Consider the following 120,162-nt stretch of genomic DNA (forward strand, 5'->3'; position numbering starts at 1 on the left):
TCCGCAAAGAAACGTGCTTGTGCAAGTGAAATGCTATCCAACAACACTCAAGGTGTTTTAACAAAGTGATTTATTGCTCCACCACCTTTTGCAAGCTGGAAAACTCACCAAATTTGTAAGGGGTTTCCTTTATCCTTTCCTTTCCTTTTTCAATCTCCATCAAAAAATCTCTTTCCTCTATATTAAATAGCCAGTATCATTTTCACATGGGGTTATCCGATGTTACATAAAAAACAAGGGGGATTGATATAGTGTAAAACCTTTTAAAACATTTTATTGAATCACAAACACTTTCCATGGACAAACGTCTATGTGACAAAATACGTAAGGGCAGGACTGGAGATGACGCTATCACGCAACATACACCGGGAAGTAGGCCTTGGTACACTGGGGAGAACGGTGAGAGGAGATACTGGAAGTGGTATGCACACTATACACTCGGTATTTAGAGGACAGCATGAATGCTGTAGTTGTTTTCTGTACTAATGGTGAATACCCCTCCTCAGGAAACTCACTCTCTCCCAACACATCATCTATTGCTGCTTAACTGCTATATTTACATTGGTGCTGAATGAGCACACCATTAAGGCTGACTTATGATCTTCTTTTGGCTGAAGCCACTCTCTTGCATCACTGCTTATCCTGTCCTCTATGCAATCCACTGTTCATCATTAATGTGATTGACAGCGCAGTACTTTTTCATCTCTTGAGTCTCTGGAAAGTAGCAGGAATATTCTCCTATTTAAGCAATTGCTTTAAACATGTGATGATCAATGTATGCAACGGTCAATATGGATATTTTATGTAATTGTACCAAGGACACTTAGAAAGCCTGGGGCAAAAGACTAAGTACCAGTGCGTGCCACCGAGGTTTCCCAGGACTCTCTTTAGTTCTATTCCTATACCTAACTGTGAACCCTCACACTACTGGTTGACTTGATCTGATTGACACGTGCGGCTGATATTGGCATGGCTGAGCTCATGGGCGTGCATTTTTAATTAGAAACGTAATTTTTATTTCACTGTGTGCAATTACCTATTGTTTATGCCTTTTTGTTGAATCTATTTCTACTAACATACCTTTTTGAATAAAGATTTTTATCAGGTTAAACAGCTGTCAGTTCCTTCTCCTTTTCTGGAGGTAAGGATATCTGTTGGTTCCTCCCTCCTCCCACCTTTCCCTAAGTTTGACTGCCTATCCTGTCCTTATAAGGAGCTCCACCCTGGACTGGGTGAGTCGGTACACCTGTAACCTGAGTTGACCAGTGAGACTTTTGGTCATCAGGATCCTGACTGTTCTTTTGTGACCCTATACATTTGGCGTTTAGAGGACAGTATTATTGCTGCAGTTATTTTATGTACTAATAGCGAATACCCCATGGTGCCAGGTGAAGCACCACACAATGTGAGTGGAAGGAGGGAAGGTGTTTGTGATTAAATAAAATGATTTAAAAGCTTTTATACTATATCGATTCCCCTTGTCATTTACTGTATGTAAGATTGGATAAACCCATGTGACAATGATACTGACTTTTTAACATAGAGGAGTGAGATCCTTTGGTGGAGATTAAAAAAGGAAAGGATAAGGCTGGGTTCCCTGCATCCAATTCACATGACAGGAGAGTATGCCCAGGACTGTGGGCCGCGGCCGCAGCATGAGTGAACCCAAACTCCTTACAAATATGCCTTCCATGACTCATCTGTAATGGGTGGTCATGGTGATCTGGTGAGTTTTCCAGCTTGCAAAAGGTGGTGGAGTACTGAAGCACTTTGTTAAAACAACTTTAGGCCTGATTCACACCTATGCAGGTTGCAGTTTGCATATTCCAGGTGCATTTTTCGTTTTTCAATACACATTTTTGATCCATTGAAGTCTATGGAACCAAAAACTGTGAAAAAATCCCTGTCCCTTTCCATAAAATGCACAGATGTGAACTACATCCATAGGAAACCATGTTAAATAGAATGCAGTGTGTTTCTGCAAAACTGAAAATGCACTAAAAAAATGCATATGTGTGAACCAGGCCTTAGTGTTGTTGGATAGCACTTCACTTTCACAAGCATGTTTCTTTGAGGATTGAGTATTTGAATTTTGCACTTATCATGGAAAATTTTAGGCACTAAGGCCTGGTTCACACCATTTTTTAGTGCGTTTTCACTTTTTCAGAAACACGCTACACTCCATTTAACATGGTTTCCTATGGGTCATGTTCACATCTGTGCATTTTATGGAAAGGGCCAGGGACTTTTTTTTGGTTTTTGGTTCCATAGACTTCAATGGATCAAAAAACGTGTATTGAAAAACACAAAATGCACCTGGAGTATGCAAACTGCAACCTGCATAGGTGTAAATCAGGCCCAAAACTGAAACAGCTGTGGAACATTTTGTCCACTAAATTCAGTTGTACAGCATGCTGGCATTTTTCTTCTGATGACTGTGGAATTTATAGTCTAATTTTGCACTTTATTGTGGAATATTTTAACACCAAAACCTATTGCACGGCATGCTGGCACTTTGTTTTGGAAAAATTTAATTTTGTATTCACAGTGGATAATTTTTCAGTACGTTTTGTTTGTATTTATTAGTAATATTTGCACATAGATGTAATGTAGTATACAGGTTGGCGCTGTTCATAGAGTAAAAATAGACTGGGAAAAAGACCTCAACATTTCTTGGGAACTCCCAGAATGGCATGATACAATCAGTAATCTTTCAATCAACACAGCCTTGATGGAATCTAACTATAAGACGCCATTGTGATGGTATACGGTTCCATGAAGGATTTCTAAAATGAATTCACAAGCTTCCTCCTGGTATTTTAGACTGTGGTCAGGAAGGCACCATGGCACATGTTTGGTGGCAGTGACCAGGTTTTGGATTAAAGTGTTTAATTTTATCCATTCAGTTACAGACATGAATCTTGTTTGTTGGAACCAGTCAGTAGTAGTAACATTTGACTGTGTCAAACAAAAATTAAAGTGGATCATGATTAACTATAAGATAACCTGCACCCTCCATAACAATCAAGCTAAATTTGATAAAACACGGCAATCCTGGATACAATATTTGTGTATGGATGCATGAGGTCTGGGATGGCACGGCCCTGACTGCCCTCAACTTTCCCTCCCCCTCTCTGTTTTTTCTCTTTTCTTCTCTCTTATCTTTCTGGTGTACCTTCTGTATTGACCAGAATTTAAGTACCCTAGTGATATGGTTTGTGACCTATTGAAGAGTCCTACATACTGTATATTGCACAGTGCCTGTCTTTTATGGTGGTTCACTTACAGTCTCACCTGGACAAGAAACCTGGCCTGTTTGTGAATTCTCTATCATTTGTATGTATACATACTGTCCCTTTGATACTACTAATGTTCCTGCATCATGTAGGGAGATCCCTCATCATAGGTCAATGTGTAATATGACTATGTTTGTTTCATATCTTTGATATGTTTTCTCTCTTTATGTGCCTTATTAACAGTGTTATATGTTTACATACCTGTTATGGTTTTGTACTTTTTGTGTACTATGACAAGAAAACCGGTAAACTGATTGGAATGAAATATACCCTCACAATTTAGTGGACCCAGCTGACAAAATATATAAATGCTAGGATAATTATAAAGAGTGAATAAAGCCCAACATTTCTGCGCAAAGGTTATAGGCTATCTACACAAAATCCACTAGTTTCCAAAGAGAATACAGGCACAAAAACTAGAGATGAGATAGTCCACCCCAAGCCAATGACACCTAGAGATCCTCCTGCCAGCCATTGTAGTGAAATTGAGAACATCTGTAGCAAGTCAGGACCTGCAGGACAAAACACACCAACAACTGTCCTTGTTATTCTATCCCCTCCTCCATCTATTTCCTAATATTTGAACAATGGACTTTGTACTTGCAATGTTCTACTGAAAACAGAGCGTTCCAGGAGAGGAAAACCTTCCCCAACATGGGGCTAGGGCAGAGAGAGACCCTGTTCTGCTTTATTTTCATCTTAACACCTCTCCTAACATTTGCAGGTAAGCAATAAAATGTGGTAAATCTTATTTAATCAATTAAATACAAGGATTGTGATATGGCATTTGATTAAAAAAATGGTACTACATTTAACACTTTGTTTTTACATAGTGGTATGTGGTAGCATATGTAGCTGGGGAAAAAAAACTTGTTTATTATCATACAAATAATTTCACATAAATAAAACCGGCTGAGAAAAGTCAAACTTGACATCCAGCATCAAAACATTTCTATATACCTAAAGTATATGTGCAGTTTAAATGTAGAAATGCTTGTAATATCTCATCTTGTAGTCAACAGTCATTCAGTTCCAACTATTGTCCCTGACAGAGGACCTTTAAAGATGGCATGAGACAGTGTAGAGAGTCACAGATCACAGAATGTAAAATTCATGGTGTTGTTTTCATCGGAAACACAATTTGTGAGAAATGTAGATTTCTCTATGCAATATATGTGTACTACAGAACATATTTTGAGTTACTATCGCATAGTTTGGAAAACTACCGGTATATTTTCATGATAGTACTTAATACATAGCTATGCAGTTTCCCGCTTCCTTGGATATCTTTATGTTAGACTGTGCAAACTACCTTGCTGATAGAATCATTTACATGATAAATTGAGTACGTTTTTTGGGCACAATCATTGTGCAGCACTACAAAGCTGAAAGCAAAGAATGTATATGTGATAAGCTTCCCCATAAACATATATAAGGTCAAACTAGCATAGGAACAAAGCTTTTAAAGCATTAACACTTGTTTTTAAGCTGTGTACTCTGTCCCACTTTGTGAAATGTAATATATTTGTTCACGCAACTTGCAGCCTCGAAAGATGTTGGTAAAGGTCTGTGCAGTTCTTTTTTCAAACCATATGTCCTCTGCCTATACCGCTGTGTTTCAGTAGCTAGTTTTCTGAAATTCATTGAGACAAAACAATGAGTAATGAATCTAACATGATGCAAATCTTCCATTGCCCACCATTGTCTCCCTATGTGATCAGTAGCTCAATGAAGGAAAACTATGAAGTTCTGTGATATTCACTGGGAAGCTTCATGAACCACTACAGCTTTCCTGTATGTAGAAGAACTGCTGACAATAGATACAGTGCATCCGGAAAGCGATCACAACGCTTCACTTTTTCCATATTTTGTTATGTTACAGCTTTATTCCAAAATGGATTAAATTCATTATTTTCCTAAAATTTCTACAAACAATATCCCATGATGACAATGTGAAAGAAGTTTGAAATCTTTGCAAATTTATTAAAAATAAAAACAAAAAAATCCAATATATTGTACATAAATATTCACAGCCTTTGCCATGACACTCAAAATTGAGCCCAGGTGCATCCTGTTTCCACTGATCATCCTTGAGATGTTTCTACAACTTGATTGGAGTCCACATGTGGTAAATTCAGTTGATTGGACATGATTTGGAAAGGCAAACACCTGTCTATATAAGGTCCCACAGTTAACAGTGCATGTCAGACCACAAACCAAGCCGTGAAGTCCAAGGAGTTATCTGTAGACCTCCGAGGTAAGATTGTATGAAGGCACAGATCTGAGGAAAGGTACAGAAAAATGTCTGTAGCATTGAAGGTCCTAAATGAGCACAGTGACCTTCATCATCCGTAAATGAAAGAAGTTTAGAACCACCAGAACTCTTCCTAGAGTGGGCCACTTGGCCAAACTGAACTATCAGGGGAGAAGGGCCTTAGTCAGGGAGGTGACAAAGAACCGGATAATCACTCTGACAGATCTCCGGTGTTTCTCTGTGGAGAGAGGAGAACCTTCCAGAAGAACAACCATCTCTGCAGCACTCCACCAATCAGGCCTGTATGGTAGAGTGGCCAGACGGAAGCCACTCCTCCGTAAAAGGCACATGACAGCCCACCTGGAGTTTGCCAAAAGACACCTCTGAAGGACTCAGACCATGGGAAATAAAATTCTCTGGTTTGATGAAACAAATATTAAACTCTTTGGCTTGAATGGCAAGCCTGAAGGAAACCAGGCACCGCTCATCACCTGGCCAATACCATCCCTACAGTGAAGCATGGTGGTGGCAGCATCATGCTATGGGGATGTTTTTCAGTGGCAGGAACTGGGAGACTAGTCAGGATCGAGGAAAAGATAAGTACAGCAATGTACAGAGAAATTCTTAATGAAAACCTGGTCCAGAGCGCTCTGAACCTCAGACTGGGGTGAAGGACAATGACCCTAAGCACACAGCCAAGATAACAAAGGAGTGGCTGCAGGACAACTCTGTGAATGTCCTTGAGTGGCCCAGCCAGAGCCTGCACTTAAACCCTATTAAACATTTCTGGAGAGATCTGAAAATGGCTGTGCACTGACGCTCCCCATCCAACCTGGTGGAGCTTGAGAAGTTCTGCACAGAAGAATGGGAGAAACTGGCCAAAAATAGGTGTGCCAAGTTTGTAGAATCATATTTAAAAAGACTTGAGGCTCTAATTGGTGCCAAAGGTGCTTCAACAAAGTATTGAGCAAAGGCTTTGAATACTTATGTACATGGGATTTTTTCCTTTTTTATTTTTAATACATTTGCAAAGATTTCAAACCAACTTTTTTTCATATTGTCATTATGGGGTATTGTTTGTAGATTTTTGAGGAAAATAATTAATTTAATCAGTTTTGGAATAAGGCTTTAACATAACAAAATGTGGAAGCAGTGAAGCGCTGTGAATACTTTCGAGATGAGATGCACTGTACATAGGGTTGGCCATGTGACTTAGGTCTTGGAATAGGTCACATCAGTGCCAAAGCAGACCAATAAAGTTACCTTTTCTATACTGAGCTCATACACCTGGGTGGCTAGGGTTGATTGTATCACCTACAGTGCCTAATCTTAGTTATGAATTCATCAATGTCTGTCCATCATCAAAGTCTTTTGTGACAATCCACCAAGATTGGTCCTGCACCTCCTGCTTACCAATTTTTCTGTTAGTCAAAGAAGCTATCCATCGCATCAAAGGACCAATAGGAAGGTTCAGGTGGTGGCTGCGGATGTGACTAAGATCACATTTTAACCACTTCAGCTCTGGAAGGTTTTACCCCCTTCATGACCAGGCCATTTTTAGTGATACCGTACTGCATTACTTTAATTGCGACACGGTACCCAAAAAAAATGTATGTCCTTTTTTTCCCACAAATATAGCTTCCTTTTGGTAGTATTTGATCACCTTTGTTTTATTTTTTGCACTATATACAAAAAAAGGCCGACAATTTTGAAAAAAAAAAATATTTTTTTTTACTTTCTGCTATAAAATATTCTCAATAAAAAAATGTAAAAAATCTAATTTCTTCATCGATTTAGGCCAATATGTATTTTACTACATGTTTTTGGTTAAAAAATCCCAATACATGTATATTGATTGGTTTGCGCAAAAGTTACAGCATTTACAAACTTAGGGATATTTTAATTTATGATTATTTTTTACTAGTAATGGCGGCGATCAGCGACTTATTGCGGGACTGCGATATTGTGGTGGACAAATCTGACACCGAATTGACACTTTTTGGGGACCAGTGATCAGTGCTAAAAATATGCACTGTTACTGTACTAATGACACTGGCAGGGAAGGGGTTAATATCAGGGGTGATCAAAGGGTTAAATGTGTTCCCTAGGAGTGATTGCTAACTGGGGGGGGGTGCTGTTACTGGGAGAATGTAAAGACCCTGTGATCAGCACATTCCTGTCTCAAAGAACAGCGGTCTGTCTTATTTACATAGGCAGAGCGCGGTTCTGCCTTTCTTGAGATCGATTGGTGGGTCCCAGCGGACATCGCTGATTGGCTCCCGCTGCTGTGTCCAATCACAGCAGGAGTGGGTCACTGGTGGCGTGTGTGCGCCCCAGACCTGGAACTGTCAGATCACGTACCAGGTACATAATCTGGCACAGAGCGGCCGTCTTGCCACAGTTAATCTATGGTGGGCGGTCGCTAATCGGTTAAAGTAAATTTAAAGGCAAGACTTTTTTTAATTAGTTTTGGATAGAGTAGAGAGGGTTTAGAACAATCTATTTGTCCTGTTCAGGGTTATCACATTCACTGAGAGTGAAATTTAAAACAAAATTCCAAATTTTGGGTTGTCACCAGAACAGGAATGGAGCGGAAATTTTTCAATTGGGACACTAGTTCTGGTGACAACCATGGATTCCCTCACTTTTAGGGATTTTTTTCACACTTCCTGTTTTTCCTTTGGGATAGGAAGTGAAGGGAAATCTCCCCATTGGAACACAGGCAGATGTTAAAAACCTCCCTCACATTACTTTACTTTAATTATTCATGTAATATTTATTATTATACAGGATTTCTATAGCGCCAACAGTTTACGCAGCGCTTTACAATATAAAAGGGAGACAATACAGTTATAATACAGTAAAATACAAGAGGACTAAGAGGGCCCTTCTCAGAAGAGCTTACAATCTGAAGCCTTGTACACACAATGTGAAATTCAGAAGAGGATTGTCGTTTGACAGGCTGCTGTTCGAAATTCTTACCATTAGTACGCTCCTTTTGACAATTGTTTTCCAATTTTTGAACATCAAATGTTGGATGGCAGACTAGTAAATTTTTGGCAAACGACGGCTCCGCGTCTGATTTTCGGAAGGTCAGTTCACAAATCCGTCACACAAAAGTCGAAAGTACAAACACACATGATCGTAATCAAGGAATGACTGGGAAGAGCTTGTAAACTACTGTTTGTAATCTAGAATTAACATTCGTGATGCGGCAATTGATGAAATGTCAAAATTCTCTTTAATTCTTCTTTAATGGGGTAATAATGAAGCTGCTTTGCTGATGATACTGATGTAGGTATGCAAAACGTATTTTAAAAGGCATTTGTTTTGTATGATCTGAAAATCGTGAATCAACGCTCACCAAACTTCTACTATCATGAAATTAGCAAAAGGGGCCCAAAGGGTGGGGCTTGAGAAATTAACTTCCTCTTTATACTCTCATAGTATGTCACTACGTTCGTGTTTATCAAATGACAATTTGCGGATAGTTAGTATGCTAGACAAAATCCTTCACACGCCCTTTTGACGAAAGTCAGACGCTCGGTCGTCCAACAATCAGACCGTGTGTACGAGGCTTTATAGGGTGAATGAATAATTACTGATTGCATAACTTGATACATTTTGCAAATACTTGTTTTTGCTACGCTTACAGTGTATTAAAACCAATATATATTTACCTATCTCTCTGTTTGTTTTGTGTGATTTGCTTTGCAGTTTTCCTAAACAATAAAGAGGCAGCCAGTGTGTTGAAGGGTAGGGTGAGGAGAGCCAACTCCTTTTTTGAGGAGTTCAGGGCACCCTCTTTGGAGCGGGAATGCATTGAAGAAACCTGCTCATATGAAGAGGCCAGGGAAATATTCAAGGATGAGCGACGTTTGGTAATCACACACATTTCTCTAATAAGATTACACCATAATGTTAAGTCATAGATTTATGGCATAATACAAGTACCATTAAGAAAAAATTGGTAGGCTATAAGAATCAGTGGTTGTGACCTGCCCACTGAGCAGAAATGTTTTACTTATTCCTATACATCGATATATATGTTTAAAGCACTTTCAGTTTAAACCTGCATAATACATTCCAGGTGTATCAGAATAAAAGGTGTGCAAAGCCTTACAGTTTGATTTCTATAAAAATCAGCTACAGGAAAAGCCTGTTGCCTGCCAGCAGCTGCAGAGTTGGTACCCTTTTGTGGGTAATCAGCGATCTCTTTGCAGAGGTCCAACACACTCCCTACTAAGGCAGAGCCAGAGCTCTCCAATCATCAGGGAGCATGAACTCTGCTGATTACAGGGCTATAGGTCTGGGTTAGTAGGGGGTCTTAAAACTTTAGAAACAAAGTTACCGTCCTTTAAATATTAGGGGGCTCACACTGTGGCCAGTGGGAGTAGAAAATGCCCTGGCTTCAGTGGGAGTAAACATTGCAGTGGGAGTAAACATCATTACAGTTCACTGATTGGTTGCTAGAGATTACAGCACATCATTACGGCTCACTGATTGGTTGCTGAAGGTTACAGCACATCATCTCCTTACTGCCTGCACACTATGGACTGGGGAGGTGAGGGGACCAACCAATACACAGAAAACTCCTAGAACTTGTTACTAGCAATGAGCAGAGCACACACAGCTATGAAGGTTAACTGAGAGCAGGTAGAAACAGAGCCTAATGTAAGCAGCATCCCCGAGAATGGACTGCCAGGAATAATAACTAGTCATGCCACCTGCAGTAGAAGGTCCAGCTGGAAATACAGAAGTCATACAGGACAAGTGAGACTTAAACAAAGTTTGTCCTCCTGGTGCAGCTCCTTGTCGGGTGTCCGCTAGCTCAACCCACTCAAGTCAGCACAGCTCTGGTCAAGCATACTTTAATTAACCTCTTCACGCCAAACGCTCACAAATATGTGGCCTCTCGGTGGCTGGGCCTTGGCCTCGAGCAGCCGCATATTTGCGTGCAATATCGCCGAGAGTGCACGCCTTGCACTCTCCCGGCACAGTGACTGGTGGCTCAGGGAAAGTTTCTGATCTCCTTTTTCCAATCATGTGACCTCCGTGACAGCCAATCACTGTGATCACGCAAGCCCCTGTCCCACCTGTCGGCATAGTAAAGCCCTTAAAGGGCTGGTGGCAGCCGGCACCAAAGGGTTAGACATATATAAGTGAGCTGTAGTGCATCACCTCTGCTCGAGAAGGTTTTACCCCCCTCATGACCTTTTGCTATTTAGCACTGCGCTACTTTAACTGGCAATTAATGCAACACTGTACCCAAACTAAATATCTATCCTTTTTTTCACACAATTAGAACTTTCTTTTGGTGGTATTTTATCAACACTGAGTTTTTATTTTTTATTATATAAACGAAAAAAAGATCAAAAAATTTAAAACTGGAAAAAAAACTATATTTTTTACTTTCTGCTATATAACATAGCCAATTTTTTTTTTTTAATCAAATTTCTTCAAAAATTTAGGCCAAAATGTAGTCTGTTACATGTCTTTGGTAAAAGAAAATCCCAAGAAGTGTATATTGATTGGTTTGCAAGAAAGTTATAGCCTCTACAAACTATGGTATATATACTGGATTTTTAATGTATTTATTTTTATACTACTAATGGCAGTGACAGCGATAGTGCGGCGGAAAATCTGATGGGAACTGACTAACTACCACTGATATCACCAGTGACACTAATACAGTGATCAGTGATAATACTGTACACTGCCACTGTACTAATTACGCTGGTGGGAAGGGGTTAAGATCTCAGGTAATCAAGAAGTTAAATGTGTACCTAACAATGTGTAATGTGTGTTGATTTTTACTAAAGATCTCTTTGCAGGGAGAAGAAATAGAGAGATTGTTCCCTCTGTACAGAGCCCTGTGTCAACACAGTGCTCTGGGCTGTAATTGGACATAGCCGATCAGCAGGTCCTGGCCATGAATTATTGGCTGGGACCTGCTGACAAACTCCCGCTGTGTGCAATCACAGCGGATGTTGGCGCCATAAAACCTGGAAACAGCCAGTGACATACCAGTACATCGCTTAGCCTGTACAGGCCGGCCGTCGGCAGTACATTGTGGGCGGGTGGTCCACAAGTGGTTAAAGAGTTAAATAAATACAAAAGTAAACAAAAACATTTAAAAACTGGTAGTAACGGTAAGCATGTAAACACTGAAGATTGGAGGACTGCAGACAATAATTACATAAACAATTATTCTTCATGGTAAAGAAAATCAGGTGAAAAATCACTACATGCCTAAAAATTAAGTAATGAAGTTGCCCTGTGCAACATAATATGCCAACAAATATACGGTGGTAGTGGAGTACCTAACATAGTTGACACCTGGGTGGATTATATTGCTTGGGCAGTATAATGGCAGGCTAAGGCTAAACCTGCCTCCATACTGCACCGACCTTCATAATGTACCTAGTACTTCCATACTGCGCTCACCTCCATAATGCACCCAGTGCCTCCATACTGCACCCACCACCATACTGCAGCAACTTCCATACTGCACCTAGTACCTCCATACTGCACCTACCTAGTATTGCACCTAGTACTGCCATACTGCACCCACCTGCATACCACACCTAGTACCTCCTATACTGCACCCACCTCCTCCATACTGGACTCACCTCCTCCACACTGCACCCAGCTCCATACTGCACATAGTACCTCTATACTGCACCTAGTACCTCCATACTGCACCTACCTAGTATTGCACCTAGTACTGCCATACTGCACACACCTGCATACCACACCTAGTACCTCCTATACTGCACCCACCTCCTCCATACTGCACTCACCTCCTCCACACTGCACCCAGCTCCATACTGCACATAGTACCTCTATACTGTAACCGCCTTCTCTGTACTGTACCCACCTCCATACTGCACCTAGTACCTCTATACTGCATCTACCTCTTCCATACTACACCTAGTACCTTCATCCTGCACCTAGTACCTCTATACTGCACATTGGTACCTCCATACTACACCTACCTCCTCTGTACTGCATCCACCTCCATACTGCACCTAATACCTCCATACTGAACCTAGTACCTCTATACTGCACCGACCACATCCATACTGCACTCACAGTCTCCATACTGCACCCACCTCCTCCATACTGCACCTACATCTTCTGTACTGCACCCACTTCCTCCATACTGCACCTACATCCTCTATACTGCACCAGGGAGGGATAGTGCCCCACCATTGGTATTGATGGGAGGAATAGTGTCTCATCATTGGTGTCAATGGGAGGAATAGTGCTCCGTTGTTGGTATTGGTGGAAGAAATGATGCCTCATCGTTGGTGTCAGTGGGAGGAATAGCGCCTCGTATTAATGGGAGGAACAGAGACCAGTGCCACATAAAGGCAAGCAAAGGGCTGCATTTGGCCTGTGGGCCTCCATTTTTTAAATCACTGACCTAAGCAAGGATCCCAATCTGCAACTGCTAACAGAAGAGCAGCAGGCTTTTCTACTCAGGCTTTGGCTGCTTCAGAATCAATGGACCTGTAAGACCCCGAAGATCTTTTAGTACCACTGGAATATAATTAGCTGATTTAAATTTGGGGTTCAATTGGACTATAATGGACTATAATGATTCTTCATATGTTTAGACCAGTACATAATGGTTACATTTGTTAACCTTTTTTTCTTCTACCAGAAAGAATTTTGGAGGACATACGCAGGTATGCTACAACAATGCATTCTAATAGGAAGGTGGGGGAGGGGGGTGATAATAGAAATATATTACATATTGTTTGTTTACAGATGCCGATGACTGCCTCTCCAACCCCTGCTTGAATGGAGGTACCTGCAGTGACCAGTTTCAGTCATATGTCTGCACCTGTCCGGAAAGTTATGAGGGTAGAAACTGTGAAACAAGTAAGCTTCTCTCTATATGTGCTGGGTATAACTAATGCTGAATGCTTAAAGAGTATTTCCACTTTTTCAGCCATATTGGGAAAACATAACAGTTATGTTATGGCATGTTAAGGAGAGGCAGGGGAGTTAATATTTACCATAACTAACCCTGTCTGTACTGTGCTGGCCAATATCATTATTAATTGTAAACTAGATTGGAACATGGTCTGTCCTAACAAAAGGTCTCAGGGCTTGGGTTCTGCATTAACATGTATAGTATGTTAAAGCAGTTCTTCAGTCAGCTTTTAAAAAATTAAAAGTCAGCAGCTACAAAAACTGTAGATGCTAACTTTCAATAAACAGACACTCACCTGTCCCAGGATCCAGTGATGTCCTCACCTGGCAGGTTTCTTCACCGGTCTTTGGTCCTTGGCATGGGCATACTAACTGTGGGCAGCTGGCTGTGACTGCTTGTGTCTGAATGGTCCCACAGCTTTCTAGGATCAGAAGGTTTCAGAATAGAAATACATACATAGCAAAATGGCTTCTCTGTCCTTCGCAAAGACATATAGAAATAACCTTCAAATCTAATATCATTACATTATGACATTTATATATATTTTTTCAGAGACTTTTATCATTTAAAATAATATTAAACTCTAAAACTCCAACAATGACATATCCCAGAAGGCTGTGGGGGAAGGAGGGGGGCGGCTGAACCTCTGCATGGATCGCCGTGGCAATCTGACTGTAAGTGGGGTAGCAGTTACCCCCACACACACACACACACAAAAAATTAAGGGCCAAATAGGGATGGTCCAGATGTTCGAGTCGAACGTAAGTTCTTTTAGGGGTCGCAACATATTTTGTAGCAAAGTGAAAATTGATGCAAAAGTATTAGCCAAGTAAGGTTCAGTTTTCAATGTCTGAATTAGTATCATTTGCTAGCAGTCCTTGGCTTATGCCCCGTACACACGATGAGATTATTGGACAAATAAACGTCCGTTTTTTGGGGGTTTTTTTGCATGCCAATCTCAGATCGAATCTGCGTTTACTAAAGTCACGAAAATTCCCGTACAACAGAGAAAAAATTCAGAAGTGATGTCATGTGTTGTAATGCATTTGTATTGCATTTTCGAACGATAGCTGTACTGATTAAATGAAAATCGTACGATCTGGCATTGTACGAAAAAAATAATATCGGATGAACTGTCATGATCGGCTCTCGAAAGCTCTGTACTAACGATCCGATTATTGCACGATCGATTCAAAAGCGCTATTTTTCGTACGATTTTCTGATTGTGTGTACGGGGCATTAGGATATTTGAGTCACTGAAACTTTAAAGCATTCTATGCATGAAGGTGAAAAACCTTTTGTGTGCAGCAGTCTCCCCCCCCCAATACTCGAGCCCCATCTCAATCCAGCGATGTGCACAAGAGCCTCGGCACTGGGCCTGGGGACACTCACTACTCATTGGCTGAGGCAGCGGCGGGAGCCATTCGCCTGTGAGCCAATGAGGAGAGAAAGGGCGCAGGGCCAAGCCGCGGCTCTGTGTGTAAATTGGCACACAGAGCCACAGCTCAGGAGCGAGGCTGCTTGGGTGCCCCCAGAGCAAGCTGCTTGCAGCTGAGATTAATAATGAGGTCTGATGTCCAAGTAAGATGTGGACATAGGAATGCTGGCTTTATTTTATTCCAACCAATGCCTCCAGGCTCTAGTACCCATCATACAATTTAGAATTTTAATTTTAAAAAAATGGTTTTTACCACATCAGCCACTAACCCTTGAACCCCACAGCTTTTATGTGTAAGAAACGTAGGCAACACATATACACCGTCCACAATTCAGCTAACCAGTGCCTCACAATACATACCCTAGTCCCACTGATAGCATAATTACCATTAACGGCAAGAATATTCTATAGATTAAATATTTCCGAATCTTCTTTTATGGAACTATTGTTCTTCTTTACAGCAGCTCTGCCTGCCCATTAAACCTGCTATGTTCAGCCATTCACTATACTATGGAGGGAGATAATACTGGTGTAGCGCACTACCCCCGTATGAGCTATTAGTTCATTACAGTACATGCTGGTTTAACTCCCGCTTCTTCCACCCCGCTGTAGTAATCACAGACACCGTTGAACAGTTCAAACAATAACTTTTATTCCTGATTCGGCAGTTGTGTTACTTGAATGATGCAAACAGATATAAGTTGCCTGTTGTCTAAGCTGCACGAGTAGCTAGAATCTTCCATTAACGAACCGGCTCATGCCCCTCTGAAAAGCATGTGGTACTACTGAAATGCTGGGTGTCTCAGGCCTCACCTGCCTTCTCACTTCCGATCACTTCTTCCCTCGCCAGCTCAAGGAAGTCCAGGAACCCCCGGTCTACTCAGGTCGGTCTGCAGCCACTTCTTGATTCTTGGTTGATGAAACCTTCCAGCTATGGAGTCTCTGAACCTCCATGCCTTCCGGCAAAGCTCTGTGGCTTTCCAGCTCTGGGTCTCTGAACCCCAGGCCTTCCAGCCCTGATCCTTAACGTCACATCTTGCTGCCTTTCCACCCCTACCACACCAACTCCACCTCTGGGAACATGTGACCCCCACTGTATATATATGAACCCGCCCCTGCCCAAACAAATTAACCAATGGACCAGGACCATACACACTGCCTGTCTTTCAAGCCCTGACCCGCCTCCTTTCCAGAACATTACTCTGGAGAAGCAAGGGAGGGTTTTCCAGGGTGAAGATGAACAGGTGGTCACACCCCCCTCTAACCTTCAACTCCACCCTAACCCAAATCAAACCTCCTGACCTGTACAAACAGTAAGGCACTGGTAATTTAACCTGTCTTTTAACCTTATAGCACTCACCTAACGGTGGTGGGCGCTACACTGGCTATTTAACAATATACTTATGTCTTATTTAATGACTGTATTTTTATAAGCTGTACCTGAAGTTGGCTGTACATGTAGAAGCACATTTTTGTCTGATCATTGGGAGATCCCAAGTCGTTTATACACACTATGCAGTGTATGTTGGGCAGTGTCCCTGTTCTGCTCAATAGGATGCGCAGTGTGCTGCTGACTTGTCTTTGCTGAATCAGCAAACGGCAATACACAAGCAACAACATTTCCCAATGCACCAGGTTATCTCTTGTAATGAGACTGTTCACATTTCATACACTATTAGATTACCCTGTAACCCCCCCCCAATTTTTTGTAACGCTAGGCCAAACACAAAAATTAATAAATGCAAAAAAAAAAAAAACTTTAAAGCAATAAACAAAGTATGATAAATATGTATATTCCCTCAGCTGTGGAAGAGTCAATAACATGTGAAAATGATAATGGACAATGTGATCAGTTCTGCCATAGCTCTGTGGAAGAGCATCGGCAGTGTGTGTGTATGGAAGGCTACGCTCTGGACGAAGATGGATTATCATGCATTCCAACAGGTGGGTGGTATAACACTGACGTTTTTAAAGAATCTCTTGGGAACATTTCCAAAGTAAAAATATGCTAGGTAGATCCTGACATGCTCCAGACAAAAAAAAAAAAAAAAGAAAGAAAAAAAAAAAAAAAAAAAAAAAAATATATATATATATATATATATATATATATATATATATATATATAAATAGTTTTTTTGTTTTTTTTCTGTAAACCACTAATCTTCCCGCTGTTGTTGGCAAAACATGTTGAGGAAAACAACAGTGTAGTGTATATGAAGGAAAGAGACATTAGAATTCCTGCTGTATCTGTAATGTAAAATTTTACTTTTTAATGTGATATTACATGAATACTTAACAAAATTGTAGAAAAACTTTTTTGATTTGTATTAGCACAATAAAAGTCCCATATATCTGGAAAATGTTCTATATATTATTACCGGGATGTTGGTGGCATTTTTTTGTGAATTATCTCCTGATCCAGTAACAATTCATGTGAAAAAATTAGTAAACTCCCCACCCCTTATGTACTGGTGATAAACAAACATTTTTTGTATTCCAGCCTGGGTGACAACCATAGCTGCCTCCATAGATACAGTTGAGGAGAGAGCGTAGATACTCAGGGACAGAAAGTGTGTTATTTGATGAGAACCCTAAAAAATATGTTTTTGGGTTTAGATACACTTTAATGAGGATCATTCTTCTCAGTTTCATGTCAGTTGTGAAGGAATGTGCAGTAATCAGACACAGCTACTGTTTTAAGAAGGTTTCCAGTAGAGCTTTGATGTGTCTTTCTGCAATGTGCTCCTCTGCGTATGTCAGTAAGGGCTCATTCACACATGTGACTAACATAGCTGACCCTCTGAAAAGCTATCTGTTGTACATTGCTTTTCAGAGGACATTTGCTAGGTGGTGAGGAAGCAATATATTGCCTTATCACCATTTGTTTTAAAGGGGTTGTAAACCCTTGTGTTTTTTCACCTTAATGCATCCTATGCATTAAGGTAAAATAACAATTGGCAGTGACCGGCCCCGCAGCCTCCCCCCCCCCCCGTTTTACTTACCTGAGCTCTGTATTTCTGTCGGCGGAGATGCGCTCTCCCTCTCTCCACGGGGTCCCAGCTCTTGATTGGATAGATTGATAGCAGCGCAGCCATTGGCTTCCGCTGCTGTCAATCAAATTCAATGCTGCAAGCGCCGGGGGGGCGAGGCTGAGTCCGGCATTCGTGTCTATGGACGCAAATGCTGGACTCCGGAGCACGCCCACAAGGTAACCCCCCCCTCGGGAGAGCACTTCTCCTAGGGGGTTATCTGATGCGGGGAGGAGCCACGAGAGCCGCCGGGGGACTCCAGAAGAGGATGTTCGGGACCACTCTGTGCAAAACGAGATGCACAGTGGAGGTAAGTATGATATGTTTATTATTTAAGAAAAAAAAACGAGCCTTTACAATCACTTTAACCCTGAAAATCCACTGACTTCCCGTTCCTAGGAAAATTATTTATGCTGCTTTATGGGACAAGAACAAAATAGTAGTTAACTTTTTCTGTTTTAGCACCACCCACTGTGTTATCAGCAAAGCCTAAGCTTTCATTATCAAGAAGGTCCCATATGTGGAAAACCATTTTATTATACAAAGATATATGATTATTATTTTTTATTAATGTCTGATTCTGATTATTACAGAGAATAACTAGACCAATGTGTCAAGGCCATCAAAAATGAAAGACCTTAAAATATTTTTTTAAACAACCTTTGACCACATCAGACCACACCTCACCAAGAGTTAAAAATTGTGTCACACGTCATACTTCAAGAATATGAATTATGCATATACAGTAGCATGTGTTAAAGTCTAATGAAATAAATAGTTTGTTCCAGAAAGGCATTCAGAAATGAGGCAGGATAAAGTCTATCTGCACAGAAAACATCAATTGATTGATTCCACTCACTCAGAAGTTAGTTACTGGTCTTTCAACAGTATAACATATATAGTAGATAGTATTAGTGCAGCAGAGCAGACATACAGTACATGGAGCATAAGCAAAGCAGAGCAAGATATCAAAGAATCTCCGAAAGTCAGAATGCAGAAAGATCCTGTTGAACCAAGCTCAGCATTCCTTATGGCAAAGCTTTATCTGAAAATCAATAATGGATATATTTAACATATAAAACACATTTGTTCAGTATAACGGACTTTTCTTTTTAAAATGAAAATTATTTATTAAGAAAATATTTCCAGAGAAAAAAACTCCAACTTCCAAAGCAACCATGACATATCACAATACTCATAGCCATTACTGATAATATGTCAACAAATTGTTAAGCAACTGGATAGTTACAGCAAGTAACCTGGGATAAAAAACATATCAAGAAAGAAATCCCACTGCAGGTTTACAAAAGAAATGGAATGAGTATTAGAAGGTGCATCTTTCAAGTTATATCGGTAATCTGTCCACCACTAAACCGAGAGGACTAATGCCCTGTACACCCGACCGGTTTTGCCGTTGTAATAAACTTTGAAGGTTTTTACAACAAAGTTCCGACGGAATTCCGCTCAAGCTGTCTTGCATACATACGGTCACACCAAATTCCGACCGCCCAGAACGCAGTGACGTACAAAACGTACGACGGGACTAGAAAACGGAAGTTTAATAACCAGTAGTCAATAGCTCCTTTTTGGTGCGTCGGAACAGCATACAGACGAACGTTTTTTCCGATAGTAATTTGTTCCGTCTGAAAAATATAGAACATGTTCTCTATCTAAGTCCGTCTGAATTTTCGACAGAAAAAGTCAGATGGTCGGAATATACAATGAAAAGCTCCCATCGGACTCTTTCTGTCAGAAATTCTGCTCATGTGTACACGGCATTAGTCCCAGAGTATCCAACCACAGGGACCAGACCCTCTAGAATTTTCCCGCACATCGCCTATGTTGGTGTATATATCTTTCCAGCCTGAGCCTTTTCGCCCATTTATTTTATCCAGTCAGCATGAGTGGGAGGTTCTGCATACTTCCAATGCAAAAGAATTCATCTACGGGCCTGGAACAAAGCTCTGGCTACAGCTTTGTATAACGGAGTTTAAAGAAATGTTCCAGGTACGGATAGCAGCTGCCCTGCTGCATTATGAACACAGGAAGTCACCCAATCGGCACAGGCGCCATTCAGAGAATGCATTGCATTTTCTAAATAAATGCAACACAATCTTTGACTGGATGAGGTGGTGAGTGTGATGTCATATCCCTGCCTCGCCACCTCTTCCAATCAGTGAATGCTTTGCATTCATAAAGAAAATGCAGATCTCTGAATGAATGGTGTCTATGCTGAGCAGGTATCTTCCTGTGTTCATAATGCTGCAGGGCAACTGCTTGAAATGGATCTGGAAACTAGTAGAAATCAATGGAGTAGCAGGGCCTAGTACAGTGATTTTCAGCTTCTAGAGGGAACCCACAGATATGTTATCTACATAGTTATATTGGACCAAGCATGGAACAATGTAACTATGTAAAAATACACATAACTGGAATTCTTCTTTAACCCCCCTGGCGGTATTCACAAGTGTGGCTTGGGGTTAAATTTCAGTACCATTAGCAGTAACCCCGAGCCACACTCAGGATTGCATTGCAGAATCCTGGTCCAGGTAACTTACCTTGTCCCCAGGATCCTGCGATGTCCCCCCGCTGTGTCCTCTGTCCGATGCTTCTGTGTTGCGGGCTCCATTCCCTGCGAGCATCGCGACGCATGGGGGCGGAGCCTGGTAGCAAATTTAAAAAGTACAAAAATCATAACACATACAGTACACTGTAATATTACAGATTACATTAGTGTATCAAATCATTTCACATCCCTTTTGTCCCCAGTGCTTTTTCCAGTGCCCTGCATGCAGTTTTATATGATATATACTGTTCTTTCTGCCTGGAAACTTGAGAATGTCCATGGCAACCAAAAAGTGTCCCTTTACGTCAAAAGTGGTTTTAGACCAGCTAGAAAACAGCGATAGTAAATTAGAACATTGCTGAATTAAGCAATAATGATTCGCGGGGAAATTCATTTTATTATTAATATATTATTATTTTTAAAAATTATTTATAGCTATTTATTATATTATAATTTATGATTTCGTGTCTCAAACTTTATCATAACCAGGATGTCTACTAGACTCTTGTTTGGACAGATTTAAGTGTGTAGTTCCTAAGAATCACAGGCGTACAATATAAAACGCCAAATTTCTATGCAAAACATTGTACCGCTTTGAGATTAAAAAATCTGACATAATAATACCGCCAGGGAGCGCTACGGCAAGATCTTACATAGACCCCATATTAATCATATATGTCCCTCTAGGCTTTTGAGATAACTTACCTAATGTGCATTATTTATTGAAATTCCACTGCTGCTGGACAGAGTAAAGAGGAATTAGAACCGCTATCAGTTTTTTTTTTAGTGCTGTGTGTGCCCCCGTTAGGGAGATTCACCCTTTCTGTTTGTCCTGTTTTGACTATGGGACAGAAAATTAAGAGAATTTTCTGCAATGGGACACAGATGTATCCAAGGGGTATCCAAGATGAAAAAAACATATTTTGCCTCTAGTTCTATTGCAAATGCAGGGACCAGAATCCTAGTATCAATTCTAACTGATCAGTATCCCATAGTCCAGCAGCCAAGCATGCACTAATTTGATTGTTGATAATCATATTTCACCCAGTTGAGAAGGTAAGATAGCAAGGAAGCTTCATATAAACATTCATGCTAAAGGTAGCCCACTCTGCTGTATTATGGATCCATATCTGCAGATATTCTAGTCAATCAGGGAGGAGGGAGATCTGGCTGGAGGAACCCCACCCTGGCCATAATGCTTTCTTCACAGAATGTGGTTACTTTGTCAAATGTAGTGTTTGATAATGACTGTCATTGACCATGCATTACAACTTAGTGATGTAGATCTCCTACTTTCACTTTAAACGACTTCTACATGCGCCCACCCCAGTGTCAGCTGCACATCATTGCACATCTTTGCTCTGGGCTGGCTATCTGAGATTGACAATGATGGGCCATGCTTGTACATTGTGTTGGCACAACCGCTGTCGTTTTTACCAGGGGTGTATATTACACAGTGACAACAATCTTGGGCTGTCCTACACTTTATTTCTTGTTTCCCATTTAGGCTGGGTTCACACTCAGGGCCGGATTAACATAGGGGCTGGTGGAGCTGCAGCTCCAGGCCCCTCCCTCAATATAGGCCCATGCCAGTGGCTTATCGATATCTGTGTGCCTGAAGGAAGAGGAGCCCTCCATGGAGGAGACAAGTGTCAGTGCAGCCGAGTCTTGTCTCTGTGGATGCCTCCTGACTCCTATCACAGGATCTGTTACACTAACACAGATCCTCCTCAGTGTCTGGGAGCTGTCTGGGGGAGGGGCGCTGATGTTCTCCTAACCAGCAGAAGCCCGGGAGGAAGGACATCTTACATGCTGTTATGATAAGGTCAGTACATTTGTTAGGGGGATGTTGTGTAATTATTGTGCTAGGGGACAGACTGCCAGCTTCCCCCCATGTAATGTGCTCTCTTGTGCCCACCATGTAATGTGCTGTCCCATGCAGTGCTCACTATGTAATGTGCAGTGCCCACCATGTGCATTGCATTGCCCTTCATGTGATGTGCAGTGCCCCCTATGTCGTACTGTGCCTTGCAGTGTCCACCATGTAATGTGCGGTGCCCACCATGTCATGTGATGTGCCATCCAGTGCCCACCATGTAATGTACGGTGCCCACCATGTCATGTGATGTGCCATTCAGTGCCCCCCATGTAATGTGCAGTGCCCACCATGTCATGTGATGTGCTATTCAGTGCCCCCCCATGTAATGTGCAGTGCCCACCATGTCATGTGCTGTGCCTTGCAATGCCCGCTATGTAATTTGCAGTGTCCACAATGTCATGTGCTGTGCCATGCAGTGATCCCACCATGTAATGTGCAGTGCCCACCATGTAATGCGCTGTGCCATGCAGTGCCCACCATGTCATGTGCAGTTCCCACCATGCCATGTGCTGTGCCCACCCTGCCATGTGTTGTGCCCAGCATGCAGTGTGTTGTGCCCACTGTGTAATGTACTGTGCTGTTCAGCAGTGCCCACCATGTCATGTGCAGTTCCTAACATGTAATGTGCAGTTGCATTGCCCACCATGAAATCTGCTATGCCATGCAGTGCCCACCATGTAATGTGTTGTGCCCACCATGTAATGTGCTGTCCCATGCAGTGCCCCCCATGTAATGTGCTGTGTCCAGTATGTCATATGCTGTACATTGCAGTGCCCTCCATGTAATGTGCAGTGCCCACCATGTCATGTGCTGTACATTGCAGTGCTCACTATGTAATGTGCAGTGCCCACCATGTCATGTGCTGTGCATTGCATTGCCCTTCATGTGATGTGCAGTGCCCCCTATGTCGTGCTGTGCCTTGCAGTGCCCACCATGTAATTTGAAGTGCCCACCATGTCATGTGATGTGCCATGCAGTGCCCACCATGTCATGCACTGTGCCCGCCATGTAATGTGCAGTGCCCACCATGTCATGTGATGTGCCATCCAGTGCCCACCATGTCATGTGCAATGCCCACCATGTCATGGGCTGTGCCATTCAGTGCCCCCCATGTAATGTGCAGTGCCCACCATGTCATGTGCTGTGCCTTGCAATGCCCGCTATGTAATTTGCAGTGTCCACCATTCCATGTGCTGTGCCATGCAGTGATCCCACCATGTAATGTGCAGTGCCCACCATGTCATGTGCTGTGCCTTGCAATGCCCGCTATGTAATTTGCAGTGTCCACCATGTCATGTGCTGTGCCATGCAGTGATCCCACCATGTAATGTGCAGTGCCCACCATGTAATGCGCTGTGCCATGCAGTGCCCACCATGTCATGTGCAGTTCCCACCATGTCATGTGCTGTGCCCACCCTGCCATGTGTTGTGCCCAGCATGTAGTGTGTTGTGTCCACTGTGTAATGTACTGTGCTGTTCAGCAGTGCCCACTATGTCATGTGCAGTTCCTAACATGTAATGTGCAGTTGCATTGCCCACCATGAAATCTGCTATGCCATGCAGTGCCCACCATGTAATGTGCTGTGCCCACCATGTAATGCGCTGTGCCCACCACGTCATGTGCTGTGCCATGCAGTGCCCACCATGTAATGCGCTGTACCCACCATGTAATGTACTGTGCCATGCAGTGCCCACCATGTAATGCGCTGTACCCACCATGTAATGTGCTGTGCCATGCAGTGCCCACCATGTGATGTGCAGTGCCCACCATGTAAATTGCTGTGCAGTGTCCACCATGTCATGTGCTGTGTTGTGCCCACTATGTCATGTGCTGTGTTATGCCCACCATGTCATGTGCTGCACCATGCAGTGCCTACCATCTAATGTGCTGTACTCACCATGTAATGTGCTGTACATTGTCCACCATGGCATGTGCCGTGCAGTACCCACAATGGAATGGGTTGTGTGGGGCTCACCATGTCATGTGCTGTGTCCACCATTTAATGGGCTGTGCTCACAATGTAATGTGCTGTGTCGTGCAGTGCCCAATGGAATGTGGTGTGCAGGGCTCACCATGTCATGTGTGGTGTCCACCATTTAATGTGCTGTGCTCCCAATGTAATGTGCTGTGCTGTGTCATGCAGTGCCCACCATGTCATGTGGTGTCATGCAGTACCCACCTTGTCATGTGCTGTGCAGTGCCCACCATGCCATGTGCAGTGCCCACCATATAATATGCTGTGTGCCCACCATATAATGTGCTGTTCAGTGCCCACTTGTAATGTGCAGTGCCCACCATGTAATGTGCTCAGCTGTGCCCGCGATGTCATGTGCTGTGTCCATCATATAAGGTCCTGTACCCACCGTGTGCATGTGCTGTGTTGTGCCCACCATGCAATGTTCTGTGTTGTGCAGTACCAACCATGTCATGTGCTGTGCCCACCATATAATGAACTGTGCCTACCTTGTAATGTGCTGTATTAGGCAGTGCCAACTGTGTAATGTGCTGTGCCCACCATGTAATGTACTGTGCTTTGCTTACCATTAAATGTGCTGTATCCATGTATCCACCATGTAATGTGTTGTGCCAACCATGTAATGTACTGTGCTATCCCCCCCGCCCCCCCGTGTTATGTACTATGCTGTGCCTTCCACAGACTCACCCCCTCACTCTCACCCCCCCTCTCTCTCATCCCCTCTCTTTCACCCTGTTCTCTCTCTCTCACCCCCTTCACCCCTTACCACCCTCTCTCTCTTTCACCCTCTCTCTATTCCCCTTTTTCTCACCCCCTCTCTCGTCCCCTCTCTCTCTCACCCCCTCTCTCGTCCCCTCTCTCTCTCACCCCCTCTCTCTTGTCCCCTCTCTCTCTCACCCCCTCTCTCTTGTCCCCTCTCTCTCTCACCCCCTCTCTCTTGTCCCCTCTCTCTCTCACCCCCTCTCTCTTGTCCCCTCTCTCTCTCACCCCCTCTCTCTTGTCCCCTCTCTCTCATTCACCCCCTTTCTCTCTCTTTCCCCCTCCCTCTCATCCCCTCTCTTTCAACCCCCCATCTCGCTATCACCCCCCCCCCCTCTCTCTCTCTCTCTCTTAACCACTCTCTCACACCCCAATCTCTCTTTTTAATTTAAATTTAACAAAAATTGTTTGCGTTTTCATTTTATTTATTTCCATAAAAAGGCCCACCAAAATCCTTAGCACCAGGCCCATGTTGCTCTTAATCTGGCCCTGTTCACACTATAGCAATGTTAGACATTGCATGTGACTTGCACCGCATTGCTGTGCAGATAACATGCGATGTCTGTGCGATGCGAATTCAGCCATACAGTTTGAATGGCTAAACTCGCATGGCATTTGGACCAAAATGGTGCAGGACCTTTTTTTTAGTCCGCACTGGAATCGGATCACATGGGTATGCACACCCATGCAATCGGATTCCTGTCCGAATTAACAGTTCGCACTGTGATCTGCAAACCGATCTGGGGATGTCATTAACTTTGTATTGACACCCGCAGCGGTTCGCAGGGGGCAGTGTGTACTGGCAGCGATTCAGGTGCGATGCGGGAACCAACACTGGATTTGCAGGGTTTCCCGCATCACACAAGTGTGAACCGAGCCTTAATGTAGCCAGTCTTCCACTTTGAATCACAGCCACTATTAGGCCACATGCACACTGGACATTTTTTTTTTTTTTTTTGCCATCTCTTCTAGATGCCTTTCCTCCTGACAGCAGCTTGTTGCCAGAAAAAATACTTGATGCTTGTAAACACATGCAACGCATTTAGGCTCATCAAGTGTTTGAACGTTAATTAATTTCATTGGCCAGGATAATAATTTATTCTGGCCATTGAACTAAATTAACACTCGAGCACTAAATGCGCTAGCGTGTGTTTTCTGCCAAAACATTGCTGCCCCTGGATGCGCTGGCAGTTGGGTATTTTCCTGCCTTTAAATGCCTCTTAACTCCTCTTACTCTGGGTTCAGACCTATGTGTTTTTTAGTGCGTAATAGACTTTCAAAGGAATCACACTAAAAACGCAAGTGTTGTGTTTGTGATGCGATTTTTGATGTGTTTTGCATTTTGCGGTTTTTATTTTTCTGTTTAAATACTGTATAAAGCTGGTTGCTAAGGAGGGAGCTGGGAAGCCGGTCGCCGTGTCCTTAACAACTGATGAGTCATCAGTTGTCAGTGGGGTTCCCCGCTGACAGCTGAATGTAAAAATTCAGGCCCATACCAAGCCCTTCGGGTCTAGAGTAGATTCGGAGAGGACCCCTCACACCAACATTGTTTTTAAAAATGGTATGGGGTCCCCCCAAAGCCCATACCAAACCCTTATCCGAGCATGCAGCCCAACAGGTCAAGAAAAGGAAGGGGACGAGTGAGCACCTCCCTCTTCCTGAACCATACCAGGCTGCATGCCTTCAACATGGGGGGATGGGTGCTTTGAGGGAGGACCTCTTCCTGACAACCGTGGGCTGTGGTTGTCAGGGTTTCGGGCATGGGGCTTATCAGAATCTGGAAGCCCCCTTTAAAAAGGGGGCCCCCAGATCCCGGCCCCCAACATGTGAATGGGTATCGGGTACATTGTACCCCTACCCATTCACCCCAAAAAGGTGAAATGTAAAAAAAAACAAGAGCCGGTTTTTGCAAGAATACCCAAGCTGTCTTCTCCCCAGGCTGTCTTCTCCTTGTGCCAAAAAAGAGAGAGACGAATTCCCCAATTGGGGTTTTTAGGCAGCAAAAAAAGGAAGGGTAGAGAGGCCAATACGTAAAAATGTATCTTTATTGTACAAAAAACTTCAACACACTGGTTAAAAAGAATGAGCTCCCATAGGGTGTTTACCAATACATGACACTCAACACATACACTGTATATATATGTTCATGACAACTTGGCATGTGCGTTTAACTTGTGGCAAAATTATGGAACTGACGCGTTTCGACCTATATATTCCAGGTCTTCTTCAAAGGTCAATTTGCTAAAATTATATCAAGAAATGCATGTGTCAAAAAAATTAGTGTATATTGGAAACAAGTACATAGCATATCAATACAGCATATTTACCCAATAATGAGTGTCCTAAGCCCAGGAGCTTCTTGTTGGGTAGATCCCTTTAAAATCAAAAGATTGCCCGTTCGCCTTCCCCCGGAGGTCTCATGGCATCACCGCCGCAGCCCACATTCCCAGGGGAGGATCCCAAAAGGATGTGGCTTACAAGAGGTCACATTATAAGGCACCCCCTAGGCGCAGACCACCCAGCCGGTTAAATAGGGAAGACACCTGCAGCAACAACCCAGGGAGAGAAGAATAACAAAGATAGAGACAATGTATATTATGTATTGGTGTGCACTCCAACATAAGGTCTAAGAAGTGCAAGAAGTGTATATATGTTTGTATCTGCTTGGTTATAAAAACCATAGCTACCTATATCCACCCATTACATTGGCCGTGGCCTGTGCATACTGGGTGTATGTGTCTGTGCGTAAAAAAAAAAAAAAAAAAAAAAAAATCCGCACAGACATGTACATATGTGTGTGCACACACACATATGTATACCATACTTATGGTTTTAAGGTACCTATTTTAGTATGAGAGATATGGCGGAGTGCACACTATGGTAGGAGAAATAACAGAAGGGAGTAATAGATTACAAATTAGTACCTCAACCCTGTAGAAAAGTGTAAATGGAATAGGGAGTGTGATTAATGAAAAATAACACTGGAAAGTGAAAAAAGTTGTAGGAACCAAGGACGTGAATCCCTGATGTGGACAACAAGTATGTGTGAAAAGTGAACACGCAAAAGAGTGAGAAACAAAGACCATTTAAAAATAATGAATGTGAAAACCGGGTGAACAAGTGCCCACAGGTGGGGAAAGAAAATATATAAGGTGTGCCAAGTATGTTACCTAATAAACAAGGTAAAAGCAGTGCAGAAACCACACTATGTTGCCCGGTATGCTTGCACTTAGGTATGACCTGACCCGGGATTGGTCACTGCCTAGAACTGGCTGAATAAACGCCTGTCCAGGTTACCATTTGGCAAGTCTGAAAGTATAAAGTAAATAAAAAATATTGTATACATTTGAGTATTTAATGGTCATTGTAATAAACCAAATGTTATGTTATGGGGCAACAAAAGTGCAATGACGTAAAACAAAATAGTGTACTTACAATGTGAAGCCGCAGGAGAGACCGTCAGCTGGACAGAAAGTGTTCAGAGTGATAAAAGAAGGATGAGGAAGTGTATATAAGCCCCTAATATTAGGGCGGGACTCCACATGGGTTGATTGGTAGCAGGTGCCAGTATTCCACTGATGAGACCGCTCCGGGGGGACCGAGCCCGGGGGCATGGCGGCCGCAGGGCGGCCTCGTGTGATCTCCTCGGCGTTCAGGGCGAGCGAACGCCCCGTCCACTGACGTCATCACCGTCGCAAATGCGTGACGCACCCGCATCACGTGGTACGCGCGGGGCCCCGCGCATGCGCAGTGAGCGGAAACGTCCGGGGATGTCCCTGAACGCCGCCGGCAAGGGGGAATCCCCAATCTGGCAACCAGGTCCACCCTGGGTATCCAATGGGGAACGGCGGGAGGGGGAGCCATCCATAGAGGAGTCCCACCTCCCCGCCTTACCTTGCCGGGAAGACACATCCAGGGGAACCAACCCCGGTACTGGGGCGGCGCCAGCAGCCATGATGACTACTCATGGGGGGAAGGGGAGCAAGCTATAAAGGGGACAACATTTCAATGATTGTACAAGATCAAGAACATACAAGAATGGTATAAGATATAAATGTAAGCGTATCATCCTATATTGATACATACAATTTTTGGCGGAAAGGATTTTCACATGAGACATCCATATATGCAGGGTAAATTCACATGTCTAGGTATATGGAGGTAACATGAAATAAAAAACACATTCTAGAGCAAAAAAGAGACAACACAAGGTGAAGCCAAAATCACATATACACTGCACATCAAAGAATGTATGCAGAATAAATACATAAGTGGTCATAAATGTCCCTAAACTATCAGAAAGGGAATGGGAAAAAGGGAGGAGGAGGAGGGGGGGGGGAAAAAAAAAAAAAGGAAGGAAGGGGAGGGAACAGGGAAGGCAAGGGAAAGACGTAGAAACTAGTAAGAAGGGGGAGCAGGGGAAAAGAGCCCTAAGGGGCACAGTTGCTTTCTAATTTTGTGGGGATATTTTGAGGTAAAGGATCTATTTCACTCGTTCCAATTATTGGACCATTCGGTCCAAGATTGGAAAATGTGGGTTGTTCACTTATGGGAGAATCATGTACACTTTCCCCATTGTTCTCCACAATACGTTTTTTCCTTTCCTGCTCAGGTGAACCCCTGTTATTGCGATTTCTTTTGAATTTCCCAGATCCCTTAGGAAGTCCCTTTTTGTTCTGGTTGGAATCAGATTTATCATGGGGTTTGAGTACATTGTTTGTATTCTTTTTGTTATTAATATTCTTGAGTTGTTGTTGTACTGTATATTGTTTGTTCCTTAGATTGCGCGAGATCTGGGTATTCCATTTATATGCCCGCCCATCTGTAAATGCCGATTTGTCCCTCCAGAATTTTGACTCTTTTTTCTGTAGGATGCCTCTATTATGGGCCGACAGGCTATCCCGAAGGTTCCCCTGTAGTTCCAAAAAGAGGGCATGCTGTGTAAAGGGTTTTAATGCTTCTTCTATATGGTTGATTTCTTCATCTAATGATGCTATTTGTTTATTGTACTCTCGGGTGAGGATAACCATCATCTGCCGAGAGCATGCATCAAGATTGGCCTCCCATTCATTTTTAAGGTCGACACTAATTTGATCCAGGTTGGGGAAAACCTGGATCCGTAGTCCCAGAGGGTTAAATTTTTTCTTCAATATACCTTTTTAAGGATTTAACGTGCCAGAAAAGTGCTGATTTTTTCTCCAAGATTTTATTTAACTTTTGGACTAAGGATGAGATCAGGGTTTTCATGCGATCACCCTGTTCAAAATCCGTCTCGTATCCCAACATTAGATTGGCCCATTCCTCTCCCTGATAGTTGCTCATTTTGAAAAAAGTACAAAAACCTCTAAAATATCATAAATACCAAAAAAGGAAAACATATGAATAACCCTACACCCTGGAGCTCATATTTTTCTTCCCGTGTGTCAACGGGGAAAGGGGTGTTTAACCACCCAAATTTGACAAATGAAGGAGAGGGGACACAGGGAAGAAAGAAGAGTGCTGCTCACCCCTGATGATTGAAACAAAAAAGAGAGAGACGAATTCCCCAATTGGGGTTTTTAGGCAGCAAAAAAAGGAAGGGTAGAGAGGCCAATACGTAAAAATGTATCTTTATTGTACAAAAAACTTCAACACACTGGTTAAAAAGAATGAGCTCCCATAGGGTGTTTACCAATACATGACACTCAACACATACACTGTATATATATGTTCATGACAACTTGGCATGTGCGTTTAACTTGTGGCAAAATTATGGACCTGACGCGTTTCGACCTATATATTCCAGGTCTTCTTCAAAGGTCAATTTGCTAAAATTATATCAAGAAATGCATGTGTCAAAAAAATTAGTGTATATTGGAAACAAGTACATAGCATATCAATACAGCATATTTACCCAATAATGAGTGTCCTAAGCCCAGGAGCTTCTTGTTGGGTAGATCCCTTTAAAATCAAAAGATTGCCCGTTCGCCTTCCCCCGGAGGTCTCATGGCATCACCGCCGCAGCCCACATTCCCAGGGGAGGATCCCAAAAGGATGTGGCTTACAAGAGGTCACATTATAAGGCACCCCCTAGGCGCAGACCACCCAGCCGGTCAAATAGGGAAGACACCTGCAGCAACAACCCAGGGAGAGAAGAATAACAAAGATAGAGACAATGTATATTATGTATTGGTGTGCACTCCAACATAAGGTCTAAGAAGTGCAAGAAGTGTATATATGTTTGTATCTGCTTGGTTATAAAAACCATAGCTACCTATATCCACCCATTACATTGGCCGTGGCCTGTGCGTACTGGGTGTATGTGTCTGTGCGTAAAAAAAAAAAAAAATCCGCACAGACATGTACATATGTGTGTGCACACACACATATGTATACCATACTTATGGTTTTAAGGTACCTATTTTAGTATGAGAGATATGGCGGAGTGCACACTATGGTAGGAGAAATAACAGAAGGGAGTAATAGATTACAAATTAGTACCTCAACCCTGTAGAAAAGTGTAAATGGAATAGGGAGTGTGATTAATGAAAAATAACACTGGAAAGTGAAAAAAGTTGTAGGAACCAAGGACGTGAATCCCTGATGTGGACAACAAGTATGTGTGAAAAGTGAACACGCAAAAGAGTGAGAAACAAAGACCATTTAAAAATAATGAATGTGAAAACCGGGTGAACAAGTGCCCACAGGTGGGGAAAGAAAATATATAAGGTGTGCCAAGTATGTTACCTAATAAACAAGGTAAAAGCAGTGCAGAAACCACACTATGTTGCCCGGTATGCTTGCACTTAGGTATGACCTGACCCGGGATTGGTCACTGCCTAGAACTGGCTGAATAAACGCCTGTCCAGGTTACCATTTGGCAAGTCTGAAAGTATAAAGTAAATAAAAAATATTGTATACATTTGAGTATTTAATGGTCATTGTAATAAACCAAATGTTATGTTATGGGGCAACAAAAGTGCAATGACGTAAAACAAAATAGTGTACTTACAATGTGAAGCCGCAGGAGAGACCGTCAGCTGGACAGAAAGTGTTCAGAGTGATAAAAGAAGGATGAGGAAGTGTATATAAGCCCCTAATATTAGGGCGGGACTCCACATGGGTTGATTGGTAGCAGGTGCCAGTATTCCACTGATGAGACCGCTCCGGGGGGACCGAGCCCGGGGGCATGGCGGCCGCAGGGCGGCCTCGTGTGATCTCCTCGGCGTTCAGGGCGAGCGAACGCCCCGTCCACTGACGTCATCACCGTCGCAAATGCGTGACGCACCCGCATCACGCGGTCTCATCAGTGGAATACTGGCACCTGCTACCAATCAACCCATGTGGAGTCCCGCCCTAATATTAGGGGCTTATATACACTTCCTCATCCTTCTTTTATCACTCTGAACACTTTCTGTCCAGCTGACGGTCTCTCCTGCGGCTTCACATTGTAAGTACACTATTTTGTTTTACGTCATTGCACTTTTGTTGCCCCATAACATAACATTTGGTTTATTACAATGACCATTAAATACTCAAATGTATACAATATTTTTTATTTACTTTATACTTTCAGACTTGCCAAATGGTAACCTGGACAGGCGTTTATTCAGCCAGTTCTAGGCAGTGACCAATCCCGGGTCAGGTCATACCTAAGTGCAAGCATACCGGGCAACATAGTGTGGTTTCTGCACTGCTTTTACCTTGTTTATTAGGTAACATACTTGGCACACCTTATATATTTTCTTTCCCCACCTGTGGGCACTTGTTCACCCGGTTTTCACATTCATTATTTTTAAATGGTCTTTGTTTCTCACTCTTTTGCGTGTTCACTTTTCACACATACTTGTTGTCCACATCAGGGATTCACGTCCTTGGTTCCTACAACTTTTTTCACTTTCCAGTGTTATTTTTCATTAATCACACTCCCTATTCCATTTACACTTTTCTACAGGGTTGAGGTACTAATTTGTAATCTATTACTCCCTTCTGTTATTTCTCCTACCATAGTGTGCACTCCGCCATATCTCTCATACTAAAATAGGTACCTTAAAACCATAAGTATGGTATACATATGTGTGTGTGCACACACATATGTACATGTCTGTGCGGATTTTTTTTTTTTTTTTTTTTTTTTTTTTTTTTTTACGCACAGACACATACACCCAGTACGCACAGGCCACGGCCAATGTAATGGGTGGATATAGGTAGCTATGGTTTTTATAACCAAGCAGATACAAACATATATACACTTCTTGCACTTCTTAGACCTTATGTTGGAGTGCACACCAATACATAATATACATTGTCTCTATCTTTGTTATTCTTCTCTCCCTGGGTTGTTGCTGCAGGTGTCTTCCCTATTTGACCGGCTGGGTGGTCTGCGCCTAGGGGGTGCCTTATAATGTGACCTCTTGTAAGCCACATCCTTTTGGGATCCTCCCCTGGGAATGTGGGCTGCGGCGGTGATGCCATGAGACCTCCGGGGGAAGGCGAACGGGCAATCTTTTGATTTTAAAGGGATCTACCCAACAAGAAGCTCCTGGGCTTAGGACACTCATTATTGGGTAAATATGCTGTATTGATATGCTATGTACTTGTTTCCAATATACACTAATTTTTTTGACACATGCATTTCTTGATATAATTTTAGCAAATTGACCTTTGAAGAAGACCTGGAATATATAGGTCGAAACGCGTCAGGTCCATAATTTTGCCACAAGTTAAACGCACATGCCAAGTTGTCATGAACATATATATACAGTGTATGTGTTGAGTGTCATGTATTGGTAAACACCCTATGGAAGCTCATTCTTTTTAACCAGCGTGTTGAAGTTTTTTGTACAATAAAGATACATTTTTACGTATTGGCCTCTCTACCCTTCCTTTTTTTGCTGCCTAATAACCCCAATTGGGGAATTCGTCTCTCTCTTTTTTGTTTCAATCATCAGGGGTGAGCAGCACTCTTCTTTCTTCCCTGTGTCCCCTCTCCTTCATTTGTCTTCTCCTTGTGCTGCCTTCTTCTGCCGGTTACCCACTAGAAACAAAAAAGGGCAGATCTTCTTCTCAGGCTGTCTTCCTCTGTTGTGATGTCGCCTGCTGTCTGGCCACTCTTATATAGCCATGGGGCGTGGCCATCCGATGATATCACCCAGAGAACCCGCCCCTTGTGACGACACGTGACATGCGAAGACAGCTCAGGGCTTCTTTTTCAATAAAGTATTTGTGAAAAACCGGCTCTTGTTTTTTTAACATTTCACTGCTTTTTGGGGTGAATGGATAGGGGTACGACGTACATGATACCCATTCAGATAACGGGAGGGCCCCCAGATCCTGGCTCCCCAGCTTGTTAAAGGGGGCTTCCAGATTCTGATAAGTCCCCTGCTGGCAGACCCCAACAACCACAGCCCAGGGTTGTCGGGTAGAGGCCCTTGTCGCCATCAACATGGGGGCAAGGTGCTTTGGGGGGCAGAGCCATGTTGAGGGCATGCGACCTGGTATGGTTCGGGGGGTGCACTCACTCCTATCCTCCCTTTCCTGACCTGCCGGGCTGCATGCTTGGATAAGGGTCTGGTATGGATTTTAGGGGGGACCCCACGCCATTTAAAAAAAAAAAAATTGGCGTGGGGTGTTTCTCCCAGAAGCAGGTGAGTGAAATCAATCCCCCAGCTTCGGAAACACAGTAAAAAAAAAGGGGGAGGTTTGGGACTTTGAGTGAGGCAGAGACCTAGGTATGGTCTCATGCCTTCATCCCTATATGTATAAACAAAAAAAGGGGGGGGGGCAAGGCGGGACTTTGAGTGAAGCACGTAGTCATCAGTGAGGGGTCAAGACAAGCTACTTTATTTACATATCATAAAAATACATACAAATAAATAAGTAATGTCACAATATAATTCATCTATATATAAAAAGGAACATGATAATACATGACAGTGGAAAGGGCTTGAGCCTACACAACCTGAGAACTTCCTAATATATCAGAATTATTTAAAACTCATGAACATATACAATAGTACATATGAATAATATAGATAACGTGGTCGGTTTGAACATTGCATATACAAAGGCTCCACACCTTCTTGAAGTATTTATATCCACTCTTCAGGAGCAGCAATGTAAATATCTGAAACGAAACATATAGGTTTCTGGGTCACTGCCTTAGAAAAAAGAAAAAAGCAAACACAAAAAGAGTGTAAATCGAGAATGCACCCTTATCAAAGGAATACTCACAACCGCCATGTGACAGTGCAACATTGAGAGCTGGAAACTCCCCTTAGAGCATCTTTTCCGGGAGCTGTGGCAGCATAAGGCGCAAACAGGGCCCCCACATGGCCACACCAGGGGAGGACAAAACAGTTGTAGACAGACTAGAAATGTCTTGAATGACTTATATAGGGAATGTGAATATATATAACATTAGCATTTGTGCCAAATACTCTGTGCTTAAAAGATAACAAAAACATGGAATAGTGCAGCTTCGGAAACACTGACCAGACAAAAACAATATATTACTGCTCCACTGACTGAAGTGATGGCAAAAACTAAATTTAGCCTAGTAGCCCAATTAGAAGAGGATGCTACACTATAACTATTCTTGATATTTTACAGTAAACTATCCATGTGGACAAATACCTGTGCTGAAGAAAAAGAAAAAACTTTTACGGATTGTTGGCGGTGAAGAGTGTCCTAAGGGAGAGTGTCCCTGGCAGGTGAGTCTACATATCCTAATAAGAATGTCAGATTGATCCACCACCTTTATGGTTCCTGCTTTATTCCAGCATCAATGTCACTTCCCAGAGCCAGCAGCATGAGTCCAGTGCAGACTATCCTCTCATGTCTCAAATGCGAGGGGGCGGGGCCATTCTTTCCTCTGGTGACCAATATATACTGAATATTCCAATGTAAAGAGCCATCCCTCTTGTGACCATCATTGTAAAGAGCACTGTCCTTACTGATCCTCACTGTAAAGGGTATTCCTTCTGCTGACCATCAGTGTAAGTCACTAGACTAACTATTGACACAAACAAAATTCTTCACACTGACAGCAGTGTAAAGGGCATTCTCCTAACTGACCATCAATGAAAGTGAGAATTCTTCCCACTGGCCATTAATGTAAAGGGTCACTATGCTGACCATTAATGTAAGGAGGCACTTCTCCCACGGACTAAGAATTGTAAGAAGCTGTGCTCCCACTGACTACCAATATTAAGGGGGTCCTCTCCATTTATGCTGAACACCCATGTAACTGGGGCATTTATGCTACTCATCATTGTAATGGGGCATTTACTGACCACCTATGTAACAGGGGTATTCACACTGACCAAAGTAACTCAGTCATTTAAATTAAGCACTGATGTAAGGGGAGTGTTTACAGCGATCACCAATGTAATGCTGGCATTAACACTGAGCACCGATCTAACAGGGACATTTACCCTAAGCATCAGTGTAATGGAAGTGGTTACACTGAACACTAATGTAACAAAGCGTTTATACTGATCACCAGTATAGAGGGGGCATTTACATTTACCACCAATGACCCTGACAAAATGGAGCAAATACTCCTGCTATACTGTTGGTCAGTTTAAATGCCTCCATTACGATTGTGTTCATAGGAGGAGGGTCATAGTACACTGATCACTGTAATGCCCCTCATCAATGGTGTTGGTGTCAGTGGGAAAAGGACCCTATTTTTGTGCACATTGGTTACTTACCTGAGGTGCCTGGATCTACACTGCTGGCTCTTCTTACTGATGTTGGCATGGAAAATATCAGGTAAAAATCAATCCATGCATTCGATCAGTTGGGGTACGTTCACTCTTGTATCTTGGCTGTTATCTAGCCTCTAAGGTCCTAATGCCTATTAAAAATAAGAACACCCTGCCTATAATGAGCCACAGGATCTCATAATCCACTGTGGTCCTGCAATGGCCGCACAGGTCAAAATCTATGTCTGTCTATGATCAGCACATGAAAAAAAATTCTCTGTCTAGTTTTATTAATTGGATTGTTTATACACACACAGATAAATTGATTTACTTGCCTTATTAATATAGCTCTATCCTATTGTATTACATCTTACAGAGAGCATACATACATAATTGTCTAAGGCCAGTATAAAAAACAGAGCACCTAGAGTAAACCTACAAATGCACAGGAAGGACGTACAAACTTATTTCACATAGTGCTCTAGACCAGCCTGAGGTGCCTTCAGGTTTCTTCAGGTGTGCCTTGGCAAAATGCCTAAATATTCACCAAAAGTTGTATAAACGCCAGCGGGTTTTTCCAACCTGCCTTTTGGTTACACAAAGCCACAGGTTTTCATTGTAGCCTTTAACCTTATAACCGCTGGTGTCCTAACATCCAATGATGTAATCGGTTTATAAGGAGGGTCTCGGGTGCCTCTACACTACAGTATCCTTATTTGGCCCTTCCTTGCCCCTCTCCATCAGCACTGGGGTCACATTAGCTGAGTGAGGAACAGACATTTCCTTTGAAAGGATAAATCACCGTTAACAGTTGTCCTACATGTGGATGTTGCTGCATTTTGTAAAACTGTTAGTTTAGTTATTATTTTTAATTTTAGAATGGGGTGCCTCGAGATTGCAGAATTTTAAAGGGTACTTTGACTGAAAAAAGATTAAAAAACACTGCTCTAGACTAGTATGAAATGGACCCAAAATGGTGCTGCAAACACATCCTCCACACTGCTCATCAACTGTGTTAATGGGATTTTTCGAAGTAGTTGCTTTTATTGTGCTTTTTGCTTTTTGTGAAATGTATATCAAGCATTATTACAAAGCAGAGTATAACCATTTTATATGTTTGCAGGCTAGACTGGTCTTAGACAAAAGATCCGATTCTCTTTGTGGAGGGACTTTAATTGCACCAAACTGGGTTATCACTGCTGCACACTGTGTAAAGCCTAATTTTGTAAATAAACTGTGTGCTATACTTGGTAAGTATCAATGAGACAATGAAAAATGAGACAAATTTGTCAATCCTCAATCACTGTTGAAGTTTCAGGGCTTTTGTTCTTATATTTCTGAGTTATAAAAGCCAAAACACATATGTACATATCAGGTATTCTGACACTTGATATGCGCTGCTTGTTTCAGGACGTGGAGAAGGAACTCCCCCTTATGGGACTTTAATGGCCCAAATAGCAGTACACAAAGAGTATGTAAAAGGAGTATACACAATTTATTGAAATATAAACAATTAAAATTTGAATCAATTGGTGGCTATAGACATCTGAATTACATAGATATGGCAAAAAAAAGAAGAACAAATCTGTAGAGAGGTCCAGGACCCCATCCGACGCGTTTCAGGAAACTCCTCCTTCAGGGTTGTGTTTAGTAATTTTGTTTATATCTTTAAAAACAGACAAAAACAATGTTAATAAATAACATGTACAGAAAGACAGGTCTATATACATCTATGCAGAATATACAGCCATTAGTTATTCAAAAACATATCTGAGTACAGGTATATGAAGAAAATAGAGAGGAACAATTACATGTCGGGTGCTATCGCCGCCATTGCGGGTAAGGGAACCCGGCAGTGTAACCTTACGGCTTCACGCCGGGAACCCTACTGTCCAATCTGTACTCAGAAATGTCCTTGGAAAAATTGGTTGCTTCCTTCCAATAACCCTGCAACACGCTCTCTCTCTGTGATACCAGGCTAGATCCTCAGATGACAGTCCCTCAATCAGCTTTCTGCAGCTTCCAGCAACGCAGGCCTTCAGGTCGCCTACCTGAAGTTTTTACACCCTGCAGACACATGGCAGGATGGCCTTAGGGGCGCAAGAAGCCCCCCTTAGGCTGTGATCCCCTAAGGAAAAAGATCTGAATGCTCTGTGTCTCCGAGTATTTATACAGGCTCCCAGCTACCATCTGGGCGACCCCCCTCAGGGATTGCATAGGGTTGTATGATTTTTTTGTTGCTGATTAGACTCTCCCTGCCCACTAATTTCCAAAGCCTTCAGGAGGAAGCAGTTAATCCTTCAACTACTGAAACATGGAACAGACCAAAACAATCAACACAGCCACACTGGTTACAGTGAGGCAAACTAAATTTGCCTAACAATGAACAGCAGATCTTCTGGATTCAGTGAGCCATGACTAAGTTTACCCAAACCTAGCACCTATTCTAGGAGGTTGCTAGACTGGGAGAAAAAAATCAAACAGCAGCAGGAGAAATGTAGATAGCACAGATGAATAAATGAAGCAGAAGCCAGGGAGATGCAATGAAGGTCCTCAGGTACAGTTTCCCTTCTATCAAGGAGAACCCTGAGCAGTGCAGGGGATCTGAGAAAAAGAGAAAATTGACAGCTCTATACAATCCTTTTGCACAGAGCAGGTAAGTATTACATGATCATTATTTTAGGAACAGAAAAAAAACAAGCCTTTACAATCATTTTAAAGTGGATCTACATGTTTTAGTGCAACTTAAATAGCTCTGATTGGCTGAATCGGAGACTGTGACATAATCTGCCTGCCTCTCCGCATCAGCCTATCAGAGGAAGCTTTGTATCTATTCATAGAATACAAAGCTCCCTGTGAATGGCTGGGCAGCACCCTGCCCAGCTTTATTTTCTGGAGTATCCGTCCCACTGCTGGAACAAGCCATTGCATGTGTTAGTGAAGTAAAGTAAAGCAAAGTAAAGAGTTAGACCAGCTTGAGCCAAAGGAACTATTTAACCCTTTTGCTGCCAGAGCTGTTTTTACATTTTATGCTCACGTTTAAAAAAATAATTTTAGGCCTGAAGATTACATAAAACCCCCAAACATTAAATATTTTCTGAAAGCATACAGCCTAGAAAATAAAATGTTGGTTGTTTTATGTCATACAATATTAATGCAACAGTTTAGGAAGCACAGGATTTTAGTAAAAAAAAATACACTAAAGTTAACTTTAGGGCAAAAAAAATGCAACAACATAACCAATTTGTGGTAAAATATAAAACATGAAGTTGCGCCGAGTAAATAGATGCCCAACATGTCAAACCTTAAAATTGCATGTGCCAGTGAAATGGTGACAAACTTCAGTACCCTATAATTTCCATAGGTGATGCTTTAAAAGCCCCCTATAGGTCATCAGTTTGGAGTGCACTGTGAATAATGAGCCTATAATTACTGCTCTCACGCCACTGTGAGCAGCGATATGTAAACTGGATAGCGCACTCAACTTTTTAGTATGTAGGTGGCCCCTAATGCCTGATTTTATGTTCGTGTGGGGGTGGGGGTGGGGGGGCTGAACATTTTTTTGGAGGGGGATTTTAAGTGCTTGGGTAGAACTTTAATATTTTACGATTTTTTAAGTGTTCTCACCTGTCCTCCAATGAAACGAATGCATTGCAGATCACACAATGGATTAGTTTCTTCCCCAGCAAATACTGGAGGAGGAAAATTAAATGAGTTAAATGGGAAGTGACCTTTTACATGTCACTTCAGGGTCAGTAAAACCCCTTTCACACTGAGGCAGTTTTCAGGCGTTTTAGCAATAAAAATAGTGCATGAAAAGCGCCTGAAAACTGCCTCTCATTCATTTGAATGGGTGCTTTCACACTGGGGCGGTGCGCTTGCGGGGCGGTAGAAAAAGTCCTGCAAGCAGCATCTTTGGGGGTTTTTTTTGAGCACTGTAAAAAGTGCTCCAAAAACACCCCTGCCTATTAAAATTAATGAATGAGCAGCTCTTCCAAAGCGCCTTAAAGCGGTTTGAAAGCGCCGCAAAATGGGTATTTTTTAGGTCATGTGACCTTAAAAAAGCGACCCGCTAGCTCCCGAAAAGCGCCGGTAAAGCACAGCAGAAACGTCCGGCGCTTTAGCAGCTGTTTTAGCAGCGCTTCAGTGTGAAGGGCAGGACAGTGAACAGATGTTCGCTGGGTTGCCTCCCTTATACCCGGAAGCACCTTCTATGGTGGTCCTGGGAACACCATTAGGCGCACAAAGCCCAAAATACATGACAGGGGCTTGTAGAACTAATCAGCAGTGACTATGAAGAATCAGCCATAACAATGCTAGCCACAGCCCCTGCAATATGTAGGCACAGCCTACATGAGAGTAGCAACTCTGCTCAAAATTCAGGAGCAGTGCTGCATTGTTGCTATGCAGGATGCTGGTGGAATTCACTGGTAGGTTCAACAGGTATTCTCAGGACTTTGCATGGGGACAAAGAAAACACTGTAAGTTAAAACATTGCAGCACATACAGTTGTGCTCAAAAGTTTACATACCCTGACAGAATTTATAATTTCTTGGCTATTTTTCAGAGAATATGAATGAAAACACAAAAACTTTTCTTTCACTTATGGTTAGTGTTTGGCTGAAGCCATTTATTATCAATCAACTGTGTTTACTCTTTTTAAATCATAATGACAACAGAAACTACCCAAATGACTCTGATCAAAAGTTTACATACCCTGGTGATTTTGGCTTGATAACATGCACACAAGTTGACACACAGGGGTTTGAATGGCTATTAAAAGGTAACCACCCTCACCTGTCATCTGTTTGCTTGTATTTAGTGTGTGTGTGTGTGTGTGTATAAAAGGTCAATGAGTTTCTGGACTCCTGACAGACCCTTGCATCTTTCATCCAGAGCTGCACTGACGTTTCTGGATTCTGAGTCATGGGGAAAACAAAAGGTATGTCAAAGAATCTGCGGGAAAAGGTAGTTGAACTGTATAAAACAGGAAAGTGATATAAAAAGATATCCAAGGAATTGAGAATACCAATCAGCAGTGTTCAAACTCTAATCAAGAAGTGCAAAATGAGGGGTTCTGTTGAAACCAAACCATGGTCAGGTAGACCAACTAAAATTTCAGCCACAACTGCTAGGAAAATTGTTTGGGATGCAAAGAAAAACCCACAAATAACTTCAGGTGAAATACAGGACTCTCTAAAAACATGTGGAGTGGCTGTTTTAAGATGCACAATAAGGAGGCACTTGAAAGATGGGCTGCATGGTCGAGTTGTCAGAAGAAAGCCACTACTACCCAAATGCCACAAAGTATCCTGCTCACAATACACCAAATAACACAGAGACAAGCCTCAAACCTTCTGGCACAAAGTCATTTGGAGTGATGAGACCAAAATTGAGCTTTTTGGCCACAATCATAAACGCTTCATTTGGAGAAGAGTCAACAAGGTCTATGATGATAGGTACACCATTCCTACTGTGAAACACGGAGGTGGATCACTGATGTTTTGGGGATGTGTGAGCTACAAAGGGGCAGTATGTTATCAAAAAATACTGGCGGGACATTTGCATTAATCAGCCAGAAAGCTGCGCATGGGACGTACTTGGACATTCCAACATGACAATGATCCAAAACACAAGGCCAATTCGACCTGTCATTGGATACAGCAGAATAAAGTGAAGGTTCTGGAGTGGCCATCTCAGTCTCCTGACCTCAATATCATTGAGCCACTCTGGGGAGATCTCAAACGTGCAGTTCATGCAAGACAGCCCAAGAATTTACAGGAACTGGAGGCTTTTTGCCAAGAGAAATGGGCAGCTTTACCATCTGAGAAGATAAAAAGCCTCATCCACAAATACCACAAAAGACTTCAAGCTGTCATTGATGTTAAAGGGGGCAATACCCGGTATTAAGAACTGGAGTATGTAAACTTTTGATCAGGGTCATTTGGGTAGTTTCTGTTGTGATTATAATTTAAAAAGAGTAAACACAGTTGATTGATAATAAATGGCTTCAACCAAACACTAACCATAAGTGAAAGAAAAGTGTTTGTGTTATCAGTCATATTCTCTGAAAAATGGCCAAGAAATCATAAATTCTGCCAGGGTATGTAAACTTATGAGCACAACTGTATAGGGGGGCATAGTTCTACCCTAATGTCATTATTTATAATCACTACTGGAGATTATTATTGTTGTTACTGCTGTTATTAGTTAAAATATATTTTTCCTTTGCAGGTGACCATAAAATAAGTGCCTATGAAGGAACAGAACAAGAGCGCAAAGTGGTTGAAATAATTATTCATGAAAATTATCGTAAGGTTACAGCAAACTATGACCACGACATTGCACTTCTCAGGTTGAATGCTTCTGTCAATTACACTGACTATGTGGTTCCCATGTGCCTGCCGGAGACACAGTTTGCCGTAAAAGTTCTCTTGCACCTCAGCAGCTCTTCCACAGTCAGCGGGTGGGGTCGCCTGTTGGACGGCGGGGCAACTCCTGACATCCTGAGGAGGGTGAAGCTGCCTCGAATTATGAGCCAGCAGTGTAGGGAACAGACAGGGTTGAACATTACAGAAAATATGTTTTGTGCTGGCTATACCGATGGCTCCAAAGATGCTTGCAAAGGTGACAGCGGTGGCCCATATATCACAAAGTATAAAGGGACATATTACCTCACTGGTATTGTCAGCTGGGGCTTGGGGTGTGCTAAAGTAGATAAGTATGGTGTTTATACAAGAGTGTCCCGATATACAACGTGGATAAATAAGCACATGAATCAAACTACTACTTGAAGGTGTTTAATACCTAGCATAATCTACATCTATTTAAATATTCTAATAAAAGTGTCTGTTGATCTTTGTTACATAAAAAGAATATGTTGTCATCCTGTCATTTAAAGCTAACCTGGGACCTACACAAAGCAGAACAATAAATGAATGTTTTAATTAACACAGTATACAGCTAAATGTGATTTATTGTATACTCCCTTTTTCATGCGTGCATGAATTCGCTATCCTCATATTAATGCATATAGAATAACAGAGTCTGCAATGTCAAATCATGATGATCGTGCTTTAGTGACCCTTGCTCAGGTACCAAAAGTCACAGTGACTAACTCTAAATAGATGCAATAAATTAGTGCAAAGCTTTTAACATGCTATTCCATACAAAAAAAGGATTTTTTTAGGCAGTCATACATGACTGTAAATATACGTTACAATTCAGATTTTATTCACACCACTTCACACACAGAAGCCTTTCCTATGAAACCAACAAAAAGATTTTCTGTGTTTTCCAATGCAATCCATTTATCAGGCATGGGAAAATGCAATATATATATATATAAGATAAACTGGAATACATACATGTGTATTTTTGTATAATATAATTTTGTTTATTTTATTTTACACGGCACTTTACATATTGTACATCAGAATATGCAAGCTCCATGTAGTTAGTGTCCTGATCGGAACACATCTGAATGTAGAATTTATTTAGTCACATTTATATGTTACATGTACTAAAAGACTTCATTATGACTTAAAGAGGAACTTTGCCCTCTCCCATTAATTTTATTCTCTGCTTACAAGATGCTGTGTTTTGCACAGGTCAGATACTCATCCACCCAGCAGATCAAGCATTACCCTACGAAGATCCTCTTCTCTGCAGCCACCACCCGGGTCCCATGCCGCCATGTTCCCCTGTGACGTGATCGGGAACCTGCTGGCTCTTCCATGTTCAGGCACAACCTCCCAACCACATGCTGCTAGGCCTGTCCTTATCCTGCTTTAATGAATGTATTGACTAATGCTCCATTCACTGGGGGACTGCACATCATTTACCTAGGCAATTTGGGAGGACAGGAGGTGAGACTGAAACCACTAAATAAGTATGTAAACATACATACTTATTTTCTTCTTCCGTACGTTCCACCCCCCCCGGGGGAGGGGGGGTGGAACGTAGAGAGGAGGAAAGTTCCTTTTAAGAGTAAAGATCCACTTTAAAGAGCAAGCCTACCTAAAAACAATAAGTCCCTCTTTGGTGGAGTGAGACTCCTGGGTTGTCATTGCTAACACCATTTAACCGGGGAGTCCTACTTTGACTTGTAACTTCGGGATGCCAAGAAATAGCCCAAGCTGCAAGAAGAAATCCTAGCCAGGTTTGGAGTTACCATAGCTGTCTGTAGGCAGCATGTGTTCACATGGAAATATGACCCTGGGGAGCCTATGAAGTCTTAAAAGTATGATTTTTTTCACCTTACAAACAAGCGATTGCAACAGGTACTTAATCCTACTCAGATTGTAAAGCAAGTGGTCGGTGACTATTACATCTAAAAATGAAGAAAGAGCTGCGCTAAACCAAATAAAATAATAAATGCAATGAAGTGACCAAAGCAGTTGACACACAAACAAACCAAGTCCACTAAGTATACAAAAAAACAAAGTGCAGCGCTAGGAGTATCCAGTTTATACTAGACACATATGTGAAAAACAAATAAAATAATTATTGAACATATACATATAACACCATCAAATGTGAAAAGCCAGGCAAAAGCCCTGCTTTAATTGGAGTGTCCAAATAAAAAAATCAGGACAGCAAATGGTGAAAGTCCATAACATGTGAGGTAAAGAAAGGTGTCTTCTCCAAACGGAGCGTTTCGACTAAATAGTCTTCAACAGACTATGCCCCTGTTGAAGACTATTTAGTCGAAACACATAGGGCTAGCATTTTCAGCTTCCCGCATTGCCATTTTTTCCTTGTCAAAAGAAGTTTATTGAGTATACAATGTTATAAAGATACATAAAGTAAGTTTACAAGGATCTATAAAGTAAGCTCATTGTTTTACAGTAGGGTTTATATAGGTAAATATCATGAAATTTCAAATATTAAACATTGGGTTCACGTAAACCTAAATTAAAGATATATATCATTTCCTTAGTTACTTTTATAGGTATTTAAATGATTTATACCTACTATACATATTGTTTACAAGTAGAGTGTATATAGCTCAAATAAATTCTGATAATGAGCTTTAATCGTAAGGTGGAGAAAAGGAAAGAGAAAGAAGAAAAAGGGTTGAAAGGTAGAGGTATGGTCCACAAGGTTGTCCCGCTCGTCAGTTTATTATTCTTTTTAGTTCTCTTTGAAGCCTTAGAATGGGTGTCTCTGTAAGTCATTTAATCTGTTACCATGGCAACAGGACAGAGTCATTGAAGTTTGACAGGAACTGTTGTTTTATCCAAGGATGCCAAAGTTTTTCAAACTTTGGAATTTGATTTTGATCGATGGCTACCATCTTAGCATGGGACATTGTATTATTCATTCTGTGAATTGTTTCTGCTAGTACCAATGTAGGAGATTTCCATGCCTTGGCCACTGTTTGTTTTGCAGCCGTTATTAGTTGGATCATAAGTTTGAATTGAGAGAGTGTTAACCATTCCGGTTTTAGATTAAGTAAAGTTAAATATGGATCTGGCTGTATTATTTTTTTAAATATTTTAGATGCAATCACGAAGACTTCCTTCCAGAAGGTTTGGATTACTGGGCAAGTCCACCATATGTGTAAATATGTGCCTATTTCTGGGCATCCTCGAAAACAAAGAGCTGAGGTATTAGGTGAATATTTTGCCACTCTAGCGGGTACAAGGTACCAGCGAGTTAGGACTTTATAATTTGTCTCCAGTGCTAAGATGTTGGGTGAAGATGACTTAGATGTGAGCCATATGTTAGACCAGTCCGTGTCTTCTAAAGTTCGTCCCAGGTCCTCCTCCCACCTCTGAACGTAAGAGGGTCTATTAAGATTTGCTACTCCATATAATTGATTATAAAGTGATGAAATTGTACCTTTAGCAAATGGATCTTTTGTACAGATTGATTCAAAAATGGATAATTGGGATAATGGTGTATCCCCCTTTAGGAATGGTGTATAGAAATTTTTGATTTGGAGATATCTAAATATCTCAGAGTTTGGTAAATCATATTTTTCTCTAAGCGATGGGAAAGAAAGGAATGATTTAGATGCTATGAAGTCATTTAGTGTCTGAATGCCTGATGTTGTCCAAGCTTTAAAAGAATTTGGGTAGATCCATGCCGGATAAAAGGCCGGATTTCTGATAAAAGAAAGGAGAGGATTGTGTGGAGATTGTAACTGATATTTGGTTTTTAGTTTATCCCAGAGAGATAAGAAGTGTTTAGTTATGGGATTATGAATTTTAAAGCGGTCTTTAGGATCAAGCCATAATAAATTTGATATTAATAGAGGGTCATTTTCTGAAGCCTCTATAAATACCCATAATGGGATTTCCTGTTTTGCATGATATTTGGACAGACTGGCCAAATGTGCTGCTCTGTATTAGTTAGTAAAATTAGGGTATCCCAGGCCTCCTTTATTTTTGGGAAGATGTAGTGTGTGTATAGGTATACGTGGTTTAGAAGAGCCCCATATAAACGAAGTTGCTCTTTTTTGTACTATTCTCAAAAAATAGGAAGGAATTGGAATAGGGAGGACTCTGAATAGATAAAGCAATTTGGGTAGAATAGTCATTTTGATTGCATTAATCTTCCCTATCCAGGATAAAGGAAGTTGCGACCATTGTTTTATTAGATTTGTGATCTGTCTTAATACAGGAGGATAATTGGTTGAGAATAAGTCAGAATGAGATGCTGTTAAATGAATTCCAAGATATGGGATTGATTTTTCTGCCCATGTGAATGGGAGCGCAGCCCTAGCCGGGATCAATTCCATGTTTGTGAGTGAAATATTAAGCACTAGGCATTTCTTAGGATTAATCATAAGGCCGGATAGGGCTGCAAATCCATCAAGAGCTGGTATTAAGTTAGGACCAGAGACCTGTGGTGATGATAGAAAAAGTAATATATCGTCTGCAAATATACATAATTTGTGTGTAATACCTCCTACTTCAATGCCAGTTATAGTTTGGTTTGTTCTGATGTATTGGGCCATGGGTTCGAGTATAAGGGGAAATAATAAGGGAGATAATGGGCAACCCTGTCGGGTACCTCTTTCGATATTAAAGGCTTCAGATTTGTATCCAGCATATTTTATATAGGCTTTGGGTTTATTATATAATGCTTTGATCCATGTTAAAAAGTGGGGTCCAAAACCCCATTTTTGTAATGAATATTGCATATATTGCCAGGATACTGTGTCAAATGCCCTCTTAATATCGAGAGATAGAAAACATAAAGGGATTTTCCGTTTTTTAGCAATATGTGCCAATAACACTGCCCTGCGTATATTATCGCCTGCCTGTCTATTTGGCATGAAGCCTACTTGATCTCTATGTATTAATTTTCCTATAATGCTATTGAGGCGTTTTGCTATTATTTTTGCTAATAATTTAATATCGAGGTTTAACAAAGAGATAGGCCGATAATTCACACAGGAAGTATCATCAGAAAGGGGTTTTGGGATCATACAAACAATTGCCATTAGTGTTTCTTGCCGAAAAGAATGTCCATCTAGAAGTTTGTTAAAAGTTTCAGTGAGAATGGGAGAGAGTATTTCTGAGAATGTTTTATAGTATAAAGCCGAGTAGCCGTCTGGGCCTGGTCTTTTGTTAAGTTTTAGGTCTTTTATGGCGTTAGCAACTTCATCTATAGTTATAGGCTCATCCAAACTGCTTTTTTGATTCTGGCATAACTCAGGTAAGGTTATTTTTGAGAAGAAGGATTCAGCCTCTGTAGGATTAAATTCATTGTTTGTCTTGTATAAAGTTGCGAGATGTGAGTGAAATTTATGGACTATTTTAACTGGATTACAAGTGTAAACATTTTTTGATAATTTCAAACGTATTGGTTTGAAAGATTTGTTAGTTGAATTTAATGCCCGAGCCAAATATGTACCTGGTTTGTTTGTATTCATGTAGAAATTGTGTTTGGAGCGTTTGAGGGATTTATCAACTGACTCAGTGAGAAATAGATCGTATTCCAATCTAGATTTTTCCAGATGAGATTTTGTAATCTGAGATGGATTATCTTGAAATAATATGTAGGCTGCATTAAAATTGAGTTCTAGTTTTTTTGCTAGATTTTTGCGTTCCCGTTTAAATAGTGCCATTTGTCTTTGTATTGTACCACGCAAGACAGGCGTATGAGCTTCCCACAGTGTTATTGGGGAGATGTCTGTTGTATTATTAATTGATATGTATTCCTTTAAAGCTTGTTCAATGGCCATCTGATGTAGTGGGTGTTTGAGCATTATGTCCTGTAAGTACCACGTTGGGTCATGCGCTTTTGGTATGGCTGAGGCTATAGTAGTGTATACTGCATTATGGTCAGACCACGGAATCGGAATTATATCTGATGCAATAATTTCTGGTATCATTCCTATTGTTAGAAAAATATGATCTATTCTGGTGAAGGTTTGATGAGGGTGCGAGAAATAAGTGAATTTCTTTTTCATTGGGTTACTTTCTCTCCATGAATCTACCAGATTGTATTTGGAAAGAAGTTGAGAAAAAGGTAATCTAGAGGTTATTTTGGATGGTGTAAAAGGTGATTTATCTAGAAATGGGAGGAGGACCTGGTTTGAATCCCCACACATTATCACTGTTCCTATTTTGTGTGTATTAATCACTTGTAATATATGTGAGAGGAATGGTGTAGGTTGTTTGTTAGGAGCGTAGTAGGAAATCACCGTGATTGCTGTATCCATTATATAACCCATGAGTATCAGGTATCTACCTTCTGGGTCTTTAATTTCTGATGATAAGGTGAATGGTGTGGATCGGTGAAATGCAATTCGAGTTCCCCTTTGCTTGGTACAGGCAGAAGCCGTGTAAATTTGTTGATAAAAAGGAGAAATATATTTTGGAGTAGAATCTTTGGTGAAGTGTGTTTCTTGGAGGCATACTATGTGAGCCTTCTTGGTATGGAAAGTACGGAAGGCTTTGGTCCTTTTTTGAGGGACATATATTCCCTGAACATTCAGGGAAAGTATATTCAGTGGTGCCATGGCAATAGATCAAATAGTTTTGACTTACTTTTTGTTATGCAGAGCTGACTGCGCAGATCAACCTGTGTGGACTGAAGAGATGAATAGATAGAAAAGAAACCAGTGAATTCTGGAGTAAAGAGTAAACAAAAAACATATGAGATTAGATGATACATTGTATAAATTATTTTTTGCAAGTAATCACAATTTACCCGTGAAAGAGAATAAATATCTCTCTCAGGGGAATAAGTGCCTTCGTCACACTCCCACATAATATGGTTGGGAGAATGAGGAGGGCTAATGGGGGTACACGGATCTTCCGCTTACAGGAGAGAAGTGCTATGTCAAAAGACATCAAAATGATGTTTCATTAATTGGAGTGCAGAATATAGTTTTTGTTGAAATTATTTATTCCAGGGTGGTTGTATATGGTTAGTCTTGCCCTAGGCTAAATAATTCAGTTAAAAAGGTACTGTTAATAACTTTGGTATTGATGAAGATAGTTTGAATTATTTTGGGATTTTAACCTTTTAGAGTAAACAATTACATATTTTATTCATATGTAACTGTTTAGATATGTTAACTCATAAAATTGAGGTTGTATTGCTTCAGATTAGAATAAACAAAAACATAATTCTAGGAACTAGTTAGGTAATAATATATTTGTTTTAAGAAAAGAAAGAAAAAGCTTCCATTACTTCTGGATTATTGAACATATTTGTCCTAAAAAGTAATAAATCTATTGTTATTACCTGATAATATATAACTGAACAAGAATTTCCTTATTTCACTTATATATTCTAAGGCTATAGAAGTAATAAGAAATATAACTGGAATGTAACATGATCCCACACAGTGTGTGACTATCAGAATGCAGTTACATTCAGTTATAAATATAGTTTTTTTATAGAGAACCATCTCTTAGTATAATAAATGAAGAGATATCAGGAATTAGGATGTCAGTCCATTGAATCTTCTTGGTCCATGGATGATGTGGCATAACGGCCTCTTTTGTGAGAATGATGATTCCCATTTTGTTCTGGAATTTTCTGGGTGCTGCCTGAAGGTGAAGATGATGCCATTCTTCTGCGTGTGGGAGTGTTGCTGCTTGTGGGTTCTGTCAGATTTAATTTTAAAAGGGTTTGCTGTAGTTCATCTGCTGATCTGCTTCTGTAAATTGTACCTTGGTAGTTAAATCTGACTGAAAAGGGGAAGCCCCATTGATACATAATGTTGTGGCGTTGCAGTTCCATTAGTTGGGGTTTCATGGATCGTCTTTTAGTAATAGTAAGTTGGGATAGGTCAGCAAAAATTTGATAATTGTGTCCTTGAAAATTAAGTTCCTTTTTTTCTCTTGCAGCAATTAGTATTTGTTCTTTCGTTCTGTAATAATGAAATTTTGTGATTATATCACGTGGGGGTCCATCTTTCTTTTTGGCTGTGAGGGCTCTGTGTACTCTGTCCAGTTCTAAACGTTCAATAGGGATATCTGACTTTAGTTCTTGTAATAGAGCAGTAATAGTAGATTGCAGGTCTGTCACAGTTTCAGGTATTCCCCTTATGCGCAAGTTTGAACGTCTGACTCTATTTTCGTAATCTTCGAGCTTAGTTTGAAGTATTAAATTCTCTTTTTTTAATTGTTCCAATTCTGTTATATTTTCTTGGGTTGTAATTTCAATTTCATCCATTTTTATTTCTAAGGCTGCGGTGCGGTTTCCCAGCTCTCTTATTTCTTTGGTTAGGCTTTTTGTTATTTGGTCTGAGGTTTGAGGTTTGTTTTAAAGCCTTATGAAGCATCTTTTCAAATTGTAATAATATTACTGGGGATACTGAGGAGGCTTGTGGAGAAGTTTGTGAGAGGATTTGTTCTGTATCTGACTCAAATGGAGAGTCTTGCTGTGACATTTTCTGTCTGTGAGAGCGCCCTGATGCTGTATCTTGTGAGGTGACTGGAGATGCTTCAGCTGCAGTGAGTGCCTGTGAACTCTTTGTGAGATGATTTTTATTTCTGCCACGGTTTCCTCCCAGTACCATATTTCCTGCCCAAACTTTCACAGTTTGTTCCCTGGGGCAAAAAGGTTCAAATGGATACCTTTTGAGCCTGCAGGCTCCGCTTTGTCCTTCTCTTCTCTCCTCAGCGGTGTGGAGCTCTAACAATGCATGTCTGCTCCGCTAGGCTCCGCCTCCTGCCCCCGACCCGCATTGCCATTTTTAATCTTTTTTTGATCACTTTTATTCATATGGTTTTTATCCAATAAATCCCATTTTTTTTTACCTACACTATGTGGAGCTTCCTTTTTTCTTTTTCCATGGCCTTATTTTGAACTGCTGTCTTTGGATTTTCCCGGTCCGGAATTGGAGGACGTATGCAGGAGCTGTTTGACTTCCACCTGTGATCATCGCTACCTTTCGGTGACCGTGGCCTGTGGGATACCATCCCGCTGGATATCACGGGAGATCATCCCCTTATGCCTATTTGATGCACTGCTATACAGTATGTGCGTTGTACGGATCCGGTAAGGGTATCCATTTATACTCATTGGAGATCTATGTGCTGTGGTATCTGCTGTCGCCTTCCCATTTGAGTGCACACACGCCTCCCAGCGTTTACTGTTACCCTCTGTTTGGAGAAGACACCTTTCTTTACCTCACATGTTATGGACTTTCACCATTTGCTGTCCTGGTTTTTTATTTGGACACTCCAATTAAAGCAGGGCTTTTGCCTGGCCTTTCACATTTGATGGTGTTATATGTATATGTTCAATAATTATTTTATTTGTTTTTCACATATATGTCTAGTATATACTGGATACTCCTAGCACTGCACTTTGGTTGGTGACTATTACATCACAGCCTTGCCTATTAAGATACAGTGGCAAATTAGGTATACAGACCCAACAACGCTGTATCCTGGCCTAGGCCGGCAAGGCCCAGGCCTAGGGCAGCACTTTGCAGGGGGGCAGCACGGAAAGAGTCCCCGCCAGTCTTATGGGGCGGACTGGGCTGAGAGGCAAATTAGTCTAGCCCCATAAAGCGCCTGTACTGCTTCGGGTATGCGGGCGGCTAGCATTCCGTAACTCGAGGGGGGTGTCGCTTCTAATTTTGACTGTCCTATCATCCTGGACCACAAACCTTTCTTACTGTGCTATATGTTTTCTGCTGCACCATTGGCATGGTTATATCTTCTTAGTCCTCTCTATAAAATGATCAGAAATTTGTGCTTAAATTAGAACTATAGGCAACACTTTTATTTTTTCATTTTGGATAGAATAAGGGAGGGTTATAGCCCCTGTCAGTTTATTTTTTACCATCCCTGTCCCATTGCAGAGATTTCCCTTCACTTCCTGCCCCAAAGCCAAACAGGAAGTGAGAGGAAATCTATGCAAATTAAGGGAATCCATTACTCCCGAACTAGTGTCCCCACGCAAAAATTTCAGGGCGGGTCTTAAACAGCAAGGGGTGTGGCCTTGACAGGAAGGGGTGGGTCATATTTAAATTGAGGGGTGCACGAATTTAGTCAGGTCTAGGGCAGCACAAAACCTAAATACACTACTGTACAGACCCCAAGACTGTTGATGAACTGGTGTCTCTTTTGGAGTGACATATGGCTTCAAAGGACTATCTGCAGGATCTGCCTACTAAGGCAAATGGAAACAGGAAAAAATCAAGCAAAACTGTCCCCTTTTGTCCGAGGGGTAAACTATTTCCCAGGGCTGCACACCTGTACATCAATATTAGGGCAGACACAGGGGTTTATTTACGAAAGGCAAATCCACTTTGCACTACAAGTGCAAAGTGCACTTGAAATTGCACTGAAAGTGCACTTGGAAGTGCAATCGCTGTAAATCTGAGGGGTAGATCTGAAATGAGGGGAAGTTCTGCTGATTTTATCATCCAATCATGTGCAAGCTAAAATGCTGTTTTTTATTTTCCATGCATGTCCCCCTTGGATCTACGGTCACTGCACTTTCAGTGCAATTTCAAGTGCACTTTGCAATTGTAGTTTGCACTTGTAGTGCAAAGTAGATTTGCCTTTCATAAATAACCCCCACAATCTCCCCGTTGGATTTGTAAGATAGTATAAAACAGTAGAACTGTAAAATAGTCTTGGAATTATGACAAGAAGATTTTGCTTTTGTGTCCCCAAGAACTACCATTGCCAGTAGATTACTCAGTCCACCAGATTATATAGAAAAATTGAAAATCTTTGAGGAATATGGATTTTCTTGGTACCACCATAGACATCACACACACAATTTCTGTTAAAAATATTAAAAGTAATTACAAAATTACAAAAATTACTTTAAAATAAATCCAATGATCAAGACATTACAAATTTAAATACTAATCCAAGATCCTACCTCCCTAATAGCTGAAATGCAGTTCCTATGTTCTGTCAGATAAACATAATTGATATATCTCAATAATTATTCATGATCAACAACGCAGGGGAACATGCATTCAGCCAATGTTTCTCAACATGTTTCACAGTAATATGCCGCTTCCTCATGAGGTTAGGGAGCATAAGGTGCCCAGGGGCGCAGGACAGACTGGCCAGCGCAGAAACGAGGGATCAGAGGGACACATCCCTCCCTAGGTGGACATGGGAGCAGTATTGACAAAGTAAGAATAAAAGCACAGTTCAGCTATACTGAAGAGTAAATAAATGGAGGGACAATGCATCAGGGACTTTGAAAAGATGAGGCTGAAATCCACTTTAGTCAAAAGCATCCTAAGTATACAGTATACAGGCATGACAGATTATAATACATCAGATCCAAAGAGGTCTCCAATTACAAATGCAAATGTCAAAATAGGGTGTCCCGCCAGACATGTATATACCATCTTGCCATACAATGATTCTATAGGAAAATTAAATATCACTTATGGGTGGTACCAGCAAGACCAACAGTGGAAAGTCTTTATAAAAATGAATAGAGATTCTTCTGTACAACCGTAAAAGAAGCAGTACCCTTCAGGGAAATTTCCCATAGAGAGGCTGTGTGGCTCCCAAAGGCTGCACAGTAAAGAATTCCACTGAACATGGACCGTTAAGTACAAGGCCAATGTCATATTGGTGATTTTTAGCAGCTACCAAAATGCTCTTCTTCGAGTTTTTATGGTAGGAAAAAAATTCATGGAACTCAGTGAAAAGTCTGTGGGGGTTATTTACTAAAGGCAAATCCACTTTGCACTACAAGTGCAAACTACAAGTGTAAAGTGCTCTTGAAATTGCACTGAAAGTGCAATTGAAAGTCCAGTCGCTGTAGATCTGAGGGGGACATGCAAGGAAAATAAAAAACAGCATTTTAGCTTGCACATGATTAGATAATAAAATCAACAGAGCTTCTCCTCATTTCAGATCTACCCCTCAGATTTACAGCGACTGCACTTCCAAGTGCACTTTCAGTTCAATTTCAAGGGCACTTTGCACTTGTAGTGCAAAGGGGATTTGCCTTTCGCAAATAACCCCCTATGTCACTAAAGTGATTTGTAGCCCAGCAATTGACTTTGTGCAGTGTTAAAGCTATTATCAGAACTGTCATCTCCAGTAGTTATTCATGTATATTAAATTCAGCTGCTAATGACCAGTGATTCGTAGCTACATAAATAAGTATTATAGTAATTTGCGGTAGCAACTAACAACAACAAAGTTGCTAATGTGACATGGCCCGCATGAGAAAAGACTGTATTTGAAGTGCAAGTATCATTTATGCTGAGACTGTGTATAAAGCTTCATACACAAGTGGTGATAGCTAAAGGTAGCTACATAGAAATTACCGTATTTATCGGCGTATAACACGCACCGGCGTATAACACGCACCCCAATTTAGGAGGGAATTTTAAGGGAAAAAAAACTTTTAGGAGGGAAGTTGAAGGGAAAAAAAACTTACATTTAAATGCCCATAATTGCAGCCTTCTCAGTGCAGCCTTCCCCAGTGCAGCCTTGTCAGTGCAGCCTTGTCAGTGCAGCCTTCCCCAGTGTCCATTGCAGCCTTATCCCAGTGCAGCCTTGCCCCAGTGCAGCCTTCCCCAGTGCAGACTTGTCAGTGCAGCCATGTCAGTGCAGCCATGTCAGTGCAGCCATGTCAGTGCAGCCTTGTCAGTGCAGCCTTGTCAGTGCAGCCTTCCCCAGTGCAGCCTTCTCAGTGCAGCCTTCCCCAGTGCAGCCATGTCAGTGCAGCCATGTCAGTGCAGCCTTCCCCAGTGCAGCCTTGTCAGTGCAGCCTTCCCCAGTGCAGCCTTGTCAGTGCAGCCTTCCCCAGTGCAGCCTTCCCCAGTGCAGCCTTCCCCAGTGCAGCCTTTCCCAGTGCAGCCTTTCCCAGTGCAGCCTTCCCCAGTGCAGCCTGTCCCTGCTTCAAAATCGCCGACCGCGATTTGAAAATGGCACCGAGTATTTTCGGATAGCTCCGCTCGGGACTACGAGTGGAGCCGAAAGTAAACGAGAGCCGCCGGAAAGAGCCGAGGACCGGCTCTGTGTATTTCGGCGCCAGCGGCGCCATTTTCAAATCGCGGTCGGCGATTTTAACGTTTTGACAGCTCCAGATCGCAGGGCATCGGCGTATAACACGCACCTGCGACTTTCCCCTGATTTTAAGGGGAAAAAAGTGCGTGTTATATGCCGATAAATACGGTAAATATTTCAGGGATTTCAAAAGTGCTCACGTTAGTATCATACCAGTAAAATAGCAGTGGGAACTTATGTGCAGCACCCTCTTAGGTTGCTAGGTATATTTAGTTATAAGGTATAAGGTATATTTAGTTTTTGGCTCATTTTGTAATCAAGGGAGCAATAATTGTTTGGTATGGTCTGCTAAGGGTTTCACTGCTTCCCCTTGCCTCGAGAAGAAGTTTATGGAGGTTAGCGAGGTAGAATTCAAATAGCCTGAATATTGATCAAGGTCTAGCCAATTCCTGGGGAGGTGTAACCAGATGATGACTGTGAAGCTGATAATTATTCTGAAACTCTACAAAAACTGTCTTTCCCCAGGAAGGAGAGTTCCCAGCGTCAGGGGGTGTTGATGCTCATGAGGCAGCCTAATGCCGCGTACACATGAGCGGACTTTCCGGCAGACTTGGTCCAGGGGACCGGACTCCGTCGGACAATTCGATTGTGTGTGGGCTCCAGCGGACTTTTTTTTCCAAAAGTCCGACGGACCTAGAAATAAAACATTTTTCAAATCTTTCCGACAGACTCGAGTCCGGTTGAAAAATCCGCTCGTCTATATGCTAGTCCAACAGACAAAAAACTACGCTAGGGCAGCTATTGGCTACTGGCAATCAATTTCCTTATTTTAGTCAGGTCGTACGTCATCACGTACAAATCCGTCGGACTTTTGTGTGATCATGTGTAGGCAAGTCCGTTTGTTCGAAAATCTGTCGGAAGTCCATCAAAAGTCCGTCGGAAAGACCGTCAGACCAGTCTGGTCGAAAAGTCTGCCCGTGTGTACGCAGCATTAGGATTAGGTAGCTTTTCTGTAAGGTTCTGGGAGCTGCAGTGCTGGGGCCCAGAAGCAGCTTGGATCTGAGATTTCTTTATGGGATCTGGTCTAGAGAAGGAAGGAATGAGTGGGGTCCGGAGGAAGCTGGAATGAGGCAATGGTCCAGGGAACTTGTAAGACCTGTGACTGTTTAGTGTTCTGAAGTTGCACTGGGTACCAGCAGTTATACATTGGAACAAGGTAACCAGATACCAGAGTGATTTTGCCATGATTTGTTCACAGTTGCTTAACAAGAAGACTGTTCTCTAATTGCTAAGTACTAAATGTTTTGGAGTAGCCCATGGGTAGCACTACATAAGTTTAGTAGGTCCACGGATGAAACAGAAACTGTGTTTTATACTGCCTGGCTGTAGCCTTGCTGTTCTGTAACAGTACATGGAATAACATAGGTTCTCAGGAAATGTCAGTTCAGGCTTATCTCATTTCCCTGCACAAACCACTTCTTCCTGGAGGTTATGGCCATGCACTTCTGAGAACAGTGGACAGAAACATATGTTCCCATCATAAAAATAATAATGGCATAGTATATAAAAACAATGCATTATCATTCCCTGTTTTAGAGAACGGAACAAGATCATTTAACAGCAAGTCATCATTGTGACTTAAAATCGGATACATTTCAAGCTGTTCACTAGCCTAACAAATGCCCATAAAGCTATTGTACTAAAACAATGAAACATAATAAAATGCATTCACTTTAAGCCTCATGCACACAGGATGTCAAAATCACTGCTTTTACAGGGGTTTTATTTATTTTATTTTTTTTGCCTCTAAACGCTTCTCTATGTTAGCTTATGTGTCCATGCACACATAAGCGTTTAGAGGCAGAAAAAAAACCCATGTACGCTTTCAGAAAGGGAGCATTTGGACGAAAAGTATGCTACATGTTTGCGAGTTAATCCATTCTGTTGGCCAAAATACATTAATATTTCGGCTAATAGAATGCATTAACATGTCAAAAGTGCAAACACGCATAAACATGCATGAATGCATATGCAAAATGTGGCTTTTTTTAAAGCTTCATTTTCCTCCCCTGAAGCAAAGGCAAAAGCATCCAGGGAAGGAGAAAAAAAATGTCCTTTGTGCATGAGGCCTAAGAATTATGTTCATGCCAGAGTTATTTGTATCTGGAAGCTTCTTATTCGATTCAGGCTGTCAAGAAAAATTCCAATAAAAAATTATCTAGGAAAATGCAGTACTGTTTTCAGGTGTATATGAGTTGTCAGTAGCCTTGTGCAGTCCCAGTACCTGAAAGGTCAATCCACCCAAGAGCGATATTTTAGTATTTCAGTTTTGGCTAGGTATAGAACAGTTAAACCAATCAACAGTTTCTTAGATTTCTCAGGGGCTCTGCTGTGGTCCATAGATGGTATATACTCTATGTGTGGGATAGTTAAACCACCTAAAAGTTTTTTATGTCTCTTAGGAACATTTACTCTTCATTTACACATGTGCAATGACCTGCATCTTTTTGCACTCGATCAACAATTGTTTTATACTGTATGTACCTAATACACACCAAACCATTGGTATAATGTGTGGTGCAGCGCAGTACAGAAAAATGCAGCATATCTGACACCGCATGCCACCACACTGCAGCGCAACGCACCCGGCTGCTGTGCACAGACATGAATGAAGTGTCTGCACTTCTGCTGTGACCATTACTAAGGCTTCCTGCTATCCTGTTGGAATTTTGTTTATTTTCTATTAAAGAGAATGCAACAAGAGGAGCTGAAACACACAAAGGTTTAAAAAATCCCCACAACACCTTGGATGACAGGAGTCAGGAATAATGACGCTAAAATCTCACTGTCAGAGTATCCAAGAGGCTAGGAGCTGTCTAAGCCCACCATGCTCTACCTATAATTAACACATCACTTTTAAGTGGAGTATCCCTTCAAAGCACCATAATGTTTTATTTTCTTATGCATGTAGTGCTGATGATTTTCGTGTAGCATTTTCGAGAACTATTCAGTCATACAGATTCATTTACCAATCACTGATTTGGTGTGTGTTATATATCGTAAGCAAAGGTGGTGAATACAATGAATACAAGTTTATGTATCATCATTGCATTAATTGTTCACTTAACAAAGGTTTTCCACCCCAGTTAGGACTGATTTCCATGCATGATTTTGAATATAATCTGGTTATGAGCCATTTGATATGTCAGTGCTCTCTCTGTTCTTTGCCCTTTGAATATGTCAACTGAGTAAATACAAGGTATCTGAATGCAGAGGGACAAGTTGCATAATACAAACAAACATTTTTGTTCAGAAATCGCCATCTCTATGTAGTCTGTAGTCCCTTCCTTTCCATTGCAATAGGTGTCAAACTATTTAGGCTGTCAATGGCTTCTAATGATATATGGCTTTAACAGAGGGGACTGTCCGCTTTCTTTTCAGCATTTTGTTCTCAGGGCAGGAATTTCCTAATTTCCCTTAGCAAGCTGCAGCTTGAACTCGTGACTCTCATTGTCACATCAGCTACACAAAGAAAATAGAAAGATATCATTAACTAAGATCACAGAATGGCTGGACAGACATACCTGATCATTCTTACATTTCTACCTGTCGTTCTCCTGGAACAGCCACAGAATGGTAAGAATATCTCTTATTTGAATGTGTTGGGTGCCTTGGGTGACACTTTAGTATCACTTATTGTGTGGAAGATGGTATATAGTGCCAAAAAAAAAAAACTTCTGCTGGTGTACATTACCCATAAAAGTCTTCTAATAGTTTATACATCACCCATAAAAATCTTCTGATGGTGTACATTACCCATAGAAGTCTTCTAATAGTTTATATCACACATAAAAATCTTCTGATGGTGTACATTACCCATAGAAGTCTTCTAATAGTTTACACATAAAAATCTTCCGATTGTATACATTGCCTATAAAAGAAGTAATGGTATGAACAGGTTTTCACATGATTTTAATTATTTACCATGAATAAAAGTCTGATATATATGGACATAAAACAATTGCAGCAGACTTTAAGATATTTGAAAACGGACTGGAAAGTCTTTGCTACCGAATAAACTGAGATAGGACTGCAGCCTACTGCAGAGCAGTACCAACCATTGTATATTTATTGAATGTGAGATGAATAAATAATTGTCTGGGGGTCTGGTCACAACCCTAGAGTGTTCTTCTGTTACAATTAAAAAAAAAGCATAAAATGTAAGTCAGAAGTGAATTCTCAATCATGTTATAGTACTGTTGCATATATTTAACGTTTGAATAGAGTAGAGTTCTGCAATGCGTCAGAAAATTTACTAAAATATATGTGTAAGTTTAATTCTTGAGATTGAAACCTATACACCTATAATTACCAATAAAATCAATATAAAACTGTAATAGATGCATACGGTACATATGTAAATACATACAGAGACCTTACAGATATTTACATTTTGCTATGTGATATGTTGTCTGTTACTGGACAAGGCCATGTGCAATGCCTAATGCGACGGTTGATAATCAGTTATTAGAATGAAAATCCTTTGATTCAGATTAGCTTTGTCTCAATACATTTGCTAAACTAGCTTTAGGATACTTGTACAAGTACTAACTAAGCCTAATATTAAAGTGATAATAAACCCTCCGTTTTTAAAGCACTTTTAGCAGCTGATTTAATAATTTATAGAGTAGGCATCTTCTTTATCTTTTAATCCTTGTCTGTGTGCCAGTTTCAGCTGGTACCATAACCATTGCCCCAGGTTTCCTGTTTCAGGTTGGCTTCTTTCTCTTGCAGCATCTGATGGAGCCATCCTTGCATGCAGGGACTAGAGTTGTGTCTCCCTACACTGTGTGTATCAATATAAACACATAGCTATAGGGCACTCCCTTGCTTCCCCTATCCCCCCCCCCCCCGCCTTTCTCCAAACTAACAGACTGGCTAGAGACTGCCCTTCCCTGTGAAGACTGGAAGTTCAGGGAAGCATCACTGTATAAGCAGCAGCTAGAAGCATTGAAAGTTGTAAACTGCAAGTGCTGGGGTAAGAATCCTAACAAATCATTTACTGGAGAATGTTTATTTTATTGTGCTTAATATGTTAAACTATAAAATGTTGAGTGCTTAATGCTACTTAAAATAAAATGTATTACTCCACTTAAGTGTACGTTTTATAAATATAAATAGATATGTACATTAATAGATTTTCACACAGAACCTTTCCCAGCCTCTTGGAAGGTAAAAATGTATTGGGTAATAAAAAATAGCATTTCCGCGTCTATAGAATATTTGCATTTATCACTGATCCGTGAACTCCTCCTACTTGTAAGAAATTAGGTAGGTTGGAGTTTGGACCAGTGTGAATGGAAGAGTATGTTATCACTGGCATGATTTATGTTATCATTACTTGCATGACTGTTAATATTAGCCTATGGGGATTGAATTATGGGATGTGCCATTTTAAATGGGCAAGTTCCAGAGATGTTGTCCTGATTCTGGATTCACTAACCCAGTGGGCCTGGAACAAGAATAATTGACATCTGTAGAATCTGCACCCTTGAAAACAAATTGGCAATGAAAGCTATCATATTTTTTCTCACTAGGGATCACCAATATGGAAAAAAGACATCAGAGGTTTTAAGTTCAGCACATCTTTAAGTAGATATTTTTTTAAAGAGAGTACAGCTTTCAATTGATAACATGTGTGAAAACACCAACAGATGCTAACCATATCCTATTTCCCACAATTCGCCTTGTAGTCTTTAAGGAAAGCTGTACTAAGAGAGATGCAGAGTATGTCTTTACTGGCCTTTTTCTGGAAATGCTACTTTCTGGGCTTCTGACCTGGAAAAACCATACCGATTAAGCCTTATGTTGCTGGGCTTTTCCATAGGAATGTAAAGCCCACCAAGTCAAATGCAGATCAGAAATAAGTGATCTGAAGGTCTAATGCACCTGTCAATTAATTATGAATTCTGAAAGATCTCAGAAACGTCTCAAACTGATGTCAAATTGATGCCATTAACACAAGCCCGTAAACAACAATGGCCCTTTAAAAAAAGAGTGAAGTTATAATACCTGATCTTTTTCCAGGTTGGAGCATATACAGATCTTAGTGTGAACCCATGAGATTTGGCCTGTTAGGAAGCTGTCACCTCTACTGTGCCAATTGTAAGTGGCCGAGACATTCCCCCCCCCCCCCCCGCAGCTGTATGTATACATGCCACTTGCATCCATGTGGCTCTGGGGGGGGATTCCTCGTTTAGTTATGATTGGCACAGCATCCTAGTGAGTTCGTTCACGTGGGTTTGGACTAGGATCTCAACACGCCCAAGCTCATCCCTATTAGGAAGTATTGAAACCCATGGATCAGTATGACAGCCAAGTAATTAGTATTTTCAAAAGCAGAGTTCAAGAATTTTAATCTGCATATTTCTTTAGTAGAGGATGTGTTCTATTCTAAGATGAAGACTTGTCCAGTGGCACCACCTCACTTCAACTCTAGGACAGTATGCAGTTTTTGTATATACTTCTTTCCACAGAACTTACAGGAAAGTTCAATGTCTGACAAAAGTATGCTTGAATTTGTTGGAGTAAACCTCTAATAATGTACATGACTCTCGAAGTAACAGACATTCTTGACTTGCAGTTTTTGTGAATCATGACACGGCACACAGCATTTTGGGGAGGTTCAAGCGAGCAAATTCGGGTTTTGAAGAATTTAAAAAGGGAAATCTGGAAAGAGAGTGTCGTGAGGAAACCTGCAGCTACGAGGAAGCTCGGGAGATTTTTGAGGATGATGTGAAAACTGTAAGGATTGCTTCGCTTGCATGTCTGCTATTTTGTTAAACCCTTCCTCAAAGACTCTAGGGAAATATAAATCATTTAACACTTTTTGCAGAGAATTTTAAAATACTGATGTTGCACCTCCAGAAAATCCAGTAAAAATGTTTTGCCTGAAGAATCCCATTATCTTCTGTTGAAGATTCTGTTAATACAACCTGGTGTAATGTGTTACACTTTGTTACCGGTAATAGCTTGTCCTTCATGTACAGAACAGTTACTTTTCATGGATAAAATAATCTTCTTATAGTTTGATAATTTCTGCAGATTTCCTTGTGTATTTCCAGTTCTCTAAAAATGTTATGCAAAGAAGCAGAACCTGATCATCCACAGGGCAACCTAGGCAAAAGCCTATGGCGTAGTGGATATCCAGGGTGTCGAGCTAAAACCTGCATGGTCCTTCATGGTCATTGATGAGCATGTACATGCTCATCAAAGCCCGGAACTAGGCACAGTCGTCGTCATGTGAAAGGCAACATTAAAGCAGACCCCAGCTTAGGGATGAGCAATACAGTTTGCAGAAGTGTGATGCACACTGTTCCCTTGTAAGATGGTCTGTCCCCTGTTCTGCACACCTTTTCTCGATGAATGTTGCATTTAGGAAGGACACCACTGAGCCTTTGCCCTCTCCACTAGTCCAGCATATCTCTGCCACCTCACTCCCAGTAACAGAATGGGGTCCCACCGTGCACTCGAGTGGATCTCATGCATGCACTTAACTCCTCACTCTCCTGTACCCTGTGGCTGGATATATGGGGTCTCTATACAGTGGATCCAGTCCCAGTTACCTTTGTGGGAACCAACCTCTAGGGAGGGAGGCAGAATACCGATCCCCTCGCTACTGGAACACTTAGCCTGGTACCGCTTCTTGCTGTCTGGCTGCTATTCACTTCTCACCAGTTCATGATTACATGAACTGATTACATGAATTGATTGGCAACTACTCTCCTGATCGAACTCTCCTTCTGAGTTAACCCTTGTAGTAGCCTTCCTCCTGTACTGTGTGTGTGCTTTACAGGCCTGTTCTTCTAGATACGCCATTTTCCACCATGCACCCATTTAAATAACTTCAGACCAGATATGAAACAGTTAATGAAACTTTACCGATCATTCAGCAGCCCAATTCAACAGTACATGAAACAGAGTTCCACCCTAACTTACTAATGTAGGCTGCCCAGGTTCATACCTTCTCCAAAGAAAGTCCATTTAGTTAAATTTTTAAGAAAGATGAGGGCAACAGGATCAGAGTAGACACCACATCCCAATTTTTATGAAGAATACATAGAAAGAGGAAAACTGCAGGACTTTAAAGGTGTCAAAAAATAGAAAGATAGAATTATTATAAAAAATATACTTTATTTGTAACAATAAAAAATTATCATAAAAATTCTTTGTTGTATTGCCAATTCAATTCATATACACGTACAGACACTACCGCTCTACATGTTTCGCTTCGAATGAGCTTCTTCAGGAAATTCTAGAGTGCTTTATGAATTGGTTGCTAAAAAATAACAACAAAGAAAACAACAAAATTGGAATAACATAAGGTTTTAGACAGAACTGTTGCATCTATCATAACATGGGTATACAAAAGGTACACTTTTCTTTGGTTTAACATGCTATTTTACAATCAATAAATATTTTATTTTGGATATAGTGCAAATTGAAACACAGATGGACCTACCAGGTACAGATGGTTAAGGATAAATCGCGAAAGCAGTGGGCTTATAAATGTCCCAAACCAAAACCTCATTCATGGCGTGTAAAGTAACCATGAGGGGAGAAGTGGATAATTCACACATGTCCTATAGGAAAAATGTATGTGTGTGTATATATATATATATGTGTGTGTGTGTGTGTGTGTGTGTGTGTGTGTGTGTGTATAAAGAAGGGAAATTCTTTATTTGGTTATTATGAATATTTAAATGGCCTATTTATCACTATAAAAAGATATCATAGTATTAGTTACCTCATTCACATTGGTATGATAGGATCTATTGATTTAATATCATTCAACAGAGTAGATTAGCCTAATGGTAGTAGTTGAGGGAGTGAAGGATGTTACTGCCAAAGCTCTTAGATGGCAGGATCAAAATCCGTCAGGATATCTCTCCACTGGATAATCCCGATGGTTCTCCTCTTTTGTATAAGTGAGAATCAAAATCAATTGGAATGAAGCCTATAAATCAATTCAAGTAATAAAGGCTTCATTAATCATAATGTATAGTAATTGAATTTGGGCCAAATATAATCATTATATGCATGGGGTAAAAGTCCCTAGTAGAGCAATGTAGCAAAGCTTACCTGTCTGTGAAGAGAAATCGAGGAATAAGGAGGGAGAGGAGAGATGTATACTCTCTCTCACACAAGGCCTCTGACAGAGAATGGCGGCGTCTGCCACATTCATATTTCCCCCCTGTTCCGGAAACGGCTGACATCACTTCTGGAATGCAGATGTGAATTTGGATGCTGGTGAGCATGCGCTGAAACCAAAGGGCGGAAGTGGCGTAGTGCAGGGTGCACAGTTGCCGGATACACCATTTTGGAAACTGGCTGCCCACAGATCAATCACAGTAAGGTGAACAAACACTGAATAGTGTCTGGCTGTGGGATAGACTGCACTATTGGATGAGAGTAGAAGGGAAAACCAAAAGAATGGTTGTGATCTCAAACCAAAGGGGCAATATTAGCCTTATAACAATCAGGCTCCATTCGATCTTAGCAGTTGATCAAACAGTAGAAATGACAGGTGCCCGGGGTGTCCGTGTGATCACTGAAAATCCAAAAATTGAGGCTGTGTTGTTTAAACAAATACAAAGCATATAGTAAATGTTGAGTGATCTGTGGGCAGCCAGTTTCCAAAATGGCGGATCCTGCAACTGTGCACCTTGCACTACGCCACTTCCTCCCTTTGGTTTCAGCGCATGTGCTCTAGCATCCAAATTCGCGTCCGCATTCCGGAAGTGATGTCAGACGCTTCCGGAATGGGGGGGGAGATATGAATGCGGCAGACGCCGCCATTCTCTGTCAGAGGGCTTGTGTGAGAGAAAGAGTATACATCTCTCCTCTCCCTCCTTATTCCTCGATTTCTCTTCATAGACAGGTAAGCTTTGCTACATTGCTCTACTAGGGACTTTTACCCCATGCATATAACGATTATATGTTGCCCAAATTCAATTACTATACATTCTGATTAATGAAGCCTTTATTACTTGTATTGTTTTATAGGCTTCATTCCAATTGATTTTGGTTCTCACTTATACAAAGGAGGAGAACCATCGGGATTATCCAGTGGAGAGATATCCTGACGGATTTTGATCCCGCCGTCTAAGAGCTTTGGCAGTAACATCCTTCACTCCCTCAACTACTACCATTAGGCTAATCTACTCCATTGAATGATATTAAATCAGTTGATCCTATCATACCAATGTGAATGAGGTAACTAATACTGCAATATCTTTTTATAGTGATAAATAGGCTATTTAAATATTCATAATAACCAAATAAAGAATTTCCCTTCTTTATACACACATATATACATTTTTCCTATAGGACACGGGTGAATTATCCACATCTCCCATCTGTGGTCACTTTACACTTCATAAATGAGGTATTGGTTTGGAACATTTATAAGCCCACTGCTTTCGCAATTTATCCTGATCCATCTGTACCTGGTAGGTCCATCTGTGTTTCAATTTGCACTATATCCAAAATAAAATATTTATTGATTGTAAAATAGCATGTTAAACCAAAGAAAAGTGTACTTTTGTATACCCATGTTATGATAGATGCAACAGTTCTGTCTAAAACCTTATGCAATCATTCCTATTTTGTTGTTTTCTTTGTTGTAATTTTTTAGCAACCAATTCATACAGCACTCTAGAATCTCCTGAAGAAGCTCACTCGAAGCGAAACATGTAGAGCGGTAGTGTCTGTACTTGTATATGAATTAAATTAGCAATACAACAAGGAATTTTTATGATAATTTTTTATTGTTACAAATAAAGTATATTTTTTATAATAATTCTATCTTTCTATTTTTTGACACCTTTAAAGTCCCACAGTTTTCCTCTTTCTATGTATTCTCCATTTAGTTAAAGTCCATAGCTGGTAGAGTCCTGGCTCCAGGGAGAAACACAGGGTGACCGAGGAGGGGGCCACGTGCTCCAGTAGGACAACATGATGTAGAAGTCCTATCTTTGAAATCCCATGTGGAAGAGAGCAAAGCTCTGAGCTCTCCCCTTGTATTTATGTGGCTTACAACAAGGGGCAGGACCCAGAAAGCCCAGGAAAGTGTCTAGACACAGTTAACCCCCTACCCACCCTGAGCAGCTTGTAACTCACTACATAGCTACACAGTACAATTAACACAGCAGCGGAAATACTTGCAATGATACCCCACAAGCACCTGCTTAAATGCTACTACAGTGATCTCCACTAGCTTCTGGGTCCCATGCCACTTTTGTTCTCATACTTTCCTACCTTTCAGTCTGCTTTTTCTCTGTAAATTGGCAACTTGTCTGTCTTAAAGTAAACCTGGAGCTGTAGTAATATGCCAACCTGTTCTTTTTTTCTAAGGCTCTTTTCACACAGAGCGAAGTCCATTCCGATCAGCAGGGAATCCGTGAGCATATTCCCTGAGGAATCAGAGCTGAATGGTACAGATGTCAGATTTTTTTTACATCTGTGCCTATTCAGGTGCGCCTAGCGGACAAGTGCAGACCCATGGCAGCTCCATGAGCAGCCGGATGTAAATGGACTGCACTGTTTGTTTACATCGGGCTACCTCCAATCTGTCACATTTTGGTCAGGTAAAATGGAAAAGAACGCAGTCTTTTTCCATTTTTTTCCAGGCCAATTTTTTTCCACCTTCAAATCAAGTTCACCTGAAAAGCTGAAAGGCGGACTTGTTCGGCATCCCCATGTTAAAGGGCCCTATGGCTGATTTCACACCTGCCTGTTCTGAAGCATTGTTTTAATATACAAGTGTTAACGCACATTGCGCTAAGGCGGCCCATTCAAATGAATGAACTGCCATTATACCAGAATGGACAAAAAATCTGATATGCACCATTTTTTCTAAAGCAGAAAAATCAATCCGTATCCAGTCAAGTAGACCCTTGCACTACATTAAGTAGCTGTTGGTAGATCTAAAGGAAATTAGGGATGAGCCGAACCCCCCCCGGTTGTGTTCACACCAGAACATGGAAACAGACCAAAATTTGTGTGAACATGCGAACACCGTTAAAGTCTATGGAACACGAAAGTGAAAAATTTATTTTAAAGGCTTATATGCAAGTTATTGCCATAAAAAGTGTTTGGGAAACCAGGTACTGCCCCAGGGGACATGTGTGAATGCAAAAAAAAAAAGTTTTTAAAACTGAAGTTTTTCAGGAGCAGTGATTTTAAGAATGCTTAAAATGAAACAACAAAAATGAAATATTCCTTTAAATATCATGCATTGGGGGTCCCCATAGTCTGCCTGTAAATTTGCGCATCTTTCTCATGTTTTACTGTGCCGCAGCAAAATGACATTTCCAAAGGAAAAAATGTCATTTAAAAATGCTCGCGGCTATAATGTATTGTCGGAGTCCGGCAATATAGATAAAAATCAATAAAAAAATCATTGTGGGTTCACCCTCATTCCATACCAGGCCTGATACCCATTCCCTATGTGAATGGGTATCGGGTACATTGTACCCCTGCCCATTCACCAAAAAAAGTGTCAAAAAAGTAAAAAATGACAGGAGACAGTTTTTGTCAATTCCTTTATTAAAAAAAAAAAAGTGTCATGCGATGTCTATCCATCTTCAATCATGGCGCCTGGACCCGAAAAATAGAAAAGAAAAGCTCCGCCTCAATGGGAGGCCTCCCGCGGGTCCACCCAGTGACGTAAACGGGTGACCCCGCCCCATGTGCTGTCAGAAGGGGGTGGGTCACCCGGTGACGTCATTGGGTGGCCCCGCCCTTGCCTATATAATGGCTGTCACAGCCAAGAGACAGCAGTCGGCAGGACGCCTCTCATCAAGGCAGAGCTTTTTTTTTCCGGGTCCAGGCGCCGTGATTAAAGATGGATGGACATCACGGGATACTTTCTTTTTTTTCTTTTTTTAATAAAGGAATTGTCAAAAACTGTCTCCTGTCATTTTTACTGTTTTGACACTTTTTTTGGTGAATGGGTAGGGGTACGATGTACCCCTACCCATTCACATAGGGAGGGCTGGGATCTGGGGGCCCCCTTGTTAAAGGTGGCTTCCAGGTTCTGATAAGCCCCCCGCCCACAGACCCCCACAACCACCTTTAAGGGTTGTGGGGATGAGGCCCTTGTCCCCATCAACATGGGGACAAGGTGCTTTGGGGGGGACCCATGTCGAGGGCAAGCAGCCCGGTATGGTTCCTGAGGGGTGGTGCTCTCTTGTCCCCCCCACCTTTCCTTGTCTGCCATGGCTGCTGGTCCGGATAAGGGCCTTGTATGGATTTTGGGGGGGGGGCCCACGCCATTTTTTTTATTTTGGCAGGGGGTTCCCCTTAAAATCCATACCAGACCTGAAGGGACCGGTGTGGATTTTGGGGGGGGGACCCCACGCCGTTTGTTTTTTTTTGGTCAATGTGTTATATATACTACACTGCCCTGCACTGACTGAATATAGAGTCTACACTGAATATCTATTCTACACTAAATGCAGAGTATATATATATATATATATATATATATTAAATACACTGCCACTAACTAACTAACCTGCCTGCCTAATCTAGCTCAATCCATCTCCGTCCACACCAACAGTACTATATACGGCCGTTATGTAAGCAGCCTTATATAGTGTGGGGCGTGGATTTTGTCCCCCTGAGCCATGATTGGCCAAAGGCACCCTGCCTTTGGCCAATTGTGGCTCTCGCAGCAGAGCGCGCTGTGATTGGCCAAAGCATGCAGGTCAGGTGCATGCTTTGGTCAATCATCAGACATCAATGCATTATGGGGTGTTCCGCGGTGCTCGAATGTGCTGCAAACGCCCCATAAAATTAGCTGTTCGGAATTCATTTTCCTTTTCGGGCTTTTTTTTCCTTTTTTTCATTTGGTGATTCAGCCAGTAAATCTGTTGTTTTCCAACAAAACAAGCTGTCTTGCAAATGTAGCAAGTAGATTGGTGGCACAAACTATTTACCGCTGGTAGGGGTGCTTGCAATGATCAGCTTTTAATTATTAATGTAAAACCTTTATCTTAAAAGAAAAAAAAACTGTTGCTGTAACTGCTTGTGTAATTACAATGTGAGTATCTAAATCTGCTAGTATATCTATTACTCCCCTCCCCCAGACTGACAATGCTGTTCAAAGGTGCACCCTGTGCTCCTTCATCCAAAGTGGGGGCACTCTAGGAGGTGTGTTAGTAGCAGGATCACTGGGTGAAACCAGAGGGAAAAAACCCTAAAAAAAGAAAACAAATGCAGCCACCACATCCAATGATTGGTAAGCTGTATATTAGATTTTTGTTTGTGGGTTTAATACTGCTTTAAACATTTTGTGACCTACACCTATAGATCGTCTTCTCTTTTTAGAGAAATAGAAAGGCTTAGGTGGTCAAGGGGCAGGTCCAAGATCACCTCTAAATCCTCATACACGCTATCAGTTTTTCTCCTGAGTTTTTCCTTCAGATTTACCAAAACCATGTAGTGCAAGGGCCTGCCTGATTGCATACACATTGAAACTCCTAAGGTTTGACCTTATATTATATGGTTTTGGTAAATCTGAAGGACAAACTCAGCAGAAAAACTGAGGCCCCTTTCACACTGGGGTGGTTTGCAGGCGCTATTGCGCTAAAAATAGCGCCTGCAAACCGACCTAAAACTGCCGCTGCTGTGTCTCCAGTGTGAAAGCCCCGAGGGCTTTCACACTGGAGCGGTGCCCTAGCAGGAGGAAAAAAAACCTCCTGCAAACAGCATCTTTGGATCGGTGAAGGAGCAGTGTATACACTGCTCCTTCACCGCTCCTGCCCATTGAAATCAATGGGGCAATACGGCTATACCGCCGACATAGCACCGCTGTAGCGGCGCTTTGCGGGCCGTTTTAACCCTTTTTCGGCCGCTAGTGGGGGTTAAAACCGCCCCGCTAGCAGCCGAATACTGCCCCTAAAACGATGCCCCCACCGCCCCAGTGTGAAAGGGGCCTGATAGTGTGTATGGGGCTTTACAGGAAAAACTGAGAATTGCATAACATTTAAGTTGTTTTTATCTCTCATATCTAATGATCATTTGGACATCTGTTTTTCACAGAAGATAAAATGACTGATAATGCATTTTTACTCTCAATTTGAATTGTCAAGGTTTTCTTTCTTTTTACTTATTTTCTTTTTTGTCTTTGTAAATTTAAATTGATATAATGATTTCCTTTTCTGCTTTCTTTGATGTCATTGCTTCAGTTTTCATTAATGAACCTGTGAATTCTTTATGTTTTTTTTGCTATTTAATTGGCTTGACTAAAATCTTTTTGATTTGTTTTATTAACAGTACATGTGTTTTTTTTTTCTTTAACAGCAAGAATTCTGGAACAAATATCATGGTAAGACCATTACTGGATGTTTAGTGAAATAACTGGAAAAAAAAATCATCCTAAAAGGATGGTCACTGGGACAGTGTCTCTAGGTCTGCATTCAGTGCTGGCTAGTTATTATATCTACTGGAGGTACCTCTAGAGAATCAGACCACCAGTATTGGACTGGGATACTTTGGGTCCGCTAGAGGGAATGAGAATGGGGACACCTTTATACCGGTGCATGTATTTCTGCAATGCAAATATTGGGTGTAGAATACTGTGAGTGATTGTGAAGTAGGGACATGGGTTGATGGTGACAAGCTTGCATATTATATGGTGTTACATTAGTACATTATATTATGAGACTATTACATATTATACAAGGCCATCATTACAAATTAGATCAAGCTGCAACAACAGTTATATTATGCAGCAAAAGCATATCATGCCATAACGGCAATTATATTTGTCAGTTAGAACTTAAAGCATAACTCCACCTTTGTTGAGAAAAATACATTCCCCCCTTTGTGATCTATGTACATTGCAAGGATCATACAAAACTTTGTTGCAGATTCCTACCTTTTGTTATTCTGAAGAAATCCCTGTGTGCTTCTCTGTGCCTCTGTTCTGAGTAGGTCTAATGGGAGTGGTTTCATAATTAACTGTCGGGTGTGGAGCTACAGGGTACTAATGAGGAAATCTACTGGGCCTTCATCCATTTAGATGGGCTCCTATTGAATGTATCTCTCAAAAAATGACATCTTTGTTGCAAGGGATGCCTGAAATCGGACTTATATCTTAGGCAGACTTCTGGGAAAATTGGTGAGCCAATCACACAAGCAGGAAATTATGTTTCTGGTGAGGGGTCAGTACACGCTCTGTGTACAGAAAACTCCAGGTAGCCATATTGCAATGTATTCTCAGAAAATTACATTGGCTGCAGATTGAAAAGGAAAGGTAATTTTCAATCATATGCTCTATATTAAATAATGATATTTGAAGCGCTTCACAATGTGCATGAAAATGAATATATAAGAATAAATATAAATACTCAAATAAATCCAGCGGTGAGTAAAAATTCCTAAAAAAATCCAGCAATCAAAATAGTGTAAAATTATAAAAAATTAGTGACACCAAATGTGTAAAAAAATTCACATAAAAAATCCACATAAAAATAAATATATAGGGATGTATTCAGAAGGTTCAATTATACAAGTGTAGAATCTTGATTGGTATAGAGCTTTTGATCACTAGCAAAGCTGTTGAAAAACACTTGCTTAATTAAGGTGCTCATTGACCTTTATAGTAACAATGTGTTTTTTGCTTCTGTTCACAACCAATGTGAGAATCATAAACAGGTTTCATTAGACAGGCAGATAAGAGAAAAAACCAATCATTGTGCAATAGTTAGGATACCAAGGTACACAGGCAAACTTCAATCCACTCACGTCTGCCTTATAATGATAAGGCATATGCAGGTTTTACTATAGCAGTCAGCCACCTTAGACAGGAGCAGATTCAGTGCAGTACAATGTGTGATACTGCTGATCTGCACAGAGCGTCCTTGGCTCCTCCCACGCGTTACATCACAGTCACGTGACTTTTTCAAGGATAATACAAGCTCTGACGGACTCAGCTTTATAGCACAACAGCAGAGTGGTTGCCATGGCTACAGCATGAGTTTATCATCATCCTGCTTCCTGCATAGACTTCAATCCTGTTAAAACCTACTTTTATTAGACATGTAATTCATATGAATATCGTTGGTTTATCAAAACCACGATTCCATGTGTAAAAAACGCAGTGTGTAAAAAGTAAAAAATATATATATATTGATATCTCTAATCACGTTTACGTTTAATATTTTTTTGGTTCATATAAAAAAAAAATAAAAAAATATTAAACTTGAACATCAAATTAGTGAGACTAAAATCCAGTTCCTTGATCTTGAAATAGAACTAACAGCCAATATCATCAGCACAAAAACTTTCTTCAAACCGGTGGAAAGGAACAGCTATATACCAGTAACGAGTTGCCACTATGAGCCATGGTTAATCAACATTCCGAAGGGCCATTTTATTCGCTTACGGAGAAATTGTTCAGAAAATAATGACTATCTTAAACAAGCTCAGTGGATAGGTAAGAGGTTTGAAGAAAAAGGGTACAATAAATGTTTTATAGAAGAAAAAATAACAGAAGTCAATCAAACCTCAAGAGAAGCGCTGATCCAAGATAAAATCAAGGTAAATGACAAAACAGATGACATACCTCTGATAATGGACTTCAGTATACAACACAGGAGGATGGAGAGGATTATAAAAAGACATTGGTCTATTTTAAAAACTGATACTACTTTTGGCAAATATACTCCCAGAAAAACCGAGATTCATTTATAGACGAGCTCCAACTCTAAGGGACATCATAGCTAAAAATGTACCCAACCCACCCAAGAGAATAACTGATTTAACCTTTTTTCAGGGTAAAGGATTCTATCCCTGTAAAAGGTGTTATGCCTACATAAATACTAATCAAAATGGATACAAATGTCAGAAATTTTCTTCAACAAATACTGGACAAGAATTTGAAATAAAGGATTTTATATCTTGCAGGACTGAGGGGGTGGTATATGCTTTACAGTGCTCCTGCTCCCTCCAATACATTGGCAGAACGAAGCGACCAATGTGGAAGAGAATAAGAGAGCATATGCAGAACATTAGAAAAGGCTATCTAAAACACAGTGTTTCAAAACATTTTGATAGGTATCATAACAGAGACCCTAGGGGTCTCCAATTCTGGGCTATTCAAAAGTATAAGGCTCATTGGAGGGGTTCCCATAAAGTGAGGGAACTCAGCCAGAATGAATCCAAATGGATATTTCAGATGGGTACATTAGAACCCCATGGTTTGAACATTGAATTCGACCTGAATTGTTTTATTTCTGATTTTTAGAGGTTTTTCAGATTTATATATATATTTTTATGGTATATATTTTATTTCTATTTTTTATTTTTTATTTTTATTTATTTTTTGGTCCAATATTCTCATTATTTGTCCAATACCAGTTTTTTCTGAGTGGCAATATTTGGTTCAGTTCTAGCATATAAATAATGGTCATCATCCATTTTTGCAATATTCTATCATGGAATTTTTAGATTTTAATTTTACATTTTAATATTATTTCCCTATTTCTTATATCATATCTTATTTTAATTTTATATATGTATATTTTATATATATATATATATATATATATATATATATATATATATATATCTATCATGTCATCTTGTTTACTCCGTTTTCCATACATTTATGAGCAGAGCATGTGGATACCCCATTTTTGTGATATTATGGGGCACTGGTCAATTATCAAAACCATTAGAGACAATGCTTTGCCATATATTCCCTCTGTGAGATGTTATACCAATTGTGACCACTGGAGGGAGTTGAAGAAGTAAACGTGATTAGAGATATCAATATATATATTTTTTACTTTTTACACACTGCGTTTTTTACACATGGAATCGTGGTTTTGATAAACCAACGATATTCATATGAATTACATGTCTAATAAAAGTAGGTTTTAACAGGATTGAAGTCTATGCAGGAAGCAGGATGATGATAAACTCATGCTGTAGCCATGGCAACCACTCTGCTGTTGTGCTATAAAGCTGAGTTCCTCAGAGCTTGTATTATCCTTGAAAAAGTCACGTGACTGTGATGTAACGCGTGGGAGGAGCCAAGGACGCTCTGTGCAGATCAGCAGTATCACACAGTGTACTGCACTGAATCTGCTCCTGTCTAAGGCGGCTGACTGCTATAGTAAAACCTGCATATGCCTTATTATAAGGCACACGTGAGTGGATTGAAGTTTGCCTGTGTACCTTGGTATTCTAACTATTGCACAATGATTGGTTTTTTCTCTTATCTGCCTGTCTAATGAAACCTGTTTATGATTCTCACATTGGTTGTGAACAGAAGCAAAAAACACATTGTTACTATAAAGGTCAATGAGCACCTTAATTAAGCAAGTGTTTTTAAACAGCTTTGCTAGTGATCAAAAGCTCTATACCAATCAGGATTCTACACCTGTATAATTGAACCTTCTGAATACATCCCTATATATTTATTTTTATGTGGATTTTTTATGTGAATTTTTTTACACATTTGGTGTCACTAATTTTTTATAATTTTACACTATTTTGATTGCTGGATTTTTTTAGGAGTTTTTACTCACCGCTGGATTTATTTGAGTATTTATATTTATTCTTATATATTCATTTTCATGCACATTGTGAAGCGCTTCAAATATCATTATTTATTCTTTTTAAGTGACTCTGAAAACACTCTCTTTTGATAGCAGCCTCACTTGGTTTTATGTGTAATTATCAGCTATTTAGCATCACAGCGCTTTGTGTTTTATATATATGCTCTATATTATTTTTTCTTTATATGCTCTTTTTTTCCCCACGAAAGTGGAGTTACCCTTTAACAAACTGCAAATTTAGTGCTTCATTAGTTTTATATGCAGTCACAACAGTACATTATACATATAATACCTCCCAACTTTAAAATTTAGAAAAGAAGGACACTGTTGGGAAAAAAAATGCAGAGAATAGTTGATGTGCTTGCATTGTGCTCAGTATTAGGCGTGACTTAAAGTGTTGTGGTTAAGAAATATCTGAGCCCATTGGCATTGCACACTGTACACGTATGCTGCAGTCCTTGTACACACAAAATACGACTGTGCCACAGCCAGAATTGTACAAACACACAGCCTGGATTTCTGAGATGCCGGATTTTAATCTGGGACAGTTGGGGGGCTGTATATATCACACCACAACAGCAGATTATGTAATGCAGCATATTTTGTCAGTCAATGGAAGAGTAAATAAGTGGGTGGAATAGTATAGTCTCAATTAGTCAGTACCCTATGTACTTTTCAGCAGTAATCCCATCCCGTCCCCCCCTATTAATTTTAATATGTTTTCCTCATAAGCAATTACTTCACAGTTTTTCACCCTGCCGCCCACTATTAATATAATCCTCTCAAGCAATTTACAGCCCAAAAAAATTTGCAGACCCCTGGGTAGCAAACCTCAACCAAACCTCCTCCAAGTACCCCCACAGTTAGGATTGGTTCAGTACAATCACATGTCCCGCCACCTCCTTGCCTGAGCCTGCTCTACATACCACAGTGCTGCCATTGGGCTTCTCCCTTGGCTCTAAGTAGCTAAGCACAATTAGCAGGGAGCAGGACTAGAGAAGTTGATGGGCAATGCCAGCAGCGGTCATGGCACTGCTGTGCTGGGGGGCTCTTTTCTAAACACTTGTGCTGTGTGTCAAAGCTAAGTTGTCAGGGCCTACTGCAGGGTATTTTGCTCTTCCAGGGGGGCCACGTGTTTAACGCAATAAAAACTGAAAGAAAAGAAAATGTATCACCTTCTAATAGTTCAAGAGTTTGAAGTATATTAATCATTCATGTAGAATCTTGTGTTATTATGATTAGAACATGTTTGTTGTGAATGATATAAATTATATTCGACACCCTGATAGCCCCTTATACAGTATCTAGATTTGTTGTCTAGAGCAGTCTGCGTTAAACATATTAGCATAGTTGACAACATCTAAAAATTAGAAGGGACATCTTTGCAGCAAAAGAAAATCATGGCATGTAAAGCCTGTGAAGTGTATGGGGGCTGGGGGTGTGGCCAATAAAGTGGCTGTGACCAATAGAATGGGTGTGGCTTTTAGCTTTAGTATTCAGCTTGTAGTGTCACATTTTTTTTCCACTAAGTTACCATATCTATGACTGCACTTGATAGAAATTTGCACCCATTGTTTGAGTTAGTGGGAAAAAAAAAATAAGGGGAGACTTGGGAATTTTTAACCTGGGGGGGGATACACCTGAATAGGGGATGTAGGACACAGCATGCCACAGAATGAAGCAGTGTGGAAAAAGGAAAGTAAAGAGCAGAATACAGAAAAAGGGGGTGTGGAATAGGTAACGTACAGAGCACTGTCTAGAGGTGACGTGAAATAGGGAAATATACAGTGCAGTGTACAGAATATGGTGGTGTGGAATAGGGGGCTCTTACAGCAGTGTACAGAATGAGGCGGTTTAGAATAGGGGAATGTATAGAGCAGTGTACAGAATGAGGTGGTGTGGAATGGGGAAATGTATACAGCAGTGTACAGAATGAGGCGGTGTGGAATGGGGAAATGTATAGAGCAGTGTACAGAATGAGGCAGTTTAGAATAGGGGAATGTATACAGCAGTGTACAGAATGAGGCGGTGTGGAATGGGGAAATGTATAGAGCAGTGTACAGAATGAGGCGGTGGGGAATGGGGCAATGTATAGAGCAGTGTACAGAATGAGGAAGTGTAGAATGGGAAAATGTATTGAGCAGTGTACAGAATGAGGCAGTGTACAATGGGAAAATGTATAGAGCAGTGTAAAGAATGAGGTGGTGTGGAATAGGGAAATGTATAGAGCAGTGTACAGAATGAGGTGGTGTGGAATAGGGAAATGTATAGAGCAGTGTACAGAATGAGGCGGTGGGGAATGGGGAAATGTATAGAGCAGTGTGCAGAATGAGGCGGTGTAGAATGGGGAAATGTATAGAGCAGTGTACAGAATGAGGTGGTGTGGAATAGGGAAATGTATAGAGCAGTGTACAGAATGATGTGGTGTGAAATGGGGAATTGTATAGAGCAGTGTACAGAATAAGGCGGTATAGAATGGGGAAATGTATAGAGCAGTGTACAGAATGAGGCAGTGTACAATGGGAAAATGTATAGAGCAGTGTACAGAATGAGGTGGTGTGCAATAGGGAAATGTATAGAGCAGTGTACAGAATGAGGCGGTGGGGAATGGGGAAATGTATAGAGCAGTGTACAGAATGAGGCGGTGTAGAATGGGGAAATGTATAGAGCAGTGTACAGAATGAGGCAGTGTAGAATGGGAACATGTATAGAGCAGTGTACAGAATGAGGTGGTGTGGAATAGGGAAATGTATAGAGCAGTGTACAGAATGATGCGGTGTGGAATGGGGAATTGTATAGAACAGTGTACAGAATAAGGCGGTATAGAATGGGGAAATGTATAGAGCAGTGTACAGAATGAGGCGGTGTGGAATGGAGAAATGTATAGAGCAGTGTACAGAATGAGTCGGTTTAAAATAGGCCTATACAGCAGTGTACAGAATGAGGCAATGTGGAATGGGGAAATGTATACAGCAGTGTACAGAATGGCGCAGTGTGGAATGGGGAAATGTATACAGCAGTGTACAGAATGAGGCAGTGTGGAATGGGGAAATGTATAGAGCAATGTACAGAATGAGCCGGTGTGGAATGGGGAAATGTATAGAGCAGTGTACAGAATGAGACGGTGTGGAATGGGGAGATGTATGCAGCAGTGTACAGAATGATGCGGTGGGAAATGGGGATATGTATAGAGCAGTGTACAGAATGAGGTGGTGTGGAATAGGGAAATGTATAGAGGAGTGTACAGAATGAGACGATGTGGAATGTGGAAACGTATAGAGCAGTGTACAGAATGAGGCAGTTTAGAATAGGGGAATGTATAGAGCAGTGTACAGAATGAGGCAGTTTAGAATAGGGGAATGTATAGAGCAGTGTACAGAATGAGGCAGTTTAGAATAGGGGAATGTATAGAGCAGTGTACAGAATGAGGCGGTGTGGAATGAGGAAATGTATAGAGCAGTGTACAGAATGATGCGGTGTGGAATGGGGAAATGTATGCAGCAGTGTACAGAATGAGGCAGTTTAGAATAGGGGAATGTATAGAGCAGTGTACAGAATGAGGCGATGTGGAATGGGGAAATGTATAGAGCAGTGTACAGAATGAGGCAGTTTAGAATAGGGGAATGTATAGAGCAGTGTACAGAATGAGGCGGTGTGGAATGAGGAAATGTATAGAGCAGTGTACAGAATGAGGTGGTGTGGAATAGGGAAATGTATAGAGCAGTGTACAGAATGAGGCGGGTGGGGAATGGGGAAATGTATAGAGCAGTGTACAGAATGAGGCAGGTGGGGAATGGGGAAGTGTATAGAGCAGTGTACAGAATGAGGCGGGTGGGGAATGGGGAAATGTATAGAGCAGTGTACAGAATGAGGCGGTGGGGAATGAGAAAATGTATAGAGCAGTGTACAGAATGAGGTAGTGTGGAATGGGGAAATGTATAAAGCAGTGTACAGAATGAGGCAGTGTGGAATGGGGAAATGTATAGAGCAGTGTACAGAATGAGGCGGTGTAGAATGGGAAAATGTATAGAGCAGTGTACAGAATGAGGCGGTGGGGAATGGGGAAATGTATAGAGCAGTGTACAGAATGAGGCAGTGTAGAATGGGAAAATGTATAGAGCAGTGTACAGAATGAGGTGGTGTGGAATGGGGAAATGTATAGAGCAGTGTAAAGAATGAGGTGGTTTAGAATAGGGGAAATATACAGCAATGTACAGTATGAGGCGGTGTGGAATGGGAAAATGTATAGAGCAGTGTACAGAATGAGGCGGTGTAGAATGGGAAAATGTATAGAGCAGTGTACAGAATGATGCGGTGTAGAATTGGGAAATGTATAGAGCAGTGTACAGAATGAGGTGGTGTGGAATGGGAAAATGTATAGAGCAGTGTACAGAATGAGGTGGTTTAGAATAGGGGAAATATACAGCAATGTACAGTATGAGGCGGTGTGGAATGGGGAAATGTATAGAGCAGTGTACAGAATGATGTGGTGTAAAATAGGGAAATGTATAGAGCAGTGTACAGAATGAGGTGGTGTGGAATGGGAAAATGTATAGAGCAGTGTACAGAATGAGGTGGTTTAGAATAGGGGAAATATACAGCAATGTACAGTATGAGGCGGTTTGGAATTGGCGAATGTACAGAGCAGTGTACAGAATGAGGCATTGCACTGTAAGTTTAACATGTTTTCAAGTAGTAGGAGCTTATTTACAGGAAATCAGAATATACAAAAAACCTCATCCACACATCGGTGATCCTTTATTGTCAAGTCAGCAGGCTTTGTTTAGGGGGATCGCAAAGCTGTATTCCTTATCCTATAGTATTCCTTACCTATAGTAAAGAAAAGTAAGGTCACTTCACTGGATATACAGTGGGTTACAAGCATGCAAATCACAAAAGTGATTAAACACATTTTGTCAGTTAAAGCAGTTCACATTTATGGATTTCAACTGTTTATTCATCTGCCTGACTGGATTTCAGAACTAATTTATATATTTATATACTCTAGATGGAGACCAGTGTGATCCTAATCCTTGTTTTTATGGTGGGTCCTGCAAAGATGGAATAGGTGGATACACATGTCTCTGTAATGCAGGCTTTGAGGGCAAGAAATGTGAAACTGGTAAGTCCTTATTAAGAAAGCAACAGGTATCTACTGTTGCTTTTATTATGGACAAATTTTTTGTGTGTTTAACGTTGTCAACATCTACTGAGAGACATCCATAGTGTCCAGGTCTAGTTATATATTTCCTTATTGCTTTATGTTTTTAATATACAGTATGAGTATGATCATAATTACACCTTCAAAGTTCCATCTACTTGTTCATGTTTTGAGTATTTCATACCGTTCTTTTAGCTGTTCTAAATGTATGGATCCAGGCAGCAACAAGATGCCTTGGCCGGTGTGTGCTGCCTCCGGCAGCCTTCCTGTCATAGGCCACAACCTTTGTTGACCATGCAGAAACCCTAGTGGTTTTTACTGACAATCGATTTCCAGTCTGTGGTTAAATTGTGTTATATACACGGCTCTCTGTAAGAAATGACACACCTATGTGATTTATGGTTGTCAAGCAAGTACTGCATTTAGTTAGCTGATGGGCTCCATTCAACTAGCTGTTGAAAGCAGCTCCTACTTATAGTACCATAAACATAACGATCTGCCATGTTTATAAAATGTAAAGCTGGCCTGCATCCCCTCCCCCTGTCCTATTTAATATGCCAATTCATGTTGTATAATGTACCAACTGTGAATTTCATGGCTTTGAAATGACTTGCAGTTTCCACACCTGACAGTTCATGTGAAGCAGACGAAATGTCTATGGTCACTGTGTGCAGAAACCCCTGTGAGTTAAAACAGTCCAGCACTGAGAGCGGAGTTCCACTCATTTGTAAGTTTATTAAAAGTCAGCAGCTACAAAAAGCAGCTACTTCACAGCCGGGTGTGCACTGCGCATGCGCGAGTCGCGCTGCGCACTCTTAGTGGCCAGGCAATCTTCTGGGACCTGTGATGTGTCCCAGAGGATTGCAGAGATGGAGGGGGAGAGGAGAAGTCACCTAGGGGGAGAGGAGGAGTCACCTAGGTGGCGAGGAGACAAAAGCAGGAAGTGGGAGCTGGGTACCTGTCAAAATTAGGTACCCCCCCACCAAATAAAATGACATGCCAAATGTGGCATGTCAGGGGGTGAGGAGTGCTTAAAGCGGAAGTTCCACTTTTGGGTGGAACTCCGCTTGAAATACTCCCATTTCTTATCTACAGCAATATCATGCTTAAAGACCATGTAGTGGGCACTACTGAGTGGGCAGGCCATCGCCAAAGTGTTTTGTTGAGTTTCTCCCCCGACCTGACCTGTATTTGCATTCTGCTGCCAAACAGTTCGGCAGATGAAAGTCCACACTAATATTGTGTATGATGCTTTATTTTTCAGTTATCCAAAAAATGTGTAGCCTAAACAATGGTGGCTGTGAACAGTATTGCAAAGTGGAGAACAGAGAGGTAGTCTGTTCATGTACCACTGGCTATACGATTGCAGATGATGGCAAATCCTGCATTTCAAGTGGTAAGGAAGCTACATCACAATTTTTTAAAATGATGGGTTACAACATGTCAGCTTATATACAGTCCTTGTGTGCTCTGTTTATAGCCAGAGCCTTTCCAACACAGCCAGTTCCAAGTATTCTATAGTTCCAGCACAAAAATCAGACAACTACAGACAACTCTAGTGGGAGAGTGCCCCTTAGGGTAACACTCACAGTTCAGTTCTGCAGAGAGGCAGTGGGTAAAGATGTACCGACAGCATCTGCTTCCAGAAGGCGAAATGTGGCTTGGCCAGTCTGGTCCTAAAGGAGAGGTTTTCGGGCAGGACTGCAAGCCCCTAGCCTTTCCTTACTCATCTGGAACCTTTCCCTGCTGCTATCGCTTTCCCTGACAGATGGGTGCGCCTTCTCTACTGTAGCCAATTCACAAAATGCATGCAGGGACTTATAAAGACTTTGCTGACCCAAGATGGCCACCAAAGGTTGCCTGAATGCAGCGTAGCCAACCTGGAATGCTGCAGCCAGAACGCTGCCCCTAAGGGACAAGGAAACCATAGAGAAACTTTGTTTCTTACTTCCTCTCCAGGCTGTGGTGCCGCTATGGTTGAGCGCCACCTGCAGTGAAGAAAACAGACTGCACCTGCCAAAAGATAGTTATGGCTCATCAGAGATAGGCCAAAGCCATGACCCTGTGGACCAAAGGCTGACAGTTGTCACCTATGCTTGGTGGCAGGAGATGCTGAGTTGGCTGTCAATTAGTAAAATAGATTACAGAGGTGAGCGTGATTACTTTCTCCTGACTCCCCTGCTTCAAATTCACTGACATTGCACTAGTTATATGCTTAAAGGTGAGAAGTCAATGTATGTATGCTGGCTTTTAAAAATACGATTTAAGGGCTGACAAAAAAAAAAAAGATAAGGACGACAATGAACAGATTTTTATTATGGTTAGTTTCCATTTTGCATGGATATTTCCTCTATTCTTAATTTGCATTTCATAGCTATTATAAACTTTGTTTGTGTGGCTTAGAGCGCTATCCCTGTGGAAAAAGAGCAGCAATGTCAAGATCCAAGAGGTCAGTCTCTGAGGAAGTGGAAAAGGATGCCTCTCATAATGCAAACAATAGCATGAGTCCTGCTGACTCTATAACACCTAACAACAGCAACCAAAAAGAAGTTGTATCAACTGCCTCTCCAAATTATGATCAGGAATTTGACAATTCAGGAAGAATTGTGGGTGGAAGAGATTGTAAACTTGGTGAATGTCCGTGGCAGGTAAAACTTTCAGCATATTAACTCTTTAATCAATATATTTGTCTATTATTTTTTTACTTTTACCATCATTTGAAAGATTTTAACACTTTACCATCTCTTGTCTCTGTAGAATGCTGTTGTTCTGTCAAAAGAGCCAACTCGTCAAAATCTCCAATTACGTCACTTCCGGTTTACAGTGGCTTGAAAAAGTATTCATACCCTTGAAATTTTTCACATTTTGTCATGTTACAACCAAAAACGTAAATGTATTTTATTGGGATTTTATGTGATATACCAACACAATGTGGCACATAATTGTGAAGTGGAAGGAAAATGATAAATGGTTTTCAAAATGTTTTACAAATAAATATGCGAAAAGTGGGGCGTGCATTTGTATTCAGCCCCCCTGAGTCAATACTTTGTAGAACCACCTTTCACTGCAATTACAGCTGCAAGTCTTTTTGGGGATGTCTGTACCAGCTTTGCACATCTAGAAAGTGAAATGTTTGCCCATTCTGCAAAAAAGCTCAAGCTCTCTCAGATTGGATGGAGAGCGTCTGTGAACAGCAATTTTCAAGTCATGCTACAGATTCTCAAAAGGATTTAGGTCTGGACTTTGACTGGGCCATTCTAACACGTGAATGGGCTTTGATCCAAACCAGGGATATGCAATTAGCGGATCTCCAGTGGTTGCAAGACTACAAGTCCCATCATGCCTCTGCCTCTGGGTGTCATGCTTGTGGCTGTCAGAGTCTTGCTATGTCTCATGTGACTTGTAGTTCTGCAACAGCTGGCGGTCCGCTAATTGCAAATCCCTGATCTAAAACATTCCATTGTAGCTCTGGCTGTATGTTTAGGGTCATTGTCCTACTGGAAGGTGAACTTCTGCCCCAGTCTCAAGTCTTTTGCAGACTCTAACAGGTTTTCTTTCAAGATTGCCCTGTATTTGGCTCCATTCACCTTCCCATCAACTCTTCCCTGTCCCTGCTAAAGAAAATCATCCCCACAACATGATGCTGCCACCACCATGTTTCACGGAGGGAATGGTGTGTTCAGGGTGATGTGCAGTGTTAGTTTTCCGCCACACATAGCATTTTGCTTTTAGGCCAAAAAGTTCCATTTTTATCTCCTCTGACCAGAGCACCTTCTTCCACATATTTGCTGTGTCCCCCACATGGCTTCTTGCAATCTGCAAACGGGCTTCTTATGGCTTTCTTCCAACAATGGCTTTCTTCTTGCCACTCTTCCATAAAGGTCAGATTTGGGGAGTGCACGACTAATAGTTGTCCTGGGGACAGATTCTCCCATCTGAGCTGTGGATCTCTGCAGCTCCTCCAGAGTTACCATGGACCTCTTGGCTGCTTCTCTGATTAATGCTCTCCATGCCTGGTCTGTCAGTTTAGGTGGATGGCCATGTCTTGGTAAGTTTGCAGTTGTGCCACACTCTTTCCATTTTCGGATGATGGATTGAACAGTGCTCAATGAGATGTTCAAAGCTTGGGATATTTTTTTAATAACCTAACCCTGCTTTAAAATTCTCCACAACTTTATCCCTGACCTGTCAGGTGTGTTCTTTGGCCTTCATGATGCTGTTTGTTCACTAAGGTTTTCTAACAAACCTCTGAGTGCTTCACAGAACAGCTTTATTTATACTGAGAATAAATTACACACAGGTGGACTCTATTTACTAATTAGGTGACTTCTGAAGGCAATTGTTTCCACTAGATTTTAGTTAGGGGTATCAGAGTAAAAGGGGTTGAATACAAATTCACACCACACTTTTCAGATATTTATTTGTAAAAAAATGTGAAAACTATTTATCATTTTTCTTCCACTTCACAATTATGTGCCACTTTGTGTTGGTCTATCACATAAAATCCCAATAAAATACATTTATGGTTTTGGTTGTAACATGACAAAATGTGGAAAATTTCAAGGGGTGTGAATACTTTTTCAAGGCACTGTAGTCCAGCAACAGTAATTGCAGATTTCGATGACTTGGCTGTTTTCACAGAACACTGGCATTGTATACACTACAGTCCACAACCAGTTGGCTGTTTTGATAGAACAGCGGCTAAGCAGTAAAAAAGTTGTTGCCGCCTTAGTGGGGGCCATGTTGTTGGTTAATAGCAGCGGACTAACAATGCCCACTCATTATATTGTCTACTGTAGCGTATAGGCTGCCGGTGTTCAGTGAAAACAGGCAAGTCATCGAAATTTGCAATTACTGCTGCTGGAAAGAAACTGGACGTGTTGTAATTGGAGATTTTGAAGTTGGCTCTTTTGACAGAACACCGTCAGTTGGAAGCCTTGTTTTGATTTATGAATTAACAGCATAACTATTTTACACCATCAAGTTTTCCCTAGTATCACACAGCTTTGACTGTAGAGGCAAAACTGTTTATTGTTTTCGATAGAGTAAGTTGGAGTTACAAGCCGTGTCAGTTTTTGTTTTGCCCTATTGGTGAGATTTCCCATAGACAAAACAGCAAGAGTGGGATGTTTTAGGCTGGAGAGCGGGGGGAAGGGGCTAGTAAATAGTTCCTTTTCTAAATGAACACAGTGAAAACACTTGCTCACTGTTTCCATTCATAGCTGAAGCATAGTAAATTGGGTTTACTGTGCTTCAGTTTGTGAATGAACAGGAGGCCACTTCGCACAGAGCTCTTCCCATTCACTCACTGCCATGTGCAGCTGAGGCTGCAGAGAAAGGCATGTGTGTTTGAGCTTTGGGGTGCACACTCTAATGCAATAGACGGTGCACAACTATGGTGTTCCCATTGGAAGATTTCCCCTCTTGTTGTCCTGGTGAAAATGTGGGATTTTCTGTCACTTTCACTCTTGGTGATAAAGATAAACAGGATAAATAGTGAGTGTGAATCTTCCTTATGGGTACACAATCGGCAATAAAAAAAAAAACCTAAAAAGGTATTTTAATCTCACTCAACTCTATCCCAAAAACATTTTTTTTAACATTTTGTATTTAGGTATACTTTAACTGTAACACAAATAAACACATGGAACCTTTTGCTAGGTTAGAACAAGGTAAAGCAGGGTCAGCACCAGGCACTGAGGAGAGGTGGGTGAGGGACATTGTACCTTCAATGAAAGGGTACCGCCTGTGGGAATAACAATAGGAAATGCACCCACTCTGCATGCGCGAGCGGCGCCGCGCGCCGTGATTGCCCGCTCAGTCACCTGGGACCTGTAATGGGCCCCAGATGATTGACAGGAGGGAGGGAGCAGAGCTGAGCCCTTCCTGTGCCGAGGGGGAAGTGATGTCACCAGCTCAGGCACTGGAAGAGGCAGACTACGAGGGACCCCCTAGCAACAGGCATTTAGAGGTAAGTAAAAAAAAAAATATCCAAATTTTTTTTGTATTTTTTTTTAGGATTTTTAATGTAGTTTTTTTTTCTTTGGGTGGAACCCCACTTTAACTTCTGTGTAAATGAAAGAGTATATCTACTATTACAAAGTTCTCACAAGACTCATTCAAGAATCAGTTTACTGCACCTGCACATCACATGTAAGCTGGGATCACTGTATTGTAAGCAGTTCAGATATCTCCATTGCATTCAGTACTACTACTCCATGCAACAGTTTGGGTATGCTTTGGATAAAGTGCGGTGATAAGCCTAATTCTAGGAACTTTATCACTGCACAAACTAAAGTTTTTTCAGCACTGATGTGTGAGGGAGTCCAAAAGAGATTTTAGAATTGTAAAAAGCGCAAACCATCCAACTTGAAGGAGCTGGAACAGTTTTACAAGGAGGAATGGGCAAAAATCCCGGTGGTAAGATGTGGCAAGTTCATAGAGACTTATCCAAAGTGACTTGGAGCTGTGATAGCAGCAAAAGGTGGCTCTACAAAGTATTGACTTTAGGGGGGTGAATAGTTATGCACATTGACTTTTTCTGTTATTTTGTCCTATTTGTTGTTTGCTTCACAATAAATAAAAAAATCTTCAAAGTTGTGGGCATGTTCTGTAAATTAAATGATACAAATCCTCAAACAATGCAAGTTAATTCCAAGTTGTGAGGTAACAAAACACGAAAAATGCCAAGGGGGTGAATACTTTTGCAAGACACTGTATATTACACTCTAATCACAGAAAGCCCAACTCTAGAAAAACTTTTTTTCATTTCAAATGGAGATGGGAATTGAGCAATTCTGTTAAGTTTTAAAAGCTATCTGGGTCTCACTCTACTAGAAAATGTGTTCTTATTGCTGTCTGTGTTACTGTTGGGTACTTTCATCTCATTCCAATTTTATCTGATAGCCATCACATTGACAAGAAATGAGAAAAAATCTCCCAAATATTATATCAGTTGCACTCATATTAAGGCTTCATGCACACTGGATGTTTTGTTGTCTCTCCTAGACGCCTTTCCTCCTGGAATCCATGTTTTGGCAGAAAAAAATGCTTGATGCTTGTAAACGCGTGTATCAGGTTTAAGTGCATTTACGTGCGTTTAGACATGTCAAATGCTTGGGCGTTAATTAATTTAATTAAATCATTTATTCTGGCCATTAAAATGAATGCTCAGGTGCTATACGCGCCTAGTGTTATTACATGTTTAGTCTTGTTTGCATGCATTTACAGGCATTAAGTATTTTTTCTGCCAAAACGCCTCTATTCCTGGACGCACTGGCAGTGGGTTTTTTTTCTGCCTCTAAACACCTCGGCCTCTAAACTCCTCTAAATGCCTACCGTATGTGTGCAAAAAATTAAAAAACCCAGCCACCCCTAGGAGTAGTGTTAAAAACATCCAGTTTGCATGAGGCCTTAGAACAGTATACAAAAGATACGCTGCGCTAAGGTGAAAATATCAATCTGGAGATTATTAATGCATATGAGGTATACTGAAAATACCGCATAAGCGGCTTATCCAGCCACAGCAAGGCACAAAGGATATATATAAAAACACAAGTGATTTTAAAGTGCAATGTGTAAATAATATACTAAATGTATACCTTAGAATGAGAGTAGCGATTACTGAACTACTACCTGTATATATAATGGATGAAAAAATCATTTATATAGTCTGAAATTTACTGTGAAAAAAAAAAATATATATATATATATATATATATATATATATATATATATATAAATAAATATAAATAAATATATCACAGTGATAAGTGCAAAATATAACAAAGTGCCACACAATGAGTGTGAATATCAAATCCAAGATGTGGTACGTGATTATTAAAGTCCAATATATGAAAGAAATGCACATAAAGTCCATAAAAACAATTCATAAAAAACCCAACGTGCGTGCATTAATCTTGGTGCTTAGTGCTCCAGTTCCATGCTCAAGTGCCATCCAGTGACCCCCCGGGGACAGCCGCTCACCTCTGAGCATGCGACTCAGCTGTGAGACTGAGTCTAAACACGCTTATGAGCCATCCCACGGCTCAGTGATGGAATCCAGATACACAGTTTTCAGCAGCAAATTTGCAAGGTGCGTGAGTGCACCAATCTAACAGTCTCCAAAGTTTGCCTCAAAGTTTGCCTGTCAGGAGGGATAAGCTGTGCATCGCATCTCAGTGGAGTGAAAGGCTCCATGCTCCGTCCTGGCCCTTCCCCACTTAGAACAGTAGGTTGAATTTTGATCTTCATATGCCAACAGTTAACGCAACCTTACAAGTAACAAAAAAAAACAAAATGTATTCCTACCTAATTGCTTTTTAACCCTCCGTTAATTCTGATTAGCCCTAAATATTTCTTCCTTCACTACTCCTCTTAACGAATGTTTTTCTGATTTTTGTGGTAGTTTTTATATTTTTTTAATACCTTTAGTTTTTAATTAAAAAAAATGCACAAAGTTTAAAAAAAGCTCCTTTTATTTCAAATTACTAGCCCTGCAAATTTAACTCAGAACCTAGGGTAACTCAGTTGGGCTCTCAGAGGGCCCCCATCTAAGTGGTTTATAGATCTGGATGGAGTTTACCTCTATAGTTTTTTCATGCCATTATTAAAGGTATTAGTCTGTGGCAATGAAAGTTTAAATAAAGTATAAAAAAAGCTAAATAATCTTGGTAAAGTTGCCTCTATACATCTCCATAGGCTCTCTTGATAAGTGAAGAAAATGAGCCCTTTTGTGGTGGAACAATCCTGTCCAGCCAGTTTATCCTCACTGCAGCTCACTGCATGAATCAGACCAAATACTTCAAAGTTGTTGTTGGTAAGTTTTAGAGAAGACCATATTTAACCCTGAAATGTAAATAGGAAACACAGCCTGTTTGCTCAGTTTTTTATTTTGTTATCATAGTATATAGTGGACACTTTCAACACTTTAGTCTGTAATCTAGTCTTGCCATTACACGTCTTCTTGTTTGCTGGAAAACCCTCCTCACTAAACATGACCTACACAAAGCTTACTGGACTGACTTGCTATGCTCCTCAAAGATAAATTCCAGGTATGGTATATTTTTACATTGGTCTAGCTTTGACAAATATACAGTGGGGACGGAAAGTATTCAGACCCCTTAAATTTTTCACTCTTTGTTATATTGCAGCAATTTGCTAAAATCATTTAAGTTCATTTTTTCCCTCATTAATGTATACACAGCACCCCATATTGACAGAAAAACACAGAATTGTTGACAGTTTTGCAGATTTATTAAAAAAGAAAAACTGAAATATCACATGGTCCTAAGTTACATAGTTACATAGTTACATACATATAGTAGGCGAGGTTGAAAAAAGACACAAGTCCATCAAGTCCAACCCATGTGTGATTATGTGTCAGTATTTCATTGTATATCCCTGTATGTTGCGTTCATTTAGGTGCTTATCTAATAGTTTCTTGAAACTATTGATGCTCCCCGCTGAGACCACCGCCTGTGGAAGGGAATTCCACATCCTTGCCGCTCTTACAGTAAAGAACCCTCTACGTAGTTTAAGGTTAAACCTCTTTTCTTCTAATTTTAATGAGTGGCCACGAGTCTTGTTAAACTCTCTTCTGCGAAAAAGTTTTATTTCTATTGTAGGGTCCCCAGTACGGTATTTGTATATTAAAATCATATCCCTTCTCAAGCGTCTCTTCTCCAGAGAGAATAAGTTCAGTGCTCGCAACCTTTCCTCATAACTAAGATCCTCCAGACCCTTTATTAGCTTTGTTGCCCTTCTTTGTACTCGCTCCATTTCCAGTACATCCTTCCTGAGGACTGGTGCCCAGAACTGGACAGCATATCCTATGTGCGGCCGGACCAGAGTCTTGTAGAGCGGGAGAATTATCGTTTTATCTCTGGAGTTGATCCCCTTTTTAATGCATGCCAATATTCTGTTTGCTTTGTTAGCAGCTGATTGGCATTGCATGCCATTGCTGAGCCTATCATCTACTAGGACCCCCAGGTCCTTTTCCATCCTAGATTCCCCCAGAGGTTCTCCCCCAGTGTATAGATTGCATTTATATTTTTGCCACCCAAATGCATTATTTTACATTTTTCTACATTGAACCTCATCTGCCATGTAGTTGCCCACCCCATTAATTTGTTCAGATCTTTTTGCAAGGTTTCCACATCCTGCGGAGAAGTTATTGCCCTGCTTAGCTTAGTATCGTCTGCAAATACAGAGATTGAACTGTTTATCCCATCCTCCAGGTCGTTTATGAACAAATTAAATAGGATTGGTCCCAGCACAGAACCCTGGGGGACCCCACTACCCACCCCTGACCATTCTGAGTACTCCCCATTTATCACCACCCTCTGAACTCGCCCTTGTAGCCAGTTTTCAATCCATGTACTCACCCTATGGTTCATGCCAACGGACCTTATTTTGTACAGTAAACGTTTATGGGGAACTGTGTCAAATGCTTTTGAAAAATCCAGATACACCACGTCTATCGAGATGGCAACTCACCTCCTCATAGAAGGTTAGTAGATTGGTTTGGCAAGAACGATTCTTCATGAATCCATGCTGATTACTGCTAATGATACCGTTCTCATTACTAAAATCTTGTATATAGTCCCTTATCATCCCCTCCAAGAGTTTACATACTATTGATGTTAGGCTAACTGGTCTGTAATTCCCAGGGATGTATTTTGGGCCCTTTTTAAATATTGGTGCTACATTGGCTTTTTTCCAATCAGCTGGTACCATTCCAGTCAGTAGACTGTCTGTAAAAATTAGGAACAACGGTCTGGCAATCACTTGACTGAGTTCCCCAAGTACCCTCGGATGCAAGCCATCAGGTCCTGGTGATTTATTAATGTTAAGTTTCTCAAGTCTAATTTTAATTCTGACCTCTGTTAACCATGGAGGTGCTTCCTGTGTTGTGTCATGAGGATAAACACTGCAGTTTTGGTTACTGAAGCCCCCCCGATTCACTTGTGAAGACTGAGGAGAAGAATAGATTCAATACCTTCGCAATCTCCCCATCCTTTGTAAACAGATGTCCTTCCTCATTCTTTATGGGGCCAATATGGTCAGTCCTCCCTTTTTTACTGTTTACATACTTAAAGAATTTCTTGGGATTTTTTTGCTCTCCTCCGCTATGTGTCTTTCATGTTCTATCTTAGCCGTCCTAATTGCACCCTTACATTTCTTGTTGCATTCTTTATAAAGTCTGAATGCTGAGGATGATCCCTCAACCTTGTATTTTTTGAAGGCCTTCTCTTTTGCTTTTATATGCATTTTTACATTGGAGTTAAGCCATCCAGGACTTTTGTTCGCTCTTTTAAATGTATTACCCAATGGGATACATTGGCTAATGCCCTTATTTAATATATTCTTAAAGAAAACCCATCTCTCCTCTGTATTCTTTGTTCCTAATATTTTATCCCAATTTATGCCTTTTAGCAAGGTTTGTAGTTTAGGGAAGTTGGCTCTTTTGAAATTCAGTGTCTTTGTATTCCCTTTATGTTTCCTATTTGTGTGATTTATACTGAAACTAATTCAGACTCTTTGCTCAGTATTTAGTAGAAGCACCCTTTTGATCTAATACAGCCATAAGTCTTTTTGGGAAAGATGCAACAAGTTTTTCACACCTGGATCTGGGGATCCTCTGCCATTCCTCCTTGCAGATCCTCTCCAGTTCTGTCAGGTTGAATGGTAAACGTTGGTGGACAGCCAGTTTTAGGTCTCTCCAGAGATGCTCAATTGGGTTTAAGTCAGGGATTTGGCTGGGTCATTCAAGAACAATCACGGAGTTGTTGTGAAGCCACTCCTTCGTTATTTTAGCTGTGTGCTTAGGGTCATTGTCTTCTTGGAAGGTAAACCTTCGGCCCAGTCTGAGGTCCTGAGCACTCTGGAGGTTTTCGTCCAGGAGGTTTTCGTCCAGCATGATGCTGCCACCACCTTGCTTCACTGTTGGGACTGTATTGGACAGGTGATGAGCAGTGCCTGGTTTTCTCCACACATACCTCTTAGAATTAAGGCCAAAATGTTCTATCTTGGTCTCATCAGACCAGAGAATCTTATTTCTCACCATCTTGGAGTCCTTCAGGTGTTTTTTAGCAAACTCCATGCAGGCTTTTATGTGTCTTGCACTGAGGAGAGGCTTCCGTCAGGCCACTCTGCCATAAAGCCCCAACTGGTAGAGGGCTGCAGTGATGGTTGACTTTCTACAACTTTCTCCCATCTCCCAACTGCATCTCTGGAGCTCAGCCACAGTGATCTTTGGGTTCTTCTTTACCTCTCTCACCAAGGCTCTTCTCCCCTGATAGCTCAGTTTGGCCAGACGGCCAGTTCTAGGAAGGGTTCTGGTCGACCCAAATGTCTTCCATTTAAGGATTATGGAGGCCACTGTGCTCTTAGGAACCTTAAGTGCAGCAGAAATGTTTTTGTAACCTTGGCCAGATCGGTGCCTTGCCACAATTCTGTCTCTGAGCTCTTCAGGCAGTTCCTTTGACCTCATGATTCTCATTTGCTCTGACATGCACTGTGAGCTGTAAGGTCTTATATAGACAGGTGTGTGGCTTTCCTAATCAAGTCCAATCAGTATAATCAAACACAGCTGGACTCAAATGAAGGTGTAGAACCATCTCAAGGATGATCAGAAAAAATGGACAGCACCTGAGTTAAATATATGAGTGTCACAGCAAAGGGTCTGATTACTTAGGACCATGTGATATTTCAGTTTTTCTTTTTTAATAAATCTGCAAAAATGTCAACAATTCTGTGTTTTTCTGTCAATATGGGGTGCTGTGTGTACATTAATGAGGGAAAAAATGAACTTAAATAATTTTAGCAAATGGCTGCAATATAACAAAGAGTGAAAAATGTAAGGGGGTCTGAATACTTTCTGTCCCCACTGTAACTACTATGTATATGCCATACTTGGCCGATGCTCCTGGAAGCCGGAAATCACTAAAGTAGACACCACTACTTCAGTGATCTGTACTTGCTTCCAGGTCCTGTGCTGAGCAGCTGGTCTGATGCATTGTGCACACAAAAGGTTGGCTGCACAGCACAGACATCATTCAGAGAAGGCTTTGCATTTTCGGAACGAATGCAAGGTGTTTTTTGGTTGGACAAGGTGGGGAGGCAGGACAGTGACGTCACACTCCCCACCTCATCCAGTCAAATGACGCTTTGCATTCATTCATAAAATGCAAATACAGAGAGATGCAATAGCAGAGAGAAGACCTCATCAACTGATGCTCCTTTCCTGTTCAACCAGCAAGCTGGTAATGGAGGAGATGGCACCCCTGTATTTTTTACTGTAACAGATAAAGTGGGGTCAGCTCCTGGTCATGCTGTCTGATGGGGTTGTATAATTTACAGGAACAAATAGACAATAGTTTGGCAGCTGTCTTGTATGTTTTTCATATGTGTATTTATATTTCTGCCTGGAGTTCCACTTTATTGGGTGAACCCATAAGTGCCAACTCAGTTATATATGAGAATCGGGTGGTAGTGTACATAAAGAGTTTATTTATTTAATAGTAAGTGTCATTCCATAATTGCATTAGATTAACAGACAGCATGGTCCCCTTTTTTTGTAAAGATTAAAAATTCTACTTTGTGTATTTTTATAGGAGAGGTTAACACACTAAAGAATGATGGCACTGAATCTACACACAAGGTTGAGAAGATAATTGTTCATCCAAAGTTCATTAGGGCCACCTATGATTTTGATATTGCTGTAGTGAAGCTAAAAGAGGCCATTAACTACACCGATAATATAATTCCGGCTTGCCTTCCTGATCCTGACTTTGCAGATGAAGTACTGATGACCGAAAGGCAGGCCATGGTGAGCGGATTTGGACGTCTTTTTGAGCGAGGAGTTCAGGCTACAAAGCTCCAGATGCTTAATGTTCCCTATGTGGACAGGCAAACTTGTAAAGAGTCTAGTAAGTTTAAAATCACAGAAAACATGTTCTGTGCTGGTTACGACAAGGAGGTGAAAGATGCCTGTCAGGGAGACAGTGGTGGCCCACACGTCACACCATACAAAGACACATACTTTGTGACTGGTATCGTTAGCTGGGGGGAGGGCTGTGCACAGCAAGGCAAGTATGGTGTTTACACCAAAGTATCCAGATTATATAAATGGCTTAAAGTGGTGTTCAAAAGACATCAGTAACTTAAGGCAATGTCTACTGCTCCATCAAAAGATCATTAAAACAAAAGCTGATTTATATAAAAAGCAACTCATTAACATACGCCTAAATACACATACAGGTTCTCAAACTTTGATACAACTGCACATAAAAGTTGATTTGACATTTGCTGTTTTGATAGCTTATTCCAGCATGCTGTCTTATGTTATTAGCATGGGCTTAATTAAATTCCTCTTGGCTTCGGTGCTAAGTCTGGGCCTCTCTTATCTTATACAAACCACTGTGTAGACCTTTGTTTAATAGTTTTACAAAATTGCAGAGGCATAAAGAGTTCTCATTCTTAAGAGTACTAACCCATAGCAACCAATCAGAAACTATCCTGCTTTGGCATGACTTCATAGAGTGCATTCTGATTTCTTACAGGTTTCTGTATGTTACTGTAATAAAAAAGAAAAACTTTGTATTGAATAAGGTTGATTGTTTTTTCTTGTTCAATTAAGGCAAATAGGTTTGTTACAGGTTTAACAGCAGATAAAAGAATGGGTATGGGATATGAAGGAAAAAGAAATGCGGCTTTATTCTGAACTGGGCGGCACAGTGGCGCAGTGGGTAGCACTCTCGCCTAGCAGTAAGAAGGGTCGCTGGTTCGAATCCCGACCACGACACTACCTGCCTGGAGTTTGCATGTTCTCCCTGTGTCTGCGTGGGTTTCCTCCGGGTACTCCGGTTTCCTCCCACACTCCAAAGACATGCTGGTAGGTTAATTGGATCCTGTCTAAATTGGCCCTAGTATAGGTATGAATGTGAGTTAGGGACCTTAGATTGTAAGCTCCTTGAGGGTATAGGGACTGATGTGAAAGTATAATATATATATGTAAAGCGCTGCGTAAATTGACGGCGCTATATAAGTACCTGAAATAAATAAAATAAATAATACTATAACATGATTTATAAATAAGGTAGGTGCTATGGTTATGTATTGTGTATAGCCTCATGGACCCATGGCCCCTACTGCAACCCATGAAGTTTAACCCTGGAACAGCAAATATTTCAGTGAAGAAAAGTTGACTTTTATGTTCTTCAGTGGGGTTATACATTTTTATAACCTTCTGCACTATTTAGATGAATTTCTGAAATTGCTGGCAATAAATCGATTACATTTATATATATATATAATGTGTTCCAACATTAATGTGATCATTAGAGTGACCCTTTAATCTCCACCTATTTTACATATATCATCATTAAATACCAACACTAAATAAAACAGAGAAGTAGCAATGAACTAGAGTATATTAACCACGTAGAGGCTTCATTCCTATACACATTGATTGTACGAGGCCACAGCACAGTTTCTTTTTTTTTAAAACCAGACTCCAGCCAGATATTATTTTGTTGGTGCTGGAGATGAGATATAAACATAATAAAAAAATAGAGTGGGAAGGGTTAGGACCTCTGTGAGGCTTTCTGTCCGGATGAAAGGTGAAGTCAATAGGCACTCAAAAGCAGCTTGAGACAGGTTGAGGCAGCTTAGAAAAAGGTCAAATGCACTTTCGAATGAGCTCAGAGTGATTTCAATCTGATAAGCATTAAAGGCTGAATGTACATCACAGTAAGCTGCATATGCCCAGCAAAACCTATCCTAACACTGGAGCAAGAAGTGTGGGAGATGCCTCAAATGGGGACCCAGAAAGCAATGACAACCTGACAGAAGTTCTAAACTTTACCATTAATATCTCAGACTAAAAAAATAAAAGTTTTGAATGAAATTACTTTATAATAGTAAGCATGCAAAGCATTTGCAAGTAATGTGAATGTACTGTACATGTTCATTTGATGGATTATATTAATTTGTTTGAATAAGACAATAATTCACCAACACTAACCTGCTGAAATGATATCAATGGACAAGTAACGGACATGGAATGCCTGTGTAAATATACTGCTGGCTGCTAAGCTACTTTGGAACATTTTACCACAAGTTGTAAGGCAAACTATATATCATTTTAGAGTTTGCTCACATTTGTATGCATATTTGTGAATGGTTACTTTGATTACCTATTTTTAAGCCAACATTTTTATGTAATACATTCATAAACATATTTAATAAAAAATAATCATTCTGTGTAGTGTTGTTACATAAAATATATCATCTTACACTTAATGTAAATTCAATATTTCAATGCAGTGACAGTTTCAGAAATGTGGACTGATACATATAGTGAATGTTATAAAAATGTGTGTGCTTTGTTTGCAAACTATTGTACTAAATTACTGATATTAAAACAAAATCTTGTATACCTGCAGCTACAGCAATACTGAACTGACTGCACTAGATCACAGGTGTCAAACACAACGCCTGGGAGCAGAATCCACCCTGCCAGGCCATTTCATGTGGCCCTCACACCTCTCCTGCAGCTATCGCACCCCCCTAATCTCTGTCCCCTCCATGTTTCAGCAGTTGGCAGCAGAGAGGAGGACAGAACTCCTCCGCCAGATCTTGTTCTTCTCTGTGCAGCTACACAGAGGCTCATCTTCAATACCCCCCCATGGTCTCATCAGTCGGTAGCAGAGAGGAGGACAGAACTGCTCCGAGAGATCCTGCGCCAATCTGTGTCACCCCCTAGTCTCCGCCTCCCCTGATCTCAGCATTGAGCAGACTCTGGCAGCTGACTCAGCACATGGTAATGGGGGTGCACTATGATGTAAGGGAGTGTGGGGGACCCATGACTTCTGATAGTGAGGGAGAACTCCTGACATCTGATGTAAGGGGTGGTGGCGTGCTCTGGACATCTAGTCTTACAGATACAACCGGCCCTTTGAGGGCAACCATAATGCAGATGTGGCCCACAATGAAATTGAGTTTGACACCCCTGCACTAGATAACTTACGCTGGCCATACACTATATAAAAAGTGTTAATGGGCACAAAATCGATAATCGTTGGGACGTTTTTGAGCCGAAAAAACGAAGGACAAGTATGGAAATTTTCTGCTGAACGAACGATAAATTGAAAGATTAATGTGTTTCCCGTCAGAACTGTTTGCACTAGGTATATGTAAAAAGATGAACAAAAAATGTATTCATTTATGTCCACTGAACGACTTATCGGTCATTACATAATGGCACTATTGTTTGTTCTCACGGCTGAATGTCCATTTTTCGAAAATGGGTTCTTCCGATTTTTCGTATAGTGTATGGCATTACTGTATAATAAGTTTCAATACAAATGAGATCTCTTTTTTTTTCCACAAAAAACTTTATCAAAGGTATATAGAAGCATGTTCAAAACTACAGACTACAGTATTAATAGGCAATTTACAAAGTACCACACAAAAGTACAAAGTCGGTATAGAACCCAAGGTATGTAAACGGTCTTCAGCTCTATAATGCCCTCCCCAGAGATCTATAAAGGCTCATAAAACAAAATTAAGTAACAGAAGTTAATAAAAATGACTTAAAAATGTTGATAAAAGGTTGCTTAAGGAGACATGTATAAGTAGTGAACAGCAATTTTTTTATCTAATAACAAGGGTATAGAGAGGCTAACTTCCTGAATGTATAGGGAATACCACTGGGCATCATGGGTTGGGCATCCAGAAGCAGTCAAGGGAGATATGTTGTGCTAGGGAGAGATGAGCTTGATCGCGTGTGGCCGGCGGCGATCACGACCGCCGGCCACGCGCATCGGGTCCCCCCGCCATACAGCGGGTGCATGCGCGCCCTCTGGTGGCTGAAAAGGGGAAGGACGTACCCATACGGGATTTTGCCCAGGAGAGCCATTCGGTCGCAGTATATCTGCGTGAGCCGGCCGGGAACCAGTTAATCTCTGTGCATCACCTGAGGCTAGGTAATTCACTGGGTACATGTAATAGTTTACAACCACATTAATGTAACTTGGCCAAATTTAGGTGGTTCCCTATGTGTCCAAATTTTTAATTTTGAAGTTAGGGATTTATGTTTTAAATTATTCTGCACATCATTCCTATCATACTCACATCATACTCACGTATGCGTTCACTTCTGCACGCGAGCTCGGTGGATCGGGTCGCGTTTAAAATTTTTTTAAATTATTATTATTTATTTTACCTTTTAATTTTACACTGTTATTTTTTTTAAAAAATGCGTGACTTTTATTCCTATTACAAGGAATGTAAACATCCCTTGTAATAAAAAAAAAGCATGACAGGACCTCTTAAATATGAGATCTGGGGTCAAAAAGACCTCAGATGTCATATGTACACTAAAATGCAAAAAAAATTTGTATCATTTAAATTTGTTTTTTTTTTTTTAAATGCCCTTTAAGAGCTATGGGCGGAAGTGACGTTTTGACGTCGCTTTCGCCCTGCAATGTTATGGAGATGGGTGGGGGCCATCTTCCCCTCACTCCTCTCCATACCAATCAAGGAGCAACATCCGATCGCCTCCGCCCTGCAATGTTATGGAGACGGGTGGGGGCCATCTTCCCCTCACTCGTCTCCATACCAAGCAAGGAGCAACATCCGATCACCTCTGCCGCTGCCGGCAGCTCCGGTAAGCGGCAGAGAGCACTGGAGCGCGGCGGGAGGGGGGCCCCTCTCCTGCCACCGATAAAAGTGATCTTGCGTGGCTTGATTCTTCCAGGTTGGAGGCTGAGAGACACACACCATTTGTCACCCCCAGCATAGCCTGGCTTCCCTGTGCCATCAGCCTAGACACTGGCCATAGCAGGCAGTGTCTACCCAGGTCTGTGTTTAACCATCTGCATGGTCGATGCCACCCTCCTCCTGTTACCAGCTCAGGAATCTTCAGCTGTTGGCAGTGTTGTCCCTGCCTTTTGGATACAGGTCTAGCTTCAGCCCACCCTGCTGATAAAGGGCTGCTATCTCTCCAGACAGTTTTTCAGGCTCAACATGGCCAATATTACCAGTAAGCTGTTCGGATCGTATTAGCCCCTCTCCACCCGGAAGCCTTTAAGTGGTATTGTTTGCTTTTAATACAATTATTCTCATTGTGTCATATACCTCGACTATTACAGTTTCCTAGTTTTATAAACTTTATCAGTCTCTGCTTGAACAATTTCAAGTGCAATAAACAAACATTTTATCCTATTTATGTTTTTTTATATATACTTTTTGGAATTGACCCATAAAGCGCCATCTTCAAGTTGTCTCTTTTCTGCATATCCATCGTTCCAGTGGTTGATGGCTGCACTGGGTTTGGTCCATCAAACCTTGTTGGATTTTGACATTTCACAAGCAACTTATACCTATAGTACTTATGGATTTTTGTTTTAGCATGGTACAGTTATGATAATTTGTCACCCTCTTTACTGTTTTCTGATGGCTGAAAGGCAGCTGAGAGAACCATTTAAAAAATGACGTGTGTGCCACAGAACTGGCCACCAAGGGATGGGTTGTACCAGTTTTATTTTTCAACCTATATGGAAGCAAGAAAAATGTATTGCTTATTGAGAAGCCTTTTCAAATGGCTAGTTTTTACACATACAACTGTTGCCCACGGTTAAATTGGAACATCAAAAATTTTTCAAAACATATTTGGGATAAGAGTGCAACAGGATCATAACTGTAAGGTATTTACTATGTTCGGTGTTTTCACATTATGAATATTTATACTCAATTTTGGCTCCTGTGACAGTGGTCACCAAGTCAGGACACGAAGAGAAATCTCTACCACATTGAAAGTAAAAATATTATAAGAAAGGGTTAAGATTTCCTTTTATTTCTGCCCCATTAGATATATCCTACTTACAGTGACACCCGACAGGAAGAGAGGGGAAATCTCTTCATTGAGGATAAAGCAAATAAAAACATAAGAGAAGATGTAACCTTGAATTACACTTTAAACATGTTTTGTGTCATTTGGGTTAAACCTCTCAAATCTCCAAAAGTTCGGGCCTAAAATAAGGCAACAACAAAACCCCCAGAACTGCTATACATTTTACCATAAAGGAGGGGGAAATAATGGAAAATTGTTATCACTTACTGTAATTTTCCTTTCCTGGCCCATCCTCACGACAGCACATAACAGGTTAACACCTCCTTTGGAGCCCCCAATGACCACATGTTCCAAGCTGAATATAAAAGACAGCCCCTCCCACAACTAAGATGTTCGATAACTTAGCCTGCGACAGGCTACTAGGGAGGGAGTCCTATGCTGACGTGAGGATGAGCCAGGAAAGAAAAATTACGGTAAGTGATAACAATTTTCCTGGCCCATCCTCCCGTCAGCACATAATGGGATATAAAAAGGCCAATATAGGTTGGGAGAGAACAAATGAAAAGAGATACTGACAATCAAAGAAAAGCTGCTAAAGCCAGAAAAAATTGATCTCTCTTGTCCCAAACTTGCTGGTCGCATATTTTGTTTGTAAGGTTGACCGCACCAGACCTTCAAGCTAGCCTATGTGAAAAGTAACTTTGAGATACCTCCATTGTGATCTATTAAATCTGCAGCCTGTCCTATAAGATTTGGCCTCCTGCACCCTCTGAAGTTCAGTGGGCTTGAGTGAAGGATGGCTGCTTCCTCTTACTAGTCTGTGGCTAGAGTCCAGACTTTTCCTCTTGTCATTCGCTTAATTGCGTTGTTCAGCGTTTGGCCGAATAACCTCCCATTATAGGAAATGTCGAAGGCTTGTGTAGAAGTTCCAGTGGCATAACCACAATGCTCTCCTAGCAGTGACTGAGTGTACTAGGTCTATCAAAAGCATCAACCAAAAGTCAGTTGACAGGTTCCACTCTTTACAGAAACTGTGCCAAATCTTGCAGTTTCCAATGTTGAATGTAATGCCATTTCTGAAATTAATATATCAAAGTTAACTCTATTGCTGGATGGCAGGCAAAATCTGTCACTGTATAGATTCTGTGCAAGCCTGATGGCCAGATTACCATAGTTTCTGCATTCCAGATGTGTTTCTGCATGAGTGTTTTTGATGCATTCTACATGCGTTTTGCCACGATGTGTTCCTATAAAGAAACAATGCAACATTCTACTCTTGTTGACGGCACTAGAATGCGCTGTACTGAGAATTAAGTAATTAGAATCAAAGTTAAACACTATCCATGCGTTCTTGATGCAGAAATAAAAACCGTACTGGACTGCATCTGGTGTGAACAAGTCCATTGAATGCAACCAAATTGGGGCGCATGCGCGCGAGCGAAGGTAATGGACGCTTGATTCCTCCGCTCCGCGCCGTCGGAACCTATTACCCGGCCTAATCCGACATAAAAGAAGCGGGGGGGCGGCATCTCTACCCCAGAGGATAGAGGAATACCCAGAGCTGCAAGCGGTGATGTACCGCTCCGCGAAAAGCAAACTTAAAAGCCGGCAGCACAGCAAACAATCTCCAGCCTTAGGAAAAGGCCGATCCAAGATGGCGCCCGAACCTCCAGAGCCTGATGATGACACGCAGCTCTCTGCAATGGAACCGGGATCTCCTGCTGAAAGCCTCCATCTGTTCCCCACGGATCACGTGAGTCCTCACCCTGCTGACTCTGATGCCATGCTAGCTAAGTTCCGCAGCATCGTTAGAGACGAGATAATGGCAGCCTCCCGAAAACTCTCCTCAGACTTGTCCGCAGAAATAGACGCTCTCAGAGATAAGTTAGAGGACGTGGAAAACAGGGCCCGCAGGGATAACCTTCGCATCCGCGGCATCCCCGAAATGATCACTGACCTACAGGGAACAACTACCGCTTTTTTCCAAGAACTGGCCCCCGAGAATACGGTGGACAGATTGGAGTTTGACCGCATTCACCGGTCACTGGCCCCCAAACCCTCCGAAGGGATGTCATTATCAAATTCCACTATTACAGATCCAAGAAGAAGCTCTTACAGTCTGCCCAAGAGCAATGGGATATCTCATTCCAAGGTAATCCCCTGCAAATATTCGTGGACCTCTCGCCAATCACCATTGCCAGACGCCGAGGCCTCAAGCTTTATCTCCAAGTTCTGCAATCCCACCAGATCAAGTATAGATGGGGGTTCCCCTTTAAACTTTCTTTTTCCCACCAGGGCCGCCAGTTCCACGCCACCTCCCCATCTGGCCTAAAACAACACCTCCAGGACCTGCAACTGGACCTCCCTCCTTCTCAACCTGATGCTGCGGCTTCATCTTCTAGGCCTGGCACCTCTAGGCTCCCTCGTCAGCCCTCTCAAGCATCACAAAGATCTCAATCTGGATCCCAGGCGCTGCGGGACCTGCAGGCCCAACGATTCCAACAATCCAACAATGGATGAAGATCCCTATCTTCCCTTGGTGTTCATTGCACTTTTCTTGGCCGCTTGATCCCGTGTGACACTGACTGTTTTTGTTCCAACTCCTAGCCTTACACGTCGATTGCAGTAGCGTGTTTTGGAGGGTGCCCCCCTGCTACATTGTTACCCTACTGAGACGGTTGTTGCTTGGCTGGGGGGGTCATCGCCCTATTGTAGACTGCCCCACCTGTGAGATGGTGGTCTGGGGCATCGTCCACCCCCCAAGGGGTTCCCTGGTGGGTCCCCAACATTACTTTGCCCCCCAAGCCACCTCTACATAGCCGATGGCCCTAACGGACTGGACAGCTTATCAGGCTTAAGAAATCATTCTCACGGATGGTTGAGGTGTGGGGTGAGGGGTAAATCATTTAGAGTAGGGGCAAGCCTCCATTGATTGCTATGTAGGTTGTATGTTTTGTTTCCACGCTGAGGCCCTTCACTCCTGCTCAGTGGAGTGGTGGGGCTGGCGGTTTGGTTTTGTTATGTAACCTCACCCTGCCTCCTAGGGCGGACAGTCTTGTGACTGTTGTCCCTGGGGGACGGGGGTGACTCCTGCATCTATACCTCCAAATGCCGATAACACACTGAGGTTGGCGTATTGTGACTCATTTTAAGTTGTTTGTTTTGATGCTGTCTCTAATTATTGTTTAGACTCTATGTTTATTTTACTTAAGTTGTTTGAATCATTTTCACCACAGGCCGGTGGTTCCGACGGACCACTGCTCCCCCCCATGTGTTGGTACCTGGCTAAGACATTTGTCTTGGTTATGGTCCCACTTCACTGTGGGCCCTACTGCCCACGGCATGATACATCTATGTATTCATTACATACTCTAAGCCGAGTTTTTTTTTTTTTTTCTCATACCTTATGTTCTTTTCTATCCCTGCTCTTCTTCTCTCACTTCTCTTTCCCTCCCCCCTCTTCCCTTTCCCCCGGCCCCTGGGGTGTGCGGACGGAGTAGTCCACAGCGTTATATATCAGACCCAATGACCCTTCACTGGTTGTCCCTGAATGTTCAGGGTATGAATTCCCCCAAAAAAGGGTCAAGGTTTTTAAATACCTTAAGCAACAAAAAATAAATATAGCCTGTTTACAGGAAACCCATTTTTCCTCCTCTTCCTGCCCCAAATACTTCGCTGCAAATTACCCCCAAGTCTATTTAGCCAATGGTCCTACTAAGCAGAAAGGGGTTCTCATTGCCATATGAAAATCGGTCCCATTTATTTGCAGTAAACAGATAGCTGATCCTAATGGCAGATACCTTCTCTTGCAGGGTTCTGTTCAGGACAATGAAGTAACTATTATGACTTATTACGCCCCGAATGACAATCCTGGCCCCTTCCTGTCTCATGTCTGCTCCTTGCTACAGGTCCACCAGAAGGGCACCCTCCTGTTGGTGGGTGACTCTAATGTGACGCTTAACCCCGCTCTTGTACCTGACAGATCATAAAGGTCCCTCCCCTGCTGCTAAAAAATTCTTGCTAGCCCTACAAAACCTAGACCTAGTTGACATCTGGCGAGTGTCTCACCCCTTGGGCAGGGATTATACCCACTATTCCCACCCTCATCACTCTCACTCTAGAATTGACCATTCGTTTGTGTTACGGAAACATCTCCCTTTAATCGAATCGGTATCGATCCTAGCAGTCCCTTGGTCGGATCATGACCCTGTTCTGACTGTTTGTCATTCCCTGCTCAGCAAACCACAACATGCCCCTTGGGTGATGAATGATTCACTTTTATCCTTCAAACTGATCCTCAGAGGCATCCAAGAAGCTTCTGTGGAGTACTTTAGACTTAATGCAGGTTCAGTCTTGTCCCCAGTAACACTATGGGAGGTTGATAAAGCCGTCCTCCGGGGTCACGTTATGCGAGTAGCTTCTCAACGCAAGAAAGAACGGATTCAAGCCTGACGCAAGTTGGAGCAGAATCTGGAGGACCGGTGAGCGGCCTTTAAACTAACCCCCACCCCCGCTAACCGCAGATCTTTAGACAAGGCCCGTACGGACTTGGATTTATGTCTAACTGACGAAGCGGACCGTACTCTACGTTGGTCCCGCCAGAAGTGGTATGCTAAGGCAAATAAACCTAATGCGCAGTTGGCCAATAGACTGCGTACCTTTCCCCCTGAAATTTACTCCCATAAACTTGCGCACCCGCCATAACATCCTCACGGGGAACCCTCAGCGGGTCTTGGAAGAATTCCCCCATCGTCTTACCAAGCTTTACTCCCCCCCAAATCATTTTTCAACACAGGGCCTGAATGCTTTCTTAAAAGAGTTATCCTTACCCTCCCTATCCGATTCCCATATCTCCCTAATGGACCGAGATATACAGGTCTCTGAGGTTCTCCAGTGCATTAAGGAACTGAAGGTGGGCAAAAGACCAGGCCCGGATGGTTTCACGGCCTTGTACTATCGAAAGTTTGCGAATGTACTGGCCCCACACTTAGCGGCTATGTATAACTCGGTCAAAGGAGGTCACCCATTTACACCAGATTTGCTGACTCCTAACATAGTGATGATCCCTAAGCCAGACAAAGACCATTCTTCCTGGGCAAATTTTCGGCCAATCTCTTTAATTAATATTGACATTGAAAAATTGACGAAAATTTTGGCGAACTGCCTGAATTCCTTTCTCCAGCGCTTGATAAAAAAAGATCAGGTGGGATTTGTGCCCCGTAGACAGGCAGGGGATGCCATTAGACGCCTTCTCCAAATCCAACATATAGTACATGAGAGGTCCCTGGAGACAATGTTTCTCTCTTTAGATGTTAATAAGGCTTTTGATACCTTATCCTGGCCCTACTTAACACAGGTGCTCAGTCACTACGTTTTTGGCACCTCCATTCTGAGCTGGGTTTCAGCCATATATGACTCCCCTCAGGCCAAAGTACGCTATTATGGATATGAGTCGCCTACTTCCCCTATTAGGAGGGGAACCCGTCAGGGATGCCCACTCTCCCCACTTCTATTTATCTTAGCACTTGAGCCCTTGGCGGAGGCCATTCGATCTCACTCAGACATATCAGGAGTAGAAGTAGCAGGAACCGCACACAAATTGTCATTGACATTTTATTAACCATTACTAAACCCAGAATCTCCCTCCGCAATCTACTCTCTCTCTTAGACTCCTTCGCCTCATTCTCAGGCCTTTCGGTTAATCCGGCAAAATCAAAAGCGATGTCTATCAACCTTCAGTCCCCGGAATTAGAGTCCCTACAATCGGCATTCTCATTCCAATGGTTAACCTCATTACCTTACCTGGGTATTAAACTTACTCCCAGGTATTCGGGATTATATCAAGCCAATTTTCCTCCGCTTTTTTGAAAACTGGAGGCTATGCTTGCCTCTTGGTCCACACTTCCGATTTCCTGGTTTGGCAGAATAGCGACGGTACGCATGACTTACCTCCCAAAATTGCTCTATTACTTTAGAGTTTTGCCAGTCCAGGTGCCCCCCCATATCCTCCGAATACATCAGCGTAAAATAATGCAGTTTGTATGGGGCTCCAAGAGACCCAGGATCAAGAGGCAAGTGCTTTATGCTCGCAGAATTAATGGTGGCCTTTCAGTCCCTAATCTGCAAGCATACTATACAGCTGCGGGTATTGCCCCATTGTCTCATCTCCATGAGAAACAACAAATGCCACTGTGGGCCACCATGGATTTAGTCGACACACATCCAATGCCTCTAGCTTCTCTTCCTTGGCTTCCTAAAGCGCATCGCCCTTCTACCATAGGTCCCTGTCTGGCTCATTCCCTTAAATTGTGGGATGCGGTCAAGTACTCAGCAGGCCTAATCTCTCCTCATCTCCCAATACTTCGTCTCCTCCACTGCCCTCTATTTCAACCAGGTTGTGATAATCCATTGCAGTTTACATGGTGGTCCGATAACGGCTTTATAGACATCCATTCTTTATTCACCCCAACGAAGATCATCCCTTTCGCGGCTCTACGTTCCTCACACGATATCCCCCTTAGGGAGTATTACAGTTATCTGCAAATCAGACACTTTCTCCAACAGCTTACAAAATCTCAATCTGCCCCCTTTACCATGACCCCGTTTGAAAGCCTTTGTAGATCGTGCCCCCAATCCTCGGGTCTGATATCTCTCATATATGCTGCTATAATTAATTCTAAAGCACCACCACTGAGACCCTACCACCTCCAATGGGAGGCTGAGCTCGGGAAACAATTAGATCCGGAGGACTGGCAAAGCATGACTATCACACTATCCAAGTGCTCTAAGAATGTCCTCTTTTTGGAGAACGCTTACAAAGTCTTCTATAGATGGTACTATACTCCAGCTAGATTGGCAAGCTTCATCCCATCTTATTCCCCCCTCTGTTTTCGTGGGTGCTCCCAGAAGGGTACGATGGTGCATATCTGGTGGACCTGTCCCAGGGTTTGCAGATTATGGGTCAGAATATATGCACTACTCTGCAATCTCTTTAACACTACTATAAAGCGGGACCCTTTCGAGGCCCTTTTATGGAAGCCGATTACAGAACTTCTTCGTCCTAAACGCCAATTAGCAGCACATATTTTTTTTTTTTTTTTAAAAAAGGAACATGTTTATTGACGACATGTGAATATTGTACAGATACATTACAAAGCATTCTACCGAAAAGTAGGCAAAAAAAAGGGTGGGGATACATATATTACATATAAATGTGCGTGTTATCATGGAAAATACAGCGGTACAGATAGCCTTAATAACATCAGTAGCATCTGTTATAGGTTTCACCAGATAAATTGGCTACCCCATCTACTACAGTTCGTGTGTCTATCATGTATAGTTGATTAATCCCTGCAAGTGCTAGTTTTTTCCAACCATTTATCCCATATTTTGTGATACTTATTCGGACAGCCCCTGTGTTTGTACATTACTTTTTTATATGGTAGTACCGAGTTTATTTCCTTAATCCAGGCTTGTATCGTGGGAGGTTCTGCTCTCAACCAATGTTTGGCTATTAATTTTCTGGCGCTAAAGAGTGATTCACTGAGGAGTGTTATCAGGGGTCTATCTTTATCAGCATCTGGTAGTAACCCAAGAAGGCAGGGCTTGGGGTCGAGTTGCACTGGTGATCCCATGTGGTCATGGAGGAACTTTATAATTTGTGCCCAGAAGCTTTGTATCACTGGGCAGGACCAGAGTAGGTGAAAGAATGTGCATGGGCTACCAGAGCATCTTGGACAGTTTAGGTTCTGGTGTGGAGAGAATTTTGCTATTCTAGAGGGTGTGAGATATGATTTGTGTACTATATATAGCTGGGTTAAGCGCTCGGAGATTTTAGGAGATGTGGTTTTAACATTTGCCAATATGTCTTCCCAGTCAGAGTGGTCTATGGGTCCCACATCGTCCTCCCATCTAATTCTAGCCGTGTCTATTATCCTTGCCACCGGTGTGGTGCGTAGTGTATTATAGAGGGTGGATATAAGTTTTTCTGGGTTTGATCCTGTAATAATATCTACCAGTGGCAGTATTTGTGGGTTGGGGAGTCCGCAGCCGAATTGGGTTTGGAGTGCGTGTTTTAACTGTATGTAGCTAAATTGCATTTGTGGGGGGAGGTCGAACTCCTCGCTGAGTGTCTGGAAGCTTCTGATTCCGAATATGGTGGTGACCTGAAATAAGAATACTATTCCCTTGGCTGCCCATCTAGTGGCTCCTGGAAGAGAGGCTAGTTCTGTCAACTGAGGGTTGTGCCATAAAGGTGTGTGTGAGTGAAGGGAGTCGGTTTCAAGTAGCTGGATCGCCTTTTCCCACACATACCTGTGTTGTGAGAGTAGTAAGTCTAGGTCCTTGTGCTTGTCTTGTTTGCTGCTTTTTCGGAATGTAACCTGTAGTGGGGAGTGCATGTTGCTATTTGGTTTTTTACATACTAGAGTTTGGTATCTGATCTCATCTGTTTTGTGAATATGATATAGATGCGAAAGTTGTGCTGCAATGTAGTACGCGTATAGATCTGGTAGGGCCATTCCTCCCGAGGAGGTTGGGTTTTTGAGCGTATTCCAGGCTAGTTTATGTCTGTTGGGCCCCCATATAAATGAGTTAAGTATTTTGTCAAGTGATTTAAATATAGTAAGGGGTATACGTACAGGGGAATTCCAGAATATATAAAGGAATTTGGGAAGTAGTATCATCTTAAATAGATTAATCCTGCCCGATATTCCCAGGGGGAGTCTTGCCCAGGTTTGTGTGCGGGATTTTAAGTGTGTGAAGAGTGGTTCAATGTTGTTACTGATGTAATCTAACGGGTCTTTGGTAATCTCTACTCCTAAGTATTTAATGCGGGCGACTCGTTGTAGGGGGAGTGAGGCTGCGATTTGTGATGGGGGTGACAGGTCTAGAGGGAGGATCTGTGATTTGGACCAGTTCATGCTAAGGCCCGAATGTTTCCCGAATTCTTCAATGGTCGTTAGGGCTGTTTGGAGGGAGAGGCCCGTGTCCTCCAGGTAGAGAAGCATGTCGTCAGCATATAGACTTAACGTCTCAGTCAGGGATCCTATACGTAGTCCGTGTATGTCTGGGTTCATACTGAGGGAGATGGCAAGGGGCTCCACCGCTAGGGCATATAGTAGTGGGGATAATGGACACCCCTGGCGAGTTCCCCGTGTCAATGGAAATGGGTCAGACATCCATCCGTTTACCACCACTCTGGCCATTGGGGAGTAATACAGCAACTGTACCCATTTTAGGAAGTTTGGGCGGAATCCAAAGCCTCGTAGGCATTCCCAAAGGTAGCTCCATTCAATCGAGTCGAACGCCTTTGCGGCGTCTAGGGATACTATTGCTCTATCTCCCATGTGGTCGTGGACCGCCTGGATGTTCATGTGAAGGCGCCTTAGATTCATGGCTGTATTTTTCCCAGGCATGAATCCAGTCTGGTCAGAGTGGATGAGGGAGAGGATACTGTTGTTGAGGCGCATGGCTAGTATTTTGGCCAATATTTTGATGTCAGCTTGGAGAAGTGAAATTGGGCGATAGGAATCAGGTAGTCGGGGGTCTTTGCCTGATTTAGGAATTACTATGATTACTGCTTGTCGAAGGGTTTCAGGGAGAGTTTCGGTTTCGAATATATGTTTATATAGCTTCAGCAATTCAGGGGTCAGAATTTCTGAGTAAGCTGCATAGAAATCTAGAGGGATGCCGTCCCCGCCTGGTGCCTTAGCTGGTGCAAGAGATGCTATGGCGAGGGCAACTTCATCTGCCGTGAGGGGAGCCTCCAGATCTTGCACTTGGGATTCTGAGAGCTGTGGGAAGGGGATGCTTTGTAGGAAGGCTTTAGTTTCTTGTGAGGTGGCCTCAACCTTGGAGGAGTATAAGTCAGTGTAGTATTTTTGGAATGCTTTTGCGACCGCCTGGGGGTCTGAGAAGGTTTCATTATTGTGTGGGTTGACTAAGGTAACTGTTATTGGAGGGTTGGATTCCTGGCGGGCTAAGTATGCTAACAACTTCCCCGCTCGCTCCCCTTGCTCAAACATACATTGTTTCACAAAGAAAAGTTTCTGTTTGGCTTTCTCATATTGAAGTTGGTCTAATAGGCGGGTGTGAAGTTTAATTGCAGCTGCTTTGTCAGGGGAGGGGTCCTGTTGAAACTCCCTTGTCAGTAAGTCTGCTTTAGCAGAGGCTTGGTGGAGAATTAGGTTAGAGGAGGTTTTAATTCTTCGTATACGGGAGGAGAGAATAGTGCGGACATGGATTTTGAATGCTTCCCAGACCTGTCCCACCGGGGCTGTGTTATTATTGGTCTTAAAATAGAACTGCCATTCCTCGTAGGTGTCCTCCTGGTCCTTCAGCATTGATAACCAGAAAGGGTGAAGACGCCACGAGGGAGGCCCCGGCCTCGAATTGAGATACAGGGTTGCCCAGCACGGGGCATGATCAGATAGAGTTCTGGTGTGGTAGCCCGAGCCCGACAGGCGGGGAAGCAGTGTGTTGGATATCATAATAAAGTCGATTCGGGACATAGTGGAGTGGGTTGCCGAGAAGCATGAGTATGCACGAGTAGTGGGGTGATTGTAACGCCATGTGTCGGTTAGTGAAAATTCTTGTAGCAACCGTCCGAGCCGGGTCGTGTCTGGGGAGGGTGTGTCTGGATTTGTCTGTGGTCTGTCTTTTTGAGGGTTCAGTACCATATTGAAGTCACCCAACCAGATGGCGGGTATGTTGGGATACTGCGCCATGTATAGTAGGCCTTCAGTGACTAGGTTGGAGTTATACGGAGGGGGTATATAGAAGGCCATTATGAGGTATTGCATGTTATTTATGGTGCAGTGCAGGAAAATATATCTGCCTTGGGGGTCTGTGCGTGTGGTGATGAGTGCGAAGGGGGTCGTTTTGGCTATAAGGATTGAGACCCCTCTCGAGTGCGGAGAGTGAGTTGCATGAAATGCCCATCCTATCCATGGACGCTTTAATGCAAGCTGAAGCTGGCCAGTGATATGCGTTTCAACTAAGACTGTTATATCTGCTCGGTAGGTTTTTAGGCAGGTAAAAACAGCAGTGCGTTTAATTTTGTCGCGGACCCCTCGGATGTTCCAAGTAAGAAATTTCAGGGTGGACATAATAATTGAGAATTTAATTTTGTTGGGGGGAGTAGAAATGGGGGTTGCAATGTCACTCTCCGCACCAGAAGTAACCCGTATCTTCCCCCGCTTTTCAGTAGGCAACATAAATGTACACATATATCCCTATATCGCCAGTTACAGTACATATCCTTCATCACGTCAATAATTATAACAATTCCCTTACCCTCCCTCCCTGCCCTCAGTCGCCCAAACTTGACTGGGGCTTGTTTCCCAGAACGTGTGCAATGTAGATGAGAAAGTACTTCTAGCATAGTACTTGTGCTGGAGGGGAAACCCCCCTCCCCGTTCAAATGCACAATAACCTGATCAATCCTGGTGGTAGCCTATAGGGCAGCACCAGGGTTGATGTGACGGTCTCCCGCCGGAGGCGAACAAGTTCTGGATAAAAACATCCAACGATGGAGTACATGTGGTAGTGTTAAATTTACAAAACTAGTAAACTAATGAAACCTGAGTTCTTGCGTCGCTGTGGCAATTAAGGAGGAGAGATTAGCCAAGTCCAGTTCGGGCAGCTTGGATCAGGTGCGGTCTTGGGAGAGCATGTCTTCCTCGGTGTTCTCGCATAGCGCAGTTCAAGTTCGGCCCGGGTCCGGAAAATTAAAAGGGGAAAAGAGATGTTAGTGCTGCACGTCCGGGCACGCAGCTCCTCCAATTGGAGGTATAAAATATGGGGGCCAATTTCCGGGGGGGATCTATGGTGTGGTGGGCCCAAAACAGGGGGATCTCCAAATTTTCAACAGTGGAGAATAACAGTCCGTGTTTGAGGCCTCGGTGTCGCAGAGTCATTCTCCCCGGTTGCCCAGTGATGATTTGCTTGAGGTCGGTACATCTTCCTTGGCAATCATGTGTGGTATAAATCCTGGAACGTACTGTATATGGGAAGCTGTGGATTGAAGCTTGCTTCTTTGGCGGGTCAGACTGCGTCCTGGGCAGGTCGGTTTCTCTGTGCGTCCAGACGATCCACCCATGCTGAGGCCTGGTTAGGGTCCTCAAAGAAGTGCACTCGGTCTTCACCCACTATGCGAAGTCGAGCCGGGAACAGCATGGAGTATTTGATGTGTAGTGCTCTTAGGCGGCGCTTGGTGTCAGAGAATTGCGCCCTTTGCTTCTGGACCTCTGCAGAGAAGTCCGGGAATGCTGAAATGAAGCCGGTTTGATATGGGATGTTTCCTTTTATTCTGGCCAGTCGCAGGATCGCGTCTCGGTCTCTGAAATTTAGCAGCTTCGCGATGAAAGTGCGTGGGGGTGCACCTTCAGGCGGGCGGCGAGCCGGCATCCGGTGGGCACGTTCCACCACGAATGTAGCCGAGAAATAGTCTCTGCCATATGTTTTGATAAGGAGCTGCTCCAGAAAAGTGGCCGGGTCTGTGCCCTCTGAGCCCTCCGGCAGTCCAATGAACCGGAGGTTGGACCGGCAGGTGCGGTTCTCGAGATCATCTTATTTCTGCGCCAATTGTTGAATCTGGCGTCGCAGCTCGTCTTTTGTGTGCTGCATGGGGTGTAATATGTCCTCCGCCTGCCCAATCCGAGTCTCCGCTTCGGTTACTCGTTCCCGGAGCTTGGTCATATCGTGTCTGATGAGTGATGTGTCCACCTTCACCTCCTCTATCTTAGTTGTGAGTGTGGATTGACAAAGGGAGATTGCCTCTAGTACCTTTGCTGTGCCGTCCGGCTCCTTCTCCACAGGGGGGATACATGCGGTGTGTCCGAGGCGCCATCTTGGTTCTCCACGTCCCGCTCAGTCCGTCTGTATCGGTCGAGAGACGAGGAGGCTATGTTCCTTTTCGGTGGAGACATATCGGTCCCGGTCTCAGCGGCAGGTTCGGCCAGGTCAGGGGAGAAAAGCAGGGTTTTTGGCTGCAGGATGTGTATAGAAGGATCTGCCACGGATCTTCACTCACACACGTCTGCTCACATCGCTGTCCAGGCCACGCCCAGCAGCACATATTTTTACTGCAACTAAATTGACCATAGCAAGGGCCTGGAAAACCCCGAACCTTAGCTTTGAAGCAGTTAAAAACTGCGTGAATGATATCATGGTAAATGAGAAACTTACGGTCATACTCTTGGACACCCATGATAAGTTCCTCAGGGTATGGCAACCCTGGGTGACTCATAACCATCCATCACGATTTGATCTAATGCTCCTCTCCCTTTAATGAGCCTCCATTCCCCCCACCCCGGGGTCCTCCCCTCCTTTCCTACCCCCCCTTTTTCCACCTTCAATTTCTTCTTTTTCTTTCTCCTTCCCTGCATCACAAACCTATGCTATTCTCTTCACTGCTCTTCTTTCACCACACTCTCTTTCTAGTTTCTTTCTCCCCCCTTTTTTTTTTCTTTTTCTCGTTCAGGCCCTCAGGCTTAGTCCTGTAGAGATTGGATACTTGATGTGATACAAAACATATTACATAATGAGGTATATTACTCTCTTTGAAGTTTTTCAATTTAGTTTGATTTTATTTCTTGTTCTTTTTTTTTTTTTTTTATGTAATGTTACATATTACAACAACATCTCGCTATACGTTTTCTAGTTATCCATGAGTGTCCACAAATATACTACTCTGTACCTACATTATGCCACTCAATCAGAAAACGTGAGATGAGGACACTCCTTTGTATGTCGCCTGGCCTCGACTTTGGACTATTCGAGACCGGGCTTAAATTCTTGACCATTAGTTCCACCTGCCAGATACTGGCAGTCCTATACCTGTTAATCCAAGATGTATCCATTACTGTTTTGTACTATTCTGTTGATATATATTTTCAATAAAAACCTTTGTGCAAGAAGGCAACCAAATTGTAAAAGGCAAAGACACTTGCTGCACCGGACACAGCAACCACCCCTGGAAGTGCAGTGCATAAACATACAGCAGCCATTTTATATGGATAAAGCTTAGTGAACCTGTTACTGTAAATTGGTCTTCTGACGAGGTCTCTGTCATCCTCCATTAACGAGCGATTTACGCTCTTTTATTGTTGGGAAAAGGCCATCCTCAATCATGAGCGATTTACGCTCTGCCATTATAGGAAAAGGCCATCCTCCATCATGAGCGATTTACGCTCTGCCATTATGGGAAAAGGCCATCCTCCATCATGAGCGATTTACGCTCTGCCATTATGGGAAAATGCCATCCTCCATCATGAGCGATTTACACTCTGCCATTATGGGAAAAGACCAGCCTCTATCATGAGCGATTTACGCTCTGCCAATATGGGAAAAGGCCATCCTCCATCATGAGCGATTTACACTCTGCCATTATGGTAAAAGACCATGCTCCATTATGAGCGATTTATGCTCTGCCATTATGGGAAAACTATCCTCCATCATGAGCAATTTACGCTCTATCATTATGGGTGTTGCTTGTGGCGTGGATATTTGCAGCATACTTTCTGCTATAGCCGTCTTAATAGGTCTTGGAATTTTGCACAACCCCCATCCTTGTGAGGCAACCTGTGCAATTTCATTTCTCTGCCACTGCAGACTGCATGCTGGCCCAAAATGCACCCTGAGCTTGGCAAGGCATTTTCTATCATGCTGGCATAAACGCATGTGCCAATTTCCTGGGTTCTGTCCCTTCACAGGGTAAGTGGAAACAACTCCTTTAGAGTGTATTGACCACATGCTTAATGAATGTGACAACCTATAATGCCGTGTACACACGAGTGGACTTCTCATCGGACTGAACTCCGAAGGACTTTGACGGAGTTCCGACGAAACGGACTTGCCTACACACGATCACACCAAAGTCCGATCCTTTGGAACGTGATGACGTACGACCGGACTAGAAAATGAAGTTCAATAGCCAGTAGCCAATAGCTGCCCTTGCATCGTTTTCGGTCCGTCGGGCTAGCATACAGACGAACATTTTTTTCGATAGGAATCGTCGGAAAGATTTGAAACATGTTCTATTTCCAGGTTCGTCGGAATTTTCGACAGAAAAGGTCCGATGAGGGTCCGATGAAGCCCACACACGATCGGAGTGTCCACCGGAATCGTTCCGTCAGACCTTTGCTGCCGGAAAGTCCGCTTGTGTGTATGCGACATTAGGTGTCATCATCCTGTGATCGTTGGCGGGTCTTATGTTTTTTGGAGCATTTGCGTTCAGGGTTTCTGCTTCTAAAATAATGCAAAACACCTTTATTTGCATATTTTCCTTGGGCACTCTTTTAAGAACCATGTCCTACGTCTCCCCCTCCTACCTTTGCTAATCTTCTGTGCCACTAACAGGTGTGGCAAGCTCAAATTTGCACAAAATATATGGAGAAAAGCATCTTACCTCTCACCAAAAAACATGGAACCCTGTCTCTTTAAGAGCCATCTGCCTTCAATCCACTCACCTCAGAAGTCTCTGCAGGTGAGCTTCAGACAGCATTTCCAAAGGTAGACATCAGGACACAGTCAGAGTCAGAGACAAAAAACAGTCAGACTGTCAAACCCACAGAAGTACACAGCATAGCAAGGGAGCCAGGACAGCACATCCAAAGACAGACAGGAGACTCAGCCAGAACCTGAGGTAAGTCCTGGCAGGACTGCATAGAGAGAGGGAGCGAAGCCCTCCCAACTGCAGACCTCCAAAATCAGTTACACCATTGCATGGTGTCTGGCGGTTCCCATCCTGTGCTGCCCATCTCCCCACACTCTGTGACACCATTCACAGCCGCTCTCAGACTGACAATAAAGCCAGGAGAGCAGTGCAGTGCGCTGCATATAAAAAGGACAGAAAAAAACAAAGGGAGAGGCAATGATGACATTGCAGAGCACTTATAATACCACACCTGTACAATATATCAATGCTGTTTAAGCATCATTTTGCCCGCAGCCTTGGCACAAGGCACCTCAGTTTTTTGAAAGATTTCCTTTTAGCATTCTGGGTCTTCCAACTCCATGAGAAGCTGAACATGGAGGGGTAGGTTCGGCAGGGGGGGATGCAGCAAACAAATTACTTACCAACTGCAATCAGCATGTGGTCTGGAGCATGACCAAAAAAGAACATCTTAGTTGGGGGAGGGGCTGTCTTTTATATTCAGCTTGGAACATGTGGTCATTGGGCGCTCCAAAGGAGGTGTTAACCCGTTATGTGCTGACGGGAGGATGGTCCAGGAAATTTCTAATCCCACAAAGCCAAGCGGATCAAGTCTCTAGGTTGAAATGAACTTTGGCAAAGAAAATGGATTGTGGGACTTTATATGAAGCACATTACTAGGTAAATGGCCAATCAATGTAAACATAGTTTATTACTACAAATGGCATACATACACATGTAGAATAGTAGAAAATAAAAAAATAATATACTGATAGGTCTCAATAAATAAAGTCTAGACAATTCATGATTATACATAAATCTCTCAACATAATAACATAGTAGTGGACCTTGGGTATGTAGACCAAAATTGTAGTGGTAACATATAGGCATAATAGCAATGATTCATTAAATTGGTTCATTAAAATAGACTATAATATAGTACAGATATTAGATATGGACACTGTGACGTAGCATCATAGGAAAGCTCTACACGTTTCATGGTTACATTACCACTCATCAGGAGCAGATGCGGAGTTTGAGGGTATCTATAATAGAATAAAATGCCAAAATGATATGATAGTAAAAAAAGTGTAAAAACATTGAAGAAAGAGGGGGAGCATAAAAGGTCCCAATCACTCTCACCTATCTGTAGTACATGGGTATAAATGTTGGTGGTATTAATGGTAGGAGGCACTATAGAAGTTATTGTCTATTATTATGTATTATGTCTACTACTGGTTGCTGGTGCCATTGCCATGCCTCAGGTGTTACCGTCTCAGCTTCCGGGGATAACATCTTCTTTAGTGCCTCCTACCATTGATACCACCAACATTTGTACCCATATACAGAGGCGGCTCTCTAATTAGGCGAAATAGGCGGTGGGCTCAGGCCTCGCAGTCATAGGGGCCTCGCACAGCTGGCTAGTTTACCTAATTAGAGAGCCGCCTCGTTCAGCAGCAGAGATCTCCGTCCCGATCCCCTCGCTCTGCTACAGGGAGAGATACAGGCTGCGAGTGAGACGTGTGATCGGAGCTCACAGACATCTCCGGATCACAGACAGGGAGAGCCGCTCAGTGTACAGCCTGCTCTGACAGATCTCCCCCCTCCCCCTGCTGCCCGCACAGCCAGACAGAAGAGGAGAGAGAGATTCTGCCCCTCCTCCTCCCGCCCTCTCCTCCTGTGTCTGCCCCGCCCACTCTCCTCGGCAGTGTTCTCTGCTCTGTCTCAGAGAAGGGGATGTGTGGGCGGGAAGATTCAAGCTGAAGCCCAGCAAAGAGAAAAGGACAAGGGGAGTCTGATCCATCCATCCATCCATCCATCCATCCATCCAGTCCCTCCTGCCTCCCAGTGAGTACACTGATGTAGGGGATGCTCTTCCTTCCCTTCTTCCTCAATCCCCTTCTCTTTCTTTCCATTCTTTTTGTCTCTTTCTTTCTTTCTTTCTTCTTTCTTTCTTTCTTTCTTTCTTTCTTTCTTTCTTTCTTTCTTTCTTTCTTTCTTTCTTTCTTTCTTTCTTTCTTTCCCCATTTCTTTCCCATCCCCCTCTCTTTCTTTCTTTCCTTTCCCCATCCCCCTCTCTTGCTTTCTTTCTTTCCCCATCCCCCTCTCTTGCTTTCTTTCTTTCTTTCTTTCTTTCTCTTTCTTTCTTTCTCTTTCTTTCCTGTCCATCTTTCCTGTCCGTCTTTCCTGTCTGTCTGTCTTTCTTTCTTTCTTTCTTTCTTTCTTTCTTTCTTTCTTTCTTTCCCCATCCCCCTTTCTTTCTTTCTTTTCTTTCTTTCTTTCTTTCTTTCTTTCTTTCTTTCTCTTCTTTCTTCTTTCTTTCTTTCTTTCTTCTTCTCTTCTTTCTTTCTTTCTTTCTTTCCCCCATCCCCCTTTCTTTCTTTCTTTCTTTCTTTCTTTCTTTCTTTCTTTCTTTCTTTCTTTCTTTCTTTCTTTCTTTCTTTCTTTCTTTCTTTCTTTCCCCATCCCCCTCTCTTTCTTTCTTTCTTTCTTTCTTTCCCCATCCCCCTCTCTTGCTTTCTTTCTTTCTTTCTCCATCCCCCTCTCTTTCTTTCTTTCTTCTTCTTTCTTCTCCATCCCCCTCTCTTGCTTTCTTTCTTTCTTTCTCCATCCCCCTCTCTTGCTTTCTTTCTTCCTTTATTTCCATTCTTTTTGTCATTCTTTCTTTTTCTCTTTCTTCCTTCTTCCTCCATCCCCCTCTCTTTCTTTCTCTTTCTTTCCTTCCATCTTTCTTTCCTTCCATCTTTCTTTCCTTCCATCTTTCCTTCTTTCTTTCTTTCTTTCTTTCTTTCTTTCTTTCTTTCTTTCTTTCTTTCTTTCTTTCTTTCTGTCTTTCTTTCTTTCTCTTTCCTTCCATCTGTCTTTCTTTCTTTCCTTCCATCTGTCTTTCTTTCTTTCCTGTCCATCTTTCCTGTCCGTCTTTCCTGTCTTTCTTTCTTTCTTTCTTTCTTTCCTTTCTTTCTTTCTTTCTTTCTTTCTTTCTTTCTTTCTTTCTTTCTTTCCCCATCCCTCTTTCTTTCTTTCTTTCTTTCTTTCTTTCTTTCTTCTTTCTTTCTTTCTTTCTTTCTTTCTTCTTCTTTCTTTCTTTCTTCTTTCTTTCTTTCTTTCTTCATTCTTTCTTCTTTCTTTCTTTCCCCATCCCCCTCTCTTGCTTTCTTTCTTTCTTTCTCCATCCCCCTCTCTTGCTTTCTTTCTTTCTTTCTCCATCCCCCTCTCTTGCTTTCTTTCTTTCTTTCTCCATCCCCCCTCTCTTGCTTTCTTTCTTTCTTTCTCCATCCCCCTTCTTGCTTTCTTTCTTCCTTTATTTCATTCTTTTTGTCATTCTTTTCTTTTTCTCTTTCCTTCCTCTTCCTTCCTCCATCCCCCTCTCTTTCTTTCTCTTTTCTTTCCTTCCATCTTTCTTTCCTTCCATCTTTCCTTCTTTCTCTTTCTTTCTTTCTTTCTTTCTTTCTTTCTTTCTCTTTCTTTCTTTCTTTCTTTCTTTCTTTCTTTCTTCTTTCCTTTCCTTCCATCTGTCTTTCTTTCTTTCCTTCATCTGTCTTTCTTTCTTTCCTGTCCATCTTTCCTGTCCGTCTTTTCCTGTCTTTCTTTCTTTCTTTCT

At 41.8% G+C, this 120,162-nt stretch overlaps 2 protein-coding genes across 2 annotated transcripts; both read left to right on the forward strand.

Annotated features, from left to right (window-relative positions):
• The first annotated feature begins 3,862 nt into the window (after nt 1-3,862).
• Nucleotides 3,863-43,787, forward strand: F7 (coagulation factor VII). Its single transcript, XM_073614535.1, has 8 exons — nt 3,863-4,020; nt 9,268-9,431; nt 13,220-13,244; nt 13,327-13,440; nt 16,737-16,877; nt 35,733-35,833; nt 37,953-38,079; nt 43,064-43,787. Exons 1-8 carry the CDS (start codon nt 3,951-3,953, stop codon nt 43,621-43,623), a joined length of 1,302 nt encoding a protein of 433 aa, XP_073470636.1. The 5' UTR covers nt 3,863-3,950; the 3' UTR covers nt 43,624-43,787.
• Nucleotides 43,788-59,546: 15,759 nt separating this feature from the next.
• Nucleotides 59,547-97,316, forward strand: F10 (coagulation factor X). The gene is made up of 8 exons (XM_073614536.1): nt 59,547-59,889; nt 62,897-63,057; nt 71,623-71,647; nt 80,896-81,009; nt 82,313-82,444; nt 83,452-83,696; nt 89,749-89,866; nt 94,665-97,316. The coding sequence occupies exons 1-8, from the start codon at nt 59,820-59,822 to the stop codon at nt 95,210-95,212; spliced, it is 1,413 nt and encodes a 470-aa protein (XP_073470637.1). The 5' UTR covers nt 59,547-59,819; the 3' UTR covers nt 95,213-97,316.
• Nucleotides 97,317-120,162: the final 22,846 nt, after the last annotated feature.

This window comes from Aquarana catesbeiana, linkage group LG02 (assembly GCF_042186555.1).
Source record: "Aquarana catesbeiana isolate 2022-GZ linkage group LG02, ASM4218655v1, whole genome shotgun sequence".
Lineage (NCBI taxonomy): Eukaryota > Metazoa > Chordata > Amphibia > Anura > Ranidae > Aquarana > Aquarana catesbeiana.

Bases quoted from the DNA above. Each gene is read 5' to 3' on its own strand.
- F7 (XM_073614535.1), top strand. From the start codon at position 3,951: ATGGGGCTAGGGCAGAGAGAGACCCTGTTCTGCTTTATTTTCATCTTA. The intron at 9,432-13,219 runs GTAATCACACAC...TTCTTCTACCAG, and splicing joins TCAAGGATGAGCGACGTTTG to AAAGAATTTTGGAGGACATA. The intron at 35,834-37,952 runs GTGAGTCTACAT...ATATGTTTGCAG, and splicing joins AGGGAGAGTGTCCCTGGCAG to GCTAGACTGGTCTTAGACAA.
- F10 (XM_073614536.1), top strand. From the start codon at position 59,820: ATGGCTGGACAGACATACCTGATCATTCTTACATTTCTACCTGTCGTT. The intron at 63,058-71,622 runs GTAAGGATTGCT...TTTCTTTAACAG, and splicing joins TTGAGGATGATGTGAAAACT to CAAGAATTCTGGAACAAATA. The intron at 81,010-82,312 runs GTAAGTCCTTAT...TTTATTTTTCAG, and splicing joins GGGCAAGAAATGTGAAACTG to TTATCCAAAAAATGTGTAGC.